The sequence below is a fragment of the Antennarius striatus genome, chromosome 18 (assembly GCF_040054535.1).
Source record: "Antennarius striatus isolate MH-2024 chromosome 18, ASM4005453v1, whole genome shotgun sequence".
In the NCBI taxonomy this organism is placed as follows: Eukaryota; Metazoa; Chordata; class Actinopteri; order Lophiiformes; family Antennariidae; genus Antennarius; species Antennarius striatus.
The window spans coordinates 2,202,432-2,344,842 of NC_090793.1; the positions used below are offsets into that span (position 1 = coordinate 2,202,432).

Sequence of the window (142,411 nt, forward strand, 5' to 3'; positions counted from 1 at the left end):
CCGGAACAAATTTAGGGGTAATTTAATGTCAACAATATGTATGTGAAGAGTAAACTGAAAGAGTGCAAACACCCAATCAAAACATTGATATTGTCGCAATACGCTTCAGATTTATCCCAACTGGTAACCGGTTTAAACTTGAAATCATGTTTTTATATTCAGGTGTGGTTCCAAAAAGGGGCGGGTCTGACCTTTCTTCACCTTGGTTCTCCTTTATTTCTTATGGGGAAATTTTTCTAATGTTGTTGGTGATCGCCACCACAAACCGCGGCGCAGCATTCCTGACCAATCAGCACGTGTTGATTGAGTCCCTTTGGGTGGGTTTCACGCTGCAGGTCTGGTCGCGTCTGAACGCGTCCAGCTTCACGAAATGAAACCAAAGAAAGAAACTGAAGGAACGACGTAAGAATTACTCATATTTAGTGTGAGATATAAGCGAAGCTAAAGAACATTCCTGTAAAGAGGAAGGGTTTGAAGATATCTGATTGAGTCCAGAACTGAGGCTGGGCAAAACATGACGAGACACAACGATCCATCCGTCACCGTCAGACTTCCTTCACACGGAGAGAAAAGCCTCCTCACCCTCCCTTATAACAACCAGAAAGTCTGCTTTTCTAAAAATAAAGTCGTCGCCCTTTGAGACTCACAGGAAACAGTCACTCCCTCCTCTAAGCTTTCTGGTGGTTTCCACTCAGACCATACATGGACTCCTGGCAGGAGGAGGAGGAGGAGGAGGTGAAGGACAGAGGTCCTGAGAAACACACCAACAACAGCTACTGTACGCTCCACCGGCATTTTATACAACAATTAAAAACTAACGGCGCAATCAAAAGAGCGTAAATCTCCCCAACTCCGTCTCATTGGCCCGTGGGTTGGAAGTACGTCTCAGATTGGCTCCGCCCCATTCTTTCAATCCCTTTCTGGGATATAAAAATGTCCTCAAACAACGGTGTTCATACAGGAAAGTACGGGCAAATGAAGCAACAACAGGAAGTGGCTAATTTAAGATTTACTCTTGCAAAGAAGAGTTCAGAGACCGCACTGTACCAGAGCTTCATCCACGCACCGTCAACCCTGTGCAGTTAGCACATGTTCTAATTAAATTAGCTAGTTTGTGATTTAAAAACAGTGTCTCCCTCATTTAATAGGATGTTAGCGTTCGAGGCCAGGGAGTGAAATTAAAATTTTGGAAAGGTTTCCTGCTCCAATGTAACCCTGAGCAGAACAGACTGTTATTAATGACGAAAGTTAATTGTTGATGCAGAGACATCGGAATTAGTAGAAATGAAAATGTCAGTGTGGTCATTAATGGGTTTAATAAAGTCAGTGAGCAGCGGAGAAAGGTCGGTCACGGGGGAAAGTGATGATGAAAGCAACACGTCATCAACAAAGAGATCGATATGATGGAACTGAGGCTAAGGGGGGGGGGAACAGGAAGCTGCTAAGTTCTTGAGAACGTCAGGCTGACTTGAGAGGATACCGATGAACTTGTGTCGTCCTGTTTCCATGGATACGGATGAATCCGGGAGACAAACCTGGGCATGAGCAAGCAAACCAGAACCACAAGTCATCTTCAGAGAGATGATGCTAACGTTGCACTAACACAGGTGAAGCGTTGGTGAACCTCCTTCTTCAGGCCATTTTTTCTAGCTTCCTGATTGGTTCCTCCCGGTATCTTGAACACATGTAACATAGTTAGCATTAGCATCTTCCTCTACGGGACGGAAATACATATTTGCTGGTTTGATACCGGAAATGTGAAGAATGAAGAAGTGGAGGTGAGCTGCAGAACGAGGCCTGCGGCCTCAAAAACACGAGATCACCTCGACTCACTTCCTGTTTTTTCTGTGCAGCTTCACGTTCGGCCTGAAAGCAGAAACACGAAATCACCTCGGAGACTGAAACCCGACAGCTGCGAACAGGCAACGTGGGAGAAGTTATCGCGTTGATCGACGCATCTTAAAAAAAAAGTTTCTGCTGCCTGTGACGGAATGTTTTTCTAAAGGAGCTAGGCTTTCTGGGAATCGATGCAATCAAAAGGATCGAAATTACCGGACAGATTTCCAGGAAATTTTGCAAGATGATGCATCTTAGAGGCTTGAATAGACTCGTATATAACTATATAAAATGGGTGGAGTCAGGACTTTTTAAAAATAAAAATTTTCATTACGAGAAGGAAGGGAGGAAGGAGTCGGGGGGGGGAGTTGGAGGGGTGAGTCAAAGGAGGGTGTTGGGTGGGTGGGGTAATTCTAGATGCATTTCAAGTCTCATAACGCAGCGGAGTGGAGATGCTGATTGTTTCCACTGGGTCCTAATGTCCCTGAAAGCCAATCAGGTCTCACCTTTACCTGTAACCCACGGCAGCATCCGTCGCCGGGGACGACGACTATCAGAGGAATTAAAAGAAGAGAGAAAAAAGACGGAAAAGCTCACAACATCATGAGAATTGTGATGAGATGAGAATGAGTCGTAAAATCATGTGAATAAAGTCAAAATAATGTGAGAATAAAACCACGGACTTCAGAACAAGCCACGCCCCCTTCATGAGCCTACTTCTGATTGGTGGGAGCAATCAGTTTATGAATAACGACCTTTAGCGATAGCATGTTTAATAATTATCTGGTAGTTAAAGTAGTAGTGAATTTTAAAAGTGTTTTTTATGGCCAGAAGGGGCGGAGACAGGGCGTGGCTTCTACCAGGCTAGCAATGTCTAAAGCTAGCTTATGAAGCCCCACCCTCCACATCTTCTTCTCCATGTAAGCGTCTTTTTTAAAAAAAATTTTTTAGTTAAGCTCAGACACAATTAATGCAGCAGCTTCCTGCCGAATAGTGAGCCCTGGTTCAGGTGAGCAGCAGATCGTCAATATTTGGTCCGAGTCAATATTTGGTGAAGGCTCGCAGACGGACGGCGGTTTGATCTGGTGCGAACGTGGCGGTTCAGAAGGTTCAGTTGGAAACCCACAAAACAGGTTCCTGCTGCTTCACAATGCACCTGAAATCGCAACCCCCCCCAGATTGACACCTCCGTCTGACGGTGAATGAGAACATCAGGAGAGAAGAAAAAGTCACGACTCGAGCGAGAAGAAAGCGGCGTCGGGTTTCTCTGAAGCCCGAGGTGACGTTTCTCACAGTTAGGTCGCTTTGAAAACCAGGAGTCATTGAACGCAGCACAAAACGCCGTCAATCAACTTCCTTTGAGAGAGGTCACATGATCATCGGCTTGCACGGTGGGAACGGCGTGAAATAAAGTTGATCACCTCTAGACAAAGTTTGTCTTCTAGATGCCTCCAGATGATTACGGTTGATGATGTCACCGATCGGCGATCAATCATTCCATTGGTGGAGTCTGGAAAACAACTCCAATAAGTTTTGGAGAAACTCGTTCCCAAAAATGGAACGCGGCGCTTAATGTGGCGGCAATCTGGATCAGCGTTCCATTTAGAATAGGGGGGTACCTATTTGTGGCACCTGAGGGCGGGGCCAGACAATCTGAAATACGTGGGCTATTTTAGGCTCCGCCTCTTCAGCAGCACATTGTTCCATTGTGTTTCAATAGTCGCCCCCTCTCTGTCGTCATGGCGACGACATTTTTAGAAGCTTTTGTTTTGGACTGGGCGGAGCCTCTCTCCTGATTTAAATCCAGTTTGCAGCTGTGTTTTCCTTCCAGTTAGCTGCTAACTGCTACTAGCGGTTTGGTTGTTTGTAGGCCGTCCTCTCACCACCTCGCTAATTTATTCCATTGATGCAGCAAAGGTGGATGAACGACCCCCACCGTTCCAACCTTTGTGGCGTTTATAAAACAGGTTCACTTTGATCAGGCTGGTTGAAACAGAGCTGAACGCATCAAGGCGCCGTGACCTTTGACCTCCAGCACGAGTCGGTGGAACGGATCCTCGGAGCTCTGGGTCGTGTTTTTGTTTGTGAGGAAGATGTTTTAAAAGTCCACGCCATCAGCAGAGCCTCGTCTTCCTCCTTCCATCCTCAGAAGAGTTCAGAGTTCATCTAGAGTTGCATTAAGTTTAAGCAGAAGGAATAAAAATCCCCTTCGGCGCCGAGCTGGACAGGAAGTCCAACCTCACTTCCTGTTTTAGAAGTTGTGAGAGTTCAATGAAGTGGTTTCAGTTCCACGTGAAGTTCCTTCATCTAATAGGTGGTGAGTTAGAATAATTTTAACGCCAAAGAATACAGCCGACATGGAAAACTCACAATCTGATTGGTCAATCTGATCAGTCAATCTGATTGGTCATCAATAAATAATAATAATAATAATAGTCATTAATAATAAATAAATTCCATCATAAAACATTGATCTAGTAATTTTATGGATTATTTTCCAGATGACAGAAGTTTTCATAATTTATTTTACTCTCATATTTTGAAATCATTCTAAAAATCTTTTTTTTTCATTTATAAAGATAAAAGTTAATTTATAAGTTTAATATAATTTTATGAATTTCAGACACTCAATTCAGACTTTTTTTCATTCATTTATGAAACTATAATGTTAGAATGTTCAGAAGAGCTCGAGTCAGAACAATTTATATATTGTTTTATGCTGTTTTTATTTTATTTTTTAAATTTTTATTTATTTATTTTTTATTTTTATTTTTTTCCTCCAGAAAAAAGAAGCGTGTTTGGGATCCACCTGAGGGTTGCGCCGTAAAACCCACGTCACCCTTCATGCCTCTAACACTCATCCGTGTCGCGGGGAGCGCCCTCTGCTGGCCGCTCAGCGTGTCTCCACGGAGGTGCTGCGGGGCTTCTCCGTCCCTCCTCCTCTTGTCTCCACCCGCCTGGCACCGCACAGCACCGGTAGCGCGTCGCCATGGCGACCAGCTCCCAGACTGCCGGTCACCATGGTGTGAGGTCAGTGTTTCCATGGCGACGCAGCAGATGAGCGGTAATCCGTCCTTGTTTGTGCACCGTGGAAACGGGGATGGGCGGGTGGAGGCAGGGGAGAGAGAGGGGCGGAGTCGGGAGCACGTGACCTGAGCTGCGAGCCCCGCCCCTCCCACCCCCCCCCCTCCCTCCTCATCACGCGCTGCAGATGAAGCAGGAAGCGGAGGATTAAAAGAAGAGCCGAAACCGGGTCAAACATTTACAGCTGCTGCGGGAGGAAGAGGAGCAGCTGACCGGAAGCTGAAGGACGGTCAAAGGAGGACATGGCCCCCCCTCAACCCCCCCCCGCCGCATTTCCTGTAGCATCATTTATCCTTCTGATCTTTTATTGGCTGAAAATCGAGCGTTAACACTTTTGATGTAAAATATTTATAGGTGTAGTTCCGCTTGAGGCCACAAGGTGGCCATCAATCTGATTGATTAGTAAATACCTGATAATATCTGAATAAATCTATTAAATCCGCTTCGGTTAGTGCTAACAGATCAGTGGGCGTGGCTTGTCGTCCAGGTGACGGGAGCCGTGACGTCATCAGCGCTCACCTGCAGGTGAAGCAGCAGTTCTCTAAAAAAATAACCACGTTGGTGTTCTCACAAACTGCAGCCGCTGCAGATCATTCATCATCACCCCCCCCCCACCACCATCCTCCTCCTCCCCCCTCCCTATCTCTCTCTGGCATCTTTCAAATCGAGCACAGCCTCCTGATTGGCTGACTCAACAAGAGGGGGGCGTGGTTCTGTAACCAATCCTGTGCTTCCTCAGTTGCCCAGCCCTCTCTTTTCTGTCCCCCCCCTACCCCCTTCTTTCTCCTCCTCCTCCTCTTCCTCCCCCCTCCTCCTGGAAAAAAAAACCCTCCCCTCTGAGATTTAAATCTGCAGCCACCCTCCCCCACCTTCCTGATGGTTATGGGGGAGAGCAGCAGCCTCTCAACATGGAGCTCTGGCTTTGTGTTGGGAACACAATGAGCTCCTCCCCCCTCTGCACATTTTAGGTTGCGTTGCACCCTCCCTGCTCAACACGGCCTATAAATAACTCGCCAGCCGTCCTTTTTTTTCTTTGTAGGAACCCTGTAGGGGGGTGGGGGGGTCATGTGACCGACCCGAGGCGCCGAAGGCCTCAAAACGCTCGGCGTCAGACGAAGACATGACGCTCGTGTCGAGCTGAGGTCATTTCGGCGAGGCGGTGAAGTTTCAGGCGCCATCATGGCCGCCTCACGCCGCCGCCGTCGATGAAGAACGAGTCGGCAGATCGACCTTCAGGCGACCTCTGATTGGTCCTGCTGGTAGGGCCCGACGGCAGCATCACGACACGGGCCCAAAACATACGTGTAACACGACATCGTTCCAACGGCATTCTGGGAATAGCATGACAGCTACTTTTAGCGTATGCTAACTTAGCGGTTGGTCTCTTCTCAAATCTTGCTAAAGATGGAAACGCGGCAACGTAAAGTTCAGCGCATTCATTCACGTGGATTTAACTTTAGCTTTTAGCATCACAGAGATGCTAAATATAGTTTTTATATCAGGGGAATTTTTAAATCTAATCAAATTCATACATTTCAATATATTTTGAATATTTTATTTGTGTTCCAAGTCTTTTTAAATGTGTCCACATGACTAAAATGTGTCCTGAAAGGAGAAAAAATACTTTTGTAAAAATCGTGTTAGCATTAGGTTAGCTTTCTGGCTAATAGGTGTTATTGTATTTGAATCTTGTTAGCATAGCATTGACATTCAGGTTAACAGTTATTAACTGGCTGCTTAGTCATGGGGGGTCGACTTAAACCCCAGGACGAGGTTTTGCCCCGACATAAATACTCGCCGGTATTAGCGATGGCAGCGGCTCACATTTAGCCTGAGCCGTTACTCAATGAAACGCTTATGCAAGCGTTACCAAACACAAAGCTGCAGAGTCATTGTTTACACGGCGCGTGACATTTGGACCCGTTTACACGGTTTGAATGAGATTTGGAACTGAATTCTGGGAAAAGTGCTTATCATGCTGCTCAGTAAATAAAACGCTGTTAGCAAACGGGCTAAACTAGCAGCTGAATGATAGCGACAGCCAACAGCTTGGAGCGCCAGACTGGACTGTGATTAAAATGTCTAATATCTGTTGTAACGGCTAATTCTTATTAACACAAATATTAGCTTTCAGGCTAACAGCTATTACTGACAGTGAATCTTGTTAGCAATATTAGCTTCCTGGCTATTAACTGTGCAAACGACGTCAAATAAATGAAAAAACATCTCTGAACGAGTCACATGAAGATCACAAACATTTACATGTATATCATCAACATGTATTTGACGTTTGATTTTTACAGAGGAGACATTTGGAGGACTTTATTCATTATAATTTTCTGCAAAACCACGTCAAACAGATTCATGGGCGCTCATTACGACACAGATCAATAAAACAAAAAATTAACAATGAATTCACTGCTGTAATGAACTGATATAATCAAAGAGACCTCGATTAGAAGTGAAAGGAAATGAAATTGAGAAGTCGTCCCTCAGGACAGCAGGCGTTTATTCACTGATGGACAAACGGTTCCTCTCGCGTCTCTTTAGATTCATGAAACTCACGCTTACGGTTTCAACCTCTTTTTTTAATGGACTGTAAACGAAGCTTCCAGCCTCAGCTGATGGAACAAATCGATTAAACGTACATAAATAAATGTTGGAAGGAGGAGAAGCCCAAAGAATTGCTTCTACCTACGCCGGCGGGGGGAAGCTTTGACGGTTGGACGAAGCTGATTGATCGGATGACGGGCGAGGCGGAACCGGGTGAGCGATGGAGAACTGGACCGGCGGGAATGATGACAACGTGTGTGGGAGGCGTCGTCTTACTTCAGCATCATACTGGAACAGAAGAGACATGACCAATGACAAACGGCGTGATGCTAACACCTTTAGCTTCACGGCTAAAGCAGAAATTTCATCTTGAGAAAGAAAAAAATGTTCTTAAAGAGATCAAATCGAGCATAAAATCTGAAGCGGGACTCACTTGAAGCTGTCCTTGTCCTGCAGGTTGAGCACCAGGCTGTCGGCACTCAGGTACACTTTGTTGCTGGACTGCGCCACCTGCAGGTCACACACACACAGGTCACTGACCTGCTCAGCACAATGGGAACGTTGTGGAGCTCCGACACTGAGCCGATTCAAAGCTGTGAGAGCTGCTGAGGCACTCGACATACGTGCAGGAAACTCACCGCCGCAGACGCCGGGGATGTGGTTCACATCCCACAACCGGTTTGTTTAATCGTCAATAGCGATTAACTTTTTCAAAGACCGCTAATCAATTTAAGGCCCCGTTTTAGGAGGTTTTCTGTCAATTGCTACTCCAGCAAGCAGGAAGAATCTTCAAGTTTTTATTAATGAAAAATAATTCTTGAAAGGTGTTTGAGTTGAAAGCTAAATAAACATAAATTTTAAAAAAAGCTGAAAATGTTTTGTGTCCCGTCTTCTGTTCCCCGTTCCGTTGGCACCACCCGGTGGACCAAACGGGAACTGCATCTGTGGCGATCAACCCGGAGTTGTTTGGTTTGAACAAACCAAACATCCTGACCCAGACCCGGCCCCACCCTCGGACAACAACAGCCGATCACACAACAACAACAACACAACTGTGTACGGAGAGAACGATGACATCTATTTGAAACTGGAACCATTTAATAGAAGTTAAAAAAATGGGGTTCCACCACTGCTGGGGCCCTGATTCAAGTGAAACCGATTATAAACCAGTGACTCACGACTGTCACCGCACACAAAAACAATTCTTGCTCAACCGTTTAATCGTTAACCGTTGTGTTTAAGCGATCAGAGGAGTTCAAACTGGTAGGATCTGAAGAAGCCTTCTAGCTGACACACGTCACATTCCAACGTCTTATAGAACTCTATACCAACCGCGAATCCGCTATGATGAACAGACGGCGCAGCGGCCGTCTGGAATCATACCGATCACAACCGATCAATACCGATAATCAAGAGAAATGTTAGGTTTAATAAACAGGTTGTTCTCATGGAAGACATGAGAAACTGAAACCGGTCTGAAGGTTTAAAATGAGACGCTTTATGGGCTATAAAAGACTGCAAAGGAGATCTGGGTCTGCTGGGGGGTCTACATGTGGATTTGTTGGAGATTGATTGATTGATTGATATTTCCTGGGGATCATCAGGAGGTCATGAGGTTCAGGTTTTTCAAGGACTGGAAGCTCAACTTGATCAAACTCGACCTTGGTTCCAGGATTGATTTTCTTACCGTCTTGGCGATGTTCTGCGCTGCGCGGATCTTCCTGAGCTTCAGGTAACCCGGGTTCTTGGTCACGGCCTCGCCCAGCTGGGACACGCACGCGCACACACACACACACATTAAAACTGTTAGTGTCTTCATTGTGATGTGTTACATGGCAGACAAAAGGCGGGGAGGGACCAGAGGTGATTATTCAGGTTGAGCCGGTTCCAAAGCGGCGGGCGTGTCGCTGCAAGTCTACCGACGGGAAAAGTAATTAGTGCATATTTGTGTCTGGAGGTTAGCGTTAGCTCTAACGTACGCACCGTCTACGTGTCACACATGTCTGCGTGGATCCGTTAACCCCTCCCCCTCACCTCCAATGTGTGTTATTAATTCAAAAGCATGCATTCGGTTCTTTAACGTCCGCGTCTCGTCTTCGTCCCAGCGCGCCGTCCACGAGGCGTGTTCACGTGTGGAGAAATGCTAATCGTTTGCGCTCACGCCCGAGTTGTTGACTCGGTAAACAAACTGATCCGGGACCAGCGGAACCGGTTCTCTGCCGGCGCTCTCACCATCTTGGCTGCCTGAGCCTCTCCTTCGGCTTGGATGATCTTCTGTCTCTGGTCCTGTTTGGCCTTCTCCACGTAAAACTGGGCTCGCTGCGCCTCCTGCTGGGCTGGAGGGGAACAAACACACAACTGTTGATCCACTTGATCAGGGAAACCTGTGCTGTTTGGCTTTGATACGTTTTTAGAGATGCTGACTGTCCATTGGTGTTTCGTCTTATACTTTGTGCTGAGCTGTCTGTTGTACAGCCTGTTTTGTACTGCCTGTTGTACTGCTCAAGTTGTGTTGCTTGTTGTACTGCCCATTGTGCTGCCTGTTGTACTGCCCATTGTGCTGCCTGTTGTACTGCCCATTGTGCTGCCTGTTGTACTGCCCGTGTTGTACTGCCCGTGTTGTACTGCCCATTGTACTACTTATTGTGCTTGCCTGTTGTACTGCCCGTGTTGTACTGCCCATTGTACTACTTATTGTGCTTGCCTGTTGTACTGCCCAAGTTGTACTGCTTGCTGTACTGCCCATGCTGTACCGCCTGTTGTGCTGCCTGTTGACCGTGGGTCTAAGAGGACTGCAATTTCATCTGTGTTGTATGTTGTGCATATATAGTACACTTGACAATAATGCCGACTTGGACTTAAACCCACTTTAACAAATCCTGCTAACCAGATCTGATCTAGGGTTTGGATTTGGAGACATGTGGCCGTTTCCTGCGCGTCCTCACCGACTTGTTTGGCCTCAACGGCGGCGGTGTACTCCCGACTGAAGCTGAGCTCTGTGATGGCGACGTCGTCCAGGATGATGTTGAAGTCTTTGGCCCTCTCAAACAGCTCCCTGCGGATCAGGAGGGAAACCTGGAGGCGATGGAAGGTCCGTTTAGTGAATAAAACTCTCCGCCATCGTCGCCTTCCCGCCCTTCCACCGGTGGTACCTGCGCTCTCTGCGTGATGAGCTGCGACGCGTTGAACTTGGCCACCACGCTCTTCAGCACCTCGTTGACGATGGAAGGCAGCACGCGTTCGTCGTAGTCCTGCCCCAGCTGCTGGTAGAGGATGGGCAGGTTGGACGCCAGCGGCCGGGACAGAACCCGCAGGGCGATGTTCACCATCTGCAGGTCTGAGAGCAGACAGAGAAAAGGGCAGTTAGTCCAGGCATCGATGCTGTGGGGCGACGGCGCCATCTGGTGGCCAGACGGGTTGTAACGCCAGCTGATGGAGTGTTTATAGAACCACACGGCTTTAAAGACGGTTCTTCTGACACTGAAGGTTAAGAAGATGAAAACTTCTCATTCAAGGGTGTTTCTTTATTTTACTTCCTACATTGATTAGATGAAGACACGACAGGAAGTGAGAATCTGTCGACAGGAAGTGGATGGAGAACCAGTCGAGGTGGAACCAGGTGTGGAGGTCTCGAAGGGAATGAAGACCATCACTGGGTACCCTCTTCTACCTCTCTGTCGCCCCAAACCTGTATTCCATTCAACACCTAGACCCCCTGCTACCACCCCCCCCTCACACACATCTATTGGGGCAGCAGTAGCTCAGTCCACTGGGCTGGGGACTGGAGGGTTGCTGGTTGGACAGCAGACCGGACTGGTCCTAAACTTGGACTGTGTGTGGGTCAGAGAGAACTCTGGAGGCAGTTCTGGAGAGGAGGACTATGTCCAAGTTCACACCAATCCTGGGGAACACCAGCCCCCGCCCCCTGCAAACCGCCTTCTCCCAGCAGAGCTCAGGAAAGGATCAGTCCAGGAAACTGGGAGATCTAGAGGATACCTTCAAAAAACTTTGAATGTATCCCCAAAAGCAGTGGCAACAACTGTCTCATGAGCACGGACCAAAGAAGGCAAGACTGGGGGTCACGTCTGCTGCTGAGTCAGCAGCCTCAGAAATCCCAAACAGCCCCGCAAATTATAACCCAGATTAATGCCACTAAGTTCTAGTAGCAGATGTCTCTACAGCAACTGTTCAGAGGCGACTGAGCCAATCAGGCTGTTCTGGTCGTGAAGCTCACGGAGAGGAAACCGAGAGATGCAAAGAAGTGATCAAAGAATCTACAACGTAAGACATGCTTCTTGTTCTTTCACCACGTAACTCCAGGTGTTCATTCAGTGAGAATCTAAAATATAAAACTAAAGAAAACTGTTCAACAAGGAGAGTAACGAACACGTCTCGTAGTCCTTCCTGTGTCTGACCTTTGCTTCCTGTGAGAGACGAGATCTTCCTGGGTCGCGCTCTGATGTCGTAGATGATGGGATACTGGAACCAGGGAATCCTGAAGAACACACAAAGGCAGAGGCAGGGATCAGAAACATCCAAAAAATAAAATAAAAAAAATAATAGACGAATGTGGGAGCAGCAGCTTCTGGTCGAAACAGTAAGTCAAAACCGACAAACAAAATCCTGGAGGGATAAAGAAGCTAAATGCTAAACATCATCATCATCATCATCATCATCCCAGAAAGACGCACCTGAGACACGAAGACAGGTCAGACAGAACCAGAACCAGAGAGAATCTGATGAATTCAGTTCTGTCTTTACACTTGCGAGCGTAGCTCAATTGAAAACACGCGTCCCATCACTTTAGGCCAGCGTCTCCATAGTTACGCGGGGTCCAATTCAGACCTGGTGACACGTTTCTCCATCTTATTCTCATTCTAAACTAAATGTGGCATGTGCCAGCATCAGTTGCCATAGTAACCCAGCTTCACCTACCAATGAACTTGCTTTGGGGAAACCGAATCAACCGGCAACGAGTCAGACCAAACTAAACGAGACCAGATTCAGAAAGTCTCGTTCAGAGCTCTGCGTGTGTGTGTGTGTATCTGGTGGGGTTCCCTACCTGAAGTGGAGTCCTTCTGCTAGAACCGTGTCCATCTGCATCCCTCCGATCCTGTTGAAGATGATCGCCCTCTGCCCTCCTTCAACTGGAGAACGCAGAACATCAGAATGGAACCAGAACCTTCTGACCCGACTGTTAAAGGTTCCAGCAGTCAGATCCGTGATAGGATTTGTTTGGGTAGTTCAGACTCACCTGTGTAGGTCGCCTCCTTCACGCCGTAGGCCAGAGCTCCAGCACCAATCAGCAGCTTGAGCCCCAACCCGAACCCCTGGGGGCCTTTGGACATGCTGCCCATCATCTGCCGCAGCGTCTGCAACAAACCCTGAAAGACAAACGTCAGGGTTCAGATCTGAGTTCTTCAATGGTTAAAAATGAAAAGATGCAAATATTCTTGATTGATTACGTCAGTTGGGGACCAGAACACCTGTAAATTTCACATTTATTAATAACTTCTGTCTGTATAATTCACTTTACACACTTATTCTAATGCAGTACATCTTCTTCCTTATTTAACGTGCAGTAAATCTATTATTCTTTTTTAATTTCCCCCTAAATATATTCTAAACTATGTTTTTGGTCTATTGATTGCTGATGGACGGAATTTCCCAGTTTAGGATCAATGATGTGTATATATATATATAGATACGAAAGAGAGCGAGAGAGACCTATATATACATATATATATGTGCGAAAGAGCGAGAGACATATATACATATATATGTGTGCGAAAGAGAGCGACATATATATATACACATATATATATGTGCGAAAGAGAGCGAGAGATATATATACATATATATGTGTGCGAAAGAGAGCGACATATATATATACACATATATGTGCGAAAGAGAGCGAGAGACATATATACATATATATTTGTGCGAAAGAGAGCGACATATATATAGACACATATATATATGTGCGAAAGAGAGCGAGAGATATATATACATATATATGTAAGAAAGAGAGCGATATATATATATATGAAAGCGCGAGAGACCTATATATATATATTATATATATACTGTATATATCTGTAGGGCTAATATGAAATTAGGACATCTGTTTTCTGTTTGACAGCCGTGGGTTGACATTAGCAAATAAAACAATCAGAATCTTTAAAAAACCTAAAATGCACCACATTTTATATAACATTAATGCAGAATTGTGTGTAAAACTTTAAAACATGACTTGTCTCACATTTAGCTGGAGAAACGAGCGAGGGAATGTTTATACCTTCCATTTCTAGACGGAATTCAAAAGCTGGACTTTAGAAGATTCGAGATTAAAATAGTAAAAGTAAGTTGAACAAGTTATTCACCAAACACCGCTAATCGGACGTCCTCCGTTATTTCTTACAGCTTTCTGGAGGGTTAGCTAACACAGCTTCACACAGTTAGCTAACAATCCGCTGCAACTCGGCTCACGTGCGTGGAGCCGGACCTTAGCTGTCACGAGCCGGTGAGCAAAAGGCGGGAAACAATAAACCGGTTTAAACCAGAAGAAGACACAAATGAAAGGTGAGTTTGTTTAGATCAGGAGACACTTACACCGGGTTCTTTATTCGCCATGCTTGTGCTGTCCGTCTAAATGCGAAGCCCAGTGCAAGGTCATGCGCGATGACGTATTTCCGTGTCCGCGGGGAATTATGGGAAATGTAGGATCCACCCCCCGGGTTGAGTTTCCAAGTGATTCACGCTGAAACATCCGCTGTAGATTATATTCAATATATTATATATAAATAATATATATATAACTGATATTTAATCTCATGTGTCCATCTTATTCCAGCTCCCGCGGCAACCTTTAAATATAAAAATGAACCTTTTTATGAATTACAGACACGGCCGGAACCGGAACCGGAAATGCTGTTATCCATGGCAACAGGAGGCTGTCAGTCTAATTTTCAGGGGGGAAAAATCCCATGAAGAACCTCACCGTTGTTTCTTTAAAAAAAAAAAATAAAAAAAACAATTATTAAATCATCATCCACTATAATTTTTACTGTACTTTAATTCCCATTAAAAACAGGTAAACCAAAAAAAAAATAAAAAAGTGGCATTGATGATTTTCTTACATTAACAAATCGTCTTAGACGACAAAAGCCGAACAGATTATATCAATTGGAGCAAAGACGATCCAGGGTTTTCTTCCATCTCAGTGTTTTCCACAATTATACAAAAAACTACACATTTATTTTCCAGGAAATTTCACTGGAGGGTCAAAAAACCCCCACTATGGATAAAGTTCTACTTCATGCATTTTCAACATATTTTTTGAAATTTCTTCACAGTAAATAATCAGCAAAAATTAAAATCAGTTGATTTTAGTTTAGTATTATATGGATTAAAATAATCAAACATTTTGATTTTTTCACAGTAACAAAAAAAAAAAACACCTGAAAAAAGGAAATGATCAGGGAAAACAGGAAACACAGGAACTTATTGATACATTTATTTCTCCATGTTAGCACATAGAATATATTTATATACATATTGCTAGCTAAAGCATCAAAAAAAAAATGTCAGAAGCATAGAAAATGTTAAGCCACAATTAATAGTTTACATATGGACAGAACAGGAGGTGAAAACAAACTTTTACACTGGTTTGATTTCAGTTAGAAGTACAGAAATACTCTGAAGTACACGCAGTATTCCATCCAGTACTCACACAGCATGATGGACGAAAACACTATCGGTGAAACGTCTGGTAACGGGCAACAAACCGACCGATCTGCCGCCATAGGCTTCGAAAGTGTAACCACGGTCTGTAGAAACACACCTGATACTCATGCAGTTCAAAACCAAATATACAAACCTGGAATGATCAAGTTTTCAATTTAAGGGAGGGGAAAAAAAAAAAAGTTTCACATGAAATCTTCATGATCTGGATGGACGAATATAAAAACCACCAACTCAAGCTGAATTTGAATGTGTCGTTAAAAACACGCGGAAATATTCAGATACTTAAAGAAAAGCCACAAACTTCAGAATCTGGCAAACAACAGCCTGATAACAGTTGTACATTGTACAAAACAGTCATCCAGATCACTGAGAGCAGAGACGGCTCATTTACACCAAGGAGGTGAGATTTATTTACACGTAGTGCAACGATGAGATCTAAAAAAAAAAAAAAAAATTAATTCTGCAGAGAACCGTCGTAAAACGAGAACCTGGAGGAAAGGCCTTGCACGGATCCAATCTTAAAATCGAGCCGAGGCAGATCTGTGAACGTCACGCCTTAACGCGGGGAGTTCCCAAAGACGAGCCAACAAACATCCGTTACCAGGAATTCTCCAACAGTGGACAGTTTTTAACCCACAGGGACCGATTAAAATGTCTACACACATTACCTATTGGGGTCACAAAAGGGTCGTCTCATAAAAGTGAAAAGAAAAAAAAAAGGAATTGAATTTTTTTCTTTCAATGCATCAGATCTTTTCCATTACTTCAGACCGATCCATCGATATAATAACCTTCATATGTTTATATGGAATTTGCCATTAGAATCCTGTTTTTCTTCCAATGGGAAAAACACAAAATATGTAATATTTCCAAGTTAGTAAACAGTTTAATACTTCTGATAAAGATATTACAACTACTGGATGAAGGTTTTTGCAGGTGTGTGAACACAGACGGGGTCTGTCTGGGTTGTGGGGTGATTGTGGGGGTAGTGTCTGGCTGCAAACAATGAAGATGTTTCATTTTAACATGTCAGCATTATTGTATATAGTTATATCATATATATAATATATAAATATAACATTCTTACAGTATTAGAAAAAATATGTAGTTATAATAGGAGTCAATTGGACCATTTTTCACCCCATCAGGTATTGTGTGTAGACAGTGAAAATCTGATGACTTCCAATGACCGGCATGAAGGAATTTAGAAAATAAAGATGAAAGAAAATTACTGGCAAAATTTCATATATTTAGCCTTTTAACTGACTGATTTATTGGGAGAGAAACAGAATAACAACAAAAATGTCACTTTTGGGCCCAAACAGTGCCCAAGGGTTAAGAAATAAAAATTCTTTTGCTCCGATCAAGAGCAAATCTGGAAACGAGCAAATCCAATTTTTTCAGGATCAGGAGCTTTACAGGATAAATCTGACCTGAGTTCAGTCTGGATGGTAATTTTGTTCGTTTCCAATATATTTATACCTCGTCCATCATCATCATCATCCCACCGCAAGTCGTCGATTAATTTCTGTTGATTTCCTATTAAACAACAACTAGAGAAGCGTTAAAACGTTCGTCACGTCTAAAACGGAGAAAGAAACAAAAACGTCAAAAAGAGGAAGAATTCCAAACTCAAACGCACAAAAAACAGAACCGTGATCCGCTTCTCCTAATGCAAAGGTTTGTTGTTTTAGTTCAGCGTAAATAGAACATCTTTGGTTGTTGGACAGAAAACAATTTTCTTCTTTCATTCATCTGTTGAGAACTAAGTGGAAAAAAAAGAACCACAAATATAAAGTAAATCCACGTGACTCATTTAGTGTGAAGTACAAAAACTGGGCTAAGGCTCCAGACACATCGGAAAACAGTAATAAAATCTTTGATTTTCTCTCGTCTTTATTCGATATTAAATCACTGCTTGACGTCTGGTAGCTCTCGTATTGCATCGTTTCCCGTCAGAAACAGGAATAACTTGATTCGCACAACAATTTTTTTATAAATACATTTAGTAAGGTAAAGGTGGAATTAGCAACACAGCATAGCCAACAAACACGACAAACAGGATAAAATCAGAGGACTTTTTAAAAAACGTTTCCTGTCCACCATGTGAGAATTTATGGTCATTTACAGAAGCACAAACTGAACAACAAATCAGCGCGTACAAAAAAAAAAGAAGAAGTGATGCATCTGTACAGAATAACTGGTTCTTTTCCTCCGTTCAGTCAATCGTCATGACAAAGGAAACATTCAGCAAACTTTAAAAGTCTCACCAAAATCAAAAATCGGCAATTTGATTGCCACCCCCCCCAAAAAAAATAATAATAAAAAGATTCCAAGAACCGTATTTAAACGCCGTCGAAACCTCACAGACGATGGGTTTGATCGTTCACATTTGCATAATGTTTTATATTGGTCCATCCTCACTGCTCATCAACACGTGAGCATTTTTTTAAAAAATTATTTTTAATTTTATTTTTTTTAGAACTATGAAACTATCCACATGCATGAAGCCTCACTGGGGGAGGAAGGAGGAGGAGAAAAACAGGCACCGACCATCGACCAGAAGAATGAAGGACTTAAAAAATAAAAGACTTTTATTAAGAGCACAACACTATAAAAAAATGACACCGACGGTTTTGCGAGACAACGGCAGGAACTCGCCGCGTCTTTTCGGGAAGGTTAAATAAAAGGTTTTTGGCAAATATTACAAGCGCTTGGGTCTTTAAGTGTGCAAAAAAAAAAAATTATTCCAGTAAAAAGTACTTTACAATTCCAAATTGAGAACAGATTAAAAGCTATAGAACTGGGGGAGGAGAGAGGGACAGGCCGCCAGTTCACCCATTCGTGCTCACATTCACACCTCAGGACAATTTAACATCCTCAAAGTCCACCCCTTAATGACCGACCCGTAAAAATCAGTCTAATACAAAAAAAAAAAAAAAGCCGCCCCAAAAGTGTGCACAATCGCTTTTTTTTTAACTATAATCCCATCGCGATTAACGTGGAAGATTGATTCTGTCGGCGCCTTTTAAGGCCGACCTCGTGACCCTGTTCCCAATAAGTGACTTGAAGGACAAACGAAGATTTTTTTTTAGGTAGAAAATGTGGATAAAGGTGCAATCGGCAAAGATAATTTCATTCAAAAAAAAAGAAAATATATTAATGTGTGCGAGTCGTGTCGTTCAGCATTCGTGAGCTTATGCAGCTTTATGTCTTTTTTTTTTGTTTGTTTTCTCTATGGAAGTTCAGCTAGGTGTTCACGATATGATGGAGGCGGGATATTTGTTGCATTTACAGTCAGAAAAGTTAAAAATAAAAAATAAAATGAAAACCAAAGATAATGTTTTTCTGTTAATGCTCATCTGGTACTAAAAAACACTTAAATAACACATTCTGTGACACGAAGCTCCAAACCAAAAACACTTTTTTTTTCAGTTAAAAAAAAAAAAAAAAAAAAAGCACGTACGATAAATCACAACCGCTTAAACGTGGAGTGGGAAACAGTTTCCGCGATTGGAAAGAAGGAAAAAAAGAAAATAAAATCAAAATAAAATGAAATATATATAGAAAGACGATTTGTTAAAACGTTAAATAAAAGGAAAAAAAAAACAAAAACCACAAAGCAACGAAAAATTTTTTTTTTTTTTTTTCACAGAATATCGGGTCTACAAAAGTTCAGGAAGGCAAAGTAGAGAGAAGCTAGGGAGGGGAGAGAGGTGTGTGTGTGTGTGTGTGTGTGTTCATCTCTTCCTGCGACAGGTGCGTTTGTGGTCGGCGTGCCAGTGCTCCTGCTGACACTTGATGGAGCAGTAGGAGGTGTTCCAGCAGCAGTGGTACATGGCCTCCTCCTCGCAGTTGTAACACTGGTGGAAAACAGGAAGTGTGGCGTTCGGCTGTCAAGACGGGTCACTTCCTGTTTGGCGATTTTTTTTTTTTACATGAAAAAACCAGGAAACGGGGCGACTCACCCACTGCTTCTTCTTGGTCTGGGAGATGAGCTGCTTGTGCTGACCCACCAGCTTCTTCACCTCCTCCACCAGCTCCTCCTTGCACTTCTCCTTCACCTGCTTGCACTTCCTCTCCATCTCCGCCTGGGCGGCGGCCACCGCCTTGCTCACCGCCTGGCGCTTCTCCTCCTCCATCTCGGCGCGCAGCTGAGGAAAAAGAGACACTGAATCAGCAACTGGAGCTCCGATGTTCGCCGACCTCCGCAGAGGAGAACGCACCTTCTCCAGCGCCTCCCGCACCACCCGCTCCGTCTCCCTCTTGTTGTCGGCCTTCATCATCTCCTTGACCTCGTTGAAGACCTTGGTGTATTTCTCGTGACACATGTTCTGACAGGCGCCGTCGCTGCTGGTCTGCGTTCCGCGGTGCAGCGTCCGCGGCGAGCCGCCGTTGGCCTTCTTGGTCTGCGTGGACACCGACAGCTTCTCCGGCGGCGGCGGCGCCGACGACAACGGGATCTCCTGGCTGGAGCTGACGGCCTCCATCTCCGGCTCCGGGTCCTGGAGACAAAGGAGGATCGCGTGACTAAAAACACGTCGATCCGTCACGTGTGATCGCGTGTAATCACGTGTGATCACACTCACGCTGGCTTCTTCTTTGGGCTCCACCGCCTGAGATCGACGGCTCTTCTTCGCCTTCGGCTCCTGGTTTCCTTTGAGCTGCGAAGACAGGAAGTAGAATTATTTTTAAAATTACAGTTTGAAGGAATTTTCCGTATGTTAGCTGTTCTATTCTTGTTGAAATATAAAACTGTTTTTATCTGATTATTTTCTTTATGGACACAACAGATCACATTTATATCTGATTTTGGAAGATCCTGGAAATACGGCTAAACTCAACATTTAATATAACTAATTTCAATCCGTTCCAATCTTGTAAAAAAGCCCCAAACCTCCTAAAGTATGAAAAAACATTTTTTATCAACCAATAGACACGCAGACTTTACCTGTGAATAATTAATTATATATAAGATAAACAATGATAAAGAATAAAAAGAAACACAGAAGTCACAAGAACAGACACGTCTTTACTCCACCTGCTTTGGTCTCTCTTTGTGTTTCAGCTCAGCAGTGACATCATCAAGTAACTGAGTACACCTGGTCTGTGTTACCAGGTTATTGAAACCCCGCCCTCCAAATCACCGGGGGCGTGTCACTTCTCCTCACAGACGATTGGTTGAAGACTTGGAAGATACCTGGACTTCTGTTTACTCGTGTTCATTTACTAGTGTTTATTTTGATTGTCTTTAATAAACTTTTCGAAACAACAAAAACGAGATCCGGTCTCACTGATGTTGTATCCATCCGCCAACACGTGGTAAAGAACGAGATCCGGTCTCACTGATGTCGTATCCATCCGCCAACACGTGGTAAAGAACGAGATCCGGTCTCACTGATGTCGTATCCATCCGCCAACACGTGGTAAAGAACGAGATCCGGTCTCACTGATGTCGTATCCATCCGCCAACACGTGGTAAAGAACGAGATCCGGTCTCACTGATGTCGTATCCATCCGCCAACACGTGGTAAAGAACGAGATCCGGTCTCACTGATGTCGTATCCATCCGCCAACACAAACTGAATGAATATTTCAAACTCAACAGCTCTATTTTCTGTCGCAACAATCTTCTGTCGCCAGCAGACGGAACTATTTGCTAGAACTCTTTCCATCTTGTTTGCGTCACCTTCAGAACCAACAGAACCATTAACCCGGTTAATTCCCGGGTCGCTCCAGAGGGAACTATTTTCTCACTTACATTCCTGACCTGCTCGTTGCTGGTGGACGAGATGCTCGACTCGGCCTCGTCGGTTCGCTCCAGCCGCTCCGTCCTGCCGCTGGCTTCCTGCTGCTGCTGCTGCTGCCGCTGGCTCTGGTTCTGCTGGGGGGGCTCGTGAGGCATGCTGGCGTCCTCCATCTTCGTCTTCCAGAAGCGTCCTTCCCTCAGGAAGCGCTGGTACACCTCAAGCTCCTCGCACGCCTTCTTCCAGCCGTTGCTGCGCTTCACCTGCAGCTGCTGGACGCTCACCTTGATGTCCTGGATGTTATCGGAGGGGATCCACGCTCTGGGAAAGGACAAGGGAACTGTGAAGGTGTGTGTGTGTGTGGGGGGGTTGTGTAGGAAAGAGGCGGGGCTAACCTCTGGTGCTGGTGGCCGAAGAAGCGAACGTCCACCTGGTTGTCCTCCCTCTGCAGGACTTTGGCCGGCCAGTAGCCGAAGCCCTTCATCTTGGCCCACACCAGGTCGTGGCTGGGGCTCTGCACACACACACACACACACACACACACACACAAAAACAGACGCCGTTCTGAAACTGTGTGGTTCAGACCAGCTCTATTTTGGGTGCGGTGGATCCGGGTGGGTTCTACTCACACAGGGGTAACAGAACCAGTTGTCCGGCCGGGCGTTGGACAGGTAGAAGCAGTTCTTACACAACAACAACTCGTTCAACTGGAGGACAGAAGGTAAACGGAGAGATTCAACGTCAGATTCAGATTCGAGGGAAGAGGGACAAACGGGTCAGAAGCGCCGCTACCTCGTGGCACGTGTCGCTGAAGAGCAGCCGGGCGATCTCCGCCTGGTCGCTGTGAACTGACACAAAACAGCACGGATTAATACGCGGGCGTTAAAATCCTAATTTGATTGACATCATTCGTCCGGTTCAGTCTGGACTTTGTGTGAGGAAAGCTAACGGCTGCTGTTGCTAGCAAAATGAGCTAACACCAGAAACAGAACCAATCACATATCAATCGATTTGAGGACAGCCTTTTCCGTACTATAAAGCTCCTGAAAGCATTCAACTTTCTCAAAAATCAACAGTGCGCCTTATAATCCAGTGCGCTTTATAATCCAGTGCGCCTTATACTCTGGAAAATATTATACATTGATTCTGATTAATTTTTATTCACAGAACCTTCAACACTTTAGTAAACATGTTTGTAACATTAGTTGGGTCTCCTGGCTCTCAGTCCCTCTCATCTCATTCACTGAAGCAACAAAGTTCTCCTCAGGAGGACCCTCTACACCCGGGGTGTTCAATTAAAAGTCACGGATTTATTTATTATCACTTTTCAATGCAGGGTGTGTTTAAGTGAATGCACAGCTAGCTCTGTTACCTCACCATGAATAAAAGTAGACCCAGGAAAATAAAATTGAAAGCCTTTATGTTAGATTGAAGAACACACGAACCTCAGAATTAAAAAATAAAGTGCGTAACATCCTGAATAAACCTTTTTCTCATAGATTAAAGACGTCCCAGCCTGAAGAACTGAAGGACGACACTTCATGTAAAAAAACATGAACGTGTTCAGAAAGCATGAATAAAAACTGTCTCTTTCAGGGGGAAAATGCAAACAGAACTTCCTTCATGAGAGAAAGGGGCATGTGGCCCGACAGTCATTCACTTGTACACCAGTAACTTCATACACAAGGTGTGGTCTCTGTCATGTTGGTGGAGGACACCACTGGACTTTGGCTGCTTCTCTTTTATTGCTGCATGTTTGTCCTCTCCCCTTGTGTGTGTTTATAGTGGTGTTACAATCAGCAAAGAGCTCCTGATCTTTGTGAAGGAACCTGACACACACACACACACACACACACACACACACACGGTTCTCTCTGAATAGCTGCATCAAGCTGTTAATATTTCTGATTTTCTGGTTGCTGTTGAAGCTGACGTTGGGACTCGTTTGGTTTTTCCACACACCTCATCTGTTTTCCCTCTGATAATGTCTCAACAACAGCTTTTAAGCACTTCTTCACAACTGTCCCATCACTAAAAGATGTTTCGTGTTGCCCCAAACTCCACCACGCCTTTAGTGAACATTCGTTTGTCTTTTTCTCCGTTATTTTGCCCTGAGCTCGGACTTCAGGGGATAATTCTGCTCCAAAGCTCTGTGCTTTGTTTCGTAGTGGAGCTTCATGTCACCACTTTTACTTCATGCTATGTGTTCAGACCATATGAGGTCAAATGGTTTTGAACTGCCTTTCCATTGCGACAATGGTCACAATTTCGAGCCCAGTTCTGTATTTTGCCACAGGTCTGACATCTTTATTCAGGTGGGGGTCATTTATGGACGACGGTTTGAGCGTCTCCTGACGCCCTGATGAGCTTCAACAGAGCGAAACGTTTCCCATCGCAGATGAGAAAAGAAGCCAGACTCGTTTTGGTTTCCTACATATAAATCAAACGGGAGTCCCCATTCAGATCAAATCCACCTTTCAGTCGTCTGTTCTTCTTCTGTCGAACAAACACCTCTGACCTACCTCCGTATAAGATCGCCGTGTTGTGGACGATCAGCTGAGCGTCAGCTTTGAACTCCTCAAAGCTTTTGTATTTCCCTTCAGAGAGATTCTGTCAGATGAAACACAGAAAGTTGGTCAGGAGGAGAGGAAACAAAGGACAGAGCACAAAGAGACTATTCACTCACACACACACACACACACACACACACACACACACAGACACACACACACACACACACACACACAGACACAGACAGACACACACACACGTCTGGGCGGCATTCCAGTATGCGATGCACCGCTGCCTCCATCCCAGAGTCGTGACGTCGAGGCGTTCAGGTTGTAAATATCCTGCATCTATGAGAACCAAGTGGCGCATGATGCTAACAGCGTGATGCTAACAGCATGATGCTAACGGTGTGTTGCTAACGGGGTGACGCTAACAGCGTGATGCTAAGCTAACTGAAGAGGTCGTCTGGACAAGACAAAATTTGTTTATTCCGTTTTCAGGCTCCGCGCCAAAACGTCAAACATCCATCCCATAAATCTTTAAACAAAGCAAATCTGCTTAAAATAAAGACGTGTCAAACATCGTCGTGGCAGCCGTTGCCGTGGTACCGGCGTCTGTAAACGTGTCTCTGGGTTTGGGATAGATATCGCTGGACCTGCTGCTTCTAGAGGAGTGGATATTTAAATCAGGTCAATGGGAAAGTGAAGGACGCAAGTCGTCATGGTTACCTCCTGGATGTTAGACACGTCCAGCGCCGTGTGGATCAGACGTTTGTACATGGGATGTTTGGTGTCTTTGCCTTTCTTGTTCAGATCCACCGCCTACAGACAAGAGGAGGAGAATAATGAGAGGAGAGCGATGGAACAGATGTGGAGAGGCGGATTAAATCTGACATCAGATTGAAACGAAGGATGGGATGAAATGACGTCACAGATAAATTAAAAAACATCAAATGTTCAAAGAAATACAGTAATCTGTCTTTACTCGCGCTCAAAGCGTTCCAGAAAAATCAAATTCTGCGATAAAGCGACAAACAACAGTATTTTCCGCACCATATGAGGCGCACTGGATTATAAAACGCACTGGACTGTAAGGCGCATTGGATTATAAGGTGCACTCCCGGTTTTTGAGAAAATTAAAGGCTTTTCGGTGCGCCTTGTAGTGCGGAAAATATTGTACTGTATTATATTTACTTTATTCAATAAATGAAGCACAAAAACTAAAAATTTCAGACTAAAAAAGCGTGAACTCTTTCAACGTAACTTGAAAATTTTTTTTAATGCAAATCACATAAATCTCTCCATTCGACTTTGGTGCGATTGATGAACATAACGCTGACATTTCTTAGACAAAAAGCAGATAAAATAAGTAAATTCTGGTGAAACAACAAACTTTAAAGCAGCGTTGAAGGAAATCAAGCTGCTTTTCTGGATTTGAACACAATAAAGAAGTCGTGGAATTCAAAGAGGAAAAGAAACCCCAGTTTCTAAATTTGTCTGAGTCGGTTTTGGAAACTTGAAGTTGAGTTCTGATTGTGGTTTTGGTGAAATCGCGGCGTCTCTCACCCTCTCCTTCATGCGCTGGACGATGAAGCGCAGGTATTTACTCATCTCCTGCTTGTTCAGGTTCTTCTTTTTACTCCCCTGCAGGACGAGGAGGAGGGAGCACACGTGAGGACTCCGTCTCATTCCCGTACAGACGTTAACTATCTTTGAGTTTTGCCCACCCACCCTGCAGATGACGCACTGCCAGTGCGACCCCCCGTCTCTGGGCTTGAACTCCTCCGACAGACATTTCAGGTGATAAACCCGGAAGCAGTTGTCGCAGGTGAGGACGTCGCCGGGGAGGTGACACTCGAAGCAGTACCAGTCGTGGCTCTCCGTCTCCCACTCCTGTGTGGAAACACAGCACAGGCGTGTTGGACCCCCCCCTTCCAACCCGCCAAAACTAACGGCATGGGAGGAAACGGCTGTCTCTCCGTCCTCCAGGCCCCTGAGGAGTTTAGCTCGACAGGTAGGGAGGAAAAAAAAAAAGACGCGAGTCTGGAAATATTTGGATGCTTTTTTTAAACATAAATGAAACAGTCGGCACGTCGCTTTTAGTTGTGTCCTCGCCGCCAATGGGGGGTTGGCAGTCAAGCCGGGACACGCCGGAGCGGGGGTTAGCGTGTCTCCCAAAAATCCAGACGAAAACCTCTCACGAGTTTACGTCGGAGTTCTTTAAAGAATCTTATTCTTCACATGGATCAGGAACTGTCATACAAGGATTAGCTGAGCTTTTAGGAATCGGAAGATTGCTTGTTTTGTTTTTTTTCTCTTTAATCTAATTAAACTCTTAAAAAAATTATTAAAATTTTTGTTTTTTTGATTGAATTCTGCATTTCTAAAACACTTGTTTCTGGTACCAAACAGTAAAAACAAACTGATCCGGATCGTTCATTTGAAAAGTAAAGTTAAATCAAATGAAAGGTGAGAAAATTCACAGATTAAGGTCTATTCTGTCTTTTTTTTTTTTGCAGTGGGATTGTGTAATTATTTTGTGTCATTCATTATCATGCAGGATCAGTAACTCTTGCCACCAAACCACCAACAGCGTTTTCTTCAGATTAGATAATAATTTGGGGCAAACATGGATTCAACCCGATCGGACTTGAGGCGGCACGTTTAAAACTTTACTGCTGTGTGTGTGTCTGTGCGTGTGTGTGTGTGTGTGAATAAATCTTCAGATCGGTGTGTGTTTGTGCCTCTCCTGAGGCCTGATGGATTGAATCCAAGCACCTGCCGAGGAGGATCTGCCTCCGCTTTATCTTTTCCTGGCTCAAACTCTGTCGTCGGATTGCCATCCTGAAAGAACCAATCAGCTGTTACCAGCAGGAGGTGTGGAGAAAACAATACAGAACACACACACACACACACACACACACACACACACACACACACACACACACACACACACACACACACACACACACACACACACCAACTCCAGTTCCTCGTGTATTAAATGTAGAAAAAGGAGAATAAGCATGCCAGACAGAAGTTAAAGAGCACGGCAGAGCACGCCTCCTCTGAGGAGAACTACAACTACCAAGACCATAAAAGACTACAAATGCACAGATGCTTGCTACTGACCTGTGGCTACGCCGGCGTCGCTTGACGTCTGGCGTTTTGTTTTGTTTTTTGGGCGGGATTTAAACGGGATTTCCGTCGCGAGCCCGTCAGCGTGTCCAGGAGAACACGTGACGAACGCGACCGGGCCCGGCTTTTCAAAACAAAATGAAACTTAAAAAAAAAAAAAAAATCAAGCGCGGACACATCCGCAGGCGAGTAGCAAGCGCTGGGGTTTCATCGAGCTCACCGATGCCACGTGTGCGCAGCGCCGCGACGGACTTTCATGAAGCTTTTTACGTCGTGTGCGTCGTCGTACTTTGTAGGCAATTTTTTTTTTTTTTTTTTTTTAGTTTCCAACCTGGTGATGATCGCAGCGAGGCGACTCGACCAGCGAGCCGCCGAGGCGACGAGCGGCGGACTAGAATTTGAATTCAGCCTACAAACCAGAGCACCGACCAATCAGAACGCGCCGTGTGTGTGTGTGTGTGTGTGTGTGTGTGTGTTTCTGAAACCTGCATAAAAAGATTCACTCAAATCCAACGACTGCACTGCGTGTGGCGGAACCGATTTCTCACAGAATGATGTTAGTTTGAGTGGAAGGAAGGTGGGAAAGAGGGGCGGGGAGAAGGGGGGGGGGTAAAGTTTGAGTGACCGTAATGAAGAACAAAAACCCTAAATTTGGAAAGAACAATGCAGCCCTTACCTTGCTTCCTTCGGCTTTCGGCTCCTGTGATTGCAAGTGATTCAGAGAGGAGTGTTTAAAAGCGGTGTTGCTACAACCGACTGAGCTCCCCCCGGACAACAGTGTGGTGTCTTCAGAGAACAACAACTTTCAACAACAAAGATCGCGTGTCCCGCCGGAAATATTACATTCCCCGGGTTTGGTTAGGCCAAAAAAAGCCTTTTTTTTTAACTTTAGTTCAAAAACAAAAAAAATCTGCTTTTTGGATGCTTCATTTCCCGCCGATTCGTCGGATCGAGGTCGTTGCGATGAGAACCAAAAACCAAAAAGAGGGACGAAGCCAGAGGAAGTTGTAAAGTGAAATATGTTAAAGGAAAAAGACTACAGGAACCATCAGGCAGCTGACTTTGGTCGGTTCCGTTGCATCGACGACACCCGGTGTGTTTTTTTTATCCGCTGACGGAGCTGTTTTTACCAACAAAAAGTCGACATAACCTCAAACTTTTCTTTTCTTCTCTAGTAAATTTCATTTCTTTTGGGACTTGTGTTTAGTCGTATACTTTGTGTTGTCCTGCCTGTGTTGTACTGCCTGTGTTGTGCTGCCTGTTGTGCTGCCTGTTGACCGTGGGTCAGAGAGGACTGCTATTTCACCTGTGCTGTATGTCATGCATATATGGTACATTTGACAATTACGCTGACTTTGACCGACTGTCGCTAAAAACAGTGGAAAAAAGCAAATTAGACACTGAATGTGTTTTGGTTTAAATCACATGTGTCAAACTCAAGGCCCGGGGGCCAAATGTGGCCCGCCACATCATTTTATGTGGCCGGCGAGAGCATAAAAGGCCAGTGTGTCTAAAAATAATTGGGTCAAAAGTGTGCTTTGACCAAAACTACATTTCCCACAATGCAGTAATTCAGCCCATTTTAACTTTGACAAAAACGTTGTGAACAAAGTTAATGTCCTAACTTGTGTTTGATGTTATTTTTCTTTATTCATTGATAGTTTGATCGTTGATTGATGGAGTTCTGTGGGTTTGATAACCAGACAAATTAAAAGGATTTATGTGATAAGAGAAACATATTTTTTCTGTGTAACTGTAATGTTTGTAACTTGAATAAGTAATAAATTCAGAGTTATTTTACATTAAGGAGTTGTTACATATGTTACATTATATTGAGTTACATCTATTAGTTACATCTGACCCTTTGAGGACAGACGTCATGCTGATGTGGCCCCTCAGTAGAAATGAGTTTGACACCCCTGGATTAAATAGACCAAACTAGTAATCGATCCTACATCCTTTTGTGGAATATTTTGAACATTGACCGATTTCGTCCTATGAAACCTTTTGGAAGCAGCAGATGTTTGCAGGACTCCCCGCTCCCTCACCGCCCCCCCATTAGGGACACGTGGACTCACCATCTCGTCTCCGGGCAGCCAGTATCCTTCCTGCTCGATGCCGGCCTTGGAGCCTTTGCAGCCGACTGTCAGGGTCTCCACCACCAGCCCGTCCTTCACGGCCAGACTCAGCTGTCTGGCCGTCTCTTTAGGATGCATGCCGAACACTCGGCTCAGGTACCTGGGGAGGGGTGGATGTGAGGGGGGGGTGGGGCAGGCAGAAGGAAACGGGCGACAGTTGATGCCAGCAGGACCAATATTAGCATAAAATACTATTTAAAACTAAGCAAACCCTGACATTCAGCAGCTGGACCCTTTACCATTGGCACTGATTGATGTGAGCGCCGTGGGCGTGGCCCCGCCCAAACAGGAAGTGGACTCACCATCAAGGACGCCACCGCCGCAGCCGCCTCTCAGCCACAAAGGCTGACGGGGGGGCTCCCCGGCGACGCGGTGGGTGGGAGACGGCGGTGAGCGGCGGGCCGGGGCTGTCTGCTGCAACGGTGTTGCCATGACAACAGCCGTTCGCAGCCTGTATTCATTTGTCACGCAGCCGGTTTGTGAGGCGTCAACTAATTAATCACATCAGACGAGACGACGGTTTTAGACGTCGCGGCGTCCTGGGTTGGACAGGAAGTAGCGACCGCAAAAGGCCCGCCCACCGATCAACCGATAATCAAATGGAGTCCGATCAATAAGATCGTAAAATAGATAAAGAGACGGTAAATATAAACACCAGGACGACCCTCTGGCCTACACGTGTCACAAAAATACAGCCGTCCTCTTTAAAATGTCAATTTAATTCCAAAATTATTCAACCTTGAGAATGTTTTCTGACAATCACACTAACGTAACCCACGGTTACGGCTCAATTACACCAACAGTCGACCAATGAACAAACAGTAACGTTGAACTAGCATCGGATTGCTAACACTAGCCTCCAGTCGACCGATCTATGAACGAGTGGATGTGGCATCGTGACGACACACAGGCGCTTGCTGCTCGTGTGTGAGCATTCTACAGGCGTCTACACCTCTGCATCGCCATGACAACCGTATCTGTGAGCGATCGTGTGGTGAAAACACAAACAAGCAAACGCACAAACAAAAGCGGCCCTTGGGGTTCACCGTCTGCTTCAGCTTCAGAAGCTGACGTTCATAAAGGCACACGTCTTCATCCGATTGGCTGACCCGTCCGACAATAACGCAATCTTTTTTTTTGCATTTTAACTGTCACAAATTAAACACGGTTACTTATTTACTGCATCCAGTTGTTTACTTCGTCAACAGGAAAAGACGTCCTACGTGAACTCATCCTGAGGTTTATCAAGGAAGATGTAGATCGTGTTTATGAATGAAGAACGATGTAGAAAGGAAGAAAAAAGATCATCTCGCCGCCTCAAACATGACAGGAGGAAATGGAGATTCTGCTATCTTTGCAGATTAGAGATTATTTTTAGATATCAAATAAGACTGCAATAAGATAGAGAACCAGGTCAGGTCACCTGACTAAAAGCTACAGATGCTGGCTAGATAGAAACAAACTTAAATCTCCCATCATCTAAAACCACCAGAATAAGAAGTGTTTCCTCAGAAACAAGGAAAGGCCTCATCACACACCTCCACGATTCAAAGGACAGATGTTAAAGAAAACGAACTGAGATGACACGCACACACACACACACACGACTTTGTGAGAGTGTAAAGTGTGATCTTCATCGATCTAGCGTCCGATCCGCGGTGGTCTTACTTGGAGATCCTGTCCATGTTTGCAATTTGTTTCTGGTTGCGGATGACCTCGATGGCTGCCCACACATACTGAACCACCTTTGGGTCCGCCTGCCTCTTCTTCACCACACGTGACATGATTTCCTTATTCATCACAACTGTGGGAAAACAAAATCAAATCATAGAAAAAAAAAAAAAAGATAATACCATAACTGGCATTTAACATTAATTTAGCGTAACAGACAGCTTAAACAGAGGTCATGTGCATGGCTTTTTGAACAGAAATTATCATCATCATCATCATCAGTAGAATAAAAAATATGATAGAACACGACAGTTTAAGGCAGACCATAAAGGAAAACAGACACAATAAGTGGGTGTGTTGTATAATTAATGTTCAGACTGATTATTAGGACGGTCAGGTTGAAAGCTGAGGTCATTCAGGGCAGTTTTAACAAGTAATCACAACAAATAGACATGTTTTTCTTGGATCGGCGAGAAAACCAAAGCACTGCAGACCACAAAATAACCACAAGAAAAAAAATCACATCTGCCATTTAGAACTTGATGAGCGTCATTTCATTTCCTTCAAACACTTCTGTCATCTTCAGATCTTAATAATTATCCGCATGTAATCCTCTATGATGCAACGATGACGTTTGTCGTGACGCAGCGCTGCCGTTTATTATTTCACCAGCAAAAGAAAACTCCTTCCATCATCATCCTAACTGACCTGCACGCTTCAGGGACGAAACACCTCATGTTTGTTGTTATTTTTTGGAGAATCTATCCACAAACATCACCTCGAATCTGGAATCAGATCCTTTACTCATCTTCCTCAAACTGTTGATTCACTTTGTGAGTAGAGAACTTTGAGCCTGGTACCTCAAACTCTCCATCCACCATGTGCATCTGCTGTGCTGTCATGCATACAAAACGCAGCAACACCTCTATACATTAATCTCCACAGAACCCTGAGTAAACACTGACCAGATGATGCTTCTCTGCTCTTCAAAAAACCACCAGATGAGATGTGGGACACTGGAGGATAATTCACAGACAACCCCACACAGGTTGAAAGGATTGAAGCTCTTTCCTCCAGGACAAATCAGGACACAGAACTACTGGAAATCTGATATTCTCCTCCTGACACCAAGTCCAGAATCATCCCTGGTGATTTTTGATGACAAAATCAACTGTGATTTTATCACCACCCATGTGAGCCACATGGTTTAAAGGAAGCACTCTGACTGGAGACTGTAGCATCTGCCAGCTAATAGCAACCGGATCGAAACGTAACTGGAAAATGTCTTATATTATTACACTGTTAAAAACGGTTAAAAACATAAAAAACAAATACTGGACTTAAATAATTTAGTACAGTATTTGTACTTAATTATTTAAGTATTTATGGTAACAAAGAGGAGCTAGTAGCATTAGCATTCAAGAGCTTGATTCTAGCTATCAGTATTAGCAGCTAGCTAACCTCCAAACCACTGCTGGTCATAAAAAAGATTAAAAACGACTGAAGGTTAAAACGTAAATCAGATTATTTATAATAAGTTTGAGTTATAAAACAAAAACCTGAGTGTGAATGTTGAATTAATAGTTGTCTAGACCGCAAACTATCGCGTTGGGTTAATTTATGCTAGCGCTGCTAGTAAAATACGTGGCTAGCTATCGCTGCTGGGTTGGTTAAGCTAGCTAACTTATCTAAACGGAAAACCGGTAAGGAAACTAGAAGCGTTAATAACACACTTTTTAATGTGTGCGTCGTCACCAAACTGCTCCCACTCGTTTGTTTTGAAGGGCGCCATGTTCACAATCCTCCATCACGGGGTAGGACAGACAGCTACGGCTAAGCTAACCATGCTAGCGCCGCCAGGTCGCTCGGCTGTGTTGTCACGGAGCGCGTTCCGTTTTCACGCCGATATAAAATAAACGAGCTCACCTTTGCTACAGTGTCGATAACACACAAGCACCGAAGGAAATCTCAGCGCGATGCCGCTCACATCAGTATTTTTCGGGCTAGTTTAGGGCTGTGGATAGTGGTTAGCGTCCAGCTGGCCACAGTTCAGCAGCGGTGGGCTGGGAGGTAAACACACACCGAGAGGAACGAAACGGAGACCTCTAGCGGTGGGATGCGGTCACTGCAGCTGGCGCCCAGGAGGAGGAGGAGGAGGAGGAAGATTTGTACAAACTTCATCATCAACAGATAAGTAGGTAATATCGATTGATTTTGATTTTTAATCTCACGTTTATTCATAAAAGTCAAATTACAAAACAATTACATTGTCACAAAATCCAAAAAAAGATTCACGTAAAGAGGATTTTCAATAGTACTGTGCGTTTCTTGATGTAATATCACATTATACAGTGTTCACGTGACATAGTCACTTCAATACATATTGTTTATATTTATCTATCTATCTATCTATCTATCTATCTATCTATCTATCTATCTATCTATCTATCTATCTATCTATCTATCTATCTATCTCTGGGATTCCTTTATCTGCTTTGTTTGGCACACAAGAATGAAGACAAAAGGGAAATATTTATTATATAAACCATCAGAAAAGCATAATAGATCATCTTCAAGTATAAATTAATCTACATGATTAATTAGTTTGTCCAGGATCTCAGCTGCATAACAACATTAATCTTCATCTTGGTTATAATCATGATTAAAATTCTGCTTAATTAAAAGAATAAAAGTCTAGTGGGCATAGTGGGTAACAAATGAGACGATGTCAGAGTATAAAAGGGAAAAATTAGATAAATAATTCTCGATTTGGTGTCAAAGTGATTGATTTCCATTTCCTGATGAAGAACCATCTCACTTCGTCTCTTTCCTGGATTCCTTGCTGGATTTTCGGTTCAGGTTTCAACAGCAGTGCTCAGAATTTAGCTAAAAAAAATTTAGCTTAAAAAATTTGTGATCTTTTAGTTAGCTAATGATGCAAATGAACTGAACTAAACTCATCTTCTGTCCCTGGTTTGTCTTACGTATGGTGGAGTACATCCACAGCATCCGGGTGGCATTGGTTCCTTTCAGTGTTCCTCCACTGGGAGGCAACAGGGTCCCCTGGAAATGAGGACTGAAGCTGGACTCCTGTGATCTGCTTCAGACTGGATTTAATGTCTTAGAATCTAACTTTAAATGCAGTCATCCTGATGTTTAAATTAAAAAAAAGCATTCAGATCCTTTAATTTGGGGGGGGGGAAAACTTCAATTCCTACAGACATATCCTGAAATCCTATGATGAACTTCATCAATCAGTTTCATGAAGTATCAATCGGAGCGTCAGACCTTCCTCCTGTGCTGAACTCATGTGTGCTTCTGAGCCATCAAATTATTTAGAGTGGCGTTTCCGGAGCTTCTGGGCAGCAGCAGCCTATTCAGCGTCTCCTGCTGCCCCTGCAGAGCCAAACAAGCTCACCATGTCGTTATTTCCAGTCAGGAATGTCATAACAGGGAGGTAGAACCGGAGTCTGCAACAGATCCTGCATTTGGTCCTGCGTGAGGCCGACTGATTTTGCTGTCGTCAAACTGTTGTGATCATACTCTTATTAGACGATTAAGTTGCTCAAGAACATCTGAACAACATCATGAGATCTAACTGTGAAGCTATGGAGAGGCTGGGTTCCATTTGGGTTCTCCAGCCTCCTTCTGAGGTCCACAAACATGTAATAGAGATCGATTGGAGTCTGGAAATCATTCCCCAGGCTTCACAAATCAAAGGCAGGCAGGATTATCTAGAGACTCCAAACGCTCTTATACAAGATATTCAGGACTGTGGTATTTTAAACAGATGTACAACCCAAAAGTACACAATTGTAGTGTGTAAATTAGCAGATACAACTTAAAAACTCGCAGACAATCTCTGGTAGAGCAATCAGAACGGAGCTTTCTTTTGTTTTCTAATGAAAACCAGTCCAAAACCAGACGAGTGAACTTTAACAATGCCTGAAAGACTACCAAGAAACCTGAAGACTCTTCCCTTTCATTGTTTTTCATTGTAAATACCTTCACACTCAATGTTTGGCCATGATGTTGTTTTATCTTTCCATTGGCGAGATTGGAGACAGTCTTGCAACTTGGAGTTTAATGTGGCGTCACATTATTACCCAGAGTTTCTTGATCGTTTTCTTGGGGGGGATGACAGTTTCCATGTTTTGGGCTTGATGAACTGAAACAGAAGCCAAATATGTTTTACAGAACCCCCGAACAGCTGCAGCTATTTTTATTCCGGTTTTCTTCCTACCCTTTGTTTAATTCATGAGCGGCGGGACAAACGTGTTTACGGGGATGTTTCAGAGATGTTTTCCTCCTTTGAAAGTTCAGTTTTCATCACAGCTGAAGCGAGAAAAAAACCAGAGATGCCACGAAAAAAGCAGTGGCTGGGATGCATTTGATTGAAATTTCTCTAGATAATGATGTAGGAAAAGGTTTTGTGGCTCCTGAGACCCTACCCATCCTGTTGGGATCATCAAATATGGGTAAAATGTGACTGATTTCCAACAAAACTATATTTTTATAGATAAATAGATAGATAGATAGATAGATAGATAGATAGATAGATAGATAGATAGATAGATAGATAGATAGATAGATAGATAGATAGATAGATAGATAGATAGATAGATAGATAGATAGATAGATAGATAGATAGATAGATAGATAGATAGATAGATAGATAGATAGATAGATAGATACTTTATTAATCCCGGAGGAAATTGCATATATCCACTGCTCAGGCATTACATAACAAATAATACTGGATAAACACCAGGAGAAAAGGAAACACTGACATCACAGGACATACCACAAGACATACATTACACTAACAGACAGACACATGCAGCACTAACAGGACTTATATACTAAACTATAACTAAAATATAAACAGTATAAAATTTAAAAATATTACAGTATTAAAATATAAACAGTATAAAATAAAATCTAAACAGTATAAAAGGAGGACCTCAGCCTCTCTGTGGAGGCGCTGTGTGACAGCAGTCTGCCGCTGAAGGTGCTTCTCTGCTGGGAGAAGGTGGTGTGTAGGGGGTGCCTGGTGTTGTTCATGATAGCCTTAATTTTTGATATGGTCCTCCTCCCCAGAACTGTCTCCACAAAGTCCAGGCTCAGCCCGACCACTGAGCCCGCTCTGCGGATGAGTCTGTTCAGACGGTCCATATCTCTTTTCCTGGCCCCCCCACCCCAACACACAATGGCGTATAACAGCACACTGGAGACTACGGACTGATAGAACATGAGAAGGAGCTTAGGACAGATGTTGAAGGAGGCCAGCCTCCTCAGGAAGTACATCCTGCTCTGCCCCTTCTTGTACACACAGTTGGAGTTGAGTGACCAGTCCAGTCTGCTGTCTAGCTGCAGTCCCAGGTACTTATAGTTTTCTACCACCTCCACCTCACTGCCTTTGATGATCACCGGCTGTGGAGAGGGAGGTGCCCGCCGGAAATCCAGAACCATCTCCTTTGTCTTGGAGACGTTGAGCTGGAGCTGGTTCTGTTGGCACCACTCCACGAAGTCAGCCACCAATGCCCTGTACCCCCCCTCATCACCCTCCCGGATACATGCCACTATCGCGGTGTCATCGGAGTACTTCTGTATGTGGCATGTATCCGAGTTGTGCTTGAAGTCTGATGTGTAGAGGGTGAAGAGAATGGGGGATAGAATGGTCCCCTGTGGCGCCCCCGTGCTGCTGGTCACCATAGAAGACAAACAGTCCCCCATACGGACGTACTGGGGTCTGTCCGTTAGGTAGTCCGTAATCCAGCTCACGAGGTAGGGGTCCACAGCCATGGAGGTCAGTTTATCCTGCAGGAGCCGGGGCTGGATGGTGTTGAAGGTACTCGAAAAGTCGAAGAAGAGCACTCTGAAGGCACAGCCCCCGGCGTCCAGGTAGGAGAGTATGCGGTGGAGGAGGTACAAGACAGCATTGTCAACCCCAACCTTGGCCTGATAGGCAAACTGGAGAGGGTCCATAGCACCCTGCACCTGTGGACGCATGAGCTCCAGGACCAGTCGCTCTAGGGTCTTCATTACGTGGGAGGTAAGAGCGACCGGTCGGTGGTCGTTGAGCTCAGTAGGGCGTCCTTTCTTGGGTACAGGGACAATGCAGGAGGTCTTCCACAGTGACGGGACCCTCCCCAGCCGCAGACTGAGGTTGAACAATTGTTGCAGGGGGTCCCCTAGTTCCGAAGCACAGGCTCGGAGGAGTCTTGGGGAGACCTTATCGGGTCCAGCCGCCTTGTAGGGACGGAGCCTCCTCAGCATTGTCGTCACCAGGTCTGCAGTGATGATGGTCTCGGTCGTGGTGGGAGCAGGAGGTTGTGGCGAGGTTGGAAGTCCAGTGGTTGAGGTGGGGCCGTTGAGCATCGCAGTTCTTGGAGTGGGCTCGGGAGAAGTGGCAGGGGTGGAAGGAGAGGAAGCACAGGAGGAGGGAGCATCAGTGGAGCGGTCTGTAGGGCCAGGAGAGGCCTGTAGGCCAGGAGAGGTCTGTAGGCCAGGAGAGGCCTGGGACGAGGAGCCGGGAGTGGTCGGGGAGCTGAACCGATTGAAAAAGCTGTTAAGTTCATTCGCTCGTTCAATATTCCCCTCCACAGTGCTGCACCCTTTCCCGTGTCCGGTGATGGTTCTCATCCCATTCCAGACCTCCCGCACTTGGTTGCGCCCCAGCTGCTTCTCCAGCTTCCTCCTGTACGCCTCCTTGGCCTCCCTCAGGCAGAGTCTCACTTCCTTCTGGGCCTTCCTCATCTCCTCCTCGTTCTTGCAAATATATATATATATTATATACATATATAATATATATATATATATATTATAGCATATAAAAGTGAAATAAACCTCTGGACTTCTGTTGCTGTCCTGCTAAGCTATTAATTAAGACTAGCTGCAAACACACACACGTTTGCTATCAGTCCTGAGGAGGCCAGCCAGCCTTGTGTGTGTCTGTAAGTGTGTGTCATTGGTAGACAGCTTGACTCTAACGCATTCTGACACATGACAAGCAGCTCGTCGCCGTTCACCGTTGGGTTTCACATGATTTACCTCGGGAGTGTTTGAAGCAACGTCTGAAAATCCGTCTCCCTGCCGTGTCATCGCAGGCGTGACAATCTTCTGAGTCATCAAAACATTTGTGGAGCCCAGAGAGCGACGGGAATACGACGTTGGTTGGTTTAGCAGGCTTGGATTCGGCAGATGGGAGAGATTACAACAAATTAAAAAGCGTGTTTGACGTAACATCAAGACGAGTAACACGACAAAACAGGAAATAGGTGAAATGCTTACGAAAAAACGTATGTTTAAAATTATATTAACTTTGACTCTGGATGTGTTTGGCCCATCCATCGGCCGTCACCCCCTGATGAGCAGAGCTGAGCTCCAGTTGAGCTCTGGAAATAAATCCTGGTCTATGTTTGAGTTGATTCTCCGGAGCGACGATGTAGGGCTTCGCTACAGATGATTGACAGCTGCTTCGCGATTACACCACAAGTCTCAGCCGACGCCGACTGAAACGGGGCGACAGGTGACCCCCAGAAACAACTCAGTCTGTCCACGACCTCTGAACCCTGGCGACGCCAAGCCTCCACCGGCCACCAACTGTCCACACCGGGCCGTCACTTTTACCCAGCATCCTCCTCCAGCATCACTCCTGGACTTGATCACCCCCCCCCCACCACCACCACATCACGACATTCAGAGGACAAGACAAGGAAAGACTCTGGTGGGATGGAATCACCAAGAAACAGATCCTCGTTCTTCTGTCTTCTGGCAGATGAAGAAACCTTCACACCCATCAGCCAATCAGCGAGACGGAGCCCAGAGCTCAGAAACTCCCCCCATAACCGCCCGGCCCCGCCTTCTCCTTCCCAATTATTAGCATCTTCGCCTCAAGACGTTCTGTCAGCTCCAATTAGCACTGGTCTCTAACGACTGAGTGAAGGAATGAAACTCATCTGACTTCATTCGTTCTTGGTGAATCGACCTCCACCAATCAAAAATCCACGGTCCAGGTCTGGACGGGGAATGAAAATGAAATTAAAGACTGTGGAAGTTCATTACAGCTGATTTCCAGGGAGCCAATCAGACGTCACGTCACGTCTGATTGGGTCCACATAGGAGATATATGACGAGATCGTAAATCCCTTCCACACCTGCAGGTGTTCTCACTCGTCTGTAGGAGTGTGTGTGTGTGTGTGTGTTTGGTGCATTCATGTCATGTGGGAGGGACCATAATGACTAGTGTGTAAACTAGTGTGCACATCATTACACAAATGGTGCAGCTGGGAAGCAGTTTAGTCAACATAAAGGATTCTTTTCACTCAAACTCAGATAATTAAAGACATTTATGTACAAAACAGCATCCCTAATGGATTAATTACTTATAATTATCTCCATACGTGGGTTAAATTTTCATGTTTGTCGGCAGGTTGGTATAAATAATGGTAGGGTTTCCATAAAACGTCATGGGGGTCATGAATCCAGATCAACGGGTGGGCGGTAAAAACAAACAAACTTTAAACCCGTTAAACTTGAATCCAGAGTAGAACAAACTGGTTCTACGGTTCTTTCCTGTCACAAATCTCTAAAAATGTCCTGTTTTATGAAAAAACAACAACATACGGCATCATATTACAGAGTTTTAATAGTAAATGATCCGTTTACTATGACTTCTTCTTTATTGGACTTCACATAATGGACGGTTTGGAGTCTCCCTCCTCTTCATGGCCTCCAGCGGGTATTTCCTCAATAAAAGTTTATTCAACTGTAATTTATTTTAATGCATATTTGGTCATTCTCAGTTGAAAATAACAAAAAAAAACAACCCCCAACTCTTACAGGATTAAAACCAGTGCAAATAAAAAATTATCCCAAAAATTTATATTTTCACCAAAGACCTGACAGATCAAGTAACGTGAAAATGTGATTCCACAAAAAAGACTTTTATTTTGTATGCCTGAAATAAAACGTCTTGTTGCGAACAAGATCCATGCAAAAGATAAATAAAGAACTGCATGAGCACATTTTTTCTTTTTCTCTTTGTTTCCTGTTTTCTTGTATTTTTGCAGCACAAGTACAAGAGATGTAACCAATGAAAAACATCGAAATTACACAGATGATTAAACAACAAATGCATCATTGTTTAGCTTCCTGTCATCACGTCTTTAGAGATGCTCCTCATCACAAACACTGACGGTTGTGGACATAAATTTGCTTTGATGCAGCGTTAGGCGCTCAGTGATGATGTCATATCCTGCAGGACATGTTAAGGGAAGTGAAACCACTCTTCTTTGATTCGCATGTTTGCTTTGGCAAAAGTTTTACGCCGGATGCCCTTCCTGACGCAACCCTCTGTTGGGACGGGCGCAATAAGACACGTCGTCAAAAATAAGAGTTGGAGGAGATGGGAGATTGCAAACGTAGCGTTGAGATACCGTGAGGCAGCGAACACATCACTGTGGGGGTGCTTGTGTTTCTTTGGGGGGGTCATCTTTCCACCTGGGGTGTCGTACAGCTTTGTGTTCGGGACCGACCGTAACGCTGAGTCGTGAGCTAATATTAGCCGTGAGCTTTACAAGAGTATCAGATGCTTTGGTGATTATGACCCACAGAAGCTTTGGGAAACTCCCGGAATGGGAATGTCGTCGCCTATTCCTGAATACATTTAGGGAATAAATATGACCAGACCAACATCCACCCATGTGGCATTTCACCTTAGTTTTGCGTTACAATCATTTTTTCGTGAACTCTCTGGTTGACCCTAAGGACCCCTGAGGTCCTCACAGGACCAGGGTCTCCGACTGCAGGATGGACTGGGTTCGGGAGTCTCGGTGAAACTGAACCATCGGTTCTGAACCGTTCCTGGAGGCAAAGGCATTGTTGAAGTGGCGACCTCTGCCCAGGCGGCAGTTCAAGCACAGGCTCTGCCACTTCCTCTTCAACTCGCCTTGAACCTGCGAAATCAGACGGAGACACCCCTCAGCTACACGATAGACATTCACATTGATCACCATAACGGTATCTTGACTCACATTGCTCAGAACTATAAAGCTAACAATGTTTAGACGCTTACCTCGCTGTTCAGGAAACAGTAAAGAATGGCCACCACCAGACCCTGAAAGGACACCAACGCAATTATTTTAAAAACATGACAAACGACAAAGGTAACTGACGTCGATGAAGAATACGTACGACACCTGAAAGGATCCAAGAGCGAGGTCAAAGAATATCTTAAAGTCTTCTGCGATGGATTCGCTGAGAGAAACAAACACGACGTAGTGGATCCCGAACAAAGGAATCAGCAGGAGAGTAGATTTGGCCAGCCTCCTGGAAAAATAGGAAAAGTAGGGATAAAAATATAAAGTAGTACCTTAAGATACGAGTTATTTTTGTGCGACGTAAGAGCAAAATCCGAGATACGAGCCGCGCTTCAGGACGCCAGTGCTAATTGGTGGATGGATACAACATCAGCTGAGGCTGGATCTTGTTCTTTACTACGTGTTGGCGAATGGATACAACATCAGTGAGACCGGATCTCGTTCTTTACCATGTGTTGGCGGATGTATACAACATCAGTGAGACCAGATCTCGTTCTCGTTGGTGGAGTAAAGACGTAGCTCGTGTGTTTTCGTGACTTTTGTGCTTCTTTTCATTATTTATCATTGTTTACGTAACTTATACATAATTTACTATACACAGGTAAAGTCTGAATGTCTATTGGTTGATAAAAATGTGTCGTTTTTTTTCATTAATTAGGAGATCTGAGGCTTTTCTTTCAAGGCCGGAATGAATTAAAATGATTTTAGTTATTTTAAATAGTTAAATGTTTGACTTAGAGTTAAGTCACAGAACGGATTCAACTTGCCTCTCCAGGTTCTACTGTATAGAGATATCAGGGAATAATTTGGACGTACGCCTTCAACAGATTTGGGTTACTTGCAGAATCTTGGTGTCTATGGATAGATAAGACTTTAAACCCAGTGTTCATCACCTCTGTTTAAATAACCGGACCCTGATCCACCTCCTCCTCCTTGTCTTCATCTCAAAGCGGCTGTTTCCTGAGCTACTGACGTGCTGCTTTAGCATTAGCGACGTTATCTCTCCAGACAGCAAACAGAGAGGATAAAAATGTTCCAGGAGTCTCGGATTATCTGGTATTTTTAGTATTTTGAGGCACTAAACCAGCCCCTTTATCCGCCGAGCAGGTACAGCTGTTGTTCCACGTTGGCGCTGTCTGTCAGGATTTATTTTGAGCTCAAAGCGAAGGAGGTTTGAGCACAAGTGGGTACAGATGTGATTTATGTTGAGCCTGCGTTGCTCTGTGGTATACCTGTACTGTGATTGGTCATTACCACCCACGTCAGGACACCTCAGCTTGGCAACCAAAATCCGAATGATTCTAATGAACAGGATGAAGTTTACCTTGGAGAGGGGGAGATAATGAGAGAAATGTCAGCTCAGGTGGAGTCAGGAAAGCCCACAAAGACTTCATGTTGATGCGTCAGACAGTTCTCCATCCACAGAGAGCCATCAGGAGCCATCCCACAAAAACAAATGTTCAATCATTAGCTGGAAACTGCTGACTGCAATCATTTCGGGAAAAACTGGTGGTTGATGATGAGAAATCTTTTCCTGGGATGATTTGAGTACAAATGGATGGAAAAACCTCCAGCTACCATAATGGAGAAGCCGATGGGTCCGTTGATCACCCAGTTGGGGACGGGGTTGTCGTTGGTCTCCCAGCATCTGAGGGAACAGCAGAAAAACTGATAATAGATGTAGACTATATCTTCACTAGAGTAAAAAATGGAACCAAACACCTTAAATCAGTCCTAAATAGTCATAGAGACAATCTATTAAGAGTTTAACCATCTCTTATTTCTAAGGTCAAGAATGAACTTAATACTCTTTCTTCTTCATCCGTCTGAAGTGAATTATCATCACGATGACTTCTCAATGCAAAAGAAACAAGAGTTTGCAAGCTCATTATCACTGTTATTGAAACTGTAAATCTGTAATAAAACTGTAAGAAAAGATGATAAACCAATAAAAAGGCCCACAGAAACAAAACGGATGACATCATCATTGTACACTCACCCCGTGTCTTCCAGATAAACCCTCAACATTGCCCACGTAAACACGAACACGGTGGGGATTCCTGCACGGAGAGAAGATCATCATCTACCAATAGCAGACCATTAAAGATGTTTTTTTGGATTGGGTGGGGTTGGGGTAGCGGTGTGTACCCCATCCGATGAACATGTAGATGATGAAGTGTCTGTTCTCGGAGAAGATCACCACCAGCAGAGTGTGGAGGTAAAGACCCTCCACCAGCAGCCAGAAGAAGTTGGCCATGATGAAGTACTGGAAGAACACCAGACTGGCTTTACAGCCCACCTGAAACACAAGAAAGGGGTTTCAAACATCTAAACCAAACCTTTGACATGTTTATTCGAGATCTACATCCGATTGGCCTCACCAGCGACGGCTGGTTGGAGCACTGGGACGTCCGGTTGAAGAGGATGTCGTCCTTCACCAACACGGCCACGGCCCTCAGGATGAAGGACAAGAAGAGGTTGACGTGGATGTAGTTCCTGGTGCAGTGAAGCCTCCTGAACGCCACAAAGTTAGAGTTTGGATCAATAGTTTCCAGTCAAGAAGTAAAACAATTTGAATTCAACGAATCAGCAGATCGGTCTCACCGAAACAGACAGAGAATGGCGCTCCCAGTGGTGAGGGCAATTAACGACAGGCTGTGGCCCAGAGTGTACAAGGTCTGCACAACCAGGTAGAAGACCAGCTGCAGACGGACGAACGACGAGTACTACCATTATTTACAACACAACAGTATCAGACGCTGCAACAACTTTTAGGCTTCGCTTCTATTTAAGAGCAGAACGAAGGAACCTATAGATGACGTCAGGCTCCGGATGAAGAAGGGGAAAACCAAAAGACAGAAAAAGTGAAAGACACAGGACAGGAAGTGAGGAAAACAATGTGGAGACACAAACCAAGGGGGGTGGTGGGACGGTTAATTTAACAAACACAGTGGCCGATTCACAATCAGAACAAGACGCAGGGTGGGAGCCATAATTATCGACATCGAGGTCAAAGCAGGACGAACTTCAATGCCAAAAAACCCCATGAATAGTTGGAATGGAGGAGGAGTTAGAAATACGACAGGATGCCGTCCAATCACAGACCAGGAATTGGTCCTGGCCCATGGCACATATTTACACTTTTTTTGGAGTCTGTAATTGGAATGTTGTAGAAAACGGAAAGAAAAATCCTGGATATCCACCGTTTTTTTCTAATCCACATATAAATTGAAACTTTCCAGGCCCTGATCATCTTGAGCCAGTCTTGTTTTTGGGGTCATGCTCATGAAGTGAATCCAGAATCACGTCGACAGAGGTAGTTTCGGCTCCATGCATGAATGTAGTATAAAAACTACGGATGCAAAGGACAACAGTTCCAATGTTTCCACACCTTGTCCTGGCTGGTGTCCGATCCACACACGTTGCTGATGTTTGGGAAGACGTCTGACCATCCGGATGAGGTACAGTTCCTGCTGATGTTACCTGTGAGAGAGCGAGGGATGGAGGACATGGAACATTAAATGTGACGCAAATTAGTCACAAGCTAACATATAATTCCTCTAATTCTTAGGAAGCGTTTTGCTGCATCAACCGAGATGAGAACCCAAGTGGGACAATCGTGCCAAGAAGGATTACAGGTTGATTTTCTGAGACTATCTTCAAATACAGACAGAGGTTAAAACTTAAACGCCTGACTAAAGAAAATAATGGTGGGCATCAAACCTTGTGGAATTCCGTTTGGACTTAACCCCCTCTAGCTGGAGTGCTTACGTTTCCCCTGTGAGGTTTTAAACCACCCAACTGCATCTTCTAAAAACAGCACTGGCTCCACAACTCAACAGCTTCAGTCGTGGTTCTGTGGGTTTTAGGGAATCCTAAAAGGTAGATCAGGTAGAGTTTACAGCGGGGAATTCCTTGACTTCCTCTCAAATCAGGGTTTCTGGGACTAAAGGAGTTCAGAGACTGCCCTGAAGGTGCCTGGACTTCCTTCTTTTGAGTAACAAATTCAGCTTCATATGCATTCGGGATTAGATTTCTTGTCAATGTCAGAAACTGACACAAAAACTTCCCAATAACAGTTGATGCCTTTTTTTTTTTTTAGTTTTATCACCCGGCTGTCTTTAAAAACCCTGCATACCAATGAGAGACACATTTTTAGGCACCAGGACCCTGAGGACATTTTAATGTGTTCCCATCCCCGAATCTCTGCAGTGCAATGGAAGTTCATTTCCCTTGAACATTCTCAGAATGCACTGGAAAAAAGCATAAAGTATCTCCTGCTCACTGACTGGAAGTAACGTCAGCACACTTCTGCCTCAGTACGCTCTTAACAAACCCTCTCACTGCGGGGTAAACACAGCTGAAGGTAGGAGACGCTTTTACGCAGCGTGGCAGGGATTTCTATGTAGGCGTCATGATATCGAGTGTTAATCCAGCTCTGAACTGTGTTTACCTCGACGGGGAGAAGCAGCGAGTAGCACTCCCAACTGGCTTTGCTTCAAGACTTCTGAGGCCAGAACTTTACTTTCTCCGTTTTCTTCTCCAAAGACTTTGAGAGGTCTGAGCTCTCAGAATCAACGCCTTATGTGAGTGTTTGGGGCAGAACATTCGGGATGACGTCCATTCACAGTTGAACAAATGCAAAAATGGCTTGAGACGTTCAGAAATGCTTCATCTTTACTGTACGAGTCGGGATACGTTGGGAACCCGTAACCCGGAGAACTTCCTACCCGATTCGACGCCATCGATCTTACGTAACACAGCGGATTTCTTCAAAATGTAGGAACTTTGGGGTCTTCGGTCCCAGAAAGGGAGGCTGCGTCCTGAGCTTTGGCCCATGAACAAGCCGCCGGGTGCTTACATAACGTTTAGTCATCCATCTAAGTCAGAGCTGGTCTCAGACCGGAAGTCAGGACTGCCATCGGGACAGAGGGTGGAAGTGGATTCAGCGACATTCACGAAGGGAAGAAGATTAAGAACTCGTTCATCGGAACGGAGTAAATCCAAGAAGTCAGGTACTGAAGTTGGGTTTCGAGTCTTCAGATGAGTCAAGCTCCTTCTTGACTCTCATGGAGCTCCAACGGGTCTTTGTTGGACCAAGAAAAATCATTTCCCCAACGGGAGATCAATAAAGTTTCTTCTTCCTCTTCCTCTTGTTCTTCTTCCTCTTCTTATTCTGGGTTCTTTCAAGGGTTTGGAGACTCTCCAACTATTCTAACTAGTTCTTCTTCACCTCATCTGCGTTCTATCGGTAGAACGTTACCTACCATTTCTGCCAAAGACGATCTTGAGGGCTCGTGGACAGCGGATGGTGACGACCTCGCCGACCCCGGCGCGCTCCCAGCATGCAATGCTATCCCACTCTCCTTTGCACCCCAAATCTGTCAAAACCAAAGGTAGTGTCAGAAACATTTCAGGAAGGAGGAGCTGCAAGACGATTGGTTGAATCAATGAGTGAACAGGTACGACTTAGAGGACAGAAAAGAACGGTCTAGTGTTCTAGGACGCTTCATAGCATCAGTTTATGTCCAGATAAAAGAGGTCGTGCAGGATTTGGATGGACTCTGAGGAGCTTTGGTCCTGAATGACTAAAAGCCCCCCCCCCCCACCAAGAGGCTGAACAAACAGCCTCCTAAAATAACTCCCAGCTCCGCGGCAGTAATTGCCGTTCAGTTTGCTGATGGCAAAGTGAAGAGTCAACAAGGCGTTTTAGCGACAGACTATGGTTTGCTAAAACGGGTCGTCCCCGGTGATGGAACCTGGGGTGGGGGGCGGGGGTGGGATATTAGGTCGTGATCACATCAGCATCCGGATGATTTACCGAAGGTAGCGAGTCCAAATTCAGATATGTGTGGACAAAGTAGGAAGGAAGAAGGAAGGAAGTGTAGAAGAAAAGGGTTTTCACGAACTTCCTGTTTATTTTATTTCATTTCTCGTGCAGGAAAGATTCCGAAAGCATTTCCCCGCGTCACCATACATCATTAACAAACTCGAGGGCGGTTGAAGTTGATGGAGTGACCTTCGCGGATGCCACCGGCCTCTTCCTCCCTCAGCTTCCTCAGACACTCGGCCCGGTCTCGCTCCACTTCCAACAGGAAGTTGCAGGTCGGATGTCGTCCGTCGACCTGCGGAGGAAGATCGAAAGGGAATCAGACCTAGATCTCTCTGGATGCTAACGGCTAACTAGCGCATCCAGACCAACCGATCAGCCAATCAGCAGCCTGGTTAACAGCAGGAGAACAGAAATAATGTCATCAGCGAGGATCCCGCCTGAGGTGTGATTGTGGTTTCTGACATCAAAAAGCTAATAATTATGGTTGTGTAACAGTCCCCCCCCCCACACCCCGAGCAGAGACTTCACATGAGGGAGCGTCGGGATGCCGGGCTCCGATCGGACACACCGGGTCCCTGATTGGTCGACTCTGAGACCAGGCAGCTTCCAAAACGTTGGGGAAGAACGGTCGGGTCTCAACAGGGGGTTTCACCGGGTTTGTTCACGGGTCAGCGCCTTGCTCAAGGGTACGCTGAAGTGCTGCTAGCAGCTGAGGGTGTGTGTGTGTGGTGGGGGGGTGGTCCTGTGGGTAAACAGACTTGTTTGGGTCCCGACTGACCCAAACGCATGTCGGTAAACACAAATAGGACTGCTGACCTCAGCGGATTCAAAATGTCAGAGCAGGACCCCAGGACGGAACCACGGCGACACGTTTGGGTTCTCAGAGGGGTGGGGTCGAGCCAAAAGGGGGCGGGACCCAGAGGGGAACTGGTCCAAAGAGGTCAGAGAGTCCAGAAGAAAAAAAAAGGAATGATGTGAAAGATGGATTTGAAAAGTTAAATCCAAACAAAACGATTCGGTTTGACGTTGGATTCGTTCCAGTTTGGATAAAGAATGTCGGCTGACATGAGGAGTTTACAACGACTGTGTGTGTGTGTGTGTGTGTGTGTGTGTGTGTGTGTGTGTGTGTGTGTGTGTGTGTGTGTGTGTGTGTGTGTGTGTGTGTGTGTGTGTGTGTGTGTGTGTGTGTGTGTGTGTGTGTGTGTGTGTGTGTGTGTGTGTGTGTGTGTGTCTGTCATCGGCTTCAGTCCAGAGTGTGACGTTTAACATGTGGCTGAATGTGATAAATACAACAGCTCGAGGCTCGATGAACCGTTACGTAACGACTGGAGAAAGAAGAGGAAGAAGAAGAAGAAAAGGAAAAGAGGGGAAGAAAGAGAATGAAAAAGAGGAATAAGAAGAAAAGAAGAAAAAGAAAATTCCAAATGTTGGGATTTCTCTCTGATTTGAAGAGATTTTTTTTGTTAGCCGCTAACGGCTAATGGCAGGGGTCCAGTTTTCCCAGTGGAGCTCTGGGATGAACGTCCAGTTAAGAAGAGTGGATTGGAACAACATGAAAACTGAACTGATCATCATTTTATTATTATTATTAATTATTTCTCTGCTGTTTTACGGTTTGAATCATTATGTCAGCAAATTTTGGCGCCTTTTCAAAATCGTGTTCCCTTTTTTTTTTTTGCTTCTTTCCTCCAGTTGCATTCAAGGAAAATCGAATTTGCAGCACTTTCCTGCAGGTGATACTGACTTATAATCTGTGATAGATTAAATGTGTCCATAAAAATTCAAATGTAAGAGATAATAAAGACTTTTCTTTTTCAGTATCAAGGTTTGTAAATAAGAATAAACTGCAGATTTCTATTTTTAAATCTTTTGATCAAATATCTTTAGTCCCAAAAATATTACAGAAAAAAGACTCACCATGAGAAGACCTGCTGACAAACACCAGGTGAGGAGGAGCACAACTTTCATCTTCAGTCCTCAGGTGGAGGAATAGGAGGTTATAACCTCATGTTATAACAGGCCTCTTTTAAACTCCACTTCAGAGGGTTTTTCATCCTGAAAGCGGGAAGAATTCCATCAACAAGCAGCTGCTGTCCAGGATCCACAGCGTCTCCTCCACGGAGCTGAGCTGACTGATCCACAGCATCAACCCACAGCACGCTCATGACACACACACACACACACACACACACACACACACACACACACACACACACACACACACACACACACACACACACTGCTGCACTTCAAAATAAAAGCTTTGTGTGGCACGCTGGCTCTCGGAACCAGGGCAACCAAGGAAGGGAAAGAGGAATGAAGATGATGTTTGATAGGCTTTGGTCTCCATTTCTTTAGGATTAAACTTTGTTAAATTTTTAAGAAAATTTAATTTTTTAAAAAAGTTTCTATTTAGATGACTCTTATCTGGAGAAAGGGAAGTGGTAGAAGAGAAAGAAAAAACAAGACAATGTAAAGACGAAGATGGAAAATAAAGTTTCGAATAATAAAATACATCTACAGGTGTACAATGATTTTATAGAAGATCAATAAATATATGAGAGTTATTAGATAAAGAGTAAAGAGAGAGATAACTACTGTGAGGTTTCCTGTCACTTGAAAATGATCATTTCTAAATAAAAGCATCGTTGTTCCTGCACACATGCCTCCCTCTAGTGGTTGATTATGATATTGCGGGCCAAAACGAGCTGCTCTGTATAAACAAATGAACATAAAACTTATATTTATAAGTATAAATATGAATTAAAAGATATATTAAATAGTCTATGCAAGGTATGTTAAGTTAGAATACTATAGTCATTATTTGGATTTAATTTAATGAATTTTATGTTAACTGAAATTTAGATCTGAATTATAAGAAAAAATTCAAACTGCATAAAATATCACTGACTTCATTTTCTCATTCACAAATTAAAATTTGACTTATGCCGTCACTGACATTTAAGATGGGTCAACTGTTCTTAAGTATGACTGGAGAGTCGAAATACAAATTAGGACGGGTAAACTCTTCTCAATAAAGAACCAACTTAGTAAACATCATCTATTTTCCTAAATTTTAATCATTTAAATAACATTTTATGCCCTAACAGTAATTTTTCACAGAGTTTAAGGGGATATTTGATATCACTGAGTGAACAAATTTCTTCATATTTCTTTCATATATTTACCAACTGTATTTCAGACATATGAACCTAGGTGACAGCGTTTTAAAAAAAAAACTCCAACGTCCTGCTTTATTGTCAAAATCGTTGAAATATTTATTTAAATGAAACACTTTATGTCAACTCAAATAAGACATTTCTTTAAAACCCTTAAAAAAACATAGTGGGGAACACAGTTTTGCTGATAAAAGAAAGAAAAAGGTGAAGAAAGTGCTTTTTTCCCCCCAAAATAAAAAAAAAAAAAAATCAGTCTTCTGCTTCCTGTTTCAGTCTTTCCTGTCGTGACATCACTGTATGAGCCCTGATTGGTCGGTCTGTGTAAAAATATGACGCCTATATTTACAACAGTAGCAGCTGCTTGCCTTCCTGTGTGTTGAGGACTGGAACCTGGTTCTGATCCAGGTTTATTCCCATCGATTAGACGGAACCCGACGGTTCCACGTGAAGAGTTCTGCTCCAAGACGTAGAAAAGCTGGTTGTTCTGAGTCCTCCTGGACACTAGATGGCAGCAAAGGGTCAGTCAGGACGAACTAAATGATGAACTGTTCCCTCAACGTCTAATAGTTTAATTCAATGCATAAATGAATTGAATGAATTCATTCGATTCATTTAGTCAAATGAATCGAATGAATTAATGAATTTAATTCATTAATTCATTTATTCTTATATTAGGATAAAAACGACTTTAGCTTTTGAGCTGTGTGACAGGAGGGGGACGGATCAGATAGACGTAGAATCTAAGATGGGTTTAGAAATTTTCGGAACGGATGGATGGAAATCTCTTTCTTCAATACTTAATTTCGTTAAAGTGGTTTTCTCCTGTCGTTTGATTTTTGGTTCTGAACTCTTTGCGGGAAAAAAAAAATCCTGAAAGTTGAAATATTTCAGACATGCAGGTGAAAAAAAACGACGTTCGTCTCTCATCACTCCATCAACATCGACTCATATATTTATTTCTATTTCCTTTAAAAAGCGGATGTTTCACTCAAGATTACGCGACAGGTTTTTTGTCTGTTATATTAGCAAATATTCAAGAGGGAAACGTTCTTGAACGTCTCGTCATAAACTTTTTCAGAGAACCTAAATAAATTAAATCGGTTTGTTTTTTGTACATACTTACATGATATAAGTTTCGCTTTTCGTTTGGCTTCGCTGGAAGCAAATATAAACAGAAAAATAACGAGTTAAAGGCTGTTTGTTTAACGCCGACGTGGACGGTTCACAAGATAACGTAACTTAGCATAGAGAAGCTAACGACGAGCTAACGCCCCGTATCAAAACATGTTTGTAATGGTTGAATCCTAAGAAACAGAAAATAAAGTTTTTGCACAGTTTGTTGCTTTTTTTTTGATGTGGAAATATTCTGTTTTTTTAAAAAATAGCCTAAACTTTATTGAGGACGGCAAAAAAAAAAAAAGCAACTTTTTCGACTTCCACGTCGCTTTGTAAACAACACCCCTCCGTCGCCGCCTCCAGGTCACATGATTGACACTTTTTTTGGTAAACAATCGACACGAAACGGGGTTTAGGGGGTGGGGCTTTCCCACTCTGGATGGGCGTGGCTTTGCTACGAGCCACACCTCCTCGGCCTGACAACCCAAATATGACCACATGTCTCCTGGGAGACAAAAATCAGGGCCAGCGAGACGTTAACTCCCTCCCATCAATCTCGTGTTGGGGTGTGTCTCTGTAAATCCTCCACTTCTCCACCAGAGGGCGGCGTTACATGTTGTAGGCCACGTAGATGGGGTCCAGCTGGTCGGCCAGGAAGCCGTCGCGGAGGTGCATGCGCTGCTTCTCGCCGCGGGAGTTGATGGGGATGACGCCGATGTCCACCACCACCACCACGCCCACGATCAGGTAGTGCTCCTCCAGCACCACGTTGGTGACCAGCGGCACCAGGTCCAGGGCCTCGTGCTCCGAGCCGTCCAGCTCCACCACCACCACCAGCAGGTTGGTCCACGTGAACACGGCGCTGCCACCGCAGAAGAAGAAGAAGAAACGTCACCGCGGACGACAGGAGACGATCAGGAAACGATACGATCGGGAAACAAAATCGAGAAGGTTCCTGGGGGTGGGGCTAGGCGGGACACGCCCCATGTCACTATGGTAACCACTCACCACTCTGTGATGCTCTTGTGCGTCCGGATGACGGAGGTCTCGATGTCGATGGGGTGGTAGCGCATCCCCCGCAGCTCCATGGCTTCCTCCAGAGCCCCGACTACGTAAAGGGCGTCGTGACGCTCTACACACACACACACACACACACACACATACACACACACACTTTCAGATTCACCAACGTCACCGTTCGGAGTCGTTCGCGCAAGTCTTCTAGACTCCGAAATGACCTTCACTCGCTATCGTCGTCATTTGTCACGCTTTTCCGACGTTTGACTCCGCCTCCAGCGACCGTGGAACCAATCAAAACACCCCAATAGGATTCAGTGACCTCACCTCCGCTGGCGTCGGTGAGCTCGGTGCGGCGCAGGAAGCCCAGGTACCCGGTGCGAGCCCAGACCGTCTGCGTGTCTCCGAAGCTGAGCCGCGAGCAGAAGTGGTCGGACTGCAGCACCTCGTCGCCGTAGACGCTGAAGTAGCCGCTGGCGTTGTGGCCGCTGTGCACCCAGATCTGAAAACGCACGACAGGGGGGGGGGTGACCTCAAGACACACAACCCCACCCACTTTTACACCTTCACAAAGCGGCGTAAGAAACGAGCGACCGACCTCGCCCAGATGCGACTCTCCCATTGGTCCTTTGGTCTCCGGGTTGGCGATGATGATCCGAACCCCTGGTAGTATCTGTTCAGAACGCAGACGTTTAAACACCCCTCGTCTGGGCCGTTACCTCATTGGCTACCAGTAACTTATGGGCGGAGCTTGTCAACGAAAAACCAGGCTTTTCTAATCACGGCATTTATCGTCATGACGACTGATCCAGTTTAAAGGAATCCCAGGATTGAACGTCCGGCGGCCGTGGACTCACCTTCCCAGACTCCATCAGGGGCAGGCTGTGGGGCGACCCCCTCTCCACCAGTCGGACCCTGTGGGGGCAGAAACAGCGTGAGCAAGACTCCGATTTGATCAGATTGATCGATTGATTCCTTTCCAGACTCACCTGTCGTGTCGTAGCGCCCTCATGTCGACGTAAACGGTCGTGGGGTCGGGTCCCGACGTGCCCTGAGGGGTAAAAGAAAAACATCTGGGGGGTCACACGGGGTTGTGCAATGAACCAGCGGCGGCGTCTACTGCTAGCGGCGTGCGCAGGAAGCTGCGGACGGATGGCATGCAAACACAACGGAGGGGAGAGGAGGCGGGAAAGCGACGCCAAGCAGGGTGGGGAGGCAAGAGACGGCCCCCTAGTGGCCACAGGACGCAAACACAGGAAAAGGAAAACCTGATCCCTCCACTTCCCTCCACCGTCCCTCCATCAACCCCCTCCCCCAGGAGTAAAAATCTTTGCAGAGGAAGAACCGAGCCCACCACCCGACACACACAGGGGCATGCTGGGAGTCAGAAGCCCACGCCAGATAGCATCAAGCTAGCCGGACGGATTAGTTCATCCACTTGAGCGACACGTTTAGCTCATTTGAGATGTTTCTGTAGGGCTGAAAGTGTTTTTACATTTTTTGTCATGACTCTGGGTCAACCAATCAAAGCCCGGCCACACCAGGAAGACACGCCCCCTCACGAGCATCGCTAGCCCGATTCCAGCGCAGGGAAGAGAAGTCCGTTTCTGATTGGTTGTGTAACGTGATCGTTTGAGAGAGGGGCTGGATTAGTGAGATTATATTAGCATAATACCGCTAATATGAGGCTAGCATCGCTGTGGAAACGCTGCATCAATTTATCTATCTATCAATCAATCTAAAGATTATCGGAAATTAATTCTATATTGACCCAAAGCCATCTGATGAGTGATGTGCTGAGAAGCAGTGGGTGGTGGTGGTGGTGGATGGATAGGTAGAGAGGGGGGAAGGGAGGGGTTTGATGGTGGTTTCCTACCTGGTCGGCCAGCTTTCCCAGCCTGTGAGGCTACAGCAGCAAAGAGGGAGGGGGGAGGGAGGGTCGGGGGTGGGGATGGAGAAAAAATCAAGTATGAGATATGTGGGCGGGGTTATGATTAAATCAAGGAAGCAGGAGCGCCGGGAAAGAAAAAAAAACGTCAACGTGAGAAACTCAAAACGGGACGGAAAATGTTAGTTTGGTTATTTCGAAGCGGAAAAGAGTTTGGTTAATTTCATTCAGTGACGCTTTAATGTCGTGTTTATGTTTACTGTTAATTCATGCAGGTGAAAATCACTCCTAATTAGCATAAGAGTGTGTGTGTGTGTGTGTGTGTGTGTAAATATAATAAATAACTTCATCAAATCCTGGATAGAATGAACTGGATTAACTCTAAAAAGTCTGATCGTATATAACTGGAGGGAATGAAAAAAAAACTTGATTTGCTCCGCAAATCATGGATGAAATGAAAGCTTGAGATGGAAAAATGAATCCTGGAGAATACTGAGAAAAAAACGGAACGACTCAGTTTGTTCTGAATATTGACGACCGATCGCGTTCTCACCAGATTAGAATCGTTTTTTTTAGCCCGGAGATAAATCGCTGGTGTCAGCAAAAAAAGTCTTAAAGGCGGAACTCTATTGGCTTCAAGTTCCCAGAGTTCCAAAAAAAAATCTAAAAAGTTTAAAAAAAAAGTTCTGATCCAGACCCACAACAATCCCTGTTGCTTTTACGCAGATGATGCACAGCTTTACATTTAATAATTGAAGCGCTTTAGCTCCTCCCCTCATCTCTTCCTCGGTCACATGACTACCTTCGTAAAGGGGCCGCTCTGGCCGCTAACACAGAATACATTACCGCCAAACTGAAACTCCCCAAGCTAGCAGAACCAACAAGAAACAAACGTCACAAGGACGCTGCTAATAAAGTTGTTACAAACTGGATTCACCTTTATTATTATAGTCAGAATAAAACTTTTTCTGCTGGTTAAAATATCGTCTGACGTTCACGAGTACGATGCAACCAATAGGCTTTAAAATGCTACGAGCTAACGGCTAACAAGCACATACATCGAGGCGGGTTGACGTCAGCCGCTGCGATCACAAACACACACATACACACACACACACACACACACACACACACACACACACACACAGAGTGAAACGGAAGCGAGAGCGACGAGCGGCGGCGGCGAGGAGCTGGTCTGACCTGCAGGCAGACGGCCAGGTTGACCCGGCAACCGAACGAGGTGCTGACGGCCCGTGGGTGAAGCCCCAGGTCCTTAAAGAGTTTGGAGAAGGACTGCGTCAAGGCCGTCCTGGGACGCTCCTCCGCCACCACCACGCACGTCCTGACTCGGGACAAGTCCAGCCCCCGCGCCTGGAGGGGAGGGAGACAGAATGAGGTTCCCGTCTGACTCCTTTCTGATCCGTCCTGGGGGGTGGGTCACCTTCAGGGCGTCGGTCTGCAGGCCGAGGCCTTTGGTGCAGAGCTCCATGACGCTGTAGGAGCAGAACGTGTCCCGGACTTTGAACTGGCTGACGGCCGACAGCCACAGCGCCGGGTTGACCTCCAGCTCCGACGGCGGGATCAGGATGGACTGGTGACCTGAGAAGACGCTGGACAGAAGGACCAGAGGTTCTGGTAACTAATAAATGTAAGTAAATGTAACTCAATGTAACACGAAATGATGTGGAGGGCCACATTTGGCCCCCGGGCCTTTGAGTTAGTGGGTCTGACCTGCAGAGGCACCAGAGGACGAAGCCCAGGCCGCAGTACGGGTCCAGGCAGATGGCGACCTCTCTGGACGGGTAGAGCTCACACTGCAGCTTGATGGATCGGCAGAAGGCACTGGTGGCTGTGTGCGACATCTACACACACACACACACACACACACACACACACGAGCTGGGATTACGTCCACAGTGGGATTAACACGAGGAAACTTCAGGTGTGAGCCGCCGCGAGCGGATGAATTCATCGCCATCCGTCGCGGCGCCCATGACTGATTGGCTCATTAAGAACATGAATTCAACGTAACGGACAGGAAATCCAGCGGTACCTGAGAGATTATCCAGATTATTAGCATGCAGGTAGCGCCTCCTTCTATCATAATCTATACTGTCATTTTTTTTTCGTGACCCGTCTGGGGGGGGTTACCTTGACTCCCGCCAGCATCCCGGTGGTGGAGACACTGAAGTCCAGATAGGCCAGGGTGTCGGGGTTGGACGGTTTATACAGCAGAGGAGGTTTCTTCTTTGGCAAATCGTCTGGAAGAGATAAAAAATATCTGAAGTTCACTCATTATTGATTAAATTATAATCTCTAATCTCAATCTGAGGTCGTTTAAACGTCATTACTACTGTAAATACTAAAGTTCTATTCCCTCAGACTGACCAGAAACAATTACAGGACATCAAAACAACACATAAACGAAACAAAATGTGAATTTCGCGCTGATGTCACTTCCTGGTCATCAAAAGTTAAGACACGCCCCTTCATGTTTGATGACTCTCTTTGATTTCATGAAGTTTCTCAGTTAATCCACCAATAGTTAACATCAACTAGCAAAACATTCAGGGTTCAGCGTTAGCGTCGGTTAATGCTTCCAGCAGAAACCTGACCAGACCAACATTGGTTCCTACATCATTTAGTTCCTACTGGTGAAACGACCAAAAGCCCACAGGAAGTGACATCAGAGCAAACTGTTCACTGAATCTGAGATTTGATGAGTCATGTTAACATGACACGTGAAATCTGAATCTATGGGATGTTAGCGTTACACTGCTCGGCGGGAGGTGTGGCAGGAAGAGGAACTGCAGGAGTCGGACATGGCAGCGTGTGGTTGTTTGTATCTACAAACGTTCGTATCTTGAGGACTAGATGTACATTTTGCCGTCATTCCTTGTTTGTTATTAGCTCAGAGCTCTGACCAAAGACATGTGATTGGACGGTGTATCCACCCACAAAAATACATTTAGTGACATCATCTGAGCCCTTTAGAACTGTGTGTGTGTGTGTTCACGTTTATGTTTGTGTGTGTGTGTGTGTGTGTATACCTGTGTCCAACACGGGGGGCCACGTCCGGATGTCCACGGCGGCCGACGCCTCCTTGGATCTGAGCAGCTTACAGATGAGTTGCGTCGTCATGACGCAGACGGAGCGACTCACCTGCGATACAGAGGAAGTAATCTATTACATCACATCGGTGCGTCCCGGCCCTTTAAGACCCGACCTTCCCGATCGGTTTGACCTTTGACACCGGCATCTTTACCTCCACAATCATCTTGACGGTGGGCAGCGTGGTGCCGATGTTCTGCGGGTGCGGCGGCCGCACCGTGATGGGGACGCAGCCGGCGTAGAGGCAGCCGTAGAACGCCACGACGAGGTCGATGCCTGGACAGGGGAGACAGGAAGTCGACGGCGTTACGACAGGAAGGACATGAAGAGGGCGGAGCCAGCTGATCGGCGTTTACCTGGGGGGTAGACCAGCGCCACGTGGTCCCCGTCCTGTAGGTGACCCCGTTCCGACAACAGACCCGAGATCTTCTCCGCCCTCTTGTGCAGCTGGACGCAGGTCAGTGACCCGGCGATCGTACCCTGGGGGGAGGGGGCGGGGTCAAACACGCCACCTTATTCAATATCGTTCCGTATCGACCAATAGGAGCGAGGCGTGACGGCATCTTACCCTGGAGTTGAGCAGCGTGAACAGGACGTGGTCCGGAGTGGTTTGAGATCTCCACTGGAGAACCTCCGACAGGAAGAGGAACTGAACACACACACCAGTACGGTAAGAGTGAGACCACACACACACACACACACACACACACACACACACACACACACACACACACACACACACTGACAAAACTTCACGCATCGCCGCTCCCAAGGCATCAAGATTTACAAGAGGTTGTTTCTGCCCCGATGGAAACATCAGTCAGCGGCTCGTGGATCTACTTTATGCGTCCATAAAAGTTTAACGACAGCAAATTAAAAGTCAACTTCCTGCTTCCTAACGTCGGTTTTTTCTGATTCGTTCTCACCCTAACCCTGAGGGAGCACATGAAGCTGCATCCACCGGAGGTAGAAGCTGGATGTATCCATCCGCCAAAACCTGGTAAAGAACAAGATCCGTCTCACCGAGGTCGTATCCCTCTGGCAAAACGTGGTAAAAAACAAGATCCGGTCTCACCGAGGTCGTATCCATCCGCCAACACGTGGTAAAGAACAAGATCCGGTCTCACCGAGTTCGTATCCATCCGCCAACACGTGGTAAAGAACAAGATGCGGTCTCACTGAGGTCGTATCCATCCGCCAACATGTGGTAAAGACCTAGATGCGGTCTCACTGAGGTCGTATCCATCCGCCAACGCGTGGGAAAGAACGAGATCCAGTCTCACTGACGTATCCATCCGCCAACATGTGGTAAAGACCTAGATGCAGTCTCACTGATGTTGTATCCATCTGCCAACACGTGGTAAAGACATAGATGCGGTCTCACTGATGTTGTATCCATCCGCCAACACGTGGTAAAGAACGAGATCCAGTCTCACTGAGGTCGTATCCATCCGCCAACGCGTGGGAAAGAACGAGATCCAGTCTCACTGACGTATCCATCCGCCAACATGTGGTAAAGACCTAGATGCGGTCTCACTGATGTTGTATCCATCCGCCAACACGTGGTAAAGACCTAGATGCGGTCTCACTGATGTTGTATCCATCTGCCAACACGTGGTAAAGACATAGATGCGGTCTCACTGATGTTGTATCCATCCGCCAACACGTGGTAAAGACCTAGATGCGGTCTCACTGATGTTGTATCCATCTGCCAACACGTGGTAAAGACCTAGATGCGGTCTCACTGATGTTGTATCCATCCGCCAACACGTGGTAAAGACCTAGATGCGGTCTCACTGATGTTGTATCCATCTGCCAACACGTGGTAAAGACATAGATGCGGTCTCACTGATGTTGTATCCATCCGCCAACGCGTGGTAAAGAATGAGATCCAGTCTCACTGAGGTCGTATCCATCCGCCAACGCGTGGGAAAGAACGAGATCCAGTCTCACTGAGGTCGTATCCATCCGCCAACGCGTGGGAAAGAACGAGATCCAGTCTCACTGACGTATCCATCCGCCAACATGTGGTAAAGACCTAGATGCGGTCTCACTGATGTTGTATCCATCCGCCAACACGTGGTAAAGACCTAGATGCGGTCTCACTGATGTTGTATCCATCTGCCAACACGTGGTAAAGACATAGATGCGGTCTCACTGATGTTGTATCCATCCGCCAACGCGTGGTAAAGAACGAGATCCAGTCTCACTGAGGTCGTATCCATCCGCCAACGCGTGGTAAAGAACGAGATCCAGTCTCACTGATGTCGTATCCATCTGCCAGCTAGCGGTGGTGTCCTGAAGAACGACTCGTACCTCGCTCCTTCACGCAGACGGCCGGTTTTCAGAGGATGGAACGCTTTGATGGGTGAACAGAGGATGAAGACAAAGGTGAAGATGAAGGCCAGTCCATCTTGAATCTGAGGAAAGTGAATCTCAACCCGAACATGGAACCGACTGAGGAACGTGGGACTATTTTCCCGAGAGAACGACAGAATCAAGACTGTTTTCTGACGCCTGATGATGATGATGATGAAGATGAAGCTAACAGTGACAACCAGCCCTCCACACACACACACACACACACACACACACACACACACACACACACACACACACACACACACACACACCTTCCTCACCTGATCGTTGTCTTCGATCTGACCCAGATCTCTGCCGCTGGCCTGAGCGATCCTCTTCCCCGATACCAGATTCCCGACCATGACGGACGCCGGTCCGATCTCTGAGGAAGAGGAGGAGGAGGAAGATGTGAGACAAACCGAACCCGAGGCATCTACCCCTGCCTCGCCCCCCCCACCCCCCCACCTGGCTGTTTCTGCCGCGGTTTGGGCAGGTTGGTGACGCAGGTGTGCGGACACATCAGCACGTTACAGGGGTGCAGCGCCCCCTCCAGGAAGAGCTGCTTGGTCTCTGATAGGTGGATGCCACCCAGGGGGGTTTTGGGTAACGTGTTGGAGGGCACCAGAGCCAGGCAGTACACCCCCACCTGATGGATGCCGTCTATCGCCTGGAAAAGTAAAGGAAACGGTCAGGGAAAGGACTTTTGGGTGTCCCGGGCGAAGGGGATTTCGGGGCGCCGACCTGCAGGACGCGGCTCATCCACTGGAAGCTGTCCTCCTCGGTGGAATCCGGCCGCTGCTCGGCCACGACCACGATCCGCTCGTCGTGCAGCACCGTGATGGAGAACACGGCTATCCTGGAAACGAACACGGGACCGTCTTGAAGCGGCGTTCTGCCGTCTTTTGACGTAAGATGGTCAGACGGCGTGCGTTGTGTCTCATTGAAATCGACCATAACGGCGACACGACGTCTGAGCGTTTCACACGCCGCACTGAGAGACGGATTCGTCGCCAAGGTGACGTTACCTTCCCCGGTAGACGAACTTCATGGGCTCCACGGCGAGCGCCGTGGCCACGATGTCATCGGCGTTGTGCCGCCGCGCCCCCACCACCATCAGGCCGTCCATCTTCCCCGCAACGAAGATCAGTCCGGCGGGGCCGATGAAGCCCAGCAGGCCGGTCCGGGTGAAGGGGAAGTCGCTGATGGGGGAGCCGCTGGAGGACAGGGGGAAGACCTGGGGGAGGACAAACCACTAAATGTTAAAAAAAATGCAAGTTACAAATATAAAAAAAAGATAAAGCGGAACCCTTCTGTCACCTCGAAGGTGTTTTTTGTCATGCCGGCCAGACCATAATAGGACGTTCCCGTGGCGACGGTGCAGACGCACAACTCCCCGATCTCGTCGGCTTTGCAGAGCTGAGGGACGCCGTCGGCTTTCACCGCACACATCACAGCTGGAGACACACACACACACAGGAAGAAGCACCGACCAATCAGATCAGCGAACGTCAGGCGGCTGGAGGCCCCGCCCCCTGCCCCGCCCCCACCCCCGTCTCACCTCCAGGCATGACGGACCCGACGTCCTGCAGCGTGAGGACCGACAGCTTCTCCTCGGAGTCGACTCGGATCACGCCGTGACTCAGGTCCTGCATGGACAACACGCCCCGCCCGGGGGGGGCGCTGCCCTCCTCCAGCGGCCTGCGGGGGTGGGCGGGGCAAACGCAGGTGAAAAGCGAGGAGATTTCAGGACGGTATCTGGATAGTTTGCACGATTAACTCTTTATCTGCCGGACATCAGAGCGTTTGGGAGCGTCTGACTGATCTTTGACCTCTATGACTTTAAATGTCGTGAAAACATTAAAAGTGAAAACAGATCGCAGATTGTTTGTGTCGTGACATCATCGACGGGAAAGACGGCTTCTGATTGGCTGTTTGCGGGAACAGCTGTGGAGCGGGTTTGTGATTTATTCCACCGGAGGCGTTGATTATTTTTAGAAAGTGAGTCCCGGGCCATCGAGTATCAGGTTACGATTGAACCTACAGTAGGTCACGTGTGTGTGTGTGTGTGTGTGTGTGTGTGTGTGTATACCTCCGGATGGCGACCGTCAGAGCCTCTGGCGAGCCGGCGCAGGGACAGATGACCTCTGGCTTCAAGCCTTTGGACTGGAAGACGTTCAGGAAGGCGTCGCAGGAGGAGATGGACCCTGGGGGGGGGGTGTGGGGGTGGGGTGGGTGGAAGGGGGCGTGAACGGCGACGTCAGCGCGGAGGAAACCGATTGGATGTTATTTTACGGCGCCGCCTGGTGGCGTTCTTACAGGGGTTGGAGCCGTCCGCCACCACCAGCATCCGCAGCGAGGTGAGGTTGATGTCCCGCTGGTCCCGGTGGGCCACCAGCGCCCAGTGCATGTCCCGGGACTTCACACACGCCACCTTGGCTGCACACAGGAAACACACACACACACACCGTCATCACACACACACACACACACACATCCAGGCGACGCTGTTGATGGGCGTTACCTTTGTACTGGCAGACCTTCTGGATCCAGGACAGAGGGTTGACCTTCATGAGGGCGTAGGGGATGCTGATGACGTGCATCATGTTCATGACGCTCTGACGGGACAGGAAAGGGTTAACGTGTGCGATTCAACACGTGACACGGTTCGCGATGTCAGACGAGCGGCGCGTTCTCACCGTCAGGACGGCGTGCCACAGCCCCGCCTCCTTCTTGAAGTCTAATACATTCACTATGGTCTCGGCTGTAGGATGGCGCGCGCGCACACACACACACACACACACACACACACACACACACACACGCGCGGGTGAACCTCAGTGGAGACAGTGTCATGACGGCGTAGGTGGGTGGGCGTTACCTTCGGTGTAGGAGCAGGACTGCGTGAGCGCCTGGCAGTGGGTCAGCATCGCCGTCCTCATCACCGTCACCCCCAGAACGCTGCCGTCCTTACAGGTCTTATACTGGGGGAGGGGATCAATCAATCAATCAATCAATCAATTGAACAGAGTGGTGCCTCCCCAAATGAAAACAGAGCACAGGATGGTTCCTGTTGAACCACATCAATGAAAACGTAAAGTAGAACCACGAGATACGAGTAATTTGAGATAGGACTCGTTGGCGGATGGATACAACATCAGTGAGACCGCATCTCGTTCTTTACCACGTGTTGGCGGATGGATACAACATCCGTGAGACCGCATCTCGTTCTTTCCCACGTGCTGGCGGATGGATACAACATCAGTGAGACCGCATCTCGTTCTTTACCACGTGTTGGCGGGTGGATACAACATCAGTGAGACAGCATCTCGTTCTTTACCACGTGTTGGCGGATGGATACAACATCAGTGAGACCGGATCTCGTTCTCATTGGTGGAGTAAAGACGTAGCTCGTGTGTTTCTTTTCACTCTTTATCATTGTTTACGTAACTTACATATAATTAATTATTCACAGGTGAAGTCTGCGTTTCTATTGGTCGATTTTCTTCACAGGCTGGAATGGATTAAAATGATTTTAGTTATTTTAAATGACTCAGGATCTCGGTCTCGGATTGAACTCGTGTCTCAGGGTTCTGGTGTCTCTTTGAGACACAGTAATTTCATCCCTCCCCCCAAAAGGTCGATGGTTTTCCAATCACCCGTCCCCTTTCATCATTTCCCCTCAATCTCCGGGACAATCATGGAGACGCTTCGCTCCGTGATTGCAGCCCGGTGGGTCAAAGGGACGTCAGGTAAATTAAAATCAACAAGATTGGAGAGAGGGGGGGGTGTCTCTGAGTGGATGTAATGGGCGGGGCCTACCTCGATGTAGGCGGTGTCCTGGTTGGCGTCTTTGATGTGCGGGAACCAATCTCTGGGGGGTTTGGAGAGGTGCTTGGACTCGGCGACGAACCACATCACCTTGGGCCAACCTGGACGCGCCGGGACACAAAACAAACACACGTCATCTCGGGGGTGTCGAAAACCGCTTCCGGCATCATCAGCTGTTTATTTCTGATGGGAAATAAGAGGACTATTTTATGTCTACGCCAGCGATTTGAGGGCGTTATCGCCTCCCGTAATGTAACCGAAGATGTTCCATCTGGGAAGGAGGTATCACTCTGGGCTGTGCTGGGATTGGGATCAAACGTTCCTTGTCAGTTATTCATTTTCTGTAGAATAACTTTAGAACTCGACCGACATGGAGCAGAAGAGGAATGTTTTATTCCTCCTGGAATAAAGAGGAATGTTTTATTCCTCCTGGAATAAAGAGAGATTCTAATGATTACAAGCAGGACGTGTTAACGTCTCAATCGATGGCGCTGCTTCGTCCCCGGCAGACGAAACAATCAGTTTATGTGAAAGAGATGAGCGTAAAGCTGGCTGATCGATAGGAGAGCACTCCCCTTTAATAATGCGTACACACACACACACACACACTGAATCTGGCAGCGTCACGTTGCTATTTCTGCGTCCATTACTGAAAAGCAAACAGTCGTTATTAATCACATGGAGATCCTCTCTCTCCCCCCTCCATCCCTTCCTCTCCTTCCTCCCATTGATTCTCTCTCCTCGTCTCTCTCATCCTTTCATCCATCACTCAGACTCGCTGTCAGCCGCCGTCGGTCTGTTCGCTCATCCCGTTGGGACGGAAACAGACTGTGACCTTTGACCTCTGTCTGTCTGAAGGTGCTAACTGAACTAGCGCGTTCGCTACTGGGCTTGTTACGACCTAATAACTGCATTATTAATACATTATTAATGTTCACGGCTTGTTGGCTATTGATTTTGTCTGGATTGACTGGTTTGAGTGGGAAAAGAAGAAGATGAAGGAGGAGGAGGGAGGGAGGGGCTTGTTGTGTTCATATGTGACCTTTGAACTGTGGGATCTCTCCAGTGGGACTCTTGGGTAAACCTTTATGGCAGGCGTCGCTCGTCAGAGCCACCGTCACTCCACAGCTCCCCAGCAGGAACCCGATCTGCTGACTGCCGGCGTCCTGGAGACACACAGGATTAATCATATGGACACACACACACACACACACACACACACACACACACACACACACACACACACACACACTCTCTCTCTCTCTCTCTCTGCTCCTCCTCCTCAGAGGATGAACCACAAGCACGGAATTAGCACAGGGGAAGAATTTTAAAACTGTGTTTTCATGTTTTAATCCATCTAACCCAGGTATTAGACACACCCGACCCAAGAAAATGGAACAAATATATAGAATTAAAAAAACCAACAACATTAATCCATTAACTGACACAGACAGAGCTTCCTGCGTCCTATGAACCCACCTTCCTGGTCAGCGGTACTTCTATCGGCACGGGGACGACTTCAGCCAGCAGGCAGCCGTAAAAAGCCGTCATGAAGGCGGCGGGGTCGTTGTTGGGGAAGACTAGCGCCACCTGCAGGCAGAAGGGCACAGGAGGAACCAGTTAGAGGTCGCATCTCTGAAAAAAAAAAAGGAACATTACAGATAGTCGTCAACCCGCGAACACACCTGGTTCCTCTAGGTTGTTCATAAGATGAATTGAATTACGCTGCTCGGCAGGGGTTGTGGCAGAAAGGGGAACTACGGTGGACGGATGTGGCGCCGCCTGGTTGTTGGTATTTATGGATGTCCCTAAGTCGGATGTTCGTATCTACGAATGTTTGTAAATCGCATGTTCGTATCTACGATTGTTTGTAAATCGGATGTTCGTATCTACGATTGTTTGTAAATCGGATGTTCGTATCTACGATCATTTGTAAAACGGATGTCCATATCTACGAATGTTTGTCAATCGGATGTTCGTATCTACGAATGTTTTTCAATTGGATGTTCATACCTACGAATGTTTGTAAATCGGAATGTTCGTATCTACGAATGTGAATTGGATGTTCGTATCTACGATTGTTTGTAAATCGGATGTTCGTATCTACGAATGTTTTTCAATTGGATGTTCATATCTACGAATGTTTGTAAATCGGAATGTTCGTATCTACGAATGTGAATTGGATGTTCGTATCTACGATTGTTTGTAAATCGGATGTATCTATGAATGTGTGCAATTTGGATGTCCGTATCTACGAATGTTTGTAAATCAGATGTTCGTATCTACGAATGTTTGTAAATCGGATGTTCGTATCTACGAATTTTTGTAAATCGGATGTTGGAATCTATAAAAGTTTGTAAGTCAGATGCTCGTATCTATGAATGCTCATAAGTCAGATGTTTGTATCTTGAGGACTTCTTCTGTATGGAATGAAAGTCCTGCTGCCTGAGCAGAAACAACCTGATCTTTCCCTCCTGCTCCTCCATGTTGTATCCAGTTGCATGCTGGGATCATAACGGTGGGCCTCAGGCTGAGTGCAGGTTAATAGCTCCTACGTACAGTCGTTAAACGGATGTGTGTGTGAGACATGATGCGTATTGATTTTCGTTCTGGTGTCACTATCACTCCTAATGTTTCTATAAGGACGGAATGATTCAAGTGAACCACTTCTGTGACGTTTATGAGATTTTTTCTAACATTAACAAACATGTAATTCAAGTCAATTTAAATGAAAAATAACTTTTGCGAGTGTGTAAATCTTTCTGTAATCAGAGAACTACTTTCTTTGTAATCCCAGTGAAACTGTGAAGAGAACCGGTTTATAATTCACACCATGTGGGTAGAAACAGGAGTCGTACAGTAATTAGAACACACACCCTTCCGGCTGAGACAGAAACACACAGCCTGGCATGAGGCCCCGTCTGGGGGTGGGGGGTGGGGTGGTCTGATCTTAAAATAAAGATGAAAGAGGGAACGAAGACGTTTGGGGGGCGCCAGCCGAAATGTCGGGATTATTGCTGAACCTCCCTCCGCTGGGGTTCGCGTGAAAAGCGTGACGGGACGGTTACGGCTCAGGACGGCGCCGTTGACGTTCAACGGCGCTAAGCGTTACGCAACAGTGAAGGTGAAAACTGACATCTGCTGTGTTTCTCAGATTATATTAGATTACCAATCTTTAAATCTCCTAAAACAGGGGTGTCAAACTCATTTTCACAGGCGGCCCATCAGCATAAAGGCTTTCCCCAAAGGGCCAGATGTAATTTATAAATATAACTAAATGTAACTCAGTGTAATGTAAAATCAATTATTTATAATTATAATACAATTAGAAGAAGAAGAATTATTATTCTTATATAAGAATAATAATTATTATATAAGATTATTATTTATAATAATCTTATATAATTATTATTCTTATATAATCTTATATAATAATTATTATTCTTATATAATAATAATAATAATAATAATAATATAATAATATTATATATTATATAAGAATTATTATTCATATGTATATATATAAAACATACATAATATAATTTATAATTTATATACTGTATATTATATTTATGATATAATATTTATAATAATTTATATAATATATGATTATTACTTTATTATTCAAGTTATAAGCATTACAGTTACACAGAAGAAAATATGTTTTCTGTTGCCCGGGGGGGCCATGAGTTTGACACTCTTGTCCTAAGCGATCCACTGAGGACCAGTCTACTTCCTGGGGCGGTGTGAACGTACCCGGTCTCCAGGTCGGACCAGCGGTTCCTGTTTGGTTCCCAGTTTGTGCAGCAGGTTGTAGGCCACCTTTACACTTCTGGACCACAGCTTTCCTGCAGGCAGACGGAGAACCAGAAGACATCAGAGTTCACTTCTCCATTCTCTACTCTCTAATCTCACTGCTGCAGAGATTCACGAATACATTAGAGGATAAAACGGCGTCTAATCTGTCACATCAGTTTCATTTCACCTGTCGGCGCCGCCCATCACTCACCCTAACGGAATCTCTCACCATCCCTTCCCCTTTATTTCCTGATTCCCGCCGGCAGACGAGGATATTATGCACGAGCGATCCGGCGTGAATCCGTCATTGTTTTTCCAGACTAAATGAGTTTTTTTTTCTTTTTTCTGATGTTTGTCAGAGTTAATGGATTGAAGAAAAGCCGAGGAGAACGGCGGAGCAGCGACAGCGAACGGTTTAATTAAATAAGAATCTAATCAGTGAATTAAAGAATTATGAATGTAGGCGGGGGTTTTTTTTTCTTTTCTTTTCAGAAATCAGAGCTGAAGATGAAATCTGTGTCTTGAATTACTCAACATCCACAAAAGAAGCCAAAAAGAAAAGTTTAATTCTGCTAAAACGGTGCTTTTATTCAATTTTTTGGGGTTCTTTTGTTCTTTTAATCAAAGTCAAAGAATTAAATCAAATTTCACGAATCGACCAAAAGGATTTGATGGTTTTAATCGACTCTAAAACTCATGAATAAATCAGAGGATTCCAGTCGCTAAACTTTATTTAAGTAGAGGAACGGGTTCCCCCTCTGGACGGCGACGCGTTCAGGGACGGTAGGAGAATCCAGCGTCGTGAATTTCTCGCTGTCAAAACAAACTCGTCCTTGTCGGCCGGGAATCAAAGGAGGACGAGTGAAAGATGAAGGGTGATAGAGAGAGAGAGAGGAAGGGAGAGCGAACACACACAGACACACACACACACACACACACACACACACACACACACACACACAGTTGAAGGACTCCTGCATTGGAGACGTTTCACAGTCTGGTGAGCACTCCTGTCGCCTCATAATCAGATGCTCTCTGTCTGTCTAAAATCTTAAATCTTCCTCTTCCATCTTCCTCTTCCTCACCCTTAGTGCCCCCCCCCCACTCCCCCCCCTGGTTGCCATTAGAGGAATTACCCTCCCAGCGGGGGTTAAACACCGTCTGCTGCTTCTTCCGATCAGCTCAGGACTTCACCATCTGTCCTGAAGAGACGCAGCGATCCAGAGAGAACCTGATCTGACCCCCCCCATAAACAACCCCCGACTGGACGGGGGGGGGGGTTATCTGAGGGCACCTACCATAGGTGAGCACGTGGAGCGGCTTGCTGTTGGTGTCCATGGTGGTGAGACAGGGGGCTTTGGGGGAGATGGTGCCCCACCTCTGAAGGGCCGCCTCCAGAGACGGGGGCCAGTTGGTGACCACGCCCAGCTGCTCACCCTGCATGGTGGCCATCTGGGCCCCCTCCGCCTTGGGCTGGTTGGGGTCCGGCTGCTGGACTGCAATGGGGGGGGGGGGGCAAAGATTGGGTTAGGTCGTGGCTTTTTGGCGTCGTTTTCCGTTTCCTGTTTTATTTTGAAAATTGAGTTTCACACATGTTTTTATCCTCCACTTCCTGTCTTTACTTCCTGTCCCCAGTCTGACCTCACTGGCCTCCTGGATCTAGACGTACTTGAATAAAACTACAAAATCTGTTCCGTGACTGAACTCAGAAGTCAAACAACATTTAACCGTTTAAAATAACAAATCATTTTAATCCGTTCCAGTCTCGTAAAAAAAAAAAGCAATGGAAAATTATATTTTATATATATATATATATATATATATATATATATATATATATATATATAAAAATAAATATATATAATATATATATATGGCTCGTATCTCAACTAAATGCTATGTGGAGCAGCTCGTACCTGGAGGTTCTACTTTACTAAAACAAACTGAGTCCTGCTGTGCTTGAAAACACGCCGTGAGGTCTTTACCTTCCAGAAGCTCCTCGAAGTCGTCCACAAAGAACTCTCTGAGCGGCGGCCTCTTCGGTCTCTTCAGGGTGTTGACGAGCTGCTGGATTTTGGCTGAAACTCTGCTGCTGACTGGAACACCTGCAGGATGAAGGACAGCTTCACATCTGAAGTAAACTCGTCCAGCTGTTGAAACATTTCCATCGTACGTGGTTAAATCACTTTTAAAACAACATAAATATCGAGACGCGCTCTGAAGTCAACCCCCCCCCCCCCCACACACACACACACAGCCGATCGGATGCGCATCCTATGAGAGCCAAGTGGAAGCGACACAATGCAGAGATGAAAGACGTCTGATTGGCTCCACTCGAGGTTTGTGATGGAGAGTCTCGTCAGCCAAAACATCCCGACGGAAACTCCGTGAAGAATGCTTCGGTTTGACGTCTCTGTTGCCGTCGACGACGGCGACAGAATCACTTCCTCTCCAGGGAGCGATGAAGCTACGAAACTAGCGATTTGCGATCCTGCCCCGTCTCTGAAGAGTCGGCCCCGGAGTCGTAATTCCGACAGAATTTATATCACAAGTCGACGTTCGAGGAGCTGCTGACTCTGAATGGTGATTAAAAAAGTGACAAAAGGAACTTTTGCTGCTTTGATTCATCGATTGTTCAGAAATTAACGGGAAAATAGGGTTACCTGTTGCCAGGTAACCGCATCAGCATCACTTCAATCATAGCTATGGTACTTTGTGCGACTCACCGTCTCCGGTCTCCATCAGCTCGGCGTTGCCATACTTTGGCGTCGGCCTCTGTGTGGAGTTTCCAGCCCCCGGGGGTCTTTCCACCTGGATCCTGTCGGTGGCGGCGGCGTTGGGGCTGTATCCGGTGACATCCGGAGGGGCGGAGTGATTCTCTAGAACACGGGACACACGCCTGGTTAGTGACGCTCATCACGTGTTCGGTAAGTCACTTAACAAAAGACATTTCTGGAAGGCACCGGCACCGTTCCCATCCACGCCCACACCTTCACGTCCTGTTTTCAGCGACGTTTCCTTTCGGGTGTCGGCCTATCTGGGGGTGTCTCAACGCTCAGCCGCTGTTCAGAATTGAGCGGCGGTTACCGTTCTGCCCTCGGGATCCTTTACTTTGAGCGGACGAAGCGTGAAAATGAGGCGATGAATATAAATAAGGTTGTGTAGGAGCAGCCTGCTGCGCCGTTTACTGTCGCTTCCTGTATTTATAGTTCTTTTTTGCAAAAACCGGAGATATCCGTGTTTCTGTGAGGCTTGAGAACAGATCTGGTGTTGAGGACAACCGTGATGGACGGATTAGAGACTGTGGTGCTGAGGAGAAGACAGGCTGGAGGTGAAGGAAATGAAGATGTTCAAGTTCTCCATCGGATCAGAAATGAGTTCCTCAGAGGAACAACCAAGGTGAGATGTTCTGGAGACAAAGTTAGAGAGAGCAGATGGTTTGGACACGTCTAGAGGAGAGATGGTGAGGATTTTGGTGAAAAGGTGATGAGGATGGAGCTACCAGGAAAGAGAAAGACCAAAGAGAAGCTCGATGGATGTACTGAGGAAGACATATGAGGGCAATTGGAGGATGAAGAAGATAGGACGGAGACAAGCCCAAAGGAAAAGAAGCTCCATTTCGTTCAAATCGTAGCCGATCACAAACGGGACGAACAAATGGCAGAAAGGTTCCTGTAGCTCATCAGTGGATCTTTAGCCTAAAGCTAACGAGACTGGCTAAAACCAAGACTCAAACCAGAGAAAAGCAGAGAAACGAGACGATTTCCAGCAAAGCAGCACAGCCAGAGAGACCGACAGGAATTCTTTCTGCAGACATGGACTGCATAGCAATAACACAGCACGCAGTGCAGGCATGCTAATTACTGTAGCACGCTCCGTATGCTATCTCTGTAACATCTGGACCGTCAGTCTGAACCAGACAAACACTTTTTCACAAGTAGGTGAACCGATATTACTATTGTCATAGTCATTAAATAAACTGCAGGGAGAAGACAGGGCGTGGTCGTCCCGCGACCGACACCTGAGGCTACCCAGAGATCTTCAAGCGCGTTTTGAATGTTTATTCTTCTTCACGCCTCACGAGGGAAGAGCTCCTCCGTCAGCGTCCGTCCCGGTTAATGAAACCATCTCTGGCATCAGCGTTTCGAGACGCCCGGTGAAAGGCTTTCAGGAAGCTTCTGTTGTTCCCAAACTGATGAGTAATTCCCCTGGCAGGTGTACAACAGGGAGGCGAAGGAACAGCAGCGCTTTCTCAATGGGCCTCGTCCGGACAGCAGCCTGAATTACGCTCAACGCTGGAACGCGTCCAGATCGGCGTTAAAAGATTTCTCCCCGACCTGAACGGATGATTTAAGGTCTGGTCTTCGGGTTTTTCTCTCATGGGCTCCAGCAGTGGGTTAAATCTGGCTCGTCTCTCTTCTTCTGCCTCCTGACTGTGATCTCAAATCGATCTCATCCTGAATGATGTCTCAATTGGTAAAAATTCGAGGCCTCGGCAGGAGATTTACGAACGACGACGTCGGCGCGTTTATTTCAGTCTGTCCGGTTCCTGAAGCGAATCAAGGAGGTTTAATCAATGCTAATCAATAATGGACGATGACAGCCAGTTTGTGCAACGTGCTGCTGACATTTTCATTCACATGATGTCACACTACGAATTGAATTTAAGAACTTAATCAGTTATTAATGGAACAACAAAGTACTGATGCTAGTCTGGCAGAAAACACGATAAAAAAAAAGACAGAAATGTTCTTACAGAAGTAAAAATCTGATTAAGAATTTAGATCATTAAATGTGAAATGAGAAGAAACGAAGGTTTTCATCTTTTTCTAAAGAGATGTTGTGTCTTAAATGTGTAAAAAAAACGACTGAGCAGAACTCCAGAGGCTGACGGGATGAGTGGACGATAAAAACGGGACAGAAGTGGTCGTGTCTTCAGAACAGGGACCGATAACAAACGGACCACAGTTCGTACAGGAAGCAGCAACACTGTAAAACCTGCGTTTACACAGTCACACAGGAAACCAGTTCACACATTAAAACTTCAAAACAGCGAGCGGCGTGCCCACCCACGTCTCGATGGGGGGGGAGGGGCGTCCCATCACGTCGCCAACACGACCCCAACTTCAACGACAAGCAAACAAACACAACAAATGATTCACAGGAAGTAAAAATCAGCTTCCAGCCCTCAAGACTCCAGATTGGAAACTGGGAAGGTAAATACAGGAAGTCCTCAAGATACGAACATCTGAGTTACGAACACTCATAAATACAAACATCTGACTTTACAATCATTCATAGATATGAACATCCAACTTACGAACATTCATCAATACAAACATCCGACTTACAAACATTCATAGCTACCAATGTCTGACTTACCAGCATTTTTAGATACGAACATCCGACTTACAAACATTCATAGCTACCAATGTCTGACTTACCAGCATTTTTAGATATGAACTTCGGACTTACAAACATTCCTTAATACAAACATCTGACTTACAAACATTTGGAGATACGAACATCCAACTTTACGGATATCCGTAAGTAGGAACAACCGTGCGCCGCCATGTTCGACTCCTGTGGTTCCCCTGGCCAAGCAGTGTTCATTCAGATTTCACGTGTCATGTTAACATGACTCAGCATATCTCAGACTAAGTCAACAGTTTGCTATTTCATTGATTATTGACAGGGTCGTAATCCTGTCAGAACAAAATGATGTAGGAACCAATGTTGTCCTCCAGTAGGAACTAAATGATGTAGGAACCAATGTCGTCCTCCTGTAGGAACTAAATGACGTAGGAACCAATGTTGGCCTGGTCAGGTTTCTGTCTGGAAGCATTAACTGACGCTAACGCTGAACCCTGAATGTTTTGCTAGTTGATGTTAACTATTGGTGGATTAACTGAGAAACTTAATGAAATCAAACGGTCGTCACACATAAAGGGGCGTGTCTGACTTTTGATGACCAGGAAGTGACACCAGTGCGCCGTTCACACCCCCACCCTCTACAGAGACTGAAGTCTGAAACACCTCATCTCTTACCTGTCTTGTGATGATGATGGTGATGATGATGACGATGATGGTGACGGAGCGGGTGGTGGGCGGAGATTTGGACGTGCTGGGCCAGGACGTCGGCCAGCCTCCCCCCGGCCGCCCCGCTGCCGCCGCTGCGCGTGGAGGAGGAGGAGGAGGAGGCCGTGGAGGAGGTGGTGGTGGTGGTGGATGACGTGCCGTGGATGGCCCGGCTGATCCAGCGCTCCATGCTGATGCTGCCCTCCCTGCTGGACGGCGTCCCGCCGCCGCCTCCTCCGTCCTCTTCTTCGCAGTCTCCGCCTTCCTCGTCGTTGCTGTCGCCTTGCCCCTCCCCCTCCGACCCCGAGGAGGTATCTGGGGAAGGGCAACGGACGGGAGGGGGCAAAGAAGAAGAAAGTTTCATGCAGGAGAACACTTTTAAAACACTTTATGGAGCTTATGAGACCAAATGCACCTGGTGTGTGTGTGTGTGTGTGTGTGTGTGGGGGGGGGGGGGTCACATGGGTCATGCTAACACCTGACTGGACCCGGGCTCATCCCCTGAAATCCCATTGGTGCTTTGCTGACACGCTTCGCTGGCAGATTTGTACCTCGTTATCGGCTGGACCCCGAGGACACGACCAGCGACAAAACACAAACACGCCGATGAAAATAGGATGCTGCCAGGCAACCTGGGAGTCTCGTGAAATAAACACACACAAACACACGAGGCAAAGGGAGACGGAGTCCCCGGCGCCGAGACTCGTCGTGAAGACGAGATGTTTTCGAGAGAACATTCGGGGGGGGAAAAAAGTCGTCGTGAATCCGTCAAAAGCCAATAAAGAGCAGAGCCGAGTCGCTCGTTTGTCATCGGAAGATAAGAGTGTCCTCAGATGAACCTCCCTGCAGACAGTGTGTGTGTGTGTGTGTGTGTGTGTGTGTGTGTGTGTGTGTGTGTGTGTCTGGATGAGTTTCTGTTTGCTTTCATGTCAAACGGCAGAATTTAAATCAAGTGAATTTTATTCTTACCGTTATATTTCATAAAAAAGAAGTGGAATGAGCCACAACCTGATAATATATTTAATTGTCAGTGTCATTATGGGATGGCGTTTCCTTGGATTTCTTCAGGACGATGAAGCAGCGATTCCATTTGTATTCTTATGGTATTCTTAGGACAATATTCCCAGCTGTCCCGACACTTCAGGTCAGGAAGGAATAAAAGTCGGGGTTTAAACCTGCAAACCTCAACAGGTTCAATACGAGATAATTGAATGGTTACCCGGGAAACCAAAATTAATTATGCTGAGAAATTTGATTGATATTCCAAATGACCTCATCTCTTATTCCACTGGATTAACCGGCTCCTAACTCCAGTAATTTCTCATATTACAGTAACACTTTCCAGTATGAAGTTGGCACATGCTAATGCTAAATATAGCATGTTTTATTAAGAATCCAACATTCGTGTGGTTTTATACACGATTCTCACCATCAGTCTCCGATCTGATACCTCTAAGTTAGCATGTGGACATTAGCTAGCTATCACTGCCCAGCGTAGAACCGTGACCCTTCTGTTGGGTACCTGGTGGTGTATACCCTTCTGTTGGGTACCTGGTGGTGTGTATGCATCCATGGAGGTCTGGACGACCAGCGAGCGTCGCTTCGAGGGCATGGGCACCGCCATCTTCCTCTCTTTGTGCTTGGCTAAGGCTGCTTGGACCGCCTCCGTGTGAACGTCTGAATACACAGATTTAAACATTATGGTGAAATTGTTTAGTAGTGACAGGATGATCACCATCCTGAGGCTGGACATGACCAGCTAAAGGCTGAACGTGTCCAGCCAAAGGCTAAATGTGTCCGGCTAAAGGCAAAACGTGTCCGCCTAAAGGCTAAATGTGTCCGCCTAAAGGCTAAACGTGTTCGCCTAAAGGCTAAACGTGTTCGCCTAAAGGCTAAACGTGTCCGCCTAAAGGCTAAACGTGTTCGCCTAAAGGCTAAATGTGTCCGCCTAAAGGCTAAATGTGTCCGCCTAAAGGCTAAACGTGTTCGCCTAAAGGCTAAACGTGTCCGGCTAAAGGCTAAACGTGTCCGCCTAAAGGCTAAATGTGTCCGCCTAAAGGCTAAACGTGTTCGCCTAAAGGCTAAACGTGTCCGGCTAAAGGCTGAACGTGTCCAGCCAAAGGCTAAATGTGTCCGGCTAAAGGCAAAACGTGTCCGCCTAAAGGCTAAATGTGTCCGCCTAAAGGCTAAACGTGTTCGCCTAAAGGCTAAACGTGTTCGCCTAAAGGCTAAACGTGTCCGCCTAAAGGCTAAACGTGTTCGCCTAAAGGCTAAATGTGTCCGCCTAAAGGCTAAATGTGTCCGCCTAAAGGCTAAACGTGTTCGCCTAAAGGCTAAACGTGTCCGGCTAAAGGCTAAACGTGTCCGCCTAAAGGCTAAACGTGTCCGCCTAAAGGCTAAACGTGTTCGCCTAAAGGCTAAACGTGTCCGGCTAAAGGCTAAACGTGTTCGCCTAAAGGCTAAACGTGTTCGCCTAAAGGCTAAACGTGTCCGGCTAAAGGCTAAACGTGTCCGGCTAAAGGCTAAACGTGTCCGGCTAAAGACTAAATGTGTCCAGTAAAAGGCTAAACGTGTCCAGCTAAAATCTAAACGTTTTCAGCTAAAGGCTAAACATGTTCAGATAAAGGCTAAACATGTCCAGCTAAAGGCTAAAGGTGTTCAGCTAAAGGCTAAACGTGTTCAGCTAAAGGCTAAACGTGTTCAGCTAAAGGCTAAAAGTGTTCAGCTAAAGGCTAAACGTGTTCAGCTGAAGGCTAAAAGTGTTCAGCTGAAGGCTAAAAGTGTTCAGCTAAAGGCTAAAAGTGTTCAGCTAAAGGCTAAATGTGTTCAGCTAAAGGCTAAAAGTGTTCAGCTAAAGGCTAAACGTGTTCAGCTGAAGGCTAAAAGTGTTCAGCTAAAGGCTAAAAGTGTTCAGCTAAAGGCTAAATGTGTTCAGCTAAAGGCTAAAAGTGTTCAGCTAAAGGCTAAACGTGTTCAGCTAAAGGTGTTCAGCTAAAGGCTAAACGTGTTCAGCTAAAGGTGTTCAGCTAAAGGCTAAACATGTTCAGCTAAAAGCTAAACGTGTGCAGCTAAAGGCTAAACGTGTCCAGCTAAAGGCTAAAGGTGTTCAGCTAAAGGCTAAACGTGTTCAGCTAAAGGCTAAACATGTTCAGCTAAAGGCTAAATGAGTCCGGCTAAATGCTAAACTTGTTTGGCTAAAGGCTAAACGTGATCATCTGAAGGCTAAACACGTTCAGCTAAAGGCTAATCGTGTTCAGCTAATGGCTAAACCCTTTTAGCACAGGGCTAACCCCTGTTAGCTGCAGGCTGGACCAGTCAGCTGTGTGTTTCTGTATTAAACCATGTCAGGCGGTGAACATGCAGGTTAAAGCACTGAGCTCCTTCATCACCGGTAAAGAAAAGAAAAGAAAAATCTCACTTTTAAAACATCTTAAAGTCTAGTTTTGATATTTTATATTTGTCAGACGGCGTTCAACAGGACAGTCTGGACGACCAGCGCCACGTTCACGTTAAATCAGTCAGTTTCATACGCCGTCGCTCCCAGCCTGACCTCCCTGAGGCCCCTGGTTTCAGACTGGATCTGGTTCAGGGAGTGTCGGCGCAGACACTTAGAAACGAGTGGCTCTCAGAGTGAGATAAAGAGTCACAGCTGGGTGTGTGTGTGTGTGTGTGTGTGTGTGTGTGTGTGTGTGTGTGTGTGTGTGTGTGTGTGTGTGTGTGTGAGAGCGGTGTGTGTGAACGTAGGCCGTTGCTGGCAGAAGGCAAACAACCTAACGATAACCACACACAACACACCGCAGCATGAATGGGGCTGCAGATGTACGTTTGTTTGGCCTGTGTGTGTGTGTGTGTGTGTGTGTGTGTGTGTGTGTGTGTGTGTGTGTGTGTGTGTGTGTGTGTGTGTGTGTGTGTGTGTGTGTGTGTCAGAATGGAATAACTGTACAACAGGTTTTCCTGCTATCAACTGTGAAAGTTGTTTGTGTCGGTTTCTCAGTTAACCAGGAAAAGTTTCTTGAAGACGTTACCCCGGTTCTGGTGTCGCCCCAACACCAGCGGATTGATTTAAACAGCTTTGGAGAATTGAGAAATCAAAAAGAGATGCTTTAGGGCTTCCGTAGACGACAGTGATGACCACCCCCACCCCCACTTACCGGATCGGTAGCGTTCGTCTCTGGAGCCCGACGACCGCCGGCGGTGGTAGCGGGACGACGAGGACGGGGTGACCGGGGTTCGCTTCTCCTGGCCCGTGGATGGATCCATTCCTGGAGCAGAAAAATTCAGATTTAACATCCTATAGAATGTGTGTGTGTGTGTGTGTGTGTGTGTGTGTGTGTGTGTCTAGTACAATTCCCTTTGTAATTGTTTTTCCTTTTAGAATCGTTTTTTTTTATTGTTTTTTAATTATGTGAAGCACTTTTGCGCCTCATGTTTTTGTATGAAAAGTGCTTTATAAATAAAGTTAATTTGATTTGTTGTTTAGCTGCTGGTTTCTTAGCAACCCGCCAGCAGAAGCCGTGACTCATTGGAGACCATTAAAACTCTTAGCGCCAAGTCCGAAATTAATTTATCGCATTTTACTGAACGAAAAAACAACAACAGAAGAATAAAAATGGATTTATAATCTGGCTAACACTCAGATTATAATCCACCTTCGTGGATTAGATTTGATTAAACTCCTTTCCCAACTTGTCCATCGTCATGACGATAACGACCGGCCTATGACGCCTGATCTACGAGCAGCCGTCCCCGGCTTCACACCTCTACCCTCATCCGTCTTCATTAGCCCCCCCAACCAACCAACCAACCAACCAACCCCCCCGGCGCCGCTCGGGGGCGTCGCCACCACTCAGGACAGGAAGTAAAACTTGATTAGCCGACCGTATAAGGACGTCAGCCGTCGCTGGGATATATGGCACGTCCTCGCTTCTCCCGACTCTGGGGGGGGGCTGGATGGATGGATGACACCCTCCTGACTTGTTTTACTCGCTCTATAAAATGTTTTCCTTCTCCTTCCACCGACTTTATGTCTTTTATTTTCATTTTCTTTCTTTATCTATTATTTATTCTGTATTTTTACTGCACCGCCTTCAGCCTGTGCAGAACAACCTGGCGGACGCGGCTGCTGATCCACAGACGGGTTCTACTGAGCTGCTGCCGCTGGTGATGCCTTCGGGATGCACGCCTGGTCACATGACTCACACCAGGAAGTGGGCGTGTTCACGTGTAAATGTGTGCATCCATGTTATGACGGCTGCTCGTGCACCTTGAGAGAACATGTGGTGTTTGTTGTAGCCTAGCGTAACTGAAGCAGCAGGCGGGGGGGGGGGGGTGATGCTAATAAGTCCTTCAGGGTGACTCTGTTTTCCCGCTGACAGTGAATGCACCACGATGGGCCTCATGGCAGTGAACAGACTGGAACCAGTAGCTGTGGGGAACTGGGGAGAATCTGAGCTGCAGCTGCCTGACCCGTGTGTGTGTGTGTGTGTGTGTGTGTGTGTGTGTGATCCGGTTCCCCCATAGTGATCTAGAGACGACCCCCCCCACCTCCCCAATGGGCCTGGGTGTGAATACCACACATTTTCTCCAACCCACACCCCCCCATCTCATCTCACAGTGCACTTCCTGACATATCCCCGCCCTACAAAGACACACACACACACACACACACACACACACACACACACACACACACACACACACACACACACACACACACACACACACACACACACACACACACACACACCAGGGGTTCAGTAGCTCACATGTTGGGCTCAGGTACAGTGTGTATTTAGTACACACACGGATGCCGTCAGCCAATGGCATGCGAGTAAGATATCACGTGACTACCTACTAAAAATGTTGATGTAGTGAAACCGTTCATCTTGAAGCGCGAATAAGTGAGGGATTACTGTACTACCAAACTACTATTACTACTGTAACTACTGCTAATACATGTACTACTTCCATTACTACAACTTGTCCTTCTACTCCGACACCACAGCTGCTCCTGTTAAACTACTACTATTATCACTACATGTGTGTAGAACACTGGGATGACTACTTTATTACTGAAACATGTATAAATGCTGATGCGGCATTCACAGCGTAACTCATTCATTCTCTCTCCCCGTTGCTAGGATACAACACAACACCATACTGGTTGATGAGCCGACATTAAAGGAGGTAGAAGGATGGATACTCCACCTGGCGAGTGAGGGAAGAAGGCCCCGACCAGCTTGGATCGCTTCTTCTCGTAGCCCTTCTGCGTGATGTCACCTGGGAGAAACGCAAGAGACACAAAGGCGCCTTCAGTTTACGTGGGATTTTACGGAACTTTGACAGGAAAAAGAAACAACTGTTAAAATATGTCGGAAAAGAACCTTAAATGTCCTTTTCTGACATAGACTTGGTGACACTCATGACAGACGATAATAGGGTTTGGTTTGTGGTCTTGTGGGTTCCAGGAACATCTCTGGAGGGGATCTCATCGCCCTGGAGACGGGGAGGATAAACTGGGTGAGTACCAGTTGGGTAAATAATCAGCCAATCGCAGCCATGCGTTCATCTCCAGGTGAGGCTAATGCAAGCAGAGTCCCGATGCGTGAAGGTCGACTAACTTTGCATGAACTGGGTGGAGGATCGTCACGCAACGCGTATGACGAATCCGTCCTGCAGCCTCGAAGAAGAAGAAGAAGAAAGAGAACGCTTGAAAGTGAAGGAGGACGAGGAGGGAGAGTCGTTTTGCCTCTGTGACCATATACAGTAAGAGAGAGGGAGGGAGGGATGACCACGACAGAGAAAGAGAGAGAATCGTGAAGAAAAGACTGAGGAGGATGAAGGAAGAGAAGCGAAAGTGTGGCACCGATGAAAGAAAAAACAGTCAGAAGAAGAGAAAGGAAAGAGAGGAGTGTCGCGTCCATCCAGCGCCTAAAAAGGAAAGGGTTTATTTTATTGTTTCCACTCCGCAACGCGAGATAGAGAGAAAGAATGAAAGAAGTTGTTCAATGATAGAGAGAGAGAGTCAGGTTTCTGTCACGTGACCATCTGGCCTCCAAAAAGAAAGAGAACATCTCTTCATATTTCTGTCTGACGTCAGCAGAACTGTGTATACAGGGCCGTAAATCCCATAATATCAACACTTCTGGGGTGCTGCTTGCTCTGTGTAGCGCGCAAGATGCTAACAAAAGACCGAAGGGATGTACAACAGAGCCTGGAGCGATTCGTTCAGACGGAAACGTGACGCGTTTCAACTCCGGGAGTTGGAGTTGGAGGCTCTAGTGACTTAGCATCAAGCTAATGGCTGGAGCTACTCACACACACACACACACACACACACACACACACACACACACACACACACACACACACACACACACAAAAACAAACATGTCTTAGGAAAGTCCCCCACAGCCACTGGTCTTGTGATCCGAGTGGGCAGTCTCTCGGGTCACGGGTTCGGTGTCCCGTGTCCGTTATGGTTCACACTGAAAAAATGCTGTGTGTTATGATTTCTGTGGGTTGATTATAATTACAGTTTTTCACTGGAATGAAAGTTCGTGAAGAGACTCGACCAGAGGAGCCGGATGTCAACGCACTGGAGCCGACAGTCGGTAGAAACGTACCGACAGAGATTCTCAGAATAGAAGAAGATCATCTTTGATACTCAATACAGCTAAAGCAGTCACACTGAAACACACACACACACACACACACACACACACACACACACACACACACACACACACACACACACACACACACACACACACACACACACACACAGTGTTGGGTTTCATCAGCTGACTAATTGCTCATGAGGCAAATTTGCTTGAAATCTTCCTCAGAGAAAAGTTGCCTCCCTACCCCTACCTACACCTCTACTGTACTACTAACTACACTATACTGTACTACTAACTATACTATATTGTACTACAGTATAGCATAAGGCGGCCACAGACTGGTACCGGTAGAGGACCCACTGGTTAGACTCTACATTACAGTGTTCAAGTAATTTTTTACATCCCGCTTCAAAGCCGTGATGTATTGTAATGTCAGTGTTCGTGTGTTCGTCCGTCTGAATGGCCACCAAACATCTTCGCAACCGTTGCGGATAGAAAGATGAAACCAAAAGCACGTTCCTCAGGCAGCAAAGGGGATGGAAATGAGATGACGACCTTGACCTTAGGGTACAATTTTGAATTCAGGGGTGTCGCGGGATGTTGCAGTCTCTGACCGCATTGGTTGTTATGTTGTTTTTTACGTCATTGGTTCATTAGTATTTTCATAATTTAGTATCTAGAGTAGTAAAGACATTCAAATGACCCCAAATGGAGATGACAGATTGGAGATGATATTTAATGAATAACGACTTACAGACAATTCAGTTTACGAACAACCTCTCATTTTGTTCTTAGGTTGAGGACTACCAGTACTGTACTACACAGCACGCTATATGAGTAGAATAATAGTTGCAATTCAATCGTCACTAAGATATCACAGTTAATAACCCAACAGGTTGATGTGAACCAGCCTCAGTGCCCCCACACCCTGCCCCCCCCGGCACCACTACTAAATCCAGAGCAACACATAAAGCTCCCTTCTTAATTCAATTACATCCGCCAGCTGCAATCTGGAGAAAAGGAGGAGGAAGAGGAGGAGGAGGAGGAGGAGGAAGTGGTGACCGGGACTTTGGCTGTTGGTGTCGCTGACTGTGATAACGGTGTGTGTGTGTGTGGGGGGGGGGGGGGTTAAAACGGCTGAGCAGCTGCAGGAAATGTAAAACAGCACAGAGACTGAAAACTCACCGAGGGCTGATGTTAATAAATCATTTATTAATAAATCGTTATTTAACCTTCATCTTCCTCATCCCTCCACCGTATCTGAAGAAAAAAAAAAAATCTAAAGCCGTTTTTCTTTGCTGTTTTGGTTTGACAGTGAAGGCATCACTAAATGCCGTCTGGATTTAATCCCGGCAGATTACAGACACACACATTCCCACACAGATGAGTGCATAATCCGACGGCTGTGGAAAAACCATCACCCAGCGTTAGCCTTTCACACCCAGATCCCCGGCCTGTCAGGACTGCATCTCCGGCCAGAAATAGACAAACGGCATTCTGGGTAGTGATGTGGATCGTCTTGTGCATTCTCGTAGAGCTACATGCCGTGGTCGGTGTGTGATTATCCAATAAAGTGTTGAAACTGTGACTGCTGTCACCTGATTGGATGGTGTGTGGATGACATCAGCTCAGCATCCTGGGCTTAAACTTCAATTTCATCTCTGTAGCGTTTGTTGTTGTTGTTTTTTTAACCAATCAATCCCCAGGTAGCCCAAAATGTATGTTCTTCTTCCACAAATCTGAAAAAATAAAATTAAATAAAATAAAAAACACAATAAATAAAATATTTAAAAAAATAAAATAAAATAAAGAAATAAAATTGCGCTAAATGATTATTCGTCTTTTTTGGTTCTCCGCTCTAATGTGTTAAATACAGATTATAATTAATCTGGGCATCTAGGTTAAAACCGGACTTCCGTTACTTTACATAACAGATAAACCTGCTATCATCACTATATTTCAATGTATTATTTAGGTCAAAGTCAGAAATGGAAAATAATCTGGGGTCGTTCAATAAAACTAATAAATCTTGTATATCGTGCTTTTATTCTGAAGGGACCACAACGCCTCAAGAAATCTGTGACCCCCAGCCGAGTCATGTCGTTCACAGGGAATGTCGGAGTTCTGGAGCCTCAATGGCGAGAGTTATCTTACAATCATCTCCTGACGCCTTCCTGTCGCCACAGGAAGTTAAATCTTTTGACTTCCTGTGGCAACAGGAAGTTGTCACCTGTTTAGACATACACCTGTGTGTGCTACTAGAACAAATCAGAGGTGAACTTGGCTTTTTAAAGGCCGTCTTCTTTTGTGGGCCCTCGCCCTGGCGGTGGTGGCGACGGCGGCGGTGGAGCGCTCCGTCATTTCACGGCTGAAGGAGAAACCGTCTGGGTGGAAAAAATCCAAAATGCCATTTCTGGTACGACAGGGAGGACGAGGAAATGGAACCCCGACTCCCACGCGTTTGTCTCAAACGGCTCGACCCGCGGCGACTTTGGCCTTTTTTTTCGGAAGGAAACGTGACGTCTTAACTCCACCCGGCCGAAACCGCCCCGCTCCTCGCTTCACCTGGAAAACAAACGCCTCCAGGAGGCGAAATGGTGGTCCTGTAAATCCCACCGACGAAACGAGTGAAGCGTCAAGCGTGAAACCCTGAAGCCTCACGCTTTAGTTACACCAGCTCACACACACACACACACACACACACACGTGCGGTTTGTACGCGCCACACGCCACCGCCGCCTGGTGTTTCTACTGTCTTTCGCTATCCAATGAGACGGCTGGCTCGTCTTTAAACGTTTTTTTGCTTTCAGCTGCAGAAGGATGGACAGTCGGTCTCCACCTCCCTCATTTACATTTAGATGAGACCATTAAGATCCAGAAACGAACACCCCTCTTCCTCCTCCTCTTCCTCCTCCTCTTCCTCCTCTAATTCGTCTCAGTTTGTTTGGAAAGACAAAAAAAGAAAAGGTGAAAATGATTTTGGGGGATTTGTTGTGGCTGAACGGAGTCGGAGACGTCGTTTTCAGCTCCCGTCCGTCCTCCTTCTCCACCTCGTCCAGGACTGGAGCATCAAGATCTAATGACGTTCAGATGGAGTGTGTGTGTGTGTGTGTGTGTGTGTGTGTGTGTGTGTGTGTGTGTAACTCGCTCCAATTGTTTCCACATTGGTTAAAAACGTAAAGTATGTCTAGGTCTAGTTCAATATCCAGTTGTAGTTCCAGATCTAGATCTCAGTTTAGTTCCAGATCTATATCTAGATCCAGGTCCAGGTCTAGATCCAGGTCCAGACCCAGTCCAGCTCCCCCCAAAAAGATCCAGTTCTAGATCCAGATTCTAGATCCAATTCCAGGTCTAGATCCAGATTCTAGATCCAATTCCAGATCTAGATCCAGGTCTAGTTCCAGATCTATATCTAGATCCAAATCCAGGTCTAGTTCCAGATCCATATCTAGATCCAGGTCCAGACCCAGTCCAGCTCCCATCAAAAAGATCCAGTTCTAGATCTAGATTCTAGATCCAGTTCCAGATCTAGACCCAGTTCCAGATCCAGAACCAGATCCAGGTGTGGTGGTAACGGAAGTATAGCATAGCAACACGCTAATGCTAATGGGTCAACCAAGATGACTGGTCTGGATCGGACTGGACCAGACTGGACCGGTTTGGACTGGACTAGACTGAACCCATCTGGACTGGATTGGACCAGACTGGACCGGTCTGGACTAGACCGGTCTGTACTGGACCGGTCCGGACCGTCTGTCCCTGGTGATGTTTTGTCTGAGGAGGAGGAGGAGAGACGGAGCGAGAGGAAGAGTGGTTCAGATTTCATTACATTCCCTGCATGACTAAAATACCAGGGAGGCATCTGTGTTCCCCCAATGCCCCCTGCTGTGTGTGTGTGTGTGTGTGTGTGTGTGTGTGTGTGTGTGTGTGTGTGTGTGTGTGTGTGTGTGTGTGTGTGTGTGTGTGTGTGTCCGTCATGCCGTCTCAGAGAGAGAAAAAAAATCATATCTGTCAAGATTTCAGTTTTCTAAAATGGATTTATCTCGGGCAGGGTGGCTTGGTGGTGGTGGTGGGGGTCACTGGGGTAGGCTCCCATGATGCACCAGGAGAGGAAGAGGAGGATGATGGTGTTCAGGCTGGTTTCATGACTAAAGGAACACGCGACACACAGCTCAGCTCATGAATCATTCATGCCAATAAACACTAATGAATTGAATTCGGCTGAGAGGTGGAGGTGACACACACACGCACACACACACACACACACACACACACACACACACACACACCTGAACTTCACAACAGCTGCTCCTCTTAAACCGCCTGATTGACGGAGGAGAGGTGGACGGATAACGGAGGAGAGTTCGCCATGGCGACCACCCGCTCCTGAAGCTCCGCCTCTATCAGACATCAAAGCCACACGTTTCCGTTAGATCACACAGATAATCCGGCGTGACTCTCGCTGACGCGGGGGTTTGTTTGTTTAGCCCACAGGTGCGAGCAGGTGCGACGCCAAACGCCAGATTCACCTGGTAAAACCGGTCGGCATGGCAACCAGCCAGAGGCGGAGCTGCTCCCGTAACGGCTTCTGGGAACACCGGAGGGAAGGCAGCTGATTGGACGAGTGTAACTGGAGAAGAAGGTGAACTTTAACCCGGTTTTCACGGGGACTAGAACTCAGACGAACCGGTGTTTCCAGCTGCATCTCCACACGTGTGTGTGTGTGTGTGTGTGTGTGTGTGTGTGTGTGTGTGTGTGTGTGTGTGTGTGTGTGTGTGTGTTACGTGAGTGTGAAAACAGGATGTCGGAAAAAAGAAAAAAAAAGGTAGAAAGGAACCGAGTCAGGACACAGACATCCTGCCGAGACGCGAACACAACCAAACTGAAGGGATGTTCAAACACACAACCTCCTGATGAGAGACGATCACACACACACACACACACACACACACACACACACACACACACACACACACACACACACACACACACACTGACATGTCAACAGAGGAAGAGCGACCCAGACGGTGGTTCAGGTTTTTCAGTCGGAGGACGTTTTGGACCGGGAATGGAACCGACAACCTCCTGGTCGTTGGACGAGCCGCAGTAACGCTGTGTCAGCGTATCGTTGTCGACGGATTTCAAACCAACGGACAAAAAGTGACGGTGACGGCGTCTTCCCGAAACGTTTCCTCATCCGCATCCGGTCGCCACGGCAACCTCATCCCTCGCTTTGTTTACGCGACACAGCTGTTTCTCCAGAGAACAGAGGAGGCGGAGCGTCTACGTGTGTGTGATGAGGAGGAGCTCCGCCCTGAGGAGGAGGAGCTCCGCCCTGAGGAGGAGGAGTCTCATTTGCACGATAACAGATGAGGCCATTTGTGTTTGTTCAGGATGATTATCGGAAGTCTAGCATGTGTGGGTTAGCGACACATAGCTAGCCAACAGGTAGTCCTCAACAAACAAACACACACGTGGTTGTTTGTAAGATGAATTATTTGTAAATCATTATTAAATTTCAATCTTGACACGTGAAATCTGAATCTATGGGGTGTCGATGTTACGCTGCTCTGCGGGAGTTGTGGCAAAAAGAGGAACTACAGGAGTCGAATGTGGCGGCGCGCCGTTGTTCATATGTTGAGGACTAGCTGTTTTAGCATGTAGCAGGAGATCGCAGGAGGAGAGGAAATGGTTGGGGTTGAAGTCTGGGCTTGCGTCTGGACCACACACACACACACACACGCACACACACACACACACACTTCAGCTCTTATCTGCGGCTGTCATTTTGTGAATGTGTGAAGCGTGGAAGACCGGACATGCGTTTCCTGTCCGGGCCCCCCGGGGGTGTTAAGGTTATCTCCTCCTCCTGAGGACAAGCAGCTCGTCCAATCACAGGACGGACGCGCAGCAGGCGCCGATTTGTTCGCTTGATGCACAAAAATCAATAAAGAGAATCGAGGTGGGCGGCGGCCTTGGAGATAAAGTCATCGCCTCTAAACGTTAGCTGTTAATTACAGGTTAATGAGTTAGCGTTAGCATTCCGAGATATGATAATAAGAACCTAAAAATCGATTGTTGCTATGGTAATGTCATCGCATCATCACACAGGACGTCCGACCCAGAAGATAAAGGAGGATCCGGGTAACTTCCTCCTCAGAGGAGGGGGGCTGGTGACGACTCCTGGGATCTGCGGGTCTGGTCCAATCAGAACGTAGCTCCGTTCTCTCAGGAACGTTTCTGGCGGTTTTGTTTTGGGTGTTTCCTGTTTGGGTCTCTTCTATTTCAGACCCCCCCCCCACACTCACACACACACACACACACACACTCACACACACACACACACACACTTCCCTCCTCCAACACCTTTTCTTCCCTCCTTTTCCATCCTCTCCGTTGAGGGACTCCATGTATGGGCAGAGTGCTCCGAACTCTACCCAGACAATGTGTCTCTGGGATTGGACGAGCCTATTTGGGTGGGGGGGGTGGGGGGTGGATTTCGGTGGGGGGGGTTGATCCTTAAACACATTGTGTTTAAATGTTGCTAAGAAAAGCAAACGTGTTGCTCCACAACCCCAGGCGGGACATCTGGAGGGCACCAGGATTCCTCCGGCGCTCCGAAACCACGGCGGCTAAATTTAGCTCCGGCAACAACGGCCTCGTGTTCCTGCCAACTGGGGCCTCGCGGTCTCGCGGCGGACTCACAAAGTGAAGTCTGGGTGCGGGCGTGTTGCAGAGGCACACCTCTGAACGCCACCGAGACAGCGGCGCGGTTAGCCGTTGAGCTAACCGAACAGGAGGTGGTTTAATCCCGGTGATGAATGTGTTCGCCGTGACCACGTGGTGGCATCGCCGAGTCAGCAAACACGCACCGCTGATGTTGAATCACGTGACGGTGACATCATCACCTGTAGCTCCTCCCACTGGAGTCACCTGACCTATCACAGAGGTCTTAAAGGGTTTCAACTGATTAGCCACGCTAATCCAGATTAACGTCTGGTCGGGTTCCTTCTCATTGGTGGATGGTGATCCACTTAAAGCGATAGCGCAAATTGTGGCCACGCCCCCAAAAAAGGAGTTTACGGCTGCGCCAGATTAACAAAAAACGACGAGTCTGCAAACACTGAGCAAACTGTTCCGTTTGCCAGACTGATGACTCAGCAAAAATGCAGGTTCTGAAGGTGGAACCGTTCACCCCTTAAATCTGCCTCTACGGGATTACGTTTCAGATTGGGAGCCGGACGCCGTTAAGGCGGTTCTGGCTGTGCCCCCCCCCTACTGACCCGGGCCCAAATCGGTCCCCTCCTGCATCGGGAAATCGCTTCTGGCACGAGAACGCGTCCAAAGATAGCCCTGCGCCGCTGCCTCGCAATCCGCTTGGATTGGATTGGAATGTTCCGTCTTTCTCAATCCGTGTTGGGATGATGTGGAAGGAAGGATACGGACGGGTCGCCGTGACGATGTGGGGGCGGAGTTATTTGCTCTCCGTGTGGACGGCGGCGATGTTAATAAAAGAAAAAAAAACGCGAATTTGAAAGAAAATATCGTCGCTTTGGGTCACGGCGTAAATCCATAAAAGACGCAACCGAGGCCACCGGAGAGGGATTTAGCGCCGAGCTAATTATGATCCACTGATATCCAGGTTTCCTGTGTGTGTGTGTGTGTGTGTGTGTGGGGGGGGGGGTGTCAGCAACAAACAGACTTACTAACTTCTCATTTCTGGACCGTTTACAGTCTCTGATGTGTTTTATTTTAACTCTAATCTAACTGAGGCACAGGCGCACCAATCATCCTTAACCTGAAATATACGCCGCCGTTTCCAGACGGGTTCGGATGGGAGTGTGTTCCTACCCCAGGGGCTGCTGGGAGAACGAATTTAATGAATCACAGGCCGTTACACCATCAGATGACCCCTGACCTTATCACGCTAATGCTAATGCTAGCCGCTAACATTGTGTGTGTGTGTGTGTGTTCAGCGTCAACCCGGTCACGACTATTAATAACCCGGTAAAACAAGGTCAGGTCTGTGGCACACAAAGCTCTCACCTGCTATCAGCTCCGGTAACACACACACACACACACACACACGTGGGTGTGACAGTCGAAGTGTGTGTGTGTGAGCATCTAGCTTTGAACAGCTGACAGTGTGTGTGTGTGTGTGTGTGTGTGTGTGTGTGGGTCAGTACACACATTCCTTCCCCTGAACAACTGCCGCGTCAAATCGCATTCCTCCCGGCTCACACACGGCAAGGTCGAACGCCGCAGGTTCAAATCCCACTGCGGTGGCTCAGTCGGCCCTCGAGCAAGGCAGGGCCCCTGAGGTCACCTGACCTGCTAGTCAACTCTCCATCCTTTGAACGAGAGCAACGCAACCGACAAACGGAGTCAGCGAGAGAATTTTTGAGGAGGATGAAGATGAAGTTCTGCATCAGCAGATGTAATGAGGGCCAAACACTGGGTTGCCGTGGGAGACGGAGGAGAGGGATGCGTCTGATTTGAACACGTCGGAGAACAACCAGCTTTCAAGACCTGATGTTGAAGTCACAACAGATTAATTCTGCCTCCTGTGACATCATCAAAACACAAGTTTAGCCCGAGAAAAAAAACTTCATTTGGACTTTTTCTATTTTTAAATTGTGTTTCTAGGAAGATGTTTAAATCAGGAGAAGAGACGAAACAGAAACGGAGACAAATGTAGATCTGGAGGATGAGGAGACGCCTGAATCAACCGGCTGCAGCAGCTCGGAGTGAATTCAGTATGTCAGAGGTCACGGGGGTCACAGAGGTCACAGAGGTCAGCTGGGGGGTGAGAGGGAGTGAGGGGGGTCAACCCTCAGGAGCCAGAGTCTACATTTACCCACCTAAAATAAGCCCAGAGAGCTGGACTATATAACAGCAGGAGGTGAGGCCAGTGTGACACACACACACACACACACACACACACACACACACACACACACACACACACACACACACACACACACACACGAGATGAAGAGAGTTACAACAATGATGGTTCTAATGATGAAGGAAACTCCAACACCAGGAGGTGAAGCAGGTCGCCTCCATCAGACGTCTGGAGGTCATGAAGAGAGTCAAGAAACCGCAGACAGACGTCTGCTTCTAAAGCGTGCAGACGGGGGGAGCTGCAGACGGAGGAGCTGCAGACGGAGGAGCTGCAGACGGAGGGGCTGCAGACGGAGGAGCTGCAGACGGGGGGAGCTGCAGACGGAGGAGCTGCAGACGGAGGGGCTGCAGACGGAGGAGCTGCAGACGGGGGGAGCTGCAGACGGAGGAGCTGCAGACGGAGGAGCTGCAGACGGGGGAGCTGCAGACGGGGGAGATGCAGACGGAGGGGCTGCAGACGGAGGAGCTGCAGACGGAGGAGCTGCAGACGGAGGAGCTGCAGACGGAGGGGCTGCAGACGGAGGAGCTGCAGACGGAGGGGCTGCAGACGGAGGAGCTGCAGACGGAGGAGCTGCAGACGGAGGAGCTGCAGACGGAGGAGCTGCAGACGGAGGAGCAGCAGACGGAGGAGCTGCAGCTGATAATAACTTGTATTTATGGAAAAAGTTGCAGCAAATAAGGAAATTGTCAGATTATTTGATGTTAGTGGAAAATAAGAAATTCAGAACTTGGTTTTGAAATAAAGATATTGATTAAAAAAAAATCCACAAGAAATCACCATCATCATCATCATCATCATCATCACCATCATGTGAAACTCTGACGATGAAGCCAACAGCCGTGCCTCCCTGGTACGTTTTTACTCGTTGGTCACAGAGGGACCCAAACTCAATGATTAGTTGCCCATATTTCAAATATTCAGTGGGGGCGGGGTCTCTTTGGACCGGTGGGGGCGGGGCTTGTTGGCGCTCTGTTGGCCTGGTGGCCCACAAGCTCGTGCAAAGTTAGAGGAACTCTGTAACATGGTTTCTACATTAATGAAAGCAAGCAACTGTGTGTGTGTGTGTGTGTGTGTGTGTGTGTGTGTGTGTGTGTGTGTGTGTGTGTGTGTGTGTGTACATGGTGACCTTCAGCCATAGCAGATGGACTAACTGCCAGTGCTGCTGTTCATATGATTGGAATGTATGACTGAATGCTGTGTGTGTGTGTGTGTGTGTGTGTGTGTGTGTGTGTCCCTTAATGCTCCAGGCTTTAGGTTGTGTGTCTGTATGTACAGTATATAGACAATGACCACCATGTGTGTTTCTGTGTGTAGTGTGGTGTGTTGATAGCGTCGCCATGGATACAAACACATGGCAAAGTACAAAGAGCCGTATTGAAGGAGCTTCAAACACACACACACACACACACACACACACACACACACATGGCCTCATCCTAACTCTAGACGTATGCTCTGGCGAACAAGCGACCATCAGTCACCTCAAAAAGGGACGTTACCATGGAAACGATGAATATTCCATCTACAGCCTGTTGAACACCAGAGGAGCAACGACACGCGTGTGACATTTGACAGACGTGTGATGACACACGTCGCCCCCCCGCAGGACGTCCCGCTTCAGATCGACGCCCTGGGGGGGCCGAACGGCGGCGACGTCGAAGGGTGTGGAACTGAAAGGTCGTGATCTGAAAGCGTGCGTGATCACGTAAAATAAAAAGACGAGGGATGGAACTAGCCTCGTGATGGAGCGAGAAGAAGAGAGATGAAGATCACAGACGACAAACACGTAAACAGAAAATGTTTCGGAGCGACGCTTGGACATCAGCATCAGCTGTTATTCGCATATAGATGCTAGCCCGGTTAGCCTGGAGCAGCGCATCTGTCACTGAGAGCATTTCTTTCTGCAGCAACACAGCTTGAACAATAAAAAAGAAAAAAAAAACGCTCTGGACGCCAAAGGGCTGCTCTGCTCTCCGTCTTTAACAGATTTAGAAATCTTACAAAGATCTGAGACGATTTAACAAAGGTTTTGGTCGCTAAGCGAAACAATAACCTGCGCTGGAAGACTCACTGAAGCCTCTAAGGTGATGTAAAATTGGTTTTATAAAAGTAGCACAGGTAGTCCTCAACATACAAACACACTTGGTTTGTTCACACCAGAGTTTGTTCACAACTTGAATTCGTAAGTCGTTATTTATTGAATCTAAATTCTAATGTTCTATTCCCTAAGACTGACCGGAAACAATAACAGGATATAAAAACAACACATAATAAAATACAGCTACAGGTCGTTTAAGTTAAGTTGTTCATGATTTTTCATTGGTTTTTGAAAAAAATACACGGAAAAACAAAAAAAGCTTTTGCTTTATCATCCATGATTGACAGTAAAGTATCCAAGGTACGAAGCATGACGATCTGAGATGCTAATAAAGACAGCGGTGCTGCCCAGAGGGGGTTGTGGTAGAAAGGGGAACTGCAGGACAATAGTCGGATATAGTGGCGCACGTTTCGTATCTCTGAATGTTTGTAAGTTGAGGAGACCGGAAGACACTGATGATGAATCAATCTTTACAACAGCCGCAAAAGATGGGACACGATAGGAAGCCGGAAGAATGAAGATGGACATGAATACGAAATATTAACCGCCCAAAATGCAAGCTAGCTGCAAAGATTTCTTCAGATTTTGGTGAAAATTTCTCCTATTAAATCAATTCTTTTAGTGATTTAGGGTTTAGATATGTTTAAAAAAAAAGTTGTTTGCTACAACACAAAGAGTCCACAGTGTAACGCAAGTCTTCCACCCACTGGGAGACGATTCCCTCCTTTCTTTGTGCGTGAACAATAGCAGCTTTGTGCGTCTTCACTTCACCACACAGAGATTCTTTTATCACGGCAAAGACAAGAGTTTGGGACAAACAACACGGGACTGAAGAGCCGCCGGACTGGACTGAAGCAGGAGGCTTCGCTCTGTTTCTGTCCTCAAAGTTGCGTTCTGTGTTCCTCTGGAGGCGACGCCCATTTTTTTGCATGTAGGAGTTTTACTGCGTGCCGTGTGTTGTTCGGAGCACATGACCGCATTCCTGACGGAGGGAGAGAAAGGGGGGAAGGAGGCAGGGAGAGAAAGAGGAGAGGAGAAACAATAGGAGAAAAGTGAGTGGAAATGAAAGGAAAAATGACGGCGGAGGCGAGTTGAGGAGGAGATGGAGGTCAAGAGGAGCGAAGAGGAGGGCCGAGCGAAGGAGAGAGAGAGGGCGACTGAGCTCCGGGGGGAAAGTCGAGAAAAAGAGACGCGGAAAAAATAATTGGAGGTTTGGGGAAAAGATGTGAAAGCAGAGGTTGATGGACTCCAACCCCCAGAATGCACTGCACGCTCCCTCCAGATGTAACAGCCTTCGAAACTTCGAAACTTCACGCTGTATCCATAGCAACCGACCCCAGTGGGCTTTTCCGTTCAGACGAATCGACCCCACGAGATTAATGCTAATCTATAAAATTGATCAATCCGTCGTTTGAGACTGTGTCACGGGGTCAAAGGTCAAAACCCAAAAGAATCTCGTTTCAGGCCGGCTGATTAAGTATGACGGTTTTATGACGACACATTGTCATAGCAACAGATGGCCGAGTCTTCATCGTCCACTTGTTGACACGGAATTTAAAGGTTGCTGTTTTATTTTAGCGGCGCCCCGTGTCGCACTCCGTTTGTGGGTTTTTTTAATCAACCACCCGCTGCTGAAGCATTCCAAACGGTTCTGTCGGCTGTTGACAGACAAGCCGAGATGTCAGTCGTAAAAAAAAAAACATGAAACATAACGATAAATAAATCCAGCGTGAGTCAGAGAACGCGACCCGTTACTGACGTATAAAACCCCGTCGTCTGCAAAGAAACGCCTCTGAGCAAATCCTCCCATCAGCCCATCGTCGAATTTTTAATCAAATGAATAAATCGATCAATTAAGGTGTGATCCAAGCGTCACTGAAGGGTATGTCTTCAAAATAACAGTAAAAAAAGGATGATCTCTGACCTCATCAGGGGGATCATGGGAAGCAAAGTCCCAAACGGGTTGAATTAATGTCCCCGGGGGAGCTCTGGAGGTTTTAACTAAGGGAGGGGCGGACAGGAAGTTAGCCTGTTAGCCTGCAGAACGAGCGTGACAGTCATAAGACGTGTGTTCGTGAGCGAGAACAGAGTGACTACAGCCGATTCAAAAGAAGGCGGTTCTGACACGGCGTTTGTGTCCTTTTCCATTTGATTGATCGCGTTTTATTCATAACAAATCGAACAAATATCGTCAAAATCTTCATCTTTTCCTCCAATTTGGGTTCCTTCTTTGTAATCGTGTTAGCATTGATGCTACGATGGCCAACCTCACGCTTCATTTAGACCCGATCAGACGATTAGTGAAGGGCGGCTTGGCTGTTGGAGATATAAAGTGTTAAAATTTTCTTCTTGTTCATTTTTTGCGAGTAAAAAAAAAAAAAAAAAAAAAAGATTCCAGAAAGATGTTTCAGAAACGGTCCAGCAGAGGCATCGATGGTGGGAGTAGATTAAAAAATAATGGAACGGTCGATCGCACATATAGTAATAAACTGAGTATTTGTGTGTTTTTTTGTGCAGCCTGCAGAGCTCAGGGTTTCAAAGAAGCTCACTTAACAGAAAACACACATCTCTGGGTTTGGACGCCGTTCAAATATTCATTAGGAGGAAAATTTGCACCAGAGCATGACTGAGTGTTACCCTCCAAACCCCCGAGGCGAAGCAGCGAGCCGTGACGCTCTCAACAAACACACCGAGTACAGCGGAACGGACCGGAGAGGGCGGGGCCAACACGGACGCGTTCGACGGGCGGCGAATCGAAGAAGACCCAACAATGAGACGTCTGTAGCTCTGAGAAGCTGGCGATCACATGTTCTCCGCGTGTTCCCGTTGGGTTCCCTTCGGGGTTTCTCCCACCAGGAAGGCGCAGTAGGGGTGAAACGGCGACTCCAAACTGACCGTAGGCGTGAAATGTGCGTCTGATTGGTTGGTCGTCTTTCTGCTGGTGGTGGAACGACTCATGCAGCTCATCCATCAGACTTCTTCTGGACTCCATCCAACCCAAAGTACCAGCTGGAGTTCTAGACCAGATCTTTGGAACTAAAGATTCGCCAAGAGCCAAACCTGGAGGACGCAGAGTTCAGGACTCATTGACCTCCGGCACCTTGTTGCGTGGACAGTCGATTCGACGCCACCTTGAAGAATGATTGCTTGAATTTAGAGTTTGAAAGCTCTGAAGTTTAACAGTGACATAGAAATGAGACGTTCATTGTCCTCAGGATTAAGCAACGCTGACGTTTTCAACATCAGGTTGGAGTTTGGAGTTAACAGGTCGAACTTCAGACATCAGAGATAAAATCTAGAGGTTCCTCATCTTTTATGTTTACATTTCTATATCTTGGAGCAGAAAAGATATATATCTAGTTTGGAGGCCAGTCCCCCCTCGGTTAGACACGGTCCACCATGTTACCGCCGTTACAATACAACCTACAAAGATGTAGGTCGGCGCAAACACGCCTCAGCCAACACTCATAAAGGCGAACCTTTTTGGTCACCATGGAGATTGATGGTAAAAGTGGGGTGACGCAGGGGCCGGGCTGACTCCCATCATGCCTGGGGGGGCATCTACGAACACGGAGAGTTTGCCGTTGCCAACTCAAACCACCAGAACTACGGTTGAGACAGAAGGGCAGAACATACGGCGCTCTGTGGGAGTCTAGGATTATGGGAATTATTTGAGGTGCTCATAGACGAGCAATGGAGAGTTAAATCCGTCAACGTTATCGATAAAGTTTGCACTTCAACACTTTCTCTGATACCTTTTGCATACATAATATAACAATATGATCTAATACAGTTATATTACAGTTAAAACGGCTTCACTCGCTGACGACAGCAGCAGATGCCGAGTCTTTCTGGGGTCTGGCAATGACGACAACGTGCAGAAGGGTGGGCGATGACCTAATTCACAGGCCACCCCCCACCCCCCCATCCCTACAGGGGATGAACAAACAGGAAGTGACCGGAGTGTGAGATTCATGTTCCGTCACCGGGAAGGAACGAGTCAAACCCAACAACGAGTCTCAGCGGGCGACCAAACAAAAAAACCCCACAGCGACCATCTGTTTTTTCTCACAAAGGTTAAGGTATGAAGAAGACAAAAAGATGATGGCCTTTCAGGGAGTGGAAACACGTCTGATCAAACAAACCGACCCCAAGGCGGCGGCCTGCGACGGCAGGTGCATGAAATATTTAGTCCAGACGGGATGGATTGAGACGTGATTTCAAGGGGGAGGTCAGACGCCGAGGGAGAAGAGATGAAGATAAAGGAGAGCGAGGGTCATAAATTATTACAACGCAGATTTCTGAATCGCTCCAACAAAAATAAAGAGATTTTCAGCGCTGAAATTCTAAAGAAACAAATGAGAAGAAAAAAAAAAATCTCATCCTGTTGCCAACACTGAACAGAGAGAATAAAGAACAGTGAAAGACCAATCAAAGACTCGATCAAACATGAGTCTTGATTGGTCGGGGCTGCAGGTCCTCATTAACCTTACGCCTAATTGGGAAACAAAACAGCTTCAGTGACCGAACAACTTCTTAAACGGTGACCAGGAATCATTTGATGATATCATATTAATGAGCCATGATATATAACCGATAAACGCTGAGTCAGCGTACCGATGACTACACCTCGCCCAGCCAGCGTCCCGTCGCCCAGCATGTGACCGGATCGCTAGCAGGTTAATCGTCTCATCTCCGCCTGGCGGCTCAGCACTTCCTGGATTTAGAGCGCCGGCCTGCGTCCTTCTGCACGTCCTACCGAATTTACATCATCCTACAAATCCCCCTGCGCCTCCTGAACGTCCACGCTTCACCCCCTCGGGTGGGAAAACCCGGGTTTATGAACCAAAAAGCCAAGATGTTGATGTATGTGGAGTCCATTTACGTGTCATTTCCTCCTTCCCTGCTTAAGGCGCTCCTTTGGACATTAGCACTTTTGAAAAGACTGAACAGCAGTATTGAACCAACTGCAAAGGGTTTGACTTAACCGGACAAAGAAAAACAAAGAGGACGTCATGAATAAAGTCGTAAAAATAGCCTGAAACACAAACAGGCCTTCTGGACATGTTTAGATGGGACGGAGTGATGTAAACATCGTGTCGGAACTCCGCAAACATCACCAGCGGCTTTTTTTTTTTTTCATGTTGGATTTTCATCAGCGAGAAGCGGAGATACTCGTCTGTGGAGATGCGAGCGTCTCCGGGTGATGACATCATCACACCAGGAAGTTCAAACCTGATAACGTTTTTGTGGGACAAAAAAGTTGACAGGTCAGGTCAAGGTCATCCAAATCTGTTTAAATCAATCCACTGGACTTTAAGAAAGTTTCTGGAAGACGTTTCACCTCTCATCCAAGAGGCTTCTTCAGTTCTAGCGAAGACCAGCCACAACGAGTGTTTTGTTTCTTTGCGTTGCGTTCATGACCTTCTGAGTAGTTTCCTTGTCTTCCAGCTGTTTCGATAGCGCCAGACTATTTATGTTTATCATCTTACGGTTTGTTCCAGTGGGATAAAATCACAAGCCGTCCACTCTTTAAAGTGAGAATACACGTTTGGCTGTAATTTCCCAAGCGGCAGTGGATTAATTATTTAGTATGTCTCTGATGTCATTTGATATTTAACGGCAATTAATTTGTTTAAAGGCGCTCCTGCTTCTTGTTCTTGTCTCAAAGTGATCCAAAGCAATAAGTCTTTTTTTTACATCTTAAAAGTGTATTAACTACGCCGTCACAGTCCTCACTGCTGCAGACTCACTAGTTCATGTAGCTATGGTGATGCAATTATTTGTAATTAAAAAAATAATAATTCCTCTGTCAAAATAATTTAATTTGACTTCTTTTGTCTGGGAAGACTTAGCTCATCGTGGTCACAGCAGCTTCCAGGCCTTTTAACCGTGTTCTAATTATATTTACTGCAGAACGGAGCAAATGTGCTCGTACGTTATTGAGGTTTCTGAAACAGCTGCAGAGCAAAAAATACCATTTAACAAATATTAAGTGATATATTGGTGTTAACATGTTGGAACAACCTGGAGTCAGCGAGGCCAGGACACCGGTGAACATTTAAAAAGACTGTTTTAAATTCATGGCTTCCCTTTAGACGGCCTCAATTTATGGGTTTCTGGAGGACTTACGAGTCGAATAAACAGTTTCAATCTATTCAAGTGTTCCAGACGATAAAAACATCATTCTGTTCTATTTAAATGCAACCTTTTTTTTTTTTGTCTTCTACAAACACACATTTTTGATTCTGCCTGGAAAAACAAACGGAACACTTGACCCACGTTGACCCCAAACCATCCAGGCGCTGGCCTCCTGTTGACTCCCCCAACCTGACTGAACTACATATCCATACGTGGGAGCGAGGCCAGGATCACAAGGATCTCATGGATCAGAGGTCTGGTTACGTGACACAAAACTATGAGGAAATTAACAAACGAGATTTCTGAGCAGCTGACTGAGTTGGATGAAGCTCCGTGTCCGTGTTTGACTGCATTGTTTTTAAAAAAATGCACAAATCAGAAACCACTCGTGGGTTTTGGTTCTGGAAGGGTGGTAGATGAAGTCGGCTCGGTGTTGGAGGACGGTTTGTTCCCAAGTACGTTTGGGTGTTTAGCCTCTGTTTTGATTTTGTACACTCTACTTATGTGCTACGCCTTGTTAGCTCGCATGCTAACAATACAACCAAAAAACAGCAGAATTTTGTTGCTTTTCAAAATTCTCTCAATCTTATCACAAGTTCCAATGCAGATGTTAAGCTAAGCTAAGCTAAACACTCCCTGTGGTACCCCTTGCACTGAGCTCAGACAGATGAAACTGTAGCGTTCTTCCTGTTAGCCTTTAGCGGCTGCAGTGGTACGCATGTTTTGCTTTTATTTACTATATTTACATGCTGCGCCTTATTAGCTCACATGCTACCAATGCATGCTAGTTTTGTTGCTTTGCAAGATTGTCTAAATCCTATAACACGTTCCAATGCATATGCTAAGCTAAAGCTAATGTAAGCACTCCCTGAGGTACCCCTGCGCTGAGCTCAGACAGATGAAACTGTAGGGTTATTCCCGTTAGCCTTTAGCGGCTGCTAAAGTCATAACCAGGAAGTTCAGGGTCAAAGGTTGCAGAGCGAGGACGACCGCTGAACAGCACGCCGTAATAATTCAGAGATAAAGCTTGATATCATATTCAAAGGGAGTCAGCGTTGTGTAACTTTCAGTTAAATATCACATCACAATCTGAGGTAATGTTATCTTTAATCCAAGTCTCCCTGCAGAAGGAATAAAATCTCCTGCTCTGGACGCGATGAAGACACACCGGGACGTAACGACTCCCCGCTTCAGACCCGAGGCTGCAGCAGGAGCTGGTTATATGAGCAAACAGACCGAAGGGGCCCGTGTGATATAAGACATCATCCACCCTCTTCCCAAAACTACACAATGGCTCATTTGAGGTAGCGCAGAAAAGTCTCATTGTTAAGGATTGCACAACAGATTGAGAAGTGAGGAGGAGGAGGAGAAGGAGGATATTTGATGCTATTGATGAGCAAAATTGGGGACGAAAAGAAAAGAAAATAGGGAAAATTTTGTGTTTTCAGCCTGAAAAAACAAATTCTTGTCCTTCCTTCCTGCCGAGACAGGAAATGGATTCGGATGTGAAGCACCAGACGTGATTTATGAAGGAAGGACATCTGTGATCGTCCATCTTCATCATGAGTTGGACTTTATGCGACACACACATTGCAGACACGCCGCGTGACCATTAACAGATGAAGGGTGAAAACACGATTCTGATTTATTCATCACAAGTTAAAGAGCAAGCAGATGAAAACACATCTTTGTCATGGTCATACCGCCCACACAAACACACGTTATCACTGAGAGAATTTAACGTCGGCTGTTGCTAACTATGGGTAAATATTAGCTGAAGGTGACAGGTGTCTGGTTTCAGGTTTTAACTCATTCTTCAAGTTGAACAAGCTTTGTGTCGCGTTGGCGGTGGAGTCTTTCATGATGCCAGTTTTTCACCTCGCATTAAAATCCTCAGCATCATCATCCATCGTGAGTTTTTACAGTTTATACTTAATGCTTTTATCGTTCTCTTGTGTTCCGTCTTCATAATCAACAACAGATTCATGGGGTTTTTTTTTTTCACTTTTGGCAGGACAAAAGTGCGATTGATTGATATGTTCGCTATTTTAACACAACTGTTGTCGGAGGATTGATCCTGATTGTAAATTTCAACACGAGCATTTGGTGCAAAGTCATTTTCATGACTTCATAACAATCCAGCGACAGTTTGTCTTGGTTCATGTGATGAGAACCGCGGGACAAATCCACGCCCCGGTCCTGCAGCCAAGCCAACAGCATAAACATGCAAATCATATTCATGTTCTGTTTGAAAACCTCAACGGTAGAAAAGCTGCTTCTCCACACAGTGACAACACGAGACGTAGCCACAAGACATGACAACGCTGAAAAGAAAAGTGTGGAAAGGGGGAGGGGGAACAAAACCAGGCAAAAGCAAGGCTTTTGTTTGGTTTGGCTGAACCGAAATTGGAATTTTACTGCTTGGAGTTTTATAGAAGGACTAAAGTAACGCAACCACGGAATCTGTGTGAAGCCACACAAACAAGACAATGAGCTAAAAGTGGCTAAATGCTGCTCAGAGTTGTGGAATTCATTCTCAGTGGGTTTTGCAACTTGAGTGGGTTTCCAACACAGCAGATATGGCTTTTTAATATTATAATATTTGGGATGCATGGATTTCTTTTTAGTCAATTTGGATAACAAAGTATTATCAATCACATTTTGACTAATTTTATGATGTATACCTATGACAGTCCTACGATAAATTACTCCATAAAGCGAGAGATAGTTTAGATTTACACCTGGATTCCTCATTCGGAAGGAAAGGGTGGTTCTGCTGGTAGAGTGGTGAGGCCATTCTATTTACATCTATAAAAGACACCATCTGGAGAACTATAAACCTCCAACGCCCCGCCGAGCCACACTTGGCTCCGGGCCAGACTCCCAACAGTCAGGTCTGTGGTTGATCCCGTCGTTTGGACGGGAAGCAAGATGGTTTGTACACAAAGAGGGAAGAACAGGTCGAAGTTCTCTCGCAGCTCCTCCTCTGTCAGACTAGGACGTGGCTCAGCAGGAACGGTCAAGGCCAGGAGTCCAAGTCACAAGTCAAAGTCATGAGTCTAACAGAGGAGTAAAAGTTATGAATATAAGTCATAAGTCAAGAGTCTAAGCCCCCTCAATTATATGTCACAAGTCCAAGACAGAAATCCAAGTCGAGAGTCTAAGCCAGAATTCTATACCATGAGTGTAAGCTAGGACCCTAAGCTAGGAGTCTAAGTCACAAGTACTGCATGTCTTCAGTCTAAGCCAAGAGTCTAAGCAAGCAGTCTAAGGCAAGAGATTATATCATGAGTGTAAGCCAGAATTCTGACTCACAAGTATACAGTATGTCTCCAGTCTAAGACAGGAGTCTAAAATAGGAATCTATATCATGAGTGTAAGCCAGCACTCTAAGCTAGGAGTCTAAGTCACAAGTATAAGCCGGGACTCTAAGCCAGCTGTCTAAGTCAACAGTTTATATCATGGCTATAAGTCAATAGTCTAACTAACAAATACATGTCTCTAGTCTAAGCCAGGAGTCTAAGCCAGGAGTCTAAATCAGGACCCTAAGACAGGAGTCTAAACAGGACTCTATATCATGAGTGTAAGCCAGGACTTTAAGCCAAAAGACTAACTGACAAGTATGTGTCTCAAGCCCAAGCCAGGAGTATAAGACAGAAGTCTAAGTAAAAGGTTTTTTTTTCATGCATGTAATCCATGAGTCTAATGTAGCCACAAGAGGACATAAGCCAGTGTCTTATTGTGCCGGTCCCAAGCCCGGATAAATACATAGGGTTGCATCAGGAAGGGCATCCGGCGTAAAACTTTTGCCAAATCAAAGATGTGAATCAAACCTATGACTTCCATACCGGATCGGTCGAGGCCCGGGTTAACAATGACCGCCATCGGCGCTGTTGACCTACAGGGCGCCGGTGGAAATTGGACTACTGTTGGTCGAAGAAAGAGGGGAGGAAAGTGTGTTCACATGAAGAGAGAGAAGAGGAATGCCAAGAGTATAGGACTGAGAGTAGGGACATTGAATGTTGGAACTATGACAGGAAAAGCTAGAGAGTTGGTTGACATGATGCAGAGGAGGAAGGTAGACATACTGTGTGTCCAGGAGACCAGGTGGAAAGGTAGAAAGGATAGAAGTTTAGGAGCAGGGTTCAACTTGTTCTATCATGGTGTAGATGGGAAGAGAAATGGGGTAGGAGTTATCTTGAAGGAGGAGTTTGTTAGGAATGTCCTGGAGGTAAAAAGAGTATCAGATGGAGTGATGAGTCTGAAGCTAGAAATAGAAGGTGTGATGTTCAATGTTGTTAGTGGGTATGCTCCACAGGTAGGATGTGAGCTGGAGGAGAAGGAGAAATTCTGGTTGGACTTTGATCAAGTAATGCAGAGCATACATGGAAGTGAGAGAGTTGTCATTGGAGCAGACTTCAATGGACATGTTGGTGCAGGAAACAGCTGATGAGGAGGTGATGGGCAGATTTGGTATCCAGGAGAGGAACGCAGAAGGACAGACGGTAGTTGACTTTGCGAAAAGGATGGAAATGGCTATAGTGAATACTTTCTTCCAGAAGAGGCAGGAATATTTGGTGACCTATAAGAGTGGAAGTAGGAGCACACAGGTAGACTACATCTTGTGTAGACGGTGTAACCTGAAGGAGATCAGTAACTGCAAAGTAGTGGTAGGCGAGAGTGTAGCCAAACAGCATAGGATGGTGGTGTGTAGGATGACTCTGGTGGTGAGGAAGATGAAGACGGCACACACAGAGCAGAAGATGAAATGGTGGAAGCTGAAAAAGGAAGAGTGTTGCATGACTTTTAGGAAGGAGTTAAGACAGGCTCTGGGAGGCCAGGAGGTGCTTCCAGATGACTGGAAAACTACAGCTAATGTGATCAGGGAGACAGGTAGGAGAGTACTTGGTGTGTCATCTGGAAGGAAAGTAGATAAGGAGACTTGGTGGTGGAATGAGGAGGTACTGGAGTGTATACAGAGAAAGAGGTTAGCTAAGAGGAAGTGGGACACTGAGACGACTGAGGAGAGTAGACAGGAGTACAGGGAGATGCAGCGTAAGGTGGAGGTAGAGGTAGCAAAGGCCAATCAAGAAGCTTACGATGACTCATATGCTAGGTTGGACAGTAAGGAGGGAGAGACTGATCTATACCGGTTGGCAAGACAGAGAGACAGAGATGGGAAGGACGTGCAGCAGGTTAGGGTGATCAAGGATAGGGACGGAAGTCTATTGACAGGTGCCAGTAGTGTGATGGGAAGATGGAAAGAGTACTTTGAAGAGTTGATGAACGTGGAAAATGAGACAGAACAAAGACTAGAAGAGGTGACTGTTGTGGACCAGGATGTAGCAAAGACTAGTCAGGAGGAAGTGAGGAGGGCACTGAAAAGGATGAAGAGTGGAAAGGCAGCCGGTCCTGATGATATACCTGTAGAGGTTTGGAAGTGTCTAGGAGAGGTGGCAGTAGAGTTTCTGACTGGGTTGTTCAACAGGATCTTAGATAGTGAGAAGATGCCTGAGGAATGGAGGAGAAGTGTGCTGGTGCCCATTTTTAAGAACAAGGGAGATGTGCAGAGTTGTGGCAACTACAGAGGAATAAAGCTGATGAGCCATACAATGAAGTTATGGGAGAGAGTAGTGGAAGCTAGACTAAGGGCAGAAGTGAACATTTGTGAGCAGCAGTATGGTTTCATGCCAAAAAAGAGTACTACAGATGCAGTATTTGCTTTGAGGATGTTGATAGAGAAGTACAGAGAAGGCCAGAGGGAGCTGCATTGTGTTTTTGTAGATCTGGAGAAAGCTGATGACAGGGTGTCCAGAGAGGAACTGTGGTATCGTATGAGGAAGTCTGGAGTGGCAGAGAAGTATGTTAGAGCAGTGCAGGACATGTATGAGGACTGTAAGACAGTGGTGAGGTGTGTGTAGGTGTGACAGAGGAGTTCAAGGAGGAGGTGGGACTGCATCAGGGATCAGCTCTGAGCCCCTTCTTGTTTGCTATGGTGATGGACAGGCTGACAGACGAGGTTAGACAGGAATCTCCATGGACTATGATTGCAGATGACATTGTGATCTGTAGTGAGAGCAGGGAACAGGTGGAGGAGAAGCTAGAGAGGTGGAGGTTTGTCCTGGAAAGGAGAGGAATGAAGGTTAGCCGCAGTAAGACAGAATACATGTGTGTCAGGTGTGATGTGTGATAGAAGATTTTCAGCTAAAATGAAAGGAAAGGTGTACAAAACTGTGGTGAGACCAGAGATGTTGTTTGGTCTAGAGACAGTGTCACTGAGGAAAAGACAGGAGACAGAGCTGGAGGTAGCAGAGATGAAGATGCTGAGGTTCTCTCTGGGAGTGACCATGAAGGATAGGATCCGGAATGAGTACATCAGAGGGACAGCACATGTTAGAGGTTTTGGAAATCAAGTCAGAGAGGCCAGACTGAGATGGTTTGGACATGTCCAGAGGAGAGATAGTGAATATATTGGTAGAAGGATGCTGACTTTTGAACTGCTTGGCAGGAGGCCTAGAGGAAGACCAAAGAGGAGGTTTATGGATGTAGTGAAAGAGGACATGAAGGTAGTTGGTGTAAGACAAGAGGATGCAAAGGACAGGGTTAGATGGAGGCAGTTGATTCGCTGTGGCGACCCCTGAAGGGAAAAGCCGAAAGGAAAAGTAGAAGAATCCATGAGTCTAAGTCACAGGTATATGTCTAAAGCCTAAGCCACGAGTCTAAGTCACAAGTCTAAGACAGCAGTCTCAATCAAAAGTCTTCTCAAATCTAAGGCAGGAGTCAAACACAGGAGTTTTAATTCACAGGTCTAAGTCAGGAGTCTACCAGAAGTGTGTCCAGAGCTAAGGGCTACATTTTCTGTTCAGACAAAACAACACCATTTTTTGGTGGACTTTCAGGTGGCATAGGGGCAACAGTTTATATCATGTGTCTCACGCCAACTGAATCAGGAAAAAAGCATTTGCAGTCAGACAGGACATGTGGTCTCCCGTAAAGACCTGCATGATTTCTGAGCTTTGAAAGCTGAAAGAAGAACGGTGAGTCTTCTTGACGGGTTTTCCTGTCCAACTTCAAACACGGGGGCCTCAGTCAAACTTTCCATGACAGTTGCTGTGCTGTGCAGTCCAGCCTCCTGGTCTGAGAAGAACCAAAGTGTTCTGGAAACATTTTCTTCCTTTAAACCGGAACAAAACAATACGTGACCTGTTGTCTTACAGTTCTTATTCACTAGACATGAGCTCTCTCCTCATAGTACAGCAGCAGATCCGTCAGGCAGTGTTTCCTGGCGGCCTCTCTGGATCTGCGTTACTCAAAAGTTTATCACCCCAACATACCGAGAGACAAACAAGCAGCCAAACCTCCAACTGGCCGGGCCTCAGCTGCAGCAGTCCGTGGCATTGTTAACGTTCAGCACAATGCTTCTCTTATCCGCCTTCTTCCCTTTTTTCTTCTCTGGTCTCAGAAAGCCAAAAACTTTCTAATCTCAAAGTGGTTTGAACCAGTTTGGGGAATGTCTTTAAGGATGAGGGCAGATTCCAGGGATAAGATGAAAAGAGTTTTGTTTTGTAGTGACACACATGGAATTCATCACTGGTGTTCTCTCAGTGTAGACCAGGCTGCCTTCGCCTGTGACCCCCCTCAGGGTTAAGCATTAAAACTTGCTCCAGGATATTAAAATACTTCAGGACAATGTGATATTTAAGACCTATGCCATATGGGCTTGTCAGTGCATTAATGGGGCAATAAATTAGGGTTTTATTTGCTAATAAATCAACACACAAAAAAGGTCACAATCAATGTCAGTCAAGAACAAGTCAATGCTGCAGTTCATCTTCTGCTTCCAGCGGCATTTGGCAGCACATGGTTTTAGTTTGAAGGCCCACGGAATTGTTTGGACTCCCTCCTGGAGCTCTAATCAACCCTTCCCAGCTAGGTTAGCAAACTACCTGTCAAGAAGAGCAGCGATATCTATCAACTTAACATCTGTTCTCAGGAGCTTGCAAACAGAGATCACCCATCATAGTTACATTCATCAGCTGGTTGGAGACAAACCTCCAAATGAGGTGTGACTGCTAGATATGTCAACAGCAATGTCAAAAGAGTCCATTATGCAAGGGGTTACATGTCTATATGTGTCAAGAGGAGTCTGTTAGTGTCTGTCAGTGTCTATCAGTCTATCAGAGTCCATCATAGTCTATCGGAGTCTATCATAGTCTATCGGAGTCTACCATAGTCTATCGGAGTCTATCATAGTCTATTGGAGTCTATCATAGTCTATCGGAGTCTATCATAGTCTATCCGAGTTTATTGGAGTCTATCAAAGTCTATCAGAGTCTATCAGAGCCCATCAGAGTCTTTCGGTGTTTAGCTTCAGAAGTTAAAGGGCAAAACAGATCTGTTTGTAGCTGACCCTCTCCATCAGACACAAGAAGGACAAAATAATAAACATCTGTCCAGTCAGCATCCTCTACCAGCCGCTCTAAACCAGTTTGAGAACCATGACTTCATGAAGAATATCCAGCTGTAGCAGATCCCATGTTTCTTTTCACATCACGTTACACAACTAAAATTCGTGGTAAACGCACAGATTAATTCCAGACCGGACTGAAAGGGTGTCAGTATCATGCTCTGGGACACTTCAACGGCTTCTCTGGTTCCTATTTAACCTAATAGTATGAAGACAAACTCCTTTCCAAGGATCACATGGAGAAACCTCTCCAGCTATGACCGAACCTACTTTCAATGAAACTAAACACTCTGGCTGGAAACAAGAAACAAGTTGGAATGACGGAAGTCCAGCAAAGGCACGGAATAAAAAGGTGCGCAAATAAGAAACGAGGACGGACTAAACTATGAACCAAGATGTTGCCAAGGAATCTGGCAAGGGCCATCCTTTGGTCAACCACATCAATCACATGCAAGCTGAGGATCTCATTCCTCTGCTGAGTCTAATAAAGCCGAACTGTTTGAAGGAATTAAGCATCTCATTGTCCAGCTCCGGCTGACTACAGGGTTCAGTCTGCTAGAGGGACTACGTCACCCTCCAAACGTTCCATCAAACGTTCCTGTTGTTCCAGACGCAACAGCTGTTAGACACGACGAGCAACAGAGCGAACAGAAACCAGGTAGCGTCCGAAGAAGTGGAACGTCCTCCAAGGGGACTATTTATGCTGTGTGTTTGAAAAAAAACAAAGCCGAAAGGAGAAGAAGTTTGAAAAGAAACGGGGGAGTTCCCCGTCCCCCCCCAAACCAATCATTGCTGCTCTCTCAGGAAGTGGCAAGGGGGGGGGAGGAGACAAGAGGCAACAGAGGGCTGAAAGTGTGTGTCTGAGTGGATTAATGATGCAATGTGCCAGAAACATCCCCCCCATGATCCTCTCCCAAAAATCTCCCTCCTCCCCCACCGGACCCGTTCCAGTGATGACATCACCACCCCAAGAAGGAGCAGAGGCTGTCGGTGGTCGTTAGAACTTTTTCCAACAGCGGTTCTGTGACTCGAAGCTGTCGGATCACGACTTCCTGTTGTCACAGTCGGATCCGGTTGAACCTCAGGTTCAGACTTGACTTTGATTAAAATGAGCTGCCAAAATAAAAGCGTTGATGTAAACAAATAAAAGACAGTTGATGCCAGGAAGCTGCTCGCCAGCCTTTCACTGTTGATTCTGCAGGAAAACACAACTTTTGATGACCAGCGTCTGCTTTCTGAAGCCAATTAGGTGATTGGAAGTGTTTTACATCGGGAAATGCCGTACCGTAAAACCAGATCTGACATTGATCGGACCGACAAGGGAGGCTGAGCGAGGAAAAATGCTGATTGGGGGGGGTCTCCTGATTGCTGTAATGGCAAACGGAGCAGCCGGAGCCCATTATACCGAGCATCCGAAGGGTTTTTCTTCCCAAATAGCCTGAGCAAGCACAAACGCCATCTCAACTGGCATCACGAGCAGGAGGAGGAGGAAGAGGAGGAGGAGGAGGAGGTGCTGAGGGTCTGGGTCGAATGTCAGATATACTGACTGTTGAGATCTGAAAGGTGAAGTACTTTTACATGTTAGATAGAACCTGGATTTACAGTAGAACCTCAAGTTACGGGTTTAATCCTTTCCACCACTGAAATCGAAAATCAAACATTTAACCCAAAAAAACGCCTAAAACTCCATAAATTATTTTAAAAACATATTTTTATCAACCAATTGACACGCAGACTTTACCTGTGAATAATTAATTATATGTAAGTTACGTAAACAATGACAAAGAATGAAAAGTAACGGTCTCAATGATGTTGTGTCCACCCACCAACACGTGGTTAAGAACGAGATGTGGTCTCAATGATGTTGTGTCCATCCACCAACACGTGGTAAAGAACGAGATGTGGTCTCAATGATGTTGTGTCCATCCACCAACACGTGGTAAAGAACGTGATGCGGTCTCAATGATGTTGTGTCCATCCACCAACACGTGGTAAAGAACGTGATGCGGTCTCCATGATGTGTCCATCCACCAACACGCGGTAAAGAACGAGATGCTGTATCACCGGTGTTGTATCCATCCACCAACACGCGGTGAAGAACGAGATCCGGTCTCACTGATGTTGTATCCATCTGCCAACACGCGGTAAGAACGAGATGCGGTCTCACTGAAGTTGTATCCACCCGCCAACACGTGGTAAAGAACGAGATGCGGTCTCAATGATGTTGTATCCATCCACCAACACGTGGTGAAGAACGAGATCGGGTCTCAATGATGTATCCATCCACCAACACGTGGTAAAGAACGAGATACGGTTTCACCGATGTTGTATCCATCCGGTGAGACCGGATCCAGTTATTGACATTCATAACTGGATCCAGAAAAGTGAAAAGGCAGCTGATGGGAAACTTTTTATCTTGTGTTGTTTTGTTTGCATCATTCTCATTGACTAATCACAGTTAGAAACGTTAGCCTGAATGCTAACCAGAGGAAGTCCAGTGTTCCATAGAAAAGATGAGGAGGAAGAAGAAAAAGAAGAAGAAAGAGAAGGAGGCCCTCTGGGATGAGGAAGGAGCGGCCGGAGGATGATTTACATTCGACTGAGATAAAAACTCCTGCCGTTTGTTAAAGAGAAAAACAAACTTTTTTCTTCTTCTTCTGCGTCCTTGTTACTGCGCAGAGTGAGTTTTATGACCCCTGCTGAACATCTCGTATAAAAGAAAGGAAGTAAACAACAAAAGGCTTTCGGTCGGGGGAATCCTCCCCCTCGGCTGGATTCTCCTCGCGTCGACTTCCACGTCCGTTTCCTGTCGCCGTTCGTTTCCTTCAGGGGAGCCACCACACCTGACTTTCAGGAGGAAGGAGGAACGAGCCTCCCTCCATCCCCACAGGTCGTAATCTCCCAGGAAGGAGGAGAGAAAATAACATCTCTATGGCAACTGCCAGTCTAAAGGTGCGCCGCTGCGACAGAGGAGACGGCGGCCGCCGGCTGCAGGGCAGCGGCGCAGATATTAACATATGTTTTTACCCTGCAGTGGCAGCAGACCTTCAAAAGTGGGAAACGGTTCCAATGATCGCATCGATGAAGAGCTGCACAGAGGTCTTCGTCAATTCTGATTGGACGATCTGCTCCGATATTGGAAATTAATCAATGATGATCGATGACATTGTTGCCGATGAGAAACTGTCAAGAGTTTCTATTCAATCAAACATGCAGACGAGTTTAAATGATGCATCATGAGGCACAGGATGTCGTCTTGAGTTTGACTCCGCCCCCCAAAGGCTCAGGCGCACAGGGAGCGCCACTGATGAGGGGTAATCCATTACGCATGTAATTGATTACATGAGCCCATTTAAAGGTCGACCTGCTCCCATTTTTAATCGTAAATCTTTGCAAAATGACAGCTGACATCATCATCATCATCATCATCATCATCCTCAAGACGTCACTGCTTTAAATCCTCTCGTTTCATTTTTTAATGTCACTGCTTCAAGATTTTGGTGCCTCACTTTAGAAGCAAACGGTACACCTCCGTCAGATGGGACACAGGTGACTGGGGCACAGGTGACTGGAATATAGGTGACTGGGACACAGGTGATGATGGATCTTACACAGGTGCGATAGAGGGATGCTACACAGGTGCGATAGAGGGATGCTACACAGGTGTGACGATGCTACACAGGTGTGACGATGCTACACAGGTGTGATGGATGCTACACAGGTGTGACGATGCTACACAGGTGTGACGATGTTACAAAGGTGTGACGATGCTACACAGGTGTGACGATGCTACACAGGTGTGACGATGCTACACAGGTGTGATGGATGCTACACAGGTGTGACGATGCTACACAGGTGTGACGATGTTACAAAGGTGTGACGATGCTACACAGGTGTGACGATGCTACACAGGTGTGACGATGCTACACAGGTGTGATGGATGCTACACAGGTGTGACGATGCTACACAGGTGTGACGATGTTACAAAGGTGTGACGATGCTACACAGGTGTGACGATGCTACACAGGTGAGCCCTCTAAACTACTTCCTGTCTGGCTCTGGACGACCCACCTGTGGGTTTATTAAACTGCTGCTGAACGACGACTTTACACCTCGTCTGTAACTTTTCTCACAATGACACAAATCAGAGGAAGAGGAGGAGAGAATCCAGCGCTCTTCATCCCTTCGCCTCCATCCCGCTGGAGCCTCGACTCCCATGACCACCAGAGGAACGCTCCTCACCGTCCCACAAAGTGAAGCTAACAGAAAATCCATCAGTCTGGATCTACCAGCCAATAAAGGAGATCTCCTCTCGAGGGGGGGGGGGCGGTCACTTCCTTCCTCGGTTCAAGGCGATAAATTCATCAGGAAGGACAACAATCCTGACGAATGAGCAGCAGTCAACAAACAACAACAACAACAACAAAACTCAAAATGAAAAGACGGTTTGTGTAGAACGTCAGTGACGCACCAGGAGTGCAGCGTGTTGACATGTGTCATAGCGTGTCGCAGCACACTGACATGTGTCGTAGCGTGTTTTGGCACATTGATACGCCGTGCAGCGTGTTGCAGCGTGTTTTGACACAGTCACACCTGCTGCTGTGTGCTGAGGCATGTTGTGGCGCGCTGTCACGTGTTGCAGCGTGCTGCGGCATGACCTGGCGTATTGCAGCACATTGACACGTGTCATGGCGTGAAGCGCCGTGTCATGTTATGCCATGTCATGGCGTGTAGTGCCATGTAGTGGCGTGTTATGCCGTGTAGCGCCGTGTCATGTTATGCCATGTCGTGGTGTGTTATCCCGTGTCACGCTGTGTAGTGCCGTGTCATGTTATGCCGTGCCGTGGCGTGTTATGACGTGTCGTGGCATGTAGTACCGTGTCACAGCGTGTAGCACCGTGTCATGGCATGTTATGTTGTGTCATGGCGTGTTATACTATGTCGTGTTATGCCATGTCTTGTTATGCTGTGTCGTGGCGTGTTGAAGTGCATTGACACATGTCATGGTGTGAAGCGCTGGGTCATGGCGTGTTATACCTCGTCGTGGCGCGTTATGCTGTGTCATGGCGCGTTATGCCGTGTCGTGGCGCGTTATACCGTGTCGTGGCGTGTTATGCTGTGTCGTGGCGTGTTATGCTGTGTCGTAGCGTGTAGCGCCGTGTCACAGCAGACAGTTTGTCGGATGAATCCACCTGTGCGGCTGCACAAACCTCCTGACAGACGGCGAACAGGGACACACAGCAGTGAGTCATCACGTGCTTCTAGTCATGTGACCCTTTGCCCCGCCTCCTCAAAGGCCTGAGCAGAGAAGGTTCGTTACCGACGGACCAGCAGTGGAGTCAGTGATGGGATGTCAGGAAGCACGAGGGAATCCCTCAAACAACACAAAGCATCAGTGATGACATCACGAGTGAATCCGATGACATCACGAGTGAATCCGATGACATCACCGATCTAAACCCACACACTGACAGGAGGCTCCGCGTGCGCCGCCGGGATGTTTCCCACAATCCCTTCTGGCATAGGAAACGGAATGCCTTTGTCTGCTCCGCCGCCGCCACACCTGACTGCTAATGGGGTAATCTCCAGCCCTGGGGAGGGCGCCGGAGGCAGGGAGAGGGAGGGGGGTGATGCACGGAAATCTAAAAAAATTAGGTCAAAGTCTGCGGGATGCGAGGAAGCCGGCGAGCGTTTCCCAACGTCAGCTCGGCGTGTAAATACAGCGATGGAGCGTCTGACCCCATTCCCACCCCCCAACCACATTCCACCCCCCCGCCCCCACCCCTAGGTGAACTTGTTTGTATTTCCTCCAAATCATCAGCTGTTCTGATCGAGTCCAGGAGCTGAAATACGACCCGGCAATGTGACATATCAATCTGAGAGAGGAAGAGGAGGAGGAGGAAGATGATGGGGGGGTTGGGGGGGGGTTCTAATGAGAAAATCAATACCAAGTTGCATTACAGCATCTTTCAAAATCAGCCGGTCTTATTATGGAAAGAAGTTGGGACATCATGGGAATAATCCATCAAAGATCCTCTCCAGGACAGATGCACACTCTGCAAGGATCATCCGAACCGGAAGGCAGGCGGTGCCGGACGGGTGTGTGTGTGTGTGTGTGTGTGTGTGTGTGTGGGTGTGTGTGTGTGTCTGTGTGTGGGTGTGTGTGTGGGTGGGGTTCCCCAGAAACGTGTCAACAACTTCCACCAGAAAACCTCCACCGGGTCTGTGTCGATGAGTTTTTTTTAGGGGGTTCAATCCGCGAAAAATGAAAAAAAAACATTTTTTTAAATCAAATTTTTTTTAAAAGTAAAAAAAAAAAAAAAAAAAAGTTTGAGACTGAAGAGTTCACATCCGCTCGTGACGGTTCTGGCTCTGACGTCATAAGTCACCTTTAAAAAAAAAAAAAAAAAAAAATCTGCTTCCCGAACCGAACCTGTTCCGATCCAGCTTCAGCGCTGATCGATACCGTGACGTCATCAGAACATTCCTACACTCATAATAAATGAAGTGTGTGTGTGTGTGTTTGTGGGGGGGGGGTCTAACTTTATGACTAACGGTTCTGCTGGAGTCGAACCGGACTTGTTTTTATTTTTTTTAATGTGTGTGTGTGTGTGTGTGTGTGTGTGTGTGACTATTGATCACCACTGATTGGCTACATATCGATAGGTTATAGACACCACCAGAACCCCCGCATCCCCAGCCGGTTTGAACCCAGATGGACTTGAACTTGTGGCGGCTGGAACTCAACACCCCCCCCACCCCCCCCCCCCACCCCCCAGCAGGAGGGACTCGAACCCCCCCACAGACGCCGCGGCGGAGCCTCCGAGCTCAGCTGTTCAATCAAGTACTCACCCTCCGACAACTCCAGCTCCAGCTCGGCCAGTTTGGCCCGAACCTCGGCGGGCAGCGGCCCCGGGTCCCGGTCCGCCATGAGAACCAGACGCGGAAACCTGTTTTCCTCCGCTTTTCCTCCTCTTTTCTGTCTCCGGGCTTCTCCTCCAGCCGCCGCGGAAATCCAAAGTCGTCCGGACTCCGTCTGTGTCGCACTCTGCGCGGCGGCAGCGCTGAAGGTCCGCCAGCAGACACAAGCTAGCGGAAGCACGGACGTTCTGCATCCGGTGGCGGGATTTCAAAGTAAGAGACATCCGCTTCTTCTTTTTATTTTTTATTTTTTGGACATAGCTTTCTACAATAGGTTAAATGGTTTTAATATGCATGGTTACATTTTTGTAAAAGGGGAATTATATTTGAAGAATAATCCATCTTAATATTTTTTTTGCAGATGCTGTCGACCTCCCAGACTCCTAAAGCTGAATCTTTCTTTAGTTTATGTTTAAACTGTTAATGTTTACACTATCACGTTTACACTGTTAACACTGTTCATAGCAACACACATAATGCTGCCACAGTTTCTGTTTCTGACAGATATCTTTATAGTTTTTTTGATTTAATTTTTTTAAAGTTAATATAAAGTAAGTAAATATATATATGTGTATGTGTGTGTATATATATATATATATATATATATATATATGTGTGTGTGTGTGTGTGTGTGTGTGTGTGTGTATATATATATATATGTACACATACACTTTTACACATGCACATACTGCATATGTGTGATTGAACTGTAAAACTATATAAAACTATAGTTTTATCGTTTCACAATTTTTGCAGGTTTTGTTTATATTTATTGGCTCATTGCACATATCTCTTTATATCGTGCAATACATAAACAAGCGGCCTTTCAATTTCCCTTAGGGACAAATAAAGTTTTTTTTAAATTGAATTGTATATCCTCCCAGAACCGTTATCATGCTTTTATTGCGAAAGTAAAAAGATACAGTTTCCTGTTTGGTGCAAATTAATTATTTCTGACTTCATGCACCTTGCAGGTAAAGAATAGCTCAGATTTTGGAAGAGGTTCAATATTTAAAGCAGTAAAGGATGTAAATTAAGTAAATGAATTGATCAATGATTATATCAATAAAAGCATTTAAATCATAATTGAAAGGAAAATGCATTTCTAAATTATCGTCTACTGTAAATCTACAGTATTCAAACTTATTCCATCTAATCAAACTCAATTTAATTTAATTTGTGTGCATTTTTGAGCACAGCACACAGTCGTTCAATAAATATAGATCTGCAAAGCATGAATGTGTTGATTACTAACATTTCTGAGTTATGATCTGTGCTGATGATCCTATAGATATAGAAAAAAACTTGAAAAGAGTTATAAAAAACTTTTAAAATATCTGGTTTGTGTTTTTGTTAATCTAAATCCGTAAAAAATTTATTCCTGCAGCAGGACTCAAAATTCTTTCATATTCGTCTCCTGCTCGTTTGACCTTGTCGGCCACCGTAGTTTTGAGATTTTTAAACATTTTTATGTTTCTCACTTAATAGGAACATATTCACTTTGGGTAATTTTTGAATAACTCAAATACCTTCAAAATGACTTCATATATATTCAACGATTTGTGCATTCACGTCCTGAATTAAGGTTTTTACTATTTGAAATGTTTTCCAATTTTTATTTTTGGAGTATCTCATGTCATAAGAACTAATTAAGTTTAATTTCAAATGCTGTGTATTTTTTTCTTCAACAAACTAGATTTTTGCTTAATATCCACTCAGATTTTAAATCAACCTATACTATGTTTTATTAAATGCTGTTGATTGCACTTTTTTTCTGCCTAAACCGTTTAAGCACAGTGTTGTAAACATAAAAATGTCAACACTTGGTGTGTATTTATACTACAGAGATTCAGTACATCAACATAGTGCATAGAGTACCAACATTTATTCAGCCAGTAATTTTATTTATGTTTACTACAGCTCATTTGTGGCCTTTATTCTGCTCAGTCTTCAAATCTCATCTTAAATCCTGCCTGAACCTGACGTTAACTGCAACGATGGCAGCATTATTCTTAATGAAGGGAAAACAGGAATGACGTTTTATTTCTCTTTTTTAATATTCGTTCAATATTTTTATATCAGCAAACGACTCTAAAGGCTTTTGTTTTTCTTTAGTAGCCAGGCCTAATAAGATAAATAATAAGCCATGACGTTTTACAGCTTTTAGTACCCAAATCATAAGTGTTCTATAAACTGCTGATCATCCAAAGTTGTAGTCGGTGACTCAACAGCGCCACCAAGTGTTTGATTTGTGCTACTGACAGAATGTGTGGTCAATTGAGAGTAAAAATAAATGAGAATGCAGGACTTCCACCAAAGCCAAAACTTTCTCTATATGTATATTTAGTTTACCTAGCCTCTCACTCCACAAAGTTTAGTCATTTTTTAATTATTATTTTTTTGCCACAATAGTTAAATGATTTGGACATTATTTGGGAATTGAAAAAAACAAACAATACATCACATTAAAAACAAATTTGGGAATTGACAAAAACAATATATTTTTCCATTTTGCTTCTTTCATACTAAAGAAACGCTATCAAAAAAGATTAAATCTTTAGCAGCTGTACTACAGTTTGACATACCGGAAGTACTTACTTTTATTTTGAAACCCCGTTTCCGGTAAGCGCTAGTTGGACGGACTTCCTGTAACTTTCGCCACTATTGTTATTCTAATTCGTGGCGCTGCGGACATGAGCGCTGTCCTCCCGCGGATCGAGCTTCTGTCCGCCAGAGTCGTCCGGATTCTGGGCTGCAATCCGGGACCGATGACGCTCCAGGGAACCAACACGTACCTGGTCGGAACCGGAAGGAGGTGACGGTCGGTCCGGTTAGCATTAGCCGCACCATCCAGGCTAAATGAAGCTGCTGTTATTTATTTAATGCACATGGAAACAAACATATGGTTAAAGACGTGACGCACAGGTCTCAGCAAATTCTATTTATTAGTTATTATTTATGAATATTTTGATAAATAAAAAATTATAAATGAAATAAGATTGCAGAACTCCAGAGAATTTTTTTATATTATTATTATAGGGTCCATTTTTCCTAATTTATAACACATAACTTCAACATCTGGTGGAAAAATCAACCAATCAGAAGACTAATAAAAACAGGAAATGATTGCAGATTTTTTAAATTGTTAATGTTTTATTGTGGATTATGAGTGAAATCAGGGTCTTCTAATCTGTAATCTGCTGACGTGTTCTGACATTCCAGGCGTGTTCTGATCGACACGGGAGAACCCTCGAAGCCGGAATACATCCGCAATCTGAAGCAGGTCCTGGGACAGTTCGGCGCCAGCATCCAGGAGATCGTGGTCACGCACTGGCATCTGGACCACACGGGCGGCGTGGAGGACATCTGCAGGGAAATCACTGGTGAGGGGGCGGAGCCTGACGGCGTTTTGTTTGGATTGAACGTCCGACTCGAACCGGTTTTCCTTTCTGTTTCCTCCTGCAGGTTCAGACATCCCGGTCAGCAAACTTCCTCGCTCCAACCGAGCGGCGGAGACGGCCGGGAGCAAAAGCTTCGCCTACCTGAAAGACGGAGACGTCATCAAGACGGAGGGGGCCACGCTCAAGTCGGTCGACGACGACGAGCTAAAACAATCCTGAATAGACCGAAACACGAGTTTGAAGTGTGCTTCTTTTTTTTTCCCAGAGTGCTGTTCACCCCGGGACACACTGACGACCACATGGCGCTGCTGCTGGAGGAGGAGGCTGCGCTCTTCTCCGGGGATTGCATCCTGGGAGAAGGAACGAGCGTGTTCGAGGATCTTTACGACTACATGGGGTCCCTGAAGGTCCTGCTGGACTGCGAGGCCGACCTCATCTACCCCGGTGGGTGTTCCCACCCGCTTTACGTCATCCATCCATGGAGCAAACCGTCTGTTTTTGTTGGTTCTCCATCTTTAAAGGTGTTGTTGTTTCTTGTTCTACATGTCCAGGTCACGGGCCTGTGGTTCAGGACGCCAGGTCAAAGATCAGACACTACATCAGCCACCGACAGGCCAGAGAGCAGCAGATCATGGAGGCCTTTGGGAGTGTGGCGGGGAAACCGTTCTCGTCGATGGAGCTCGTAAAGATCGTCTACAAGGTCCGGAAGAAGCCGCCGGTTTCGTTTCAGGGCTAAAAAAATGGAAGTGGGTTGATGCTTCTGACTGATTCTCATCCTCCAGGACACCCCCGAACACCTGCACCCAGTAGCACATCAGAACCTGATCCATCACTTAAGGAAACTGGAGAAAGAAGGCAAGATCAGCCGGGGTAGGTGCAGACGTTGAGCAGCGGTTAGTCTGCGGGAATCAAAGGTCACGCTCTGACTCTACTGTTTCTGATTCGTTCAGTGGTGAGTTCTGCAGAGAACAACACCTGGAAGAGCAACCTGTGACGTCAGGAGGAGAAACATACCAAGTGATCCCCATCCTGCCACGATCAAGTCCAGAGAATCAGATCCAGTTGGTGTCAGAGTCTCCGAAATCTGAATATCTGCTTTTGGTTTCCGTCTAACCGAGCGCTTGTAGTTCTCCAGTTGGCCACCAGGGGGCGGTATCGGCTAGTGTGTAGTGTTTGGTTAAGATTAAAGTTTAGATGGAATTAAAGTATTAAAATAAATACAATGAATTGAATGTATGTGTGTGAAGGATAATAAATAACAAGCACGTTTATTTCTTTAATTTTATTCACTTTTATAGACCAAAAAATGTGATTTATTTATAATGATTAGATATTAAGGGATGAGATCTCATGCCGGTGTTTTTGAATGTCACGAATGGATTCAAATAAATCATGATTTTACCAAAATTCTGAGTAACTTCTCACATTATGAGACTCCGTTTTTCTTTCTGCATGAATTATCACATTAGAACCACAGGATTTATTTCTAACACTAGAAGTCCATTAGAATAAATATTAAAATAACTTAATAGGTTCGAAGTGATGGTTTTTAATGCAAATTAATGAAATCTTACTAAATTAATAATAAAAGTTCAATCTGGTCATTTCAAGTGTGTGTGTCGGAGGGGGGGGGGCACCGGTACAGATAACAGCCGAGGAGCCTCTGAGCCAGACGGACATGGCCGCACCGGACGCCGCCGGTTCCCGCTGACCGACCCGTTACCGACGGACGAACCCGCACCGCTCAGGTGGGTCCGCCCCTCCCCCTCCCGCCTCAATCCCACCCCAGAAATAATCCGTTAATAATCCCGCAGGTGTCCGTTCGCACCGGGGGATTTGACGGTAGGTTACCGGCACGACCGCGTCCGTCTCCCCGGTGAACCGGCGGGTGTTTGTCCGGTGTCGGTTCACCGGATCGGTCGCGTTCACATCGACACCTGCCGGAACAGCTGATGGATCCCCGGTTCTTTACCGGGACTGGAGGTGAAATTCTCAAAACCCGCCGTCAGCGCATCGCGGATTGGGAAAAAAAAAATCCACATGTTTGTTTATTTGTTTGTTTGTTTGTTTTTTAAACGTGTGTAAACAGGAAGTTTCACCCCGACACCAGTTCCGTGTTTTCACTTTGACAGTTTTATCTGTTTAAACCAGCTGGTTAGCCGGTTTAGCGTTCTTCCGGTTTCAAAGTGGATTTAATCGATCGGAAAATAAATACGGATCGATTATAAGTGTGTTTGTGTTGCTGTGGTAAATATAGAGTTGTGTCCTAATTAAACTTTGACTGATATTGTTCGGACTTCCTTTTTTAAAAAAAAGGAATTAAATGTAAAAGTAAGCTTCCGGTTTAGTGGATTTCAAAATAAAACACTAATTGATTTTACACGTTTGCTACTATTTTTAAATTCACCGATCAAGCGTATTTAATACGTGATAAATATACGTAATCTATTTTTTACTAAATCAATGATCACTTAGAGATTGATTTTCACTGTTAAAGAAAGTGCCGTTTTTTAAGTGCTTTTATTTTGAAGAGCCAATCGGTCAGCATCCGGTTCTCTTCCTGTTTATCCCTGTGAGCTCCCCACACTTCATCCAGCAGCCATTGACAATGACATGGTGTTCCACAGTGTGGAATCTCTACCACTGGTGATCCTCGGTCCTGGGGGGTACCAGGCGAATCTGCCCCCCCCCCCACCTCCCACATTAAAATACATGTGATCCAATCAGATAAACAATAATAAAATGCAGCATGTAAATGTGTTATATCACTTTGTAATAACATGAAAACATGCTATATCAAGCATCTACTAAAACATTTTAAGGTGTTTTATTATATATTCATTATAAATGTATATTTATATAGCATTTATATGTATATTTATCATATTTTTATAGTCTGCTGAATTGAAATGAATTAATTCCTGTTGTGATTGTTACCCCTCCATGACCCCCGGGGGTCCAGGAACCTTTTCTATCCAGCTCTGAGTGTGTGTGCTGATGTCAGAGTGACATCCATGATAACAAATGAATGGCTGAGGGCTGAACCAACTGTAGCAGAAATAGGGGGTGGGGTGGGGGTGGGGTGATTTCCAAAGCCTCCAAAATAATGAGGCAAATGTACTTTACTGTACCTGAAAAACACGCTACATGTATTTCTTCATATTATATATGTTTATAAAAAAAACCAGTTCTCCATTCACCCAGCGTCATACATTCCTTACATGGTAATAACATTATATAATAATAAGTATTATAGCAACATAATGAACGCTTTGTTCAGAACCCATATGCTTCTAAGAAAGACTGTTTGTGTTCGTAACCTGACGGCGTCATGTGGTGGGAGGAGCCTCGGGGCTGTGACATCATCAGCGACCGTATCTCCTCCGCTTCCTGTCGTCTGCAGCGGCCTCAGGAATGCGTTCTGTATTTGCTGCTGTGCTGCTTTCTGTTTGCTGCTGTGCTGGAATGCTTTCCAGGGGGGTTGTGGGGTGGGGTGGGGGCTGGAGGTTTGCCTACGTGACCGGTGCCATCAGACGTCTCTGCTGGCGTTATCTGTTCAGGGCTGGACTCATGAGGGGTTTTTTTTTTTTTGGCTCTTTAAGGCTTTATTTGCTCTTTCCTGGAGCACAAAGTGAACTTTGAAAAGGGTTGCGACACGTCCGGCGTGTCGTCAGGATTTGCGTTTGTTCTTTAAGGGTTGAAGAGACGTTCAGGCTCTTAAAGGGCAGGAGGAAGAGGACGAGGAGGAGGAAGGCTTCACCGTGGCGTTCTGATAGCTAATCATGCCAGTGGCATCATTTGCGATTAGGAAATCTCAAACAAACCCACGTCAGTTATGTTTCCAATAGGGAGGGATGAGTGAGCTCGTCAGTGAAAATCAGGCTTCTAATCCTGGAATTTATCGTCATGACGACTGATCCAGTGATGGAACGGAGGATGGAGAACCAGAAGAAGACGGAGACGATGCAGCAGCTTATGATACAGAAAAAGTTTACGTATTGGAGCAAAGCATCTTGGGATCAAATGAGAACAGAAAAGAAAACACTGATAAACATTCGGAGTATCCGAGAAAGTTTACCAAAGATCAATTGTTACAAAAGTCGGGCAGCCAATCAGTTAAGTAGTGGATCAAAAACATGAACGAATGAACATGAATCGATCAAAAACATGAATCGATAGCTCCAAATTACCAGTAGATGTTAGTGGTTGTTTGTGTTTCATGTGGCGTCGCGGTGCCCCGAGTGTCCCCCAACGTTCGCCAATAAGTCAGCTGGGATAGGCTTCACAAAAGAGGAAGAAGGAGACGATGACTGAATGAATGAATGAATGAACGAAAGAACGAATGAATGCATGAATGAATGAATGCATGAATGAATGAATGCATGCATGCATGAATGAATGAATGATTGAATGAATGCATGAATGCATGAATGGATGAATGCATGAATGAATGGATGAATGCATGCATGAATGGATGAATGAATGAATGAATGAATGCATGAATGAATGCATGAATGAAGCGGGAACCTTAAAGCAAATGTCACCAAACTGATGTTAAAACGTTCAGGCTCAATCAGCTTCAGCGAAACAGGGGGGTGAGGCCACGCCTTCTTTTTAAAAACACCACAAGCATCAAGACAGCAGTTTTTTTTGTTTTGTTATTGTCTGGTCGTATGAATGGAAAGATCAAGGTTCATCAGGGACAGACGTGTGGCACCAGAACATACGACCCATGAAAAAAAACATGTAATTCCTCTAATGAGGGGAATCAGAAACATGAACCCTCAGCCCCCGTGGCCATCTGCCGGAGCCCCGGGGGCCGTAATGAAGCGGCACGGGGCCGAAGCAGGCAGGACCGAGCAGCCAAGTCTAGCAGGTTGCATAACAAGTGCTAATTTGGTTAGCCGGGGGGGTTGACGGCGGCTGTAATTCTCCTGCAGAGCTGCGTCGGAGACAGAGAGTCCACCGGCTTTCAGCTGGATAATACAAGCTAATAGCATAACGAGCTTTTGCAGAACAAACGTAGGCTGTGAGGTCGAACGCGCCGAGATTCATTGGCGTCCTGATTATCAGCTGGATGCCGTTTTTCATACTGATGTCAGAATGACTTGAAGTTATGAATTTAAATGTGTTGCATCAAGTGGGTCCTGCCCGGAGTTTCTTCCTCAATGAGGGAGTTTTTCCCCGCCACCGTCGCTTATGCTTGCTCTGGAGGGCATTGTTGGCTTTCTATCTGTAAAGCGCTTTGAAATGTCTTCAGATGTGATTAAGCGCTATATAAACAAAAGTGGATTGATTGATTGATTGAACTAAAGTTTAGCTGAAGCTCAGCGTCTTCCAGCATCCGGTTTGGGTGATGTCTATCTGTCTGGTTTATCCAAACTGGTATTTTTTTTGTTGGTTTCCTGGATGGAGATTGTTTATATCCCCTGGAATCAAACTGTTTTCCGTCTCCTGATTTATTTGATAGTCTTTCAGATGTTCTTTAGCGGTTTCTTAAAGGTATCGCTAACGCCAAGTTCCTACAGATGTAAAAAAAAAAATCGACACCTGCACAGCGGGAGTCGGTCTTTAAAGGTGCAATCTCCGTTTAAAAACAGAGTAGGGACATCTTTTTTCGTGAATCCACATGGGGATGGGTAATCGTTTCAGGCTCCCACACCGTGATCGCACAACACACTTCCTGTGGTAGGGCAATTAAGCTGTTTGAGTTTGCTTCCCCTGCTGGTTTGGCCTTAACTGCCTCCAGAAGCCGAGCCGTCCTCAGTGACCCCCCACCCCCCCTCCAATCGGGTCTTCTTACATCAGGAATTTAATTTTCTTTTCTTTTTTTGACTAAACAATCTGAACTTGTGTTCAATGAACTTGCTTCCTCCTGACCGTTTGACCGTTTGACCGTTTGACCGTTTGACCGTTTGACCACACCTCAGCGTTTCAAGCTGAGACTCCTGAACAAAAAATCCCAACAACATAAAAAAAACTCCTCGTCTGGACGATAAAACGACAAACCTCTGCCCTTCGTTCCGACCGGATCTCGGAGTCTCGCTGTCGCCGTGCGTGAAGGAAGAACACTTGTGCAGCTGGCGACGTGTCAGCTGTCCACACACACACACACACACACACACACACACACACACTCCAGATGGATTAAAACACTTGATGCTGTCAGTTTTTAAATGGTTGTGTCAAACAGCATTTAAAGAAAATAAGTGGAGGTGTTCACCGTTTCCTCCAAAGGTAGAAAACCTACAGCAACCAGAATGCATTGCAGCAACAGCAACGTAAGCTGGTGACTAAGGGGCTCGTGTTACAGCAGTAAAATGTGTTTCTGTATACGGCAGTGAACAAGAAGGTGGTTTACATTCGATTACAACTTCCTACTTTTTACAGATTTTTGTATTCCTCAGTTTGGTTTCACAAGACAGGAAATGGTACGTGAGGCACTTCCTGTCCACAGCTGCTCTCAATTCAGCTGAAAAAGCCACATTCTTGTATCGATTATATTTATTTATCCACCTCAACGAGTTTCATTTCACTTTTTGCTTTCATTGATGTACCGACTTTTCTAAATGACGTCCTGTAAAAAGATTCCAAGAAGAGATTTCCAGCGGGATTCTCCATAGTAAAGCCTGGAAAACTGTTTGGTGAAATCAGATGTGTGTGAACGTGAACCCGAAGCCACTGGGAACCTGATGAACCTGGAGCAGCACCATGCTGTCCCGGGGTCGGCGTCACGGGGTGTTGGAGGTCTCAACCTGCTCTCCATCCTCCTCCCAGGCCAGGTCGCCGTCTGGGAAAAGCAGCGGGTCTCCGTGTTATTGTGGGCCGGAGCCAGACTCCCAGCATCACCAGCGGACGGTGTCCGAGGTGGAATCGCCATTCTAGACTGTGAAACGCAAACAGGCTGTTTGTTAAACGCACTCTTTGGTACATCCGATCCGGGGTGGGGCCCATGTGAGCGATCCACTCCTGTGGAGCCGTGGAACTTCTTCACATGCGCCTTGGCATTCCAGAACTTTCTGTCAATGTAGGAATCCATTAGCAGGAAGAGTCCATGAAGGTTGCAACAGCGGCGGAAAAATGTTGATTAAATGCCCCCAAAGACTTTGGGGCTTGTCCAGGAGAAGGTGTGGATCCAGACTCTATATGAAGGTCTACTGTTCAGACCAGGCCAATCAAAGGCAGAGCACAGCAGCTCAGAGTGTTACCATAGTAGGTTTTGTAAATTCACTTGGCGGGGAGCCCTGCCCAAACTCAATTCATTCATATTTTGTCCAACGGGGAAGGATTCAAGTGAAGATAAAAGGTTTTGGTTTTTTTCCTGGTCAAGATTGAATTCATTTTATTGATAGATTATTAATTAGATGGGACCAATCAATCGTCTGACAAGTTAAACAGACTCAACTTCATTGCGAAACTAAACACACAAACGTTAGGGGTTAGAGGTCAGAGTGGAAGTAGCCCCGTCAGCACCGGGTTTGGTTGGTTGCCATGGTGATCTTGCCACAATAAAAGAGGTACTTTTGTGATGTAGTTGGGCGGTCCCCAACCTTTTTTTCACCACCGGTCCGTGTGTCAGTGGGTACAGACCGGTGCTGTAGTAATGTCAGTACCGATGCACGGACTGGTACCAACTGACCCATGGACCGGTACCGGTCCACGACCCACTGGTTGGGGACCACTGTGGTTTGGACAGTTTTAAGCCTCAATTACAGTTTAATAAATTCTATATTATTATTATTTTATCATATAAGTCATGACTTTTCATCTGTCTTACAGTGACGACTGAATGATGCCACAAGGTCTTCTGTGGAAGTTTTCCCAAGATGCTTTGCATATAAGGTGAGTAACTTCCAATGCAATATATAGTATGTATATTGTTTTTGTGTCAGTTTGGCTATGAGGACCCAAACGCCAAGGGATCAAAGGTCAAGATAGCATTCTTGAGTTCCTACAGTGGGTTTTTAAAACTCCGTCATAAACATGACAACATGGAGTGTGATAGAAAAGACACAATTCTTGTGCTGACATGACAACAACCCCACACACAAAACCAGGCCTGCAAAGGCGAGCTAAGATGCTAACGCCTCGACCTCAAACCATCCAGATCATTAGACTAGTGGGTTCACCCGGGATGCCCACTCTCCCAACTGAGCTAACGTTAGCCATAGAGTACTAGCCTTTCCATCAATTTGATACGCAAAGTAAATTTGCTGTGTTCTTTATTCAGAGTTTAATGACGGAGTGATGCTCATCTCATGAATATCTAAAATACATGTCGCGAAAAATCCTCGATTTCAGATTTGCCAAACTAGCAGCTACAAGAAGTGTTTGGATATATTAGCATTGCTAATGCCAGTGCTTGTTTGTCTAAGTCTTTAGCTACTACTACTGCTACTGGTTTGGCTAAATCTTGAGCTGTTACTACCAGTGCTAGTGTTGCTAAGTGTTTGGATGCTGCTACTGCTGCTGGTTTGGCCTAATCTTTAGCTGCTACTACTGGTACCAGTTTGGCTGAATCTCTAGCTGCACTGGTACTGGTTTCGCTAAATCTTCGTCCCCAATTCAGTGCCAGACACTGTCTCTATCTGGCCTATCTGCCACACTCTCTCTGTCTCTCTTTCTCTGTTCTTACCTTCCTTCGATTTCTTTTCCACCCAACCGGTCAAGGCAGATGGCCGCCCGAAAAAGAGTCTGGGTCCTGCCCGGAGTTTCTTCCTCAACGAGGGAGTTTTTCCCCGCCACTGTCGCTTATGCTCTGGAGGGTTCAGTTGGGTTTTTCTGTCTGTTAAAGTGTTTTGAAATGTCTGTTGCCATGATTAAGCGCTGTATAAATAAAACTTGATTGATTGATTGATTGATTGAACTTTAGCTGCTAGTTCCGGTACTGGTTTGGCTACGTCTTTAGCCACAGCTACTGTTGCTAATATAGCTAAGTGTTTTACTGCTACTGCCAGTACTGTTTCGGCTAAATCTTTAGCTGTCGCTACAAGTACTGGTTAGCCTAAACCTTTAGCCCCAGCTACCGGTGCTAATGTCGCTAAGTGTTTAGCTGCTACTACTGGTGCCGCTATGTTTAGTGTTATTTAAACACACGACTCAAACATTAAGCAACAAAAGTTTAACTGACTCGGTTTTTCTGACTCCGAGTTTATTGCCATTGATTAAAAGGCCGTTAGCTGTTAGCTGATGCTAACTGAACTTCATTTATGTGCTTGAGGTTCAGTCAGATCAATAACAGTAAATGATATGATAGAGTGTGTAGGACTCTTTCGCTGCGGTTATGGTGTTTAAGATCATTCCATATGTACCGTAAACTCACAGATACCCCAACCGCTAATGGCATCGCTAACGCTAATCTGCGTTTTTACTCACTTTTCTTTTGCTTTATATTGAGCTCATTTTTGCAACACCTTGACAATATTTAAATATACCTTCCAGTTGTCTGAAAATGGCCCCGTGGTAATTGCTACGCGCAGGTTAGCGCCTGATCGTCGATGCTAACGCGGCAGGACGTCCAGGTCCGGCGTGTGAGAACAACAGGTCACGTAAATCATTCAGGAAAAAGCTGCCAGGCAGCCAGAGCGAGGTGGGAGGGCTTTCTTCTGCACATTGGCTAATAGGAGGGTGGAGTGTGTGTGTGTGTGATGTGGGAGGAGACACGGAGGTGTGTGTGTGTGTGTGTCTATATGATGGGGGAGGGGACAGAGAGAGAGAGAGAGAGAGAGGATTTGTGGCATGGTAGTTTGTCAGCTGTCATTAGAAGCAGATGACACACACACACACACACACACACACAAACGCACACACACACACACACACAGGAAGAGGTAATCTCACACACACAGACGAGAGGGGGTGTGTGTGATACAAACCAGTGTGTGTGTGTGTGTGTGTGTGTGTGTTGTGAGTCGCTGCAGCGGCTGTGAAACCAGTGCATCCGCCCCGGCCGGCATGGGATAGACGTCCGGCTCCGGACCGGTTATGGAGCGCTGCTGTGGCCGAAGCTGGAGGTGAGTGATCGATGGCCACGCGTGGAAGGCCGGCAGGACGTCGGCTCAAGTGGGGTTGGTGTTTCTCAACAGCTTGAACTCCACTGGTTAATGCTGTTAGCGCTGTGTTTAAGTTCCTGTCGGGTCCATCTGTGTGAGAACAGCAGAGAGCTGCCCTTTAATCAGAAACTAGAGGGAACTATAGGTGTGTTTCTTCATAATATCACTATATATTTATGTTTATGTCGCAATATTAGGATAAATATGATCATTTTAAAGACAGATGTTAAGTTGTCATCATTCTAGGGTCATTATTTGGCAAAAAAAAATTGACATAGTGAAGTTTGATGCTCTCAGATCGCAAGACTACCTGAGTAAGACTGGACTTTGAGCCATCATGTATTGTGGTTGTGTGTGTGTGTGTGTGTGTGTGTGTGTGTGTGTGATGGGGGAGTGGTCATGAGTGACACACGCGCAAGTCAGAATGCCGACTCAGCAGTTCGGGAGCCGCTGTGACACCTGAGGTGCAGCCCGGCCGATTGTTTACTCAGTCAGCTTCACAATCCATTCAGCTTCGCCCGGCGCTCCGTTCTCCCACAAGTCGCCGCGCTTTTCGCAAGTCTTAATCTAAAAAAGCAGCATGGCCGAGCGTTTGCTCGGGGTCGGCGTTTGGGGGCGGGGTGGGGGTGTGAGGCCTCACGCGTGTGGAGACACGGCGCCGCCGCAAAAACCAGTGTTTTCGTGCCGTTTAATTACCGTGTCGACCAAATGATCGCCCTTGCGTGCAAACTGGATCTGCAGAACGGTGCTTTTCGTCGGTTGGTTTTTCCAGTTTTACCGACAGTCAGATGTTTCATAAGTTGGCGACGAAAGCAGGCAGGTCCCTCCTGCGACTGTATGTTAATTTCCAGCCTGACGCGAGCGAAGGCAGCAGATAAGGCGGTCCTGCAGCGGAGTTTGACCCAGAGGTCAAAGTGTTTTTGCTTTCGGTTTTGTGTCGCCTCCTCTTTTTTTTTTTTTTTTTTTTTTTAAAGCTCTCTGACTCCGCCTTTAGCTCGATTTATCTCCGATCGTTTGAGTCGACAGATAAAAGCTGCGTAACGTATAATTTTCAACGCATTTACAGGATAAGATAAGAAATATTTAACAAGTTGCATGCAGCTGAATCCCGACCGTTTGGTTTTAAAACATCAAAACCCTCTTTCCTACATCATATTAAAATGACAGGCGTGTGAAACGCTCGTGTCAGCGATTCAGCCAGAGGTCAAAGGTCAGAGGTTAACCTCCGGACCTGATTTAAACACAGATGTTTCACTCAGCTGTTGAAGTAGGAAAGGATGTTCTGTGCTGGTTAACTTCAAATCAGTGTGTGTGTGTGTGTGTGTGTGTGTGTGCATGGGTGTGTGTGTGTGTGTGTGTGTGTGTGTGTGTGTGTGTGTTTGTGTGTGTGTGTGTGTGTGTGTGCGCATGGCTGAAAACGAAAGCTTGTCATGCATGTGCAAATAAGTGCACAACGGAAATTGCATTTTGCACGTGCGTGTGCGTGTCTGTGTGTGTGTGTGTGTGTGTGTGTGTGTGTGCGTTCGTAATTGATGTAGCATCCGGCCAGCCATGTTCAATGTTATTGATTCCAGCCCATAATCGATCGACTGCCTTACACGGTTCTGCACACGCAGGACAATCGTCAATCAGCTGCATTTGATGGTGTTAAATCGGTGTTTTCTGACTCCGCCCATCTTTGGCGCTATCAGTGATGCTCTGGGTTTCTGCAGAACTCGCCTGAGGGGGAGGTAGGGGGGGAGACGGGGGGGTGTACAAAGGGCATTGTGAAGTGGGTCAATGTGTGCCGCTAGAGTTTTATGGCTGCTCACTTCACAGCACACAGAAAGGTGTTTGCTTCCCATTCCGTCACGCGGGTGTGACCGGTCTGTGGAAACACCAAGAACCGTTAGGAGCCAACGTCAAGAACCGGAACAGGCCAGCTGCTGGGGGGCCACATGGGGGGGGGGGGGGTTGGGTAGGGGGATGACTTTTGTTATCACAATGAGGTTTTTGGCTCATCTCTACTATCAGCATACTGGAAGATAGTGAACATCCTTACCCAGAAGCCTCATAATCTTGACGTATTCTTTGCGATGTCGATACGCTAGCATGATTAAACCCACGGAGTAGATCCCCTGCGACGTCTGGTGAAAGACGTGTTGGTCGTATGAAGGTAAAAACTGCTGGTTTAGGAGGTACATTCATTGATCTTTAACACAATTGGTGTTAAACCTCATGTATTTATTTGTGATTTGATTTCATTTACCGCATGTGTGTGTTTGATTGATTGACGTTCCGAGACGGAGGAGGATTAGACAAATTACTGGCCCGGATGTCAGGAGGAAGAGCGAAGAGACGCTTCAGATGGACTAGTTCCTGTTGACAGGTGTGTGGAGGAGTGTCTGCTTTGTTGCTTAACTCGTCTCTTCTTGTGTTTGTGCTCCTTGTTCTATTAGTTTAGTTAAAAATATCACTGGAAGTCCAGTACATATTTGCTGAGTTGCTCTAATGAGCCTCAGGTTGTCACTAGAAGCAACACTACCTGTTTCCCTCGACTGTCGGACAACATGTTTGCTTTGTGACAGTCGTCTTTGTGAAACTGATACAGGTGACATACTGTAGTTTGTGTGGAGTTTTAGTTACTATGATGTAGAACCGGCGTGGAAACGCCGACGCTCAGAGATCGTAGGAATGAAAGCCAATATGAGGTTAACGCATTCCCAGAAAAATTTATCTGAGCTCCTCTGAAGGTTAGTGGGAAAAGTTAACTTCCTGTAATCCTATTGTACGCTGCTGTCAAGTCCAGGAGATGGTTGTTCTGGACTATGGCTATTTGGTCTGAAAGTTGGATGGACAATCTGAAAGTTGGATGGTTGATCTGGAAGCTGGATGAACAGTCTAGAAGTTGGATGGCTGGTCTGGAAGTTGGATGGACAGTCTGGATGTTGGATGGACAATCGGGAAATTAAATAGTTGGTCTGGAAGTTGGATGAAAAGTCTGGAAGTTGGATGGACAGTCTGGAAGTTGGATGGACAGTCTGGAATAACGACAGTCTGGAAGTTGGTTTGTCAGTCTGAAAGTTGCATGAATGGGGGTTTGGAAGTTGGATGGACAATCTGGAAGTTGGATGGACAATAAGGAAGTTGGATGGACAGTCTGATAGTTGGATGGACAATCTAGAAGTTGGATGGACATTTGGGAGGTTGGATGGACAATCTGGAAGTTGGATGGACATTTGGGAGGTTGGATGGACAGTCTGGAAGTTGGACGGACAGTCTGGAAGAACGACAGTCTGGAAGTTGGTTTGTCAGTCTGAAAGTTGCATAAATGGGGGTTTAGAAGTTGGATGGACAATCTGGAAGTTGGATGGACAATAAGGAAGTTGGATGAACAGTCTGGAAGTTGGATGGCTGGTCTGGAAGTTGGATGGACAGTCTGGAAGTTGGATGGACAGTCTGGGAGTTAGATGGTCCCTCTGAAAGTTTTATTGTTAATTCTTTTTAAAGACCTCTGGAGGCAAAAAATAAAAAACCCTTAACAATTTTAACAATTTTTAAGTTTGTGTTATGAGTGCAAACCCTCAGCAGTGGATGACGCACCAACTGATTCTAGACTCAGGACAATGCACAGTAACATCAGATAGCGTCTTATATTAAATAATGAGCAACAAAATTAACAATACTAGCGTTGAGTTCAATGATCCCTCATTAAAGCGTAATTCTGAGAGGAGAAGAAGCTTCCATAATTCAGGACAAGATGTTTCTTTCCCTGTAAACAATGCTGGAAACAGACAGTCACGACCGAGCGAGCTAGGGATTAGCAGCGCTAACAAGTAACCTTTAACATCGGCTCGTAAACATATCAAAGGTGTTATTACCTTCAGTATGGAGACGGTTGTTTTCCGCGGTCCCTACCGACACACACAAGCTTTAATTACGTGATGTCAGTCATCACACAAGTGTTCGTGGTCACTTTTTTTTTCTTTTTCTGTTACATCCTCGAAACCTCAATTATGCTGGAAACTACCACCTGGGGATGACTCAGTTTCATAACAACCCATAGTGTGCTTTACTTCCATGACAACCATCCTTTTGTCAGGTAGGCCTCTCATGCAAATAGAGGCTGTCACATCCTCACAGCCGGCCGTTCAGACAATTTGTAATCCTCAGGAAGTTATTTGCTAAATTTTTTGTTTCTTCTAATTGTTTCAGCAGTCAGTCATAATGAGCAGTAAGTAGGCTACACCTCTTCCTTCGTCGGGCTGTAACCTGACACCCGTCACCTGTAACACGTTGTACTAGTTGTCGGATTTTTATGAATATTCCTCAGAGGCTAAACAGAACAGAACAGTTTGTAATAAAATGAACGTCAACAGACCTCATCACTCCGGCTGGTATTGTTATATTTACTGTACTATCGATGATGGGAACCTTTAAATTTACCTCTTTTCCCTCCTCCTTTACCATGTTTTATTGATTGTGTCGAACCAAAGCAGCTTCATCGTGAGAACGCCGAACGCGACGCCTCCATTAAACAAACACAGAACGCAGTTCGGATCACAGGAGGCAAGCGAAGGATGGTTTCCATTGGAAACGGAGTCCCCTTCAGCATCCTGCGATCAATCCCGGCTTTAATTCTTTAATGGCTGCTCTGACCTGATGGCCTCCTCTGGTCTCGGCCTCAAATTGTTTTTAAATGGCTTCACTTTGTGAAGCTCTCGGCTCCTTTGATTGCGTTAGTATTGGTCTGAAGGGGGCAGAGGCTTTTGTCCCGGGTTACATCAGTGTTAATTCATTGGCTGTGTGTGTGTGTATGTGTGTGTGCACATGTCATTGTTTGAAATCTTAGATAGGAGTTTTCTTTCGTCTACTTCTAAGGTCACCCATTCATGATGATGATGATGATGACGATGACAGAATAACTCTCCCCCATCGGTGGCGATGTCGCTCGTCTCTCTGCCTTTTATTTGGTTGAGTTTGTCGTTTCTTCTCTTGTCATCCATCTGTTATCTTCTCTCGTGCTGTAATTAGGCCATATTATCCTCCGTCCTCAGGCCTGATTATTCAGAGCAACAGATGCCCCTTCTTCCTATTTCCTTCCTCCCATCAGCCCCCCCCCCCCAGCTTTATTTTACTGGAACATATCGTCCATTAGTATGTCCTTCTTTTTGTCTTCTTTGTAATCTTTGCTTGTTTTCTCTTCCTTCCTCCGGTCGATATCAGCCCTCTAGTCCAGTTGTTATGTAACAGTCAGGTGATGCCCTGGTCCACTTAGGGGGCGCTTGCTCTGGGGCCTCCTATCCTGCTCTCTACCCGCTTCTGATGTTCTGATGAAATATGAATCCCGATCTAAATAGACGACTGATGCCAATATTGTCCACATGGGGTTTGGATGACGCTTAAAATGCTACATGCTTAATCTTTTGTGTAAGTGTGTTTTTAGAAGGTCTAGCAGGAGACTTCATCTTCATCTTCTCAAGCAAAACGCTGTGAAACTCTCACAGAGACGGCTCGGCGTTGGCCGTCATGGGATTTATCAAGAAATGTAAGAAAAGCGAGAAAGCCTACATGAAATGTCTATTTCTGACTAATTATTGACACCTACGGGGTCCCTCTGGGCCGCCCACGTGATGCCTGCAGGACTTTAATAGCGACACTGTTTGAGTCGTGAACAAACGCCATGCTTCGAACAGGTTGTGTCTCCGCACCACCTTAATTCTTATCTACTTACAACACTGGAAAGAAAGGATTCAGTCAATCCCATGAAGTCCAGAGGAAGACGGCGATTGAACAGGCTACCTCTTTTACCCAGGAGGGGTACAAAACAAACAAAATGATGCCTCGTTTGCCCCGTCCTGAATCCAACATGAAGTCAAACCCCGTTGAGATAAATTACCAGAGTTTTTTTTGTGGATCTGATGAATTTTGATGTTTTTTGTGATGTTTATGCTGTTGTAGGGTCAGCATACGGTAGCCCTGTTGCCTCATATTAAGAAGGTTCTGGGTTCAATTCCCTTCTGTGGTGAGTTCACATGTTCTCACCGTGTCTGTGTGGATTCTCTGACTTCCTTCCACCTCCAAAAACATGCAACTTAGATGAATTGAGCACTCCAAATTGTCCGTAGGTGTGAGGGTGATCTCACGTGGTTGTTTGTTTTCATGTGGCCCTGCGATGAGGTGGTGTCTCATCCAGGGGTGTACCCCACCTCTCGCCTGTAGTCAACTGGGATAAGCTCCAGCAGATCCGCGAACCCCAAGGTGGGTAAGTGGTGGTAGACAAGACGAATTACAGATGTTTGTCTTCGAAATTGTAAGTTCAAGCAACACAATATCAAAAAGCAAGTTAGAAGTCAACGCCATCGATCGAACCCATGGGCGTGGAGATGGAGTCTCCTCCAGCGCCACCTGAACTTGTTTTATTGTGACTAAAGCAACTTGCTGTCTTCTTTCCAGGTGCTGATATCTGCTGAAAATGAGTAGCGGTGGGGAGCTCCCATGTGGGGGAGAATCTCTGAAGAGGAAGGACTGTCAGTCAGATCTCCTGGGTCCCAGGTAAAGAACCTTATCGGGACGCAACCTTTCAATTCTGCTACTATTGTATGAAAAGAAGCTGAAATGTGTCTTGTTAAAATAATAAAGAGACCAACTTAAGAACTGAAATCAGCTGATGAGAAAAGGTGAACAATGGCAGGAAGTAAAACAAACTGAAAGTGAAGAAGACCAGACTACAAAATGAAACAGGAAGTGAAGAGAACTTATGTCTTGAACTTGCGTTGATCATATTTGAAGAGGTGTGCCACCTACCAGGATGATTTGTGACATCTGTCCAGAAGTATGTGGCCTAAGTTTCAGATGATTGATGAAGATGAGTGATGAAGAGGTTAGGGCCCACTGTCCAGACGTCACCAGCCTTAGTGAAGACGGTAGATGTAGATGTTTTCCTCTAAAACCAGGTCAAACAAGATGTACTTGAAATCCGATATGCTTTTATTTTGTAGAATATAGGCAGGAAGTTGCCATAAATGACTTCTATTGTTTATTTTTTTGAAGAGGTCAAATATAACATGCCCTTCTATTCTGGAAAGAATATTAAATGCAGCAAGGTTGGTACAGAAAAGTGCTGCTGCAGCATTTTTATGGGCTACTGTTTATGTAAAGCCGGACGGTCGTTGTGCCTCCAGCGTTGAGGAGGATGGATGAAGGTTGAAGCTCCAGGGTTAGGATGAGGACGTGGACGGAGGCGACATTGGTTCAATCCGGGCCTGCCGTTCAACACCGATACTGTTTCCTCCTCCAGCCCCAAGAGGAGCACTGAGCGGCGGAACCGAGAGCAGGAGAACAAGTACATCGAGGAGCTGGCCGAGCTGATCTTTGCCAACATCAACGATATGGACGACCTCAACGTCAAGCCGGACAAATGCGCCATCCTGAAGGAGACTGTGAAGCAGATCAGGCAGATCAAGGAGCAGGGTGAGGATCTGGTTTTCCTTATTCGTCTGATTAATTCTTTCACCTAGAATCAGGGACGGTTAGCTAGGAGTGAGAAAATCACTGCAACCAACGACAGGAAATGAGGTCATAAGGTTCCTGGATGTTGAGGTTCCTGGAGCCAGTTGATCAAACAGTGTAAAACAATTTGATCTTTCTGATTCCATAACATCAAGAAGAGTCAGGTTAGTTAACCTGGTTAGCTGGTTTGCTAACCTGGTTAGCCAACAGAATTCCCTCATGGCTTCATGACGGGGGGAACAAAACAGGAATATTGAAGCTTAGCCACTGATCGGTCCCCATAGCAACCATCCATACCAAAACACATCTTCATCTGCTTCCCTGTCCCCATCCTGTCATCCCATCTTTCCTTTCCTCTTCCTTCTTTCGTTCATCCTCAATCCTCCGACAAACCTTGTCCTCTTTCCTTCCCTTTCCTCCCTCCTCAGTAATCGTAGTCCTTCAGTTTCAGTCTTCTCTCAATTGCTCCTCTCATCTCTCCCCCTGCTCTCCTTATTCTTTTCCCCTCCTTACCCCTTTATCCCTCTTCTATCTCTTGTCTTCCTCTCCTTTCTTGCCTCTCTCCATCACTCCTCTTCTCATCCTTCCTCTCTTCTCTTCATTCCTGCGGTCAGCCAGTCGGTGGCCACGTGTTTTAGCTGTGTTTGTGTCGGAAAACAACAGCTGAGTAAGCACACGCGCACACACACACACACACACACACACACAAACACACACACACACACACACACACACACACACACACACACACACACACACACACACACACCGATGGTCCATAAGTCACACAGCTGTCTGATTGCCTTTAGAAACCCTCCGCCGTCCTGCAGCCTCAGTGTCAAATTAATCTTTTGACCCCGAACGAAACATCAAACGAGAAAGAAAGAAAAGAAGGAAAGAAAGAAAAATCAAAGAACGATCATTGTGTATAATTGTGTGTGTGTTTCTGTGTGTGTGTGTGTATGGGGAGGAGATTGGAGAGGGTGTGTTTGGCTCACATGTCCCATCTAATTACAGTACTGGGTAATATTCTAGAAGATAGATGTGTGTGTGTGCGTGCGTGCGTGTATGTGTGTGTGTGTGTGTGTGTGTGTGTGTGTTAGTGTGTGTGTGTGTGTGTGTGTGTGTGTGTGTGTGTGTGTGTGTGAAAACAAGCAGCAGCATCAGATCATGAAGACTCAACCCAACACTCTGTGCGAGACGTAAAGACGACAAACGTTGGGTGCTCTGCGTCGTCACCGCTGATGGATTGACTCGACCGAGGGGTAATGATCTAAAGATTTAAAGATCTCCAGATTATCTAAACCTCTGCTCTTATTGATGAACAGAAACCCGTTATCCTTGAGTATAGAACCTGAACCCAAACGCTTGGACTCGTCATGCGTGTCATTTTAACTGATTTAGAAAAATGCGTTTGAACTACGCCCCAACCCGACAGGCTCTTTAGTGACAGCACTGATGACTTAGTCCAGCTCCAGTCCCACGACAACAATGTCAGCTATGTGACCTAATGGGGCCATGGGAGGCTTAGCGGTGCAGCGGTACAGCGGCGGTGGGGGGTATGGCTAAATGTGGTAATTTAGTTACGTTAGCGATACCTGCGCCCCTCCTTCTTGTGGGGAGTCACGGTGGCATCAGAATGCCGGCTGGAGGAGGAGGAGGACGAGCTGGTAGGTTTAGATTCATGAGCGTCAGCCCAAGGCCACGCCAAGGCAAAGACAACACAGTCACTGTTTTCTCGGAAAAGGAACCGCCCTCTGAGGGGCGGAGCTAAATAGCAGCCTTTCTAAGGTTTTATGTCTCCAACAAAGAGGAGCGATAAGGTTTCCATCCGTTCATCCATTCCTGACGGGTGTGTTCTTTTCACAGCTCCTCGAAAACCAATGCAAGGAATTCAATGAAATGTTACACTTAGTGGGAGGGCCTCGATCTTTCTGGTTTCCTTTCTTTCTTTCTTTCTTAATGGGTTTCTGTCTTTACATACGTTTTCATCTGATTTATTCTTATTTCTGGTCCATCTTCATCTCTGGTCTCATCTCATCTCTGGTCCATCCTCATCTCTGGTCCTGTCTCATCTCTTCTCTAGTCTTATTTCTGGTTCATCCTCATCTCTGGTCCATCCCCATCTGTGGTCCTTTCTCATTTGGACTAATCTCATCTCTGGTCAGCGTTTTTATGCTTCTAATCATGTCGTTGTAGATAAAGCTCCGGTGGCTGATGCTGATGAGGTCCAGAAGGCAGACGTCTCTTCCACAGGACAGGGTGTCATTGATAAAGACACCCTGGGGCCCATGATGCTGGAGGTAAACCGCTTTTTGCTCCACTTCCATTATTTCATCTTACCAGCCGAAAGGTGACGGTGAACGGTTGTTGAAATGATGATGATGATGAGAGAATGACGCCACAAGATTTACCGTGAAGCTCTTGAAAAGGAAGTGGCGTAAAATTCATTCCGAGCTGTCAGGAGGTCGTCCTGACTTTAAATGGTGACGCCAAAAGATAAGACTTCCTGCCGCTAGCAGCAGCTAGCCGTCACAAAGTTCACTCAGAGGTGTAACGTGGGATCCAACGGGTATAAATACCCTGAGTGAAAAGCCAGATTAGAAAAGGATAGGAGGAGTTCGACCACACACACACACACACACACACACACACACACACACACACACACACACACACACACACACACACACACACTATATATAGCATTCGCAGCCACAACATTGACTGAGGTGTCATTCTAGCCAGATCTTCTCTCCCACACCAGAATTGTTGTTCAGAAATAAAACCCAATGATTAAATTTTAATTCCCGTCTGTCTTCCCTTTTATTTCTCTGCTTCTGTCTTCATATATTTGCTTTGCTGATCCCACTTTTCCCTATCTTCATCCCCTTCACTCCTTCTTGTCTTCTTCTCACCCTCCAAAACCAATGCCTCTCCCCCCATTTGATGTTTTCTCCTCTCTTTTTCTTTTCTACCTTTCCCCCTCCTCTTTCCTATTCATCTCTTCATTCCATCCCCTTGTTTTCTGTCACTTCCTCTTCCCTCCCTTCGCTCGACCTTCACCCCTCCAGGCCCTGGACGGTTTCTTCTTTGTGGTCAACATGGAGGGCAACATCGTGTTCGTCTCGGAGAACGTCAGCCAGTATTTGCACTACCAGCAGGAGGAGCTGATGAACACGAGCGTCTATAGCGTGTTGCACGTCGGAGATCACGCCGAGTTCGTCAAGAACCTCCTGCCGAAGAGCCTGGGTGAGTACCAGTCTCCTGGAACCGGGTCGAGACTCTTTAGATTGTCATTCATTAGACATTGGATAACTTTTAAACTTGTAATGCAACTAATCAACGGTAGTAAGTCTGAATTCAATTTCCCGTCAATGCCAATGGACAAATCGGTGTCTTCACGGCAAAACACAAAACTTCCCTGGACCTCTAGTCATATGAACTCTGGCCAATCTGTCCTGTTTGTCTGGCAGTCAACCATCGCAGCGATTCGTCCAGCAGGAACAGCCACACCTTCAACTGTCGGATGTTGATCAACCCTCACGGCGACAGCGAAGCCCGGCCGGCGTCGGAGCAGCAGGACGCCTCGCAGCAGAAATACGAGACCATGCAGTGTTTCGCCGTCTCTGAACCCAAGTCCATCAAGGAAGAAGGGGAAGGTATAGTTTCTCCACCCGGCACTGATGTCTGCTTCGTCTTCACTTCTTTTCACCTACTTGTTCTTTCTCTTTGTTTCTAACTTTCCATCACAGTTTGAGCTTCTTGTTTTTTCCAATCACTTTTCCATCCCCATTTCCCTTGTCTCTTGTGTCCTGTCCTCCTTTCATCACTACTCCTCCCCGCTTGTCCTCCTCTCCACCGACGCAGACTAATTAGCGGGTGTCACTTTGTCATCTTTCCATCTTATCTTATCACACAGATAGACACTGGGGAAAAGAATCTGTCCGCCGCTCTAATTTTAGACGCCTGACAGACAGATATTGTCTCTGGCCGGATGGGGGGAGGACGTCTGGTGGACAGACGGAGGGGCTGCAGGTCGAGACAGGTTTAGAAACTCTCTAAAACATTTTTGCGTCATTGTCGAGGACAATAATGAAGTTAATGAGGATGAGAATGAGGTCAAGGTTTGGTGGATGTGTCGCTGACCAACCAACACTCGTATGACTCTAAAGATCAATAATCATTGATAAAGCAGACCTGCTGTCACATGTTGAAGGTACAACAGGTGACTCTAACTGTTTGAGCACCTCGTTCACGTTGTCTTGTACCGGTGTTGTAGAACACAAGGATTGTTCTGACCTGAATCTGGTTCTGAACCTACAGATTTCCAGTCATGTCTGATCTGTGTGGCAAGGAGACACCCCGTCAAAGAGAGACCCGTGATGGCCACGTACGAGAGCTTCACCACGCGACAGGACCTCCAAGGTAGACCGGGGCTCCTGCCATTTGATTGTGGATTGAACGTGTATGTAAAGAGGCTAAACCAGCCCGCTAACATTAGGGATTCATCTGTCCAGGTAAGATCACATCCCTGGACACCAGCCTACTCCGTGCCTCCATGAAGCCGGGCTGGGAGGAGCTGGTCCGGAGATGTGTCCAAAGATTCCACCTGCAGAATGAAGGGGACATGTCCTTCGCCAAGAAGCACCACCAGGATGGTGAGTCCCTGCTCAACCCTACCCCGCCCCGCCCTGCACTGCCCCACCCTGTCCTACCCTACCCTATACTGTACCCTACTCTACTCCAGTCTACCCTACACTACACTACCCTACTCTACTATATTCTACCCTACTTTACCCTGCCCTGCCCTCTACTCTACTCTCCTTTTTTGTGTGTCTTTTCAGTGTTGAAGAATGGTCATGCACTCAGTCCTCTGTACCGGTTCTCCCTGGCCGATGGCACCATCATCTCAGCTCACACCAAGAGCAAACTGGTCCGTTCTCCGGCCACCAACGAACCACAGCTCTACATGTCACTGCACATCCTGCAGAGGTACCGCACACTCCACGCCCCCCTTTGTTCAGATTGTAGTAGCGTTTTGATGCCTGAAGGATGAGCAGATTAACATCTTTAAGAAGAGGTGTCCAATGGGAGCCATAGCTAAGCACCGATTCAAAAATAAAGTTCTGTTCTTACATCGACCACATTCTAAAAGCATCATTTCATTCTTCCAGGGAGAACATGGCCGGTGTTACCGCAGACCAGGGCGTGGCAAAGCCGATGACTCCAACCAACGTGGGCGAAGCTTCCCCTGACACCGGTGTCACTGGGAACACACACCACTCGAGCGCCACTGGGCGAGGTTTCGTTGCCGTGTCGAGTCGGGTGCCCACACCTCAGGGAAATGGCCACTCTCTCAAGACGGGCAGTCCTTTGGCCCATGGCAGTCCTAGCACGGCGGCTAGCAGCTGCAACAGCCCTCACCTCCCCCAGCATCCCCCTGGTTCCTTCTCTCCTGCAGCCAGCCTCCACTCACCAGCCTCTGTTTGCAGCAGCACGGGAAATGGACAGGGGTTCAACTCTCTCAGTGCACTGCAAGCCCTCACCCAGAGCCACAGGGTTTCCCAGGGGCTCACCGAGGGACAGCATCCGGAGTCGTCCGAGAGCATCAGCACCGGAAGCCAACTGGCTAAGAACAGTTCCAGCTTAGACGCTGATTTATTCGGAATGTTTGTGGAGCAGCAGAACTTCTTATCGTCCCAGAACCAGGAGGGCGAGCAGGGGGAGGAGCCGGACGGCGACCCAGACCATTTCAGAGGCGATGGAAGTTTAGGAGAGCTAGGCGACGACCCGAATCATCTCCTGAACACTAAAGGACACACTAAGCTGCTCCAGATACTCACCACCAAATCAGAGCCACCCGACCCTGGCTCATCGCCATCGCGTCCCCTAGGGGACGACCAGGACTGCAAGGACCAGGGTGGGATTGGGGGTGTGGGCGGAGCCGGGCACAACAACCATTCCACTTCTTTGAAGGAAAAACATAAAATCCTCCACAGGTTGCTTCAGACCAGCTCCTCGCCTGTGGAGTTGGCCAAGCTGACGGCGGAGGCTACCGGGAAAGATCCCATCGGGCCAGAGTCGGCTTCCGGGGACGGCATGGCCGTCCTGGGGGAACTCTGCACGAAGCAGGAGCCCGGGAGCCCCAAAAAGAAGGACAACGCTTTGCTTCGCTACCTGCTGGACAGGGATGACAGCAGCATCCTGGACAAGGCCATCAAGGTGGAGCCCGACGACGGACCGAAACAGCCTAGCATTAAGACCGAGAAGCAGGAAGCAGGGTTCAACATGGCAGAGCAGGTCAGTAGGGGGCGGGGCCCCACCTGAAGGTCCTTGCATCGCCAAAGTGTGTTCAGTGTGTGTATGTGTGTGTCCGTAAACTTGCTTGCCTCGGTAACGTGACTACCTTCTTAAAAGGGGCTGCTCCGGCCGCTAACACTGAATACATTACCGTTAAACTGAAACTCCCAAGCCAGCAGAACCAACAAAAAAAACAAATATTGGCGTGATGTTACGAGGATGCTACTAATAAAGTTGATACAAACTAGATTCACCTTTATTATTAGATTTAGAATAAAACAGTTTTTATGCTGGTCATATTGTTTTGTTGGATTTATCCACCACACCTTAGAGGACGGTCCATGAAAATATTGTTAAAGCGGTTTGAGACCAGTGTTTTAATTGATCTAATTCTGTTCCTTTCTGATCTCAGACCAGTGAATTGGAGGATCTCCTGGAGGACCTGCAGAGCGGCGCCCAGCAGTCACTGTTTGGGGGCCAGCTGCCCATCAGACGAAGTGGATTCTCCTCCTCATCTTCCTCCATGCCACCCAGTTCCTCTGTCGACAAACAGACCATCATCAGCAACATCCTGCAGATGACAGACGGCGGCGGCAGCCCCCCCAACCAGCATAGAACCTTCCCGCCAGGCGGCGCTGGCAGTACGTCTAGATGTTTTAGAAGTGAACTTTTGCTCAATCGTGATGATAAAACATGAAAGCAGTTCTTCCTCTCAGCAGACTTCAACGGTTCCAGGCCGGGTCATCCGGGTCAGGAGGCTCCTCCAGTCAGGAGGGTGTCCATGGACGGCGGAATGGGCTCCAACCCCAATGTGAGCAGACAATTCCCCCTACAGTACAGGAACAATGGCCCTTACTCCTTACTGCAGCAGCAGCAGCAAGGCATGATGGGAACCCATGCGGGGATGACCAATCCAGGTCAGGCAGAAGGAACCTAAAGACAGTGTTGAAGTTCTGATGACGTTTATGGATTCATGACCTTCTGATTGGTTCTGTTCTACGCAAATTAGACGTACTGAATAACGGACCAATGCGTGGCTCCATGCAGCAGAGCTGGGGTCCACAGGGGCCAATGATGGGCCAGGGCATTGGACCTGGTCGCATGGTCTCCAACATGAGCGCTGCACTGCAGGCGAGAGGCCCACCTGGACCCAGATCTATGGTCAACATGCAGATGATGGGAAACGGTGGGGAACTCGTTGGAAATCAGATCTGCTGGGGACCAGAACGGGTTCTGATGTTCGGTTGTTTTTTTTACCTCCAGAGATGGAGATGGTAAATCCAACTTACCCTCAGCAACAACTTACGCCCAATCAGACCGCGCCGTGGCCAGACCAGATGATCAGCATGGATCACTATGGAAACCAAAGCAGGTACGGCATTTACTCCATCTGTCCATTGATGTAGGAGTAGAAGTCTTCAGGTGTAACGTGGGGTGAACTTCCAGGCCTCCATACGGTGTCCCCCATGGAGATGGGATGGGGTGCTGTGGGACGGGACCTGATGGCCAGCCGGATGAAGGAGCCCTGTTGAGTCAGCTGTGCTCGGTGTTGAAGGACTACGAGGGTCTGGAGGAGATCGACAAGATGTTGGGGATCCCAACACTGGCAAGAGAGGTGGGCCCCTAGGAAGTCCTTCAACCCAAAAATGCTAAAAATAGTAGTGCCATTGCTAACGCCAGGTGAATACCCAACACAAAGTAGTTGTCATCAAAATATGACTACTAATAGTGGCTTTACTTTATTTTCAATTGTGATGTCTAAGAAAATGTAAGAAAAGTGTCCAAGTTAATTCGAAATTATTGAAAAACTAGGAATTCGAGACTAAAACTTAATTGAAAAAATAAAATATCGATACTAGAAACTTGGCCTTTGGTCCCTCCATTCCTAGGATATTTGAGACTTCCCCAGTAAAGGAACACCTTCAGAAATCAAAGCCGATGCTGAAGCTACCCAGAAACCCACGAGACTCCAAATTTCATGGAAATACACTTGTTCGGGTGACAAAACTACCCGGTTCTAGGGTTAAAACTGAATCACGCTGTAGAAAGTATGTGTTGTACTTTGCGTAGCATCTGCTTTGACTCACGGACATTCGGATCGAACAAGTTCAGCTAACTTTAGATGCAAAGAAGCAAATGTTCAATCCAGGTGAACTTCATGGAACAGTTTTGTGTTGTTTGGCATCGCCCCCCCATCCAGGGCCCCCTGTCCGACCAGGATCCCTACCTCAGCTCTTCAGACCCGGCAGCCGGCTTGAAGCCCCTGATGTAC

General features: G+C 46.2%; 6 protein-coding genes across 13 annotated transcripts in view; 2 read left to right on the forward strand and 4 right to left on the reverse strand.

The window, feature by feature from the left end:
- Positions 1-6,483: 6,483 nt before the first annotated feature.
- Positions 6,484-14,168, reverse strand: phb2a (prohibitin 2a). Its single transcript, XM_068340339.1, has 10 exons — positions 14,086-14,168; positions 12,728-12,857; positions 12,536-12,620; positions 11,889-11,968; positions 10,626-10,810; positions 10,419-10,548; positions 9,706-9,809; positions 9,161-9,238; positions 7,907-7,983; positions 6,484-7,761 (listed from the first exon to the last, which is right to left on the reverse strand). Exons 1-10 carry the CDS (start codon positions 14,104-14,106, stop codon positions 7,746-7,748), a joined length of 906 nt encoding a protein of 301 aa, XP_068196440.1. The 5' UTR covers positions 14,107-14,168; the 3' UTR covers positions 6,484-7,745.
- Positions 14,169-14,973: 805 nt separating this feature from the next.
- zmynd11 (zinc finger, MYND-type containing 11) lies at positions 14,974-32,493 on the reverse strand. 5 transcript variants are annotated; one of them, XM_068340303.1, is made up of 17 exons: positions 32,350-32,493; positions 30,421-30,556; positions 28,693-28,852; positions 27,291-27,314; positions 26,255-26,320; positions 25,208-25,369; positions 25,043-25,120; positions 24,206-24,298; positions 23,489-23,576; positions 21,759-21,814; positions 21,596-21,673; positions 21,362-21,480; positions 20,990-21,287; positions 19,809-19,883; positions 19,446-19,724; positions 19,188-19,373; positions 14,974-19,082 (listed from the first exon to the last, which is right to left on the reverse strand). In XM_068340303.1, the coding sequence occupies exons 2-17, from the start codon at positions 30,549-30,551 to the stop codon at positions 18,960-18,962; spliced, it is 2,016 nt and encodes a 671-aa protein (XP_068196404.1). In that variant the 5' UTR covers positions 30,552-30,556; positions 32,350-32,493; the 3' UTR covers positions 14,974-18,959. The 5 variants fall into 5 exon arrangements, with proteins under 5 accessions (XP_068196404.1, XP_068196403.1, XP_068196405.1 ...); XM_068340302.1 differs by having other exon boundaries at positions 20,981-21,287; XM_068340304.1 differs by lacking the exon at positions 26,255-26,320 and having other exon boundaries at positions 20,981-21,287.
- A 6,227-nt stretch (positions 32,494-38,720) lies between these two features.
- vipr2 (vasoactive intestinal peptide receptor 2) lies at positions 38,721-48,501 on the reverse strand. 2 transcript variants are annotated; one of them, XM_068341400.1, is made up of 13 exons: positions 48,277-48,500; positions 46,546-46,651; positions 45,794-45,907; positions 43,918-44,009; positions 43,131-43,228; positions 42,908-43,040; positions 42,675-42,825; positions 42,526-42,586; positions 42,105-42,174; positions 41,759-41,850; positions 40,626-40,755; positions 40,502-40,543; positions 38,721-40,382 (listed from the first exon to the last, which is right to left on the reverse strand). In XM_068341400.1, exons 1-13 carry the CDS (start codon positions 48,325-48,327, stop codon positions 40,209-40,211), a joined length of 1,314 nt encoding a protein of 437 aa, XP_068197501.1. In that variant the 5' UTR covers positions 48,328-48,500; the 3' UTR covers positions 38,721-40,208. The 2 variants fall into 2 exon arrangements, with proteins under 2 accessions (XP_068197501.1, XP_068197502.1); XM_068341401.1 differs by having other exon boundaries at positions 40,243-40,382; positions 40,621-40,755; positions 48,277-48,501.
- Positions 48,502-49,612: 1,111 nt separating this feature from the next.
- Positions 49,613-112,955, reverse strand: LOC137611838 (disco-interacting protein 2 homolog C). 3 transcript variants are annotated; one of them, XM_068339958.1, is made up of 38 exons: positions 112,824-112,955; positions 78,943-79,014; positions 76,887-76,997; positions 74,287-74,412; positions 72,706-73,050; positions 69,384-69,536; positions 68,643-68,762; positions 67,956-68,153; positions 66,616-66,707; positions 64,339-64,449; positions 63,902-64,025; positions 62,851-62,960; positions 61,910-62,012; positions 61,728-61,792; positions 61,553-61,646; positions 61,348-61,467; positions 61,121-61,235; positions 60,590-60,729; positions 60,349-60,485; positions 60,057-60,265; positions 59,773-59,887; positions 59,497-59,698; positions 59,313-59,413; positions 57,239-57,319; positions 57,027-57,150; positions 56,825-56,946; positions 56,610-56,721; positions 55,711-55,820; positions 55,291-55,421; positions 55,001-55,169; positions 54,760-54,930; positions 53,548-53,577; positions 52,661-52,722; positions 52,529-52,586; positions 52,270-52,344; positions 51,999-52,173; positions 51,663-51,786; positions 49,613-51,516 (listed from the first exon to the last, which is right to left on the reverse strand). In XM_068339958.1, the coding sequence occupies exons 1-38, from the start codon at positions 112,900-112,902 to the stop codon at positions 51,264-51,266; spliced, it is 4,839 nt and encodes a 1,612-aa protein (XP_068196059.1). In that variant the 5' UTR covers positions 112,903-112,955; the 3' UTR covers positions 49,613-51,263. The 3 variants fall into 3 exon arrangements, with proteins under 3 accessions (XP_068196059.1, XP_068196061.1, XP_068196060.1); XM_068339960.1 differs by lacking the exon at positions 112,824-112,955 and adding an exon at positions 79,119-79,682; XM_068339959.1 differs by lacking the exon at positions 53,548-53,577.
- A 2,540-nt stretch (positions 112,956-115,495) lies between these two features.
- On the forward strand, positions 115,496-119,004 carry lactb2 (lactamase, beta 2). The gene is made up of 7 exons (XM_068339926.1): positions 115,496-115,707; positions 116,115-116,275; positions 116,358-116,478; positions 116,559-116,737; positions 116,845-116,993; positions 117,076-117,163; positions 117,244-119,004. Exons 1-7 carry the CDS (start codon positions 115,586-115,588, stop codon positions 117,285-117,287), a joined length of 864 nt encoding a protein of 287 aa, XP_068196027.1. The 5' UTR covers positions 115,496-115,585; the 3' UTR covers positions 117,288-119,004.
- Positions 119,005-125,760: 6,756 nt separating this feature from the next.
- Positions 125,761-142,411, forward strand: part of LOC137611818 (nuclear receptor coactivator 2-like) — a 21,596-nt gene continuing 4,945 nt past the window's right edge. The window contains exons 1-16 of the mRNA XM_068339922.1: positions 125,761-126,306; positions 132,781-132,879; positions 133,625-133,797; positions 136,036-136,139; positions 136,911-137,088; positions 137,313-137,498; positions 138,163-138,264; positions 138,357-138,497; positions 138,684-138,831; positions 139,014-140,139; positions 140,552-140,780; positions 140,856-141,056; positions 141,149-141,325; positions 141,403-141,511; positions 141,586-141,754; positions 142,340-142,411. The exon at positions 142,340-142,411 is cut by the window's right edge and continues 240 nt beyond it. Of these exons, the coding sequence (XP_068196023.1) occupies positions 132,800-132,879; positions 133,625-133,797; positions 136,036-136,139; positions 136,911-137,088; positions 137,313-137,498; positions 138,163-138,264; positions 138,357-138,497; positions 138,684-138,831; positions 139,014-140,139; positions 140,552-140,780; positions 140,856-141,056; positions 141,149-141,325; positions 141,403-141,511; positions 141,586-141,754; positions 142,340-142,411 (3,195 nt within the window). The 5' untranslated portion in view covers positions 125,761-126,306; positions 132,781-132,799. The remainder of the gene's footprint in view (positions 126,307-132,780; positions 132,880-133,624; positions 133,798-136,035; positions 136,140-136,910; positions 137,089-137,312; positions 137,499-138,162; positions 138,265-138,356; positions 138,498-138,683; positions 138,832-139,013; positions 140,140-140,551; positions 140,781-140,855; positions 141,057-141,148; positions 141,326-141,402; positions 141,512-141,585; positions 141,755-142,339) is intronic.

Coding starts and splice junctions, on each gene's coding strand:
- LOC137611838 (XM_068339958.1), bottom strand. CDS start 112,902: ATGGCGGACCGGGACCCGGGGCCGCTGCCCGCCGAGGTTCGGGCCAAA. Junction 54,931..55,000: donor TGCAGACCGACGCCCTGAAG/GTGACCCACCCC, acceptor CCTCCCCTCCAG/GCGCGGGGGCTGGACTTGTC. Junction 52,345..52,528: donor CCCTGATGGAGTCTGGGAAG/GTGAGTCCACGG, acceptor CGTTCTGAACAG/ATACTACCAGGGGTTCGGAT.
- lactb2 (XM_068339926.1), top strand. CDS start 115,586: ATGAGCGCTGTCCTCCCGCGGATCGAGCTTCTGTCCGCCAGAGTCGTC. Junction 116,738..116,844: donor GGCCGACCTCATCTACCCCG/GTGGGTGTTCCC, acceptor CTACATGTCCAG/GTCACGGGCCTGTGGTTCAG. Junction 116,994..117,075: donor TCGTAAAGATCGTCTACAAG/GTCCGGAAGAAG, acceptor CTCATCCTCCAG/GACACCCCCGAACACCTGCA.
- vipr2 (XM_068341400.1), bottom strand. CDS start 48,327: ATGAAAGTTGTGCTCCTCCTCACCTGGTGTTTGTCAGCAGGTCTTCTC. Junction 42,826..42,907: donor GCTCCAACCAGCCGTCGCTG/GTGAGGCCAATC, acceptor CTTGTGTTTCAG/GTGGGCTGTAAAGCCAGTCT. Junction 40,544..40,625: donor TCGCTCTTGGATCCTTTCAG/GTGTCGTACGTA, acceptor GTGTCCTTTCAG/GGTCTGGTGGTGGCCATTCT.
- zmynd11 (XM_068340302.1), bottom strand. CDS start 30,551: ATGAATAAGGAAATCATGTCACGTGTGGTGAAGAAGAGGCAGGCGGAC. Junction 23,577..24,205: donor ACGTGTCTAACATCCAGGAG/GTAACCATGACG, acceptor TTCATCTGACAG/AATCTCTCTGAAGGGAAATA. Junction 21,481..21,595: donor ACTGGTTCTGTTACCCCTGT/GTGAGTAGAACC, acceptor GTGTGTGTGCAG/AGCCCCAGCCACGACCTGGT.
- phb2a (XM_068340339.1), bottom strand. CDS start 14,106: ATGGCGAATAAAGAACCCGGT. Junction 10,549..10,625: donor TCATCACGCAGAGAGCGCAG/GTACCACCGGTG, acceptor CATCGCCTCCAG/GTTTCCCTCCTGATCCGCAG. Junction 9,239..9,705: donor AGGCTCAGGCAGCCAAGATG/GTGAGAGCGCCG, acceptor TGCGTGTCCCAG/CTGGGCGAGGCCGTGACCAA.